This window comes from Centroberyx affinis, unplaced genomic scaffold, assembly GCF_046629955.1.
Source record: "Centroberyx affinis isolate AG114_WGS23_722 - 3 ecotype Tasmania unplaced genomic scaffold, CSIRO-AGI_Caff_v1 ptg002767l_1, whole genome shotgun sequence".
Lineage (NCBI taxonomy): Eukaryota > Metazoa > Chordata > Actinopteri > Beryciformes > Berycidae > Centroberyx > Centroberyx affinis.
The window spans coordinates 289,080-433,258 of NW_027280927.1; the positions used below are offsets into that span (position 1 = coordinate 289,080).

General features: G+C 42.8%; 3 protein-coding genes across 3 annotated transcripts; all 3 read right to left on the reverse strand.

Moving 5' to 3' along the window:
* Positions 1-18,817: 18,817 nt before the first annotated feature.
* slc6a5 (solute carrier family 6 member 5) lies at positions 18,818-40,013 on the reverse strand. Its single transcript, XM_071535809.1, has 15 exons — positions 39,516-40,013; positions 36,997-37,144; positions 36,211-36,342; positions 35,889-36,062; positions 34,087-34,237; positions 32,861-32,993; positions 31,142-31,276; positions 30,085-30,188; positions 29,025-29,149; positions 28,760-28,872; positions 25,120-25,251; positions 24,493-24,592; positions 21,999-22,099; positions 20,160-20,327; positions 18,818-18,973 (listed from the first exon to the last, which is right to left on the reverse strand). The coding sequence occupies exons 1-15, from the start codon at positions 40,011-40,013 to the stop codon at positions 18,818-18,820; spliced, it is 2,370 nt and encodes a 789-aa protein (XP_071391910.1).
* Positions 40,014-45,891: 5,878 nt separating this feature from the next.
* prmt3 (protein arginine methyltransferase 3) lies at positions 45,892-111,895 on the reverse strand. Its single transcript, XM_071535812.1, has 16 exons — positions 111,852-111,895; positions 111,405-111,537; positions 110,719-110,801; positions 110,566-110,615; positions 109,831-109,936; positions 108,689-108,854; positions 108,072-108,219; positions 105,517-105,582; positions 103,910-104,031; positions 99,666-99,765; positions 82,789-82,867; positions 73,168-73,355; positions 68,832-68,918; positions 56,851-56,901; positions 55,730-55,817; positions 45,892-46,278 (listed from the first exon to the last, which is right to left on the reverse strand). Exons 1-16 carry the CDS (start codon positions 111,871-111,873, stop codon positions 46,169-46,171), a joined length of 1,599 nt encoding a protein of 532 aa, XP_071391913.1. The 5' UTR covers positions 111,874-111,895; the 3' UTR covers positions 45,892-46,168.
* A 25,260-nt stretch (positions 111,896-137,155) lies between these two features.
* Positions 137,156-142,399, reverse strand: htatip2 (HIV-1 Tat interactive protein 2). Its single transcript, XM_071535811.1, has 7 exons — positions 142,275-142,399; positions 140,556-140,745; positions 140,358-140,465; positions 139,642-139,779; positions 139,429-139,490; positions 138,824-139,056; positions 137,156-137,996 (listed from the first exon to the last, which is right to left on the reverse strand). The coding sequence occupies exons 1-6, from the start codon at positions 142,391-142,393 to the stop codon at positions 138,840-138,842; spliced, it is 834 nt and encodes a 277-aa protein (XP_071391912.1). The 5' UTR covers positions 142,394-142,399; the 3' UTR covers positions 137,156-137,996; positions 138,824-138,839.
* Between the last annotated feature and the right edge of the window lie 1,780 nt (positions 142,400-144,179).

Genomic DNA, 144,179 nt, shown 5'->3' on the forward strand with positions numbered 1-144,179 from the left:
CTTACTAATGAAAGCAGGCAGTCGACTCAGACAGGATGGCTTCATGTCTCCACACTGGGAACTCCCCAGAGGTATGGATGACCAGAATCATTCGATCGATCAATCAGGGAATTATGTTTGGATTAAAGGGGAACACTAGTCAGTTATTGAAAATTGATATTATACTGAGATAAAACACTGTAATCCACATTCATTGTGCGGTTATCGATTCACGCTGACATCAACAATTACTATCAGCGGCCCCTCAACTGCTCACAGTGGGCCCATTGTGTCCATTGACTTACTGTCCATTATGAGCACATGATGTTCCAGCAAAAGGAAAAGCCGTAGGGAGAGCAGCTAGTTTTCATTGCAGCTTATATTGTTTTACTGGCAATATTGTTTTATGATTAACACAACGGAGATTAAATGTCCCCTGATGTCAGCACTCACAGGAGGAGTTCAAACTCATTAATTATAAGTCTGAAAGAAAATTACATTGTGTAAAACTCGTTACAGTTTTGGGAAATGTGTGAGCTGATGCACATATCAACCCGGATTTACATTTTAGTGAAGTTGTCCTTTACACATTTATACACCCATAATGCAATGAGGAAGTTTTTTGTTTTTTGTTTTTTTTGTTTGTCTTCATCTTGAATTATACATTGTGACATTATTCTACCGTGCAAATTATGGTATCACTCTTCACATTATGACATCATTCTACAGTCATAAATGCTACTACAATTATATTACACATTAATACATTGAGCTTCTGTTATGATTTTATGTTAATGTAATGACATTTAGAGCATTTTCATCCAATTATTACATTTTCTTGCAGATGATGACATCTTTCTACAATGTTCTGTATTTCTGATAACATGTTTTGCATTATGACTCGGGTGATACTGATATTATGTGCTGGTATACAGTATCTTTAAATTTAACTACTTTTATGACAAAAAAAATCCACATAAATCAAACTATTGGCCTCAGAATTCTACTCTGGTCAGGGTGGAAAAGCCACTAACTGGGACACTAACTGGGCAATAGTTAAAAGGTGCAATAATGACCAGTCTGAAGGGATTTATTTGCTAACACTTTATCTGGACAGTCCATTGTCGATACTCAACTATCTGATGACAAAGTGGATGTTCAACAAAGTGTAATTTGCGTATTTGCTACATCTCCAAAGACTGTGTAACCTAAACCTGACTTTATCCTAACCCTAACCCTAACCTGACCCTATTTCTAACATTAACTCCAGCCCTAAGATTAACCCTGGTCCAGACACTGAATATCTATACACTGCTTTTCACACAATTATGAGTATCACTTGAAACTCAAGTGACACATTATAGTCACTTGCTAGGAAGTTCAGTATCAACGCTGGACTATCTGAATAAAGTGTGACCATTTATTTTTGCCTGAAGATCACAGCTGAGGTCACACCTGCTGTTCTTTCAACATCTGGGTTTCCCATAAGTGAAGATTTAACCTTTCAGCAGGGCAGCATGCAGGGACACAGCCAGGTTGGTAGAGGGAACTGTGTCAGACAGCAATGCAACATCAGAATGTCTTGCTTATTTCTGAATCTATTTTAAAGTTATGGTTCGCTGGCACGCGGCCCACTGCCTGTCCGTGTATCAAGAGCTCTGCCAGTCGATGTAAGATTGGAAAGATACCTCAAATCCCATAACTTTTATTTACATTTGGATTAAGGATAGCTTCTTTAAGTTGATATTTAAGATACTGGTGGAAAATCTCAAGAAGCCATGTGGTCTAGTCTGCCACTCCTGTAGCTGCCTCACATTAACCTTCCTATTTCATCTGAAATGGATCTTTTCAGCGGCTGATGAAATTCATGAGATGATAATTCATTTCTGGGTTCAATTTCAACAAGACCATTCAGTGTGATAGCCGTGGAAGTGGAGAATGGTGCAGATAGGGAGCTGAAAAGCCCAGCAAGAAGAGGATTAAAGCTGCACTGCCTGTGTTGTTGTTGTGGATTCAGAACAGTATGACTGCTAATGCGAGGAACAACAAGTCGAACGTCTCAAAATACCCTCAGGACTGACTATCATCAATCAGATTTTGTTACACCTGTAAGCTGCTTAAACACACCTAAAGAAAACAGAGCATGTGAGAAACCTAAAAAATATATTTGTTATTGACCCAACTATTGAACAAGACAGACGGTGAGCCGCCTCTCGCCTGGTTATCCCTCTGTGTGTAATGCGGCCCTTCAGCAGACTGCACCTGCTCTGTTGACAAGGGGGTATTAAATCCCAGACAGACTCTCCTTTAGTAACAAGAATAGAGGGTGCAGATGTTCCCATCATGGCACGCTGTGTTTTAGCCATTATAGAGGTCAGAGTCGGCCTCGCACTGTCACTGTTTTCTGAACCGTGTGCAGTGCTGCAGAAAGTGTCCTGTGTCTTAATCCAGCAGCAGTCAGGTGCTAATCACAGCCAATCACAGGTGATCTTTTCAGCCTCATAAAGTGCCACAAAAAACCACATACACTCTGACTGCAAACTGAATACAGAAAAATAAAGGTGCCAAAAATGGTTCTTCGGAGTGATGCCATAGAAGAACCATTTTTGGTTCCACAAAGAACCAAGGACAATTTCTGCACTCCTTTGCTTTGACACCTGCATTGTGTTTTTGTCTCTCTGCCCTTGTATAGCCTCATTTGCAATTGCACAATATGGAGGGATTTGGTTATTTTCCACATTCATGCTATCACCCACCATCTAATGACTAAGAACCTTTTAATAAAAGGTTCTTTGGGATATTACAAGTGGAACCAGAGATGGTTCTTCTAGGCCATCACTCTGAAGAACCATTTTCGGTTCCAGTTTGCGCCTTTATTTTTCTGTGTGAGATAGTGCCACAAATATCCAAAGTGTACCACAAACTACAGTTAAGTATACCACGAATAATCAGAATCTAGTACTAGAAACAAATAAAAAAGTATCTCAATGTCAATATCGAAGTGTATCGCAAACAACCATATAATGTTCCACAATAAATGCAATATGTAGCTTGAAGGAAAAATCCCCCTTTGGATCCTCTTACACTGTTATATATCATCAATCTGTGCTGTTCAGTGTATTCTAGGAGTTATTTTTTGATGGATTGTTGTAATTTACTTGACAAAAAAATGACCATGTCTCTCCGGCTCCAGCACTTCTCTGTCATACATGATCCTTCCTGGGATTAAGGAATATACTGTACGTTGCAGCTATTGCATTGCGGCTTTTATAGGCCATATCAGCGTGACGTCACAGCAACAAAGAACTTACTTCCGGGTGGATAACGCCAGTGGTGCTGCATCGGTGCTACAGTATTTTTCATGTTTTAACCAAAGTAAGACCCCTTTTTAAGCTCTTGTGATTAGAAATACAAAGACATTATGTAGTTCTGGCTGTCCACCGAAAACGAGACGTTCCTGATGTCGTTGCTGTTGATATTTGTTAGTGTATAACCTAACACAACCTGAATATATAGCCTATTTAAGCACAAACTACTATATTTTACCAAAATGTTTAGAAATGCTTAAAAGTTCTGTTTTGGCCTTGGCATTGTGGCATTGCTTGGTTGGCATTGGTTGCATTTCTTGTTAGTGGTTGCTTGTCACGCTGGAGATCCTGGAATTTAAACTTATTGTACTATTGTTGTACTTACTGTAGGTTGATCTGGATAAACACCTAAAATGTGCTATACATAAATAATAAATATGTATTTCAAAATATATACATGAATAATACAAAAACAAAATAGACAAACTGCATCCCCACCAGGAGCGAGACAACATCATTATCCCCAGAGCTTCTGTACACTCTGCCCCAACACACTGATTCATCTGGAGAGTAATCAGATATTTTCCCTCATAAAACCTGTAAGTGAAATTGACTTTCTGCAGGCTTTCCAACGCGCGGGGCTGATGGACTTTTTAATGACTGAGTCAAGGTTGGAATTTGCTCTGTAATTTGTTGGAGAGGGGTTCCTGCCAGTCTGATAAATACTGATCTACGCTACAACTCACGTATCAATATTCATATAGCTGCAGCAGTTATACAACAGCCTCTCCCAGGAGGCCGGGAGCGCAGCGTGTCTTCCACGCCAAGGTTCGACCGAGCAGGAGGATGTAGCGGTAATGGCCAGGCCCAACACACGCTAATGCAAATCTAATGCTGGTAAAAGCTCAAATTAGCACAGTAGGTTAATCACCTTGGTCGTAATTCCTTTTTCAAGTTGGCTATAAGACACAGATTTGATCCTTTTTGTCTCAGTTAAATAATCTATTGGTTCAGAGTTTGGCAGTAGCCGAGGAAGCAGAGCCAGGATGGATTCTCATGTTAATATATTAGGGGAGACCAGGGATGGCTGTAATATCTTTCACATTTCTGCCCATATCTCCTCATTTGAGTTACATCTTTCAAAATCCAGGGTTAACATCTTAAATCAGTAACAAAACTGAATGATTTCAATATCTCCAAGGCAAATACAAAGGGAGTTATTTTGCCTCAAAGACTAGGAGAGGGTAAAATTTAACATCCTCTGTTATTTGAAATGAAATTTTATTCTGTGTGTGTGTGTGTGTGTGTCTGTGTGTCTGTATGTGTTCCAAACTCATGCCAAGAAGTTTTCTACTGTGAGTGAAATATTCATTTTCAGCGAAAGGGTTTCTTATTTAACCATGATCAAAAGCTTACCTTAAAGCTGCAATAAGCGATTTTTCTGACCACTAGAGGGCGACAGAAAGCGCAACACATTTGTAAATAACACACAGCAAAGCCACTGCACTACGGAGGCCTACGAAGGACAAATGGGAGGATAAATGCTAACAGCTAAGCTAAATGTACCTGCTGAGAAGTGTCACCTGTTACCAGCCTGACTTTGACTGATCTTTCTCCCGCTGAAGGTTACATGTCCCACAATGATAAGTGAAGAGGCAGGTAGCAAGTTTACTAGTTAAACAAGTTTACTTGCTTGCTTCATCGATTCCGCCATTACAAGACTTTTTTTCGGGAATGGGAGGGGGAGAGCGATGCTTTTAAACAGCGAGGGAAGCTAGTTTTTAAAAAAAAAAATGAAAACCTACTGAACGAACCGGGAGGAGCTTCGTTCAGGAGCAGAGTTTGTATATTAGCTTGCTAGCTTTTGTGAGTAGTATTCTACAATGACGCAGCTTTTTTATCCCAAACACTTACACAGTATTGCGAGTGTCTCTGTGTACAAACAGTTTGATCCCAAGCAGCCTACAGTGTCAGGAGAGTTTGCTGATCAATAAGCTCACGCTGGTTTGTTGTCTGACGTCATTAAAAGTACAACAGGAGTAAAATGAGCGCAGTTGTGAATTCTGACCAGAGCTTTAACTTAACTAAAGTTGTAGCTGCCTAAAACTAACCGTAACCTAAATCCTAATCTTAACCAAAGTTGTTTTACTTGCCTAAACTGAACTGTTAGCTAACCTTTCCACCTGACCAATAGGGGAAAATGGCGTGTCCAATTCCTACTGTTGTGACATATGGTGGAGGAACGTCATCTTCACATAATCCATGTCCAAAACACATAATCTTCATGCTCATTTTGCAAAATTTAATGAGACTGTTGGATTTTTCATTGACAGCTATTTGCAGTTGCCAAGTGTTGATTAGAGAGTTGTTTACTCACTCATAGAGCTGATGTGGCTCCGGAGCGGCTGTTGAGAACCATCTAAAAGTGTTAAATTAACTCTAATGGATGTGGACTGATAGAAACACTGGCTTTTTTTTATTTATTTTTTTCTTTGGATTTTTACACCCCCTGAGTTAAATGAACACTGGCGTTTTCGTTGTGTAGTGTTGCATTATCTCTGAATGGCGGAGCGGACTACAAGCTCTTGACTTGAATATCTAAAATGCCACTGATGTAATGATGAAACGAGCCACAGCAGAATGCATGCAAGTGGACGGAAACAGTGTCGAAAACCGGCTTCAGGCTGCTGTGTAGAAACAAACAGAGGCTCCATCTGTTTCTACTGTTTATCAGTGCTTCTCTCCATGTGCTGCTGGTGCTCCCCAGATGTACCAATTAATCACCAGTGGAATCTGTCTTTTGTGCAATATTTGTGGCATATTTGTTTTATTTGACTTACTTGGAAATTCGTTATTACAAGACCTTAAAATAATCCCATCCCACCCTCAAGCTGTTACGTGTTCGCTACGATTTTTCATGAAGTGTCTGTGATGTGTTTATCTGTAATGTTCTAAGAGATATTATTTATGTATTTATTTTTTTAATCATTACCCGCTTCTTTTGAAAACAATCTACAAAGGCACCATGTTCTCTACTTCTTTGATGATAGTTTCAGTCCCCAGTTTATGCAATCTACAGTCTTGCCCCATCGCTTTTTTAGAAAAACTGATCTTTGGCCAACCTTGGAAGGACACCAAGCCAAGACAGCCAATAAGGAAGTGGCGGAAGACGGCAATTCCTCTAACGTCCACTAGAGGCTCCAAAATGACTCCAAACTGCCCAACTCCAAGTAAGTCAATGGACCACAACCCAACTTCTCACTCAAAATATAAAGTCAATAAATCTTTTCAAGAAGAGGTTTTGGTCTCAGTAGCTAATTTCATTTCTTTTTCCGATTTTCAAAATAATTGTGTCATTAATGGGATATAACGGTCACAATATGGGGTTGTTTTCCTCGTGATTGATAGGTCGCCTGTCCAGTGATTGACAGGTCGCAGATTACGGACCAATAGCAGGCGGAGCTGTGGCTCTGTGGACGACCCCCGGCTTCGCTCTGGCTGCTCCGACTCCAAAAAATGTCAACATGGCGGCGATCGTAAACCCGATCTTTTGGTTTCAAAACGGCCCTTCAGAAACCTGTGGGTGACGTCACACTCACTACGTCTGTCCTTTTTTTACAGTCTATGATGGACACATTAATTGAATGATGCATTTACTGAACGCATGAATAAGGCAATCTCTTGTCCACTTTATCAGTCAAAGCCTACAAGCCAATACTGCAGTATAAGTGCAAAATTGTCTGAATAAAAGCATTTCATAAAAGCATTTTCTGGGTAGATATGTGCATCTATCAGTTCAGGTACAACAGTCTGCTGCACGGGGGTCGTGTGTCACCATTCTTAGCTTTTGGTTAGTGAATGCCATACAGTGGTGTCCTCTTCATTGGTTGGTATAATGCAGCTCTGACACAACATAACCCTTCTTGAATATGAACTTGAATGTTTTCTTGTTCAATTCACGGATATTAAAGGAAAATCCACACTCAGATCCTCTTCCACTGTTAGATAACATCAATCTGTGATGTTCAATATATTCCAGGAGTTATTTTGTGATGAAGTGAAGTAATTTACTTTTTTGGTGAACCCACTTTCCCTCAGCCTGCCTCGTCTACTTCTACTGCAGTTGTTTAGCTGTGGTGGGTTATATTCGTAGGTAGAGCAAGAGAGCGAGAGTCAAGGTCTCTCTCCTGCTCCTGTGGGTGGAGAAACTGGTCTCTCTCCTCTTCTACGATGGATTTCTCCCTGTATGATTGTTGAACGTCTCTCGGTGCAAAATGGCGGCTCTAGAAAGAAGCCCTCGCTCTTTGACTCTGAGGGACTGACACCAAAACCTGATGTTTACCGCTGATGTTTTACATCCTGAAACATTTACTCATATCAAACTCCATTGTAGCTGCACTGGACATATCTCAGTGTGACGTCGGGTCAATCTTATTTTCTTATTTGGGAATAATAGAAATACGTCATCAAACAGCAAAAGGGACCCAGAAATGCAAGTTGAATTGCCAATAGCTGTTAAAGTGTTTTAGGGTGGAGCTTTCCTTTAAAACACTATAAAATCAACATTAGTTTATATGAAAAGCCCAGTTCTATGCTTTCATTTTGCCTTTACAAAGTTGTCCTGAGCATAAACTTTACGTTCAACACCAAGGACGACTATATTTTCTTTTCATCCCAAACATCACTAAAGCTGACGACACTTTATAGCAGAGGCTTGGAGAGATAAATGCAGGTCAGGTAAACTACCTGGAGGGCTACATGCTAGATTTTATTTTAGTAGATTAGAGGCTGGAGGGAGCCATAAGGAGCGGGTAACCTTAACATAACAGACACACTGCTATAAATAAGAGTGTGTTCTAAATCGATACGTCTGGCTGAGGAAGTGAACGGTTAAAACAGACCTGTTCCTGCTATTTACTGGACTCATTTTATCATTCACCCATAAATGGTCAAAGGGAAGGAGTCGGCTTACTGTTGACAAAGCAACTGCAGAAACCTCTCCCAGAAGTCATCCAGGGTGTGTTTTTTTAAAGAGGAATAGCCTTGGGCGGTCCAATCAGTAATTGTGAGCATGAGCAAATTTTTTTCAGAGCAAGAAAGCAGAGATCAAAGACTGAACCTGCAGTGTCATTCAAACACAGAGCTGCTCTGTGGGCTACGTCAGGTTTTCCCAATTCCTCAAGTCAACTATTATGTGGTTAACGATGAAATGCCTTTAAGTCCAGACCTTGGTCTTGATGTATTCCAAGGACATAATTTGATTTATTTGAAAACGAAGGTGGTTCCAGGTAATATATCTGGTAATGGAAACTCACTCAAAAGATTCACTCACTCAACAAAACATAAAACAGCTGCTATATTCAGTCGTTAGCATACTGAGCTGAATCTATAATTTCAGCATGCTGCCCCCTACTGAAACATTCTACTGCCTTTGTTTACATAGTGATTTTTTAAGATGTGTGTTACCTCCGCCAAAGGCATTATGCAAGACAAATTTATGTAAGAACGGACAATAAAGTATTATCTTATCTTATCTTATCTTATCTTTCACCTGTTTGCCTGACAGCAGGATATCTCAAGAACATATGAATGGATTTCCATGTGACTTGGTGGACAGATAGGTCTTGGGCCAAGAAACAATTGATTAGATTTTGGTGGTGATCCTGATCTGAAATTTCTGCATTACACAATTATTTTTATAATTAGTTTTATTTTATAATGTATTGATTTATTTTTTTTAGCCATAACTATGAAACCAACAGAGATAGAGAACAGAGATATAGAATTCCAAATCCTAAGGGGATGTTACCCACTGAGCAATTTTACGTTGATTAGACGTTTAAAACACGTCTAAATGGCCCATAGCCATCGAGGCTAAATTAAGTTTAAATGGGGTTGAAAAGTGAAAGTTTATTAGATGTCTATACATAGACAAAATTATCCTAGGCTATATGAGAGCTACGCCATAGACGCAATGTTGAAATTACTTCTTGTGCTCAGATAATTATCTTGTAGGCTAGTCTACAGGACGTGGTGCATATTTTTGGTATTTACAGATGTTTATTCATTGTAATAATGTATTTACTGCTTGGTCTAAAATAGGTCTATACATAGCCGTAATGATCCTGGGCTATAGGAGAGCTAAAGCATAGATGCGACGTTGAAATCACGTCAGTGAGTAGCCGGGGCAACAAATCAATTTAACTTAAAACTGAAGTGATGGGAATGATGTGTTTGGGTGTAATAGCAAGTTGGAGAATTGTTCAGCCTTGATACAGACCCTAACCAGGGTCTGTATCCCACTTTAATGCCTTTGTTTCTGAACTGGTCTCATCATGCCCATCACAGACGACAATAAAAGAACAGACCTTTCTTAGATAGTACAGAAGCCAGATTGGTGTCGTAAGACAAGACAATGAGACAAACGTGAGACAAGACATGAGACAAAACAGTTGAGAAAACCACAGGAAAGTGTATTTCGAATAATTTTCTGACATCTGACAGAGAAAAACGGAGCGAGAGGCCTCTGTGGGAGACGTTTCAGAAAACACAAATGTATCATTTCTAGGGAGAACTGCCATTTACATTTCCGCTTGTGTTTCATTTAAAAGGTAAAAACATTTTGTGAGAAAAGGTGGGTTTGAAAAAGCAAGTGAGAAGTCGTTGTAACTGATTATACTAATTACAATGTCTGTTATTCTCTGGTGCAAATTAAAGCAATGTTTTCATTGTGTTTCTCATGAATAATGCCCTCAAGTCAAGGAGGCAGCAATTAAAGCAACACGAGCTTTAAAGTGTGTTTACACATTATAGCCTTCTCTAACTCTGTATTTGTTACTGAGCACATGCTTTTTAGGAGGAGGAAATACAAAAAAAAACCCAAATGGCACTCCAGTATCTAGAACAGTGTTAGGGAGTGGGGGGAAGGCTTTAAAGTGATCTTGAATTCTAGTAGTATCTTGGGTTGTGTATCTTCCTCCATGATAAAACCCCAAAATCTGTGATTCTGTTATCTGTTGCTCCGGTAGAGGAGACTGGAGAATTGTGGGGGGGGTTTTCTCTTTTCATTCACTGCCACTGAATGGAGGAACAGTCTGAAAATCACACTTCTAGCACATAAACGAATGCTGACAATGCAGATTCTGACACTATATAAAAAAAAAACTAGTCACGCTGCTGATTTGTGGTTAATTAACCTTTCAGTTTGAACAAGTGTAACACTGAAACCCGCTCGGAGGAAACTTATGCTGATGGAACGAAGACAATAGTGCATTTATCAATAACTGTAGATAGGGGAAAAAAGTGAGAGACTCATTTTTTATATATTGTCAGAATCTGCTTTGTCAAAGTCCTGTCTCTCACTTTTTTTTGCCTATCTACAATTTTTCACCGATAACAGATAATTTAAATCATGGAGGAAGCTACACAACCAAAGATACTACCAAAGTTCAACAGCACTTTAAAAAGTAGATTACCTCTTCTTTTTATCCTGTTGTGTTTTAAGTGACAATAATCTGGAACAAAATGTTTTATGTTTCCTCGATAATGACGACACTTCAGAAGGAGCAGGCCTCCTGTTCAAATGCCCCTTCGAACTTTATCTTTGTTGCATTTGTGCCAGCTGCATTCACATTTTTTCATCAGAGCACAGATAAATGAAACAGAAAATCTGAAATCTTATTCAATTAAACAACTTTGTAATGCCGAATAGCGGTTTTGTAAAAGTTTTCTGCTCTTCAAGGTCAGCTCACTTGATGATGAGATAAAGCGTGAAGGATTTCCTTGTCAGCTGAATACTGGCAGGAAACTGCATGCTGGGTCTTGTGTCTTTTTAACCGAGGGCCAGGCAACTTTTAACTGATGGTGAAGTAAACAAACAGGCTGCCGGGCGGAGAGCGGGCTCGACTGCTGCGGTCAGAATGATAAATGTTTGAATGTCACCACCTGCACAGAGAAGACAAAATGTGCTTGAACACATCAAAGTTTATTTCTCTTGCCCTCCTGCAGAGATCTTTGATCTTATGTTAGCAGGTTTGTAGGAGCAGAGCGGAGCTGACCTCAACACAGCCTTCTGGGTAAATGATGCTATATCTTAAAGGAGTAGTTCTCCCCAAAATGAAAATCCAGTCTGTTGAAGTTGAAATTCGTGTGAAAACGAAGCACACAGCGAGTTAGCCCCCGTAGTTCCATCTCAGCCCTTTCCTACTACTGAAGTTAACGGTTATCTTTTCACAGCACAAAATAATAATAATAATAATAATAATAATAACCTTTATTCGTATAGCACCTTTCATACACAACATGCAGCTCAAAGTGCTTTACATCAATAGAAGGCAGATAAAAAACTGATAAAAAGTATATATCTCAAATATAGATAAAAGAACAAGCAAAAAGAGAACATCAAATTTCTCCAAACAGTTCATGCAGCATAATCCAAGGGTTTTGTAGCCGAACGATTTTACTGCGGATCCAAAAGTCCAATATTTACCTCTGTCTATATTGTGCGTACTTCAACGCTCACATGGAAGACTCTGCTCGCTCCTGTAGGGTGATTTTTGATGATTTCAGTAAGGAAAATATAGGAGATAATGAGGTAAATATTGGACCCACAGTGCGATCGTCTGGCTACAAAACACTTGGATTCTGCTGCACAAGCTGTTTGGAGACATTCAAGGACATTTCATACTTTTTGTAAACAGATGGCTTTAATTACAGTTTCTTAATGAGAAGGCTGAGGTGAAACTGGCTGCTCACTGTGTGTTTGGTGGTTGTACAAACTCCGGTGCAGTTTCGATTGACATGGGGCTGAGAAGAAAATTAATTTTCATTTTGGGGGGAACTATTCCTAACATCAACATCTGTAATGAAGCCTGGTGTAGTCAGACAGGTTAGTCTGCATTCAGAGACCTGCAACAGACTGTTGTATTGTTCGAAGCATCACAGTTGGGCAACAATACATCAAAATGTATCTTGTACAAACCATAAGCGGCGCTGTGGGTGGGCCTATAGGTGGGCCCGGGCCCACCCACTTGGAACCCAGACCCACCCAATCAGGAGACTTAACACGCAAAATTAAGCCATGTAAACACTCATTCCAATCATTTCTTTGGTTGGACTATCTCACCTCTTTCTGCAGATGCTCACGCATTTGACATAAGTAACGTCAATTAGGTTCTCTATTTCTCCGGGAGAATTTGAATGGATGTGCTTGTTATTAACCCCGGGGCGCTCGGGCTTGATGTTGGTGACACAGCCCATTTTTATATCAAGTGCTGACTCCGCCTAACCGGGCTTTTTTGAGTTATTGGGTATGCTGATTGTATTTTACGCTGGGCTGTTATGCCGTGTTCTGTTGGGTCTGGGTCATGTGTTTGCATCTGAATATATAGGCTACGGTATATGATTTAATGCTGCTCACGTCTTGGAGGGCCCACCTGATTTTCTGTAGGCCTACCCACACTATGAATCCTGGCGCCAGTGGTACAAACCAACCAACGCAGTAATATCTGATACCTCTGGTTTCAAATTAAAGTTAAAAAAAAAATGGCATCCAAAACAAAAATGGTTTCAACTGAAATGACATATCTGAAGATGCCAAGGAAAAGGGAATCAAAAATGTAATGAAGTTCAAACTACAAAACAGACGCCCAATCATACAAGTAAACAAAATATAACCAAAATGGAAAAATACCAAAATAACATGCTACAGGTACCTGATGTTTAAAAAATAAAGGGGGTTGCAACATTAAAAAGGTGCAACACACTTGTCAGTAAATGTTCTGACTGGCAGCCCTGTTTTTTATTTTGGGTTCTTCCATCAGGATGTTAGTCTTGACAGCGTGTTATCACTGTGCTGTGGGCAAAATAAAGTGGACAAATCTGAATCTGAAAGTGCCTATTTAATGTAATGGAAATCTGATCTATTCTAGACAGTATAGGCTACCAAACACAAATTACAAAATAGACAAAAGTAATGAAATAACGCATTTCAAATCATACTATAAAGCAAGGAATCTCTGTCTGTATGTGTGTCCTTCGCATATATATCTTGACAACCGTTTGTCCAATCTACTGCACACTTGGCGGGTGTATTGCTGGGGACCCAAGGACATGTGGTGTCGGATTGGACATGCGACACTTTCAATATTAATAAACTTTGACTAAACAAGTGAACAGCGCTCTGTGCAGCAGCAGGGCTCAAAGCGAACGGGAACTGCACTAGTTTTTTATTTAATTGAAATACTTCCCATCTCTGAGCCTATAGGTTGCAGATGAACAGGACAGAGGGAGTTCTCTATTTCTGTATCCGACATAGATGAACAGAGTGCATTTTTAATTAATTGCACTGCCACTTTTTTCCATGCATTTTATAACAAATTCCTCTTGAAGCTATTGAGAAAATATGTGCGCTTAGTGCAAACAGAATTCAATAAACCTCTACAGGATGCTTCCGCTTCCCAGCGTCGCTGAGGGACTTCTTCTTACTGGTATACGGTATCTAACTGGTGTGTTGCATGCAAATGGAATGGAATTGCAAATTAGCTCGACATGAAATATACAAGCTTGTCTGCCAGTGACTGGTGTTCAGCAGCACTCTTTACAGTTCTCTCTCATATGGCGTGTGCAAACAAACAACACGCCTGGAGGAGCGTTGAAATCATCCCTCTCTTTCTCATCTCTGGCTCTTTGATCGTGATTTCCCAGTAAACAACAAACGGTATGTAACGTTTTGACACAGGCATGAGGCGTTCTGTTGTTTAGCATGCCAGTGTAAAGGTTGATTATGAGACAGACTCAGCGTCTCAACTTCATTCCCTAGTCCTTATTGTTTATAGCGCCACCATGTGGTTCCTTCACCCAGCAGGAGACGTCGGTAGCAAGAGCTGCGTATGTCTGTGAATGAAGCCAATGAAAACAAAGAAAACAATGACATTTATTTATTGATTTATAGGTTATACATTTCATGATATAATAGCGATATATTATTATTGGCAAAGATACTATAATCCAATTGCATTTCTATACATAAATACAAAATCTGAGGTAGGGCCTCAAAGATTGATGACATTCAAAATAAATAATGCATTTCACGTATATGATATATATATTTTTTTATATCTCACAGAATTTAAAACATATATTTCTATTATATATCTAATCTCCATTTTCAAATCAAATGATGTCATGGGCTGTCGGAGGCACATATCTATATCCATAGGCAGCAGTACCTCACATAGAACACACAGAAATATATGACATTACCCAAGTAATTAGAAATTTAACCTATGCATTTATAGGTCACACAATAAAGTGCCAAAAAGACACAACATACAGAACAATAGGAATACCGGTACCATATGAGACAGACATTAAGCTACTCTGTGTTGTTATTTTGAAATACATACAATATTATACCATTAGAGGACATCTATAAGGCCAATGGTTACCTGAAGATGTTTTGTAACATATTGGCAAACATCAAAGAACACTACATGGATTATGAGTGGCAGTATCTCAACCTCCTAAACGCAGACGACAAGTTCCTTTTTTTTCTTCTATAGTTTGTTTTCTGTTTTCACTACAACCCTATTTAAAGTTCTCCTCTTTCTTTGGTTACTTATACTGCCCAAAGTTCACCTGCAGGCATAGCGAATGGATAGTTACTTTTTTTTTTTTCTTCTTTGAGAAGGAAAATAGCGACCCTCTGTTTCTTAGTATTATGTGGAACAAAAAGCTCTCTAAAGTAAACATGCAAGGACATACAATATTGAGAGAGAAGGGGCAAGGATTACTATACATGGACATCGAATTACAGCAACACAAACCGCACATGCAAGCTCTTCTGTGTTATATTTTATGAATCAAAATGGTTTCAACTGAATCCTAAGCCTAATTTTCTCAGAACAAAAGCAGAGAAGCCCGGTGGAAATGGAAACATGGGGACACAAGCTCTCGCTACCAAACAGCGCTTAGAAGACTAGCTACTTAGTTGTGGACCTAAAGCAAATCATTTCAATCCTATCTCCGGGCATAAAAGGCTTTTTCTTTCAAGTCTTACTACAAAGAGCATACTGTCCAGTACATACTGGCCCTGGAACTCACAAGGAGACCCTCTGAGGTACATACAGTTTAAAATGCTAACCCGCTCCGCATTTTTGGAGCATATCAGTGTTTAAAGTTTGTTTTACCCAGCTCAGGTTCACAGAGGCGGTCTAGGATCCGAGCGTCCGTCCGCACAGAGAGCAGCTTCCGGCCGGGACGCCCTGGGGAAAAAGTCCTGTGAATCTCTTCTGCTTCTCTCAGTAATCTACTCTGAGACTGGCCATGCAGACATCTGATTGACGATGAGTGTAGACAGTAAAACTACACACAAGCATACACAGACATACAGTATTATCACACTTCAACAAATAGAGTTAGAAGATGCACTAAATCTTAACGAAAGCAGCGTTCTACAGCAAGCAAGCTATTTCACAGTAGGGTGTTTGCGCTCATTAATTGATTATGTTTTGTTTTCAAACCATACAACCTCTTAATCATATCTGCTATTTTCATGTCAACGTAATGAAAGGCATGGCTTTAAGAAATAGCAAGGGAAACCCTTAACTCTCTGTGCTACAATACTCTTATTGCATCCATTCTACCTGCCAATAACAACACTCAACCCACTCAGCCATTAAATGCCTGCAGTGTTAAAAGCATAAGCTATTAAATGCCTGCAGTGTTAAAAGCATAATAAAGTCAATCAAGACTTGAAGTCAACATGAGAGGAAAGGACTAATTGCTTTTGAGTGGAAGTACGGCGTTATTTCGAAGGAAATTGGTTGGCAGCCCGCTAAGTAAAGGCAGGTTGGTTGCCTGACATGTCATATGCAACGCAATTACAAAGCCACTCACACTTCCTGCTGCCCTGGATGGGACGCTTCCTTCAGGCTGCTGAGGTGCAACACCTGAATGAGTCTTATAGCCCCAAAAGCGTCTGCACAGTTGCTGTCTGTACAACACAGCTTAAAGGGAAATATGTGCTGAATTCATTACCGGACGCTGATTGACTCTGATGTACCTGTATAACCGAGCGTTCACACTGCGAGCAACGTGGTCAACAAGCTGCTGGAAGTCCGTTCATTTCCTATAGAGCTGAGTCAGCAGGGAGACGATGTGGACGCTCAACAAGCTTGTTGCTTTTCACGGTCATCGGCCATCAACAGCCAATCAGATGTGTGCTTCCTTGTTCATGAATAGTTCTTCCTGGCAAGTGCAAAATGTACGGACGGATGGAAGCTGATTACAGGCATTCAAAACTCCATTTTATTTTGAGTTTTTGTTGAGTTATTGTTTATTTTTCATTAATACTACCTAATTAGCGCTTGCCAGCTAGCTATTTTAACTCGTTCAAACGATGTAATGTTATGAAAAGCAATACCAGAACAGCAAAAACACATGATGTCGGTCAGAACAGAGCGACCCGTCAACCAGGCGTCTCGCAGTGTGTTCGCCCTGTGGAGGACAGCCTGGTCATCGCAAGGCGTGTTTGAGCAACAAGCTGCAGAATCCATCAAGGATTAAAAAACTGAGCAAAAAGCTGAGAAGTGGCACATCTTTGAGGCCATTAGGAAATGCTATTTTGATTTTGGCCCCTTTGCTTGCAGTTCGCTTCCCACTGTTTTCGTTAGAAGTTAGCATTGTGGTGGCTCTACTCTCTATTTCTCCCACATTGAACGCTATTATTCCTACAACTACCAGAGTAGGCTGATGGAATCAAGTATACCTGAGACCCTGTTTCATGAGGACACACAGAGAAGAAGAGGCATAGTTTGAAATGGCAAAGTGGTCCCCAGAGCTCTACCACAAACAACAAGAGACAAGTACACTTCCAGGAAAGAAAGAGGCCATTTTCTAGTCTAATAATCATCTACTCACACATAGCAGCTGCTCCTAACATTGGGAGGACGCGACAACACACGCACTTACTACGCTGACGTACTTTTTAAGAAGTGTACAATTTGTACAAGATATACTTACACAGCTAGCAAGAGAAACATGGGGTCACATACACAGAAAACACACACCCACTCTCTCATTCTCTCTCTCTCTCGCTCTCTCTCTCTCTCTCCTCTCCTCTCCTCTGCTGGAGGCTATACACACAATACTGTATATATATTGTTCTGTTACCCTACTGATGTGATGCACATTGTAAAGATGGTTTTCACAGATGGCTTGACAAATTCACAACACATACTCTACAGCAATAAATACACCGTCTAAAATATATGCAGAGTGACTATCAGATTCATTTTCGACACTTAAAAGGTTTTCTATTTGTTCGGATGGCCGCGTTTGCGCGTTGTCATCTACTAAAGGAAGGAGAGACTAACTAGTGGTTTCCTACGTTAGGAATGTGCTACTGTACATTTTAGGATAATACAATAGAGAATAGGAATAAGACTTCGTAAATAGAGAAAGAAGGAGGGCATCACAAATGGTCCCTCGGTTTCGGAGAGGAAAATAGACCCAGGCTTCTATCATACTGCAGAGTCATCCAAGGCCGGGGTGGATCTACTAAAAGTGTTAATCGGGATGCATTCTCTAATCTATTGGGAAGTAGGAGGCACAAATTGCAGATCTTGTAATCTATTTTTGACAAAAGCAAGAGAGACTGCACAGTAGCTAGTGTGAATATATATACTGTTGGACAGGAACAAAATGTGATAACATCAGTGCATACCGCATTTTTTTTTTTTGTCCCAGGCAGTTGATATTATTTGTATTGCCTGTGTAATTCTGTATACAGATGGAACAAAAACGCAGATCTCCGCCGAGCTCGATGAACCATTGTTTCTCTGTCGCTCAATTTTCTTTTTGTTTTCCTGTCTCTGCTTGCACCAAGATGATTCATTATCTCTACACACAAGTACGAGTGCAACGGTGGCACGCACACACGCACATATACACACACACGCACACGTGCACACACACACACACACACACACACACACACACACACACACAACTCCATAGGGAACAGCTATGGTGAGTCTAATATTGCAAGTGCAGTCTGAGCTGTGCCATTTCAGGACACACACACACACACACACACACACACACACACATTTTTTTTCTCTTGGAATAAAGATCCCTGGGAGAGGGTTCTGGTAATCAGTGGTCATGTATGGGAGGCTATGAGAAGCCCGTTAAACCGAGTACGTCAGAGGAGAAGGCTCCACCTGGGCAGCCACTCCTCTCTGCTGGAAGAGAGCAAGTGGGGAGGAGAAGAAGGAAGGAGGGAAGAGGGAAGCGGGAGCTCGTTCTCTCATCCGTGTTACAGGGAGGAAGAGAGGAAGCAAAAGGGAAGTGAAGTGGAAGCGGAGGAAGAGGAGGAGGAAGGAGAGGAGGAGGAGGAGTCGGTCTGGAACTGGGCACCTCACCCCCCTCCCAGTGCCCCGGCAGGAGCGGAGGTGGTGGAGGTGGCGGGTCTGGTGCTGGTGGAGGGGGGTGGGGGGGGGGGGGGGAGGGGGGAGGTAGGGGGGCTGCTACTGGTAGGAGCCGAGCTGGAAGTCTTTGGGCGGCAGCTTGAGGCCCAGGGAGTTGGTTCCCAGCGGGTCCATCATGTTCTTGTAGCGTTCTCCGCGGTGCTTCAACAGGAACGGACCCCAGTCTGGCTGAGGGGAGCAGACCAGCTTCAGACGCTGCAGAGAGAGAGAGAGACAGAGAGAGAGAGAGAGAGAGAGAGAGAGAGATAGGTTAGATAGATAGATAAGTTAAGATACGGTTAAGTTTAGGTAAGTACCGCGTTTCCTCTAATAGTTGCCGGTAGTCAACCCCAACAGAAGCAGATCAGAAAACAAGGAGACTTCATACGAAAATATGAGCAAATATACTTATCAAACAGAGGGAATTAGAAATAAAGGCCTGTCTCTAATATAAGCCTGCTTCCAATAAAGGCCTGGTACCCTCTGCAGTTGAGGTACATAAAGGCCCGGGCCAATATTAGAGGAAATACGGTAAAACAACTTTGGTTAATGTTAAGGTTAGGGTTAAGTTTAGGCTACTATAGGCTACTTATTCCTGTTGAAGACTGTGATATACAGTCGGTTTGACTACTGTTGATAAAATGTACTTGGACAAAAGTGTCCGCTAAATGACATAATGTAATGCAATGTAATGTAATAATGTAATGTAATATTGTAAGTTTAGGCAACTAAAACAACTTAAGGTTAAGGTTAGGGAAAGGCTTTTGGTCATGGTTAAATAAGAAAAACTTGAAAAACCCTGACTTTCCACCAAACTACTTCAATGTGACACTACTTGCTGTTTGTAGTCGTGCCTCCTTCATGTAACCGTTTCATGCTGGGAACACGGAACTCTAACACTTTACATGCCACCAACACGTGATTTGGTGTTAACAAGTCGTGCTCATTTCACATATTTTTTTGCACATTTTTAGCTTGCCACTTTTATATGGGAGGAAAAGACACATGTAGTAGGCTACAGTTTAGCAAGCAAGCAAAAAAAACAAAAGATGTCAAATTTGAAGTTGGAGGATGGGTCAGTAGATGAGGCGGTTGCTGAGGGAACGGAGATGTGAGGGCGGTCTGCTGAAAGCCATCGTCATCATCATCATCATCCATTAATCTGAGTATTTAAAAAGGACCCGCCGGACTGCCAGCATAATGCCCAAATTAACACTCAGCCAGCAGCCGCCTCTCCCTCCTAATGAGAGCGGGACAAGGCGATTGATTTCCCTGAGATTGTGTGTGTGAGTAAGAGTGTGTGTGAGACGGACAAGAACAAACATACCGTCACAATGGCTGCCTGCGGTTCTGTGTGTATGTCTCTGAGTGTGTGTGTGTGTATGTGTGTGTGTGTGTGTACCTCAATAAAGGTGCCGGGGGCTAGGTGCATCTTAATGACGAACATGATGGGGATCCAGATGACGGAGCAGGTGACCATGAGCCAGCCCATCACCATGGACCAGGTGGGGTAGGTGTAGTCCTCGTACGTCATCACCTTCCACTGGTACAGGCTCAGTCCCAGGATGCCCTGCACAGAGCATTGGGGGGGGGGGGGGGGGGGTGGAGGAGGAGGAGGAGGAAGAGCAGAAGGGAGGAAGAGGAGGAGGAGGGAAGAGGAGGAAAAAGAGGAGGAGGAGGAAGAGGAGGAGAAAAAGGAAGGAAGAAGAGGAGGGAGAGGGAGAGCAGAAGGAGGAGGAAGAGGAGAAGGAGGAGGGAGAGGAAGAGGAGGAAAAAGAGGAGGAGGAAGAGAAGGTAGAAGAGGAGGAGGGGGAGGAAGAGGAGGAAACAGAAGAGGAGGAGGAAGAGGGAGAGGAGGAGTAGGAAGAGCAGAAGGAGGAGGAAGAGAAGGTGGAGGAAGAAGAGGAGGGGGAGGAAGAGGAGGAAAAAGAAGAGCAGGAAGAAGAGGGAGAGGAGGAGTAGGAAGAACAGAAGGAGGAGGAAGAGTAGAAGGAGGAGGGGGAGGAAGAGGAGGAAACAAGAGGAGGAGGAAGAGGAGGAGGAGGGAGAGGAGTAGGAAGAGCAGAAGGAGGAGGAAGAGGAGAAAAAAGGGGAGGAGGAGGAAGAGAAGGTGGGGGAGGAAGAGGAGGATGGGGAGGAAGAGTGGGAAAAAGAAGAGGAGGAGGAAGAGGAGGAGGAAGAGGTTGACCCAAGCAAACACAAAATTGTCAGATATATTTAGGTCCTGATTTGACAGCGATGCAGGCAGCAGCTCTGGACCTGTCTGTGTCTCTCCACTGTCCCCATGTGGTTTGATTGGGCCAATAATGGAGGGTTTGCCTCTTCTTCTGTCTGCTGATTGGCCACAAAGTCTGATGGTGTTGCGTGAATTCGTTATATGCTTTTTTTCTGCAGCACACTGCTGTTAATGCTGCTATTATCATACATATACTGTACTGGTCCATACCTGGGGATGTGCGACTCCGCACAGACTTGCCAAAAATGCGCATAAACAGCATAAGTTTTGGCAATGCCCATGTGCAGTTTCAGATTGATTGGCCAACCCATTGAGGAGCAAAATGGATGCAGACAGACAGACAGAAGGACAGAGTTTTCCTCATTTTATAGTAGGATAGTAGGATAGTAGGATATGTTGTGCAGGTCAGCTGGCAGCCGGTGTGATGGCGCATTGAAAAGTAAAAAAAAAAAAGTAAGTTCCCCTGCATATGTTATTGTCAACGTTTCAGTTTGGCTGAAATGTCGACAAAAAAATATGCAGAGGTGATCTGTGCGTCAGGGAATTCATTTTTTTTGTTAAGGAAAAATTGCACCACAAACAATTATTTCTATCTAATTGCATCGGAACATACAGTATAGCCCGCATTGGACTGCATGTAACAAAGAAGAGGTAATTTTATAGAATGTGTGTTTACTGGAAAAAATAGTTCTCGAGGCTGTTGTGTGTGCAGCAGTTGACTTGACGCAACACTAACAACTCGCCAGTTACTATGTTGAAATACACAAACAGCTTGACACTTTGTGACGTGACGCAAAATGGAAGGAGGAAATAATTTTAGATTTCACCGGAACAGGGCAAAAATTGCTCCTGTTCCTTTCAATGGTAAATCAATGAACTTGAAAGGCGTCAGTGAAAATGGAAAGATTTAAGCTGTGTACGTGTGTGTGTGTGTGTGTGTGTACGTGTGTGTGTGTGTGTGTGTGCGTGTGCGCGTGTGTGAGACAAGACGAAAAACAAACATACCGTCAGAATGGTTGGAGTCACAAAGGCCCAGCAGATTCTCCAGAAGCGGTTTGGCTGGAAACCAATCATCATTTCAATGTCCTCGCAAAACCTCTGCAGACCTGCGAAAAAAAAGAAAAAAAAAAAAAAAATTGAAGAGGGAAGAGGAACGGGAGAAAGTCAGAGAGACGAGACACAGAGAGTGACCCGGGTTTATTAAGGTCCCATACAAAGGGGATCAGCAAATACAGCCCATCCTTTGTGTGTGTGTGTGTGTGTGTGCATGTGTGTGTGTGTGTGTGTGTGTGTGTGCATCAGAGAGATAGAGTGACAGAGAGAGAGACAGAGCATCAGTTTCTGTCCCTGAGAAGCTTCCAGAAGAAAAAGCGGCGTAGCAGATGTCCCTCCGCCTTTATTGACGGATAACAGTGAGTGACATGAATCCAGAGCCACACACAATCATTTCAATATGTCACCTGTAGGCCGCTGTGACAGGCCGGAGGAGCCGTTAGCTCCTTGGTAACAGGCTCATGACACACCTGGGCGCTCTGCCGCTGTGCGACTGACATGACAACAGAGACACCTAGTGGTGACGACCTGAACAGCACCGTGAATACAGCAGGGAATAGGGATTGTGAATGATGAAGCCTTTGCCTGTGGCCTTTTGCTAAATCATCTGTAGGCCTATGTAGATGTAACAGGTGTTATTATTTTCATTTATTTATTTTATTTATATGTTTTATTAGGTAACACTTTACAATAAGGGTCACTAAGTTAAGGGTTAGTTAATGCTTAATAAGGGTTATTTAATGCTTAATTGCATGCACTTAAATGCATTAACTAACCCTTAATTAACGGTTAGCTAATGTGTAATTTACTATTGATGTTCATGTTAAGTAAGGTATTAATTTATACATTATATAATAGTTTATAAAGATGACTATTAAATAATGTATAAATGAATACCTTACTTAACATGAACACAATTAGTAAATGATTACCAGACACATTAGTTAACTGTTAATTAAGGGTTAGTTAATGCCTATTAAGCATTAACTAACCCTTAACTTAGTGACCCTTTATTATTATCCTTACTTACCTATTTTCTTATTTCTTTCTTTCTTTCTTTTTAATGTCATTTTTTAATTGATAATGTAAATTTACCTGACAAATTATGTTTTTTTGTGTGTGTGTTTATGTGAAGCACATTGAATTTGCCTTGTGTATGAAATGTGCTATATAGATAAATCTAGGGACTTGGATGAACTGCCTCCCATCATAAATAGGAGAAGGCTTGTGCTGATAGGCGGTTCGACCAATATGGGTTTTTGAAGGCCGATTCAGATTGATTATAAAAAATCAAACTCATGATGCTCTTACCAAGTTTTAATCCTATTAAAACCATATTGCATTGAAAAGTCCTAGATATTTAGTTTTCTTTAAGATATTAAATTGATACTGGACTCTTGATTTGTTCTGACTTGACTTGCTGTTCTACATTTAGACTTGAGACTTGACATAAATGACTTGGACTTGACTTGGAAATCTACATTTAGACTTGAGACTTGACTTAAGACTTGAGCCTCAAGACTTGAGATTCAAGACTTGAGACTGACTTGGGACTCAAGCAAAGTTGACTTGGTCACACCTCTGTGGGACACTAAAACTCTCCATTGAAACCCAGAATAATGAAATTATTTTAGTGTCAGCTGCTCTTTAAGGCAGCTGGTGACCCTCCACACCTATTCAATGGGAGGGGAAACTCTGGTCTACATTAGACCTTTCAATGATTAACTAATTTGCATCATAACTATATTACTGAACAATTCAATGGAAAAATAAAATGTGCAAAAAAAACTGACTGGCCGATATCCACTTTATTTTTGTTGTCACTTACTTTTTTATTGGGAATTGTATTGTGCAAAAGTTAACAATGAACATTAAACAGTGCGGGGTTCATATTTCATAGGTATCTAGTGCAGCGTTCTACATTTCAGCCATTTTTATTCATATCAAGGGCAGTGTCCTCTATATTTTGTGATGTAATCGTCCATTTGTCCCATTTTCTATGGAATGCATCCTTAGTCTTTGGGATAAAGCAAATATTTCCCCTACAATGTCCATCCATTGTTCAAGACCAGGGGTTTTGTACCAGTTTGTGGTGATTGCTTTTTTGCCGGCAACAAGTAAACATCTCACAAAGGTACCAGTCACATTTTAATATCACATCCTCTGATATTACGCAGAGGCATAATATCTTACAATCATTGGGGATTTCGTAACCTAAGATCTCTCTCAAAGCTGAGCTTATCTCATCCCAGAAAACCTCCCAGAAATCTTTTCACACATCCAAATATATGAGAGTGATTAGCATCCATGTGTCCACACAGTCTCGACAGCTATCTGATATTTGATATTTAATAAAAGGGCAATTATTGGTGTAACCCTGGTTGATGAGGTAAATCAAACTAACATTTGGGCTCATGATTGATTTTATAGTAACAGCTGTACTCACCATAGAGGTAGGAAATTCCCACCAGCTCGAAGATGGCAATGATGACCAGAGAGTAGGAGGCTGCAAATGTGTCCACCAACTGCAGCATGTACATTCCACTCTGTCACACACACACACACACATACACACACACACACACACACACACATGAATACAAAATATTGCAAAGACGCTTCATTGTCCTTGGAGGAGCTCTAGGCTTTTGTCTTTCGATAACATCCAGATTGAAATCTTGCCTCACTTGTTTCTTTCTAGCTCTGAGGCAGACTTGTCCATGGTCATAACTTTCACACTGAATTGTCCCAGATCATAAGAAATGACATATGTGAATCCTACTTTAGGCGGGATTTCTCCCTGTGAGCTGTCTGTGGGGATTTTAATAGCTCTCCAGCCTCTCTTGTTCCACTCAGTGAGCCTGTCCTCCGAAGGCCGAGCTTCGCTTTACATGCACAGATCTGTCGGCTTATTCAAAGAAGAGTCGGAGGTTCGCGGGGTGAATGCTAACACTCCACCGCTCCCTGTTTCAAGTCTGCGGCATGGCACCAGATATGAATAAACGAGGGAGTAAATGTAAGACCTCTGGCTGGGCACATGAGGTCTATGTGTGTGTGTGTGTGTGTGGCGTACCTCTGTGATCATGGGAAATCCAAGGACGAAGAAGCAGATGCAGCAGACCAGGGTGAAGAGCGGTTTGTGTTTCCTCAGGTACTTGGGGAACTCGTCCGACACCGAGGTGACGATGGTCTCAATGGTGGCAAACTGGGATGGGAGGATGAGGAGGAGGAGGGGAGGAGGGGGTTAAGACGGAGGATAGACGAGAGACAAAGTGAAGAAAGTCAGGGAAGAAGGGAAGGAAACAGGGGAAGAGGGGAGTTAAAGAAGCCCAATTATAAGATCTCAATTTTTCCTCTGTGATCAAATATCAATCAAGGCATTGTTCGAATTTGATTTTGTTTGAGTGGTTAAATTCATTTTTAAAAATCCATCCTTTTCTCCAGGAAACTTCACTCTAGGACTTGGTGCTGATTGGCCAATCAGGCCAGTGTTCAAAATTTGAACTGGAAAGCCTCCACTCAGCAGTTTCACCTCTTTTCAACTAGAGGAGCTGCTGCTGTCAGCCAATCAGGGTCCAGGATTGTGACGACTTAGTCTTCACATTCATTCAATAAAACCCTTATTATATGCAAAAAAAAGAAAAAAAAACATCATAAAAAAAAACATTGTTCTTATCCTGAACCATAGCTGATTTAAAAACAAAATCATGAAAACTGAATGATATGGTCCTTTATTAGGCGAGGTGATAATCACAACAGATTATTCAAATCATGGTAGAAATAGTGCTGAGAAGTGAGAGAGAGAGAGAGAGAGAGAGAGAGTGTGTGTGTGAGAGGGAGGGAGAGAGAGAGAGAGAGAGAGAGAGAGAGAGAGACCTGACAGGTGGAGTCTGCCTGGAGATTAGGGATTGTTACATGATAGCAAGAGGGGCTCAGGACCCAGAGGACCGCAGAGGATGAATAGACAAACAGGCAAATTGCGGGAGGGAGGTGTAGAGTGTGTGTGTGTGTGTGTGTGCGCTGTAGAAACCCATTGGCACCGAGCTATCTGCCACTTCTCCGCTCCTCTCCTTCCTCCTGAGCTCCCAAAACTAATTTCCTGTCAACATCCCAAGCCTATTACCGCCAAGCTGCTCGCTACAACAAAGCGGCTCGCCCGGTGCTCTGAGCCGCCGCTGCCAAGGCAAAGTAACATCATCATTTACTATTACTGTTGACTTGTGTCTTAATGCTCCCCCCTGCCCTCTGCCCCCCGCCGGGCTCGGGGGGCATCACGCTGCACTTGGAGGAATTGGCTTTTTATCTGGAACTGTTTGCCTAAGATTGTACCTGGAGGCTCTTCAGGGCCGCTCTGGTTTTTAAACTGTCTCCCGCAGACTGAAGGCTTTGCTCAGCGAAGTTACATCAAGAATGAACCGGTGCAATTTAGGTAATATACCAACCGGATTTAACACTCAGGACAAGTGCCCTCTTAAAGTATTACTTGTAGCTAGCAAAAAAGCAATAACTAAGAAATGGCTAGGCAAGGATCCACCAACAAAAGGAGAGTGGATAGCGAGAGTAAAGGAAATGTATGATATGGAGAAACTGACCTTTTCTCTAAGACTTTGTATCGATACATTTTGTAAGTATTGGTCGAAATGGTTATTACATATGAATATGGATATTACTTTTTCTCTCTTTTACTTTATTACTTTATTTGACAGGGACAGTACATATTAATAACATTTCTGAAAATATGCCAGAGTTAGCCAGTTAGCCCTTAACTTTATGTATGTGGTTTACTAGTATTATCACATTTATAATTTTTTTTTTCCAAAATGGGTTTGTATGTGAACTTGTTAGATAAATGTCATAAGACAATAATCATTTTAACTTACTTTGAGGACTAGATGGACTGAGACTGATATGGACTTGAGGTGATCCTTACTTGATGCCCTGTTGATGTTTTCTCTTTATGCCTCTCTTTCTTCCTGGGACTATCGGGAAAGTAACCCTTAACACAAAGCTGACTACTGATAACATAAGAGCTGTACTGTATTACCCCTGGTGACATGTCTGTTCAGTTCTCCTGTGCATTTGTATTCCACTAAAACAAAAGCTACAAAAATAAAGTGATAAAAGAACGAACCGGTGCAGTAAGTAGTGGAAGAGTTAGTGCTGCAACATAAAAAGTCCAACAAGGATAAACTTTTAAACTGGATCAAATCACGGTTTAGCAATACATTCTGTTGCATTAAACTGTAAACCTAGTGTAAGGACTAAGCAAGATTACACTTCACTCAGTTTAGTTTTTACTGTAAACATAAATTAACTTCCATCCTGTTATTCCAAAAGTTTACACTCCAATTTAAGTTTTCTGCTGGGAGGGAAGGTTTCATTTTCAGCTGTAGTTGTTCCTATTGAACCAAAACCTTAACCCTAGCCTTCAGTTGTTTTATTGCAGTGACAGGTGGCAACAAGACAGGTGTGCAGACCTTTTTCTAGTTTGAACTCTGTCCTCTTTCCTTTTAGAATCACATGGAAAAGATCACAGCTAACAACGTTCTCTTTTCTAAAGAGGAACTCAGGAACTTTTACTCTGAGGACATGTTAAATGAGACACTTTTTACTTTTACCTCAGTAGATTTTTACACCAAAACTTTGACTTCTACTTCAGTAAAATACCAGCAAAGTAACAGTACTTCTACTTGAGTAGGACATTCAAGTACTCTTTCCAGCCATTACCATCTCCTTCAGTTCAGCTGCCCCTCTGTCAGAGCCGGGCTGTGTGTGTTCATTGGTTTGTTTGTGTGTACGGTGCTTAGGTGAATTACGGTCTGCACTGTTTAGACTGCGGATCCCCAATCAGTGACAGACGGGTGGTGTGGTGTGCTGCACAAAATTCTATTGATAATTTGGTGGATGTGTGCAGAATTTATACATAGCCTAGGTGTATGATGCTATGAAAGTGAGTGTGTGCTTTGGAGGAAACAAAAGTTAGAGACTCTCATTACTGCCAGAAAGATCCTTAATGTTGGGAAACTTTGGGGCCGTCGAGAAAAACAATGTGTTTGGTTTTGCAGCTTCAGTGAACAAACACAAACCAACACCTGGGTAATGATGAAGTCTCCACATGCATTTAGAAATATGCAAGTTACTATAAATGTTTATTACATATTGCACACTGATGCACAGGCACGCACATTTGTATTACTATACTTGTGAGGACCTTCATTGACTACATTCATTCCTTAACCCCAAATCTTAACCCCTCACACCCACCCTTTTTTTTTCCAAACAGTATGACAATGTCACATACATATTCTGTATGTATTCTGAAACCCAAGACCTAATTTTTTAAGTCTGCACCATTACAACAAATCTAGATGTTTGTGCATAATTTTATACACATTTCCCTATAATTCAGCCTGACATGTTTGGTATCTTTGGAAACCGTAGGATCTTGAGCAGAATTTAAAATAAAGTTCTGTGGCCTTGGCCTTGAGGCATGTGGTTTTAACCTGAACCTAATCCTAAATCAAATCTGAACCCTAAACCAAAGTCCTAATCTTAAACTCGCCCCTTGTAGAGGTGAAGAGCAGCAAAATGTCCTCACTTTGGAGGAATTTTCTTCATCTTCCTATCCTTGTGAGGACATTTGGTAGAAATACAAGAACACACACACATACACACAAACACACACACAGACACAGTGAGTGAGAGGTGGTTACCATGGTATCCAGGCCAAGAGTCAGTAGCATGAGGAAGAAGATGATCGCCCAGAAAGGAGACAGGGGAAGTCTGGTCAGAGCCTCTGGATACACCACGAACGCTATGCCTGGACCTGATACACACACACACACACACACACACACACACACACAAGCATGAGCATGCACACATGATGTTCCAGATGCCCCACCACAGATAAAGCGCTGTGTTTCTGTGCACCACAGCGCTCTGTGTGGCCGGTCGCTGTGCAGTTTGGTATCTTACCTTCATCTGCCACCTTCTCTATTGGCACCTTCAACTCATGTGCCATGAAACCAATGACAGAGAAGATGACAAACCCAGCAAATATACTGGTGGCGCTGTTTGTACACGTCACTATAATAGTATCCCTGGAAGAAGAAAACAAAAAAAAACAGAGAAGGCAGTTAAACAAAACGGCATCTGCTTTAGTGGTTTTAACAGTACAGCAATAATCAGAACATGGTCTACACACTGATATTGTTGCTCTTTCATTTGGTACATAGACAACAGGTCTGCCTGTTGTGTGCAAGCATATGAGAGATCAAACAGCGCCCTCTAGTGACAGGAATAAAAACTGACAGGTCTAAAAGTTTTGGGAGTTTGGGAATTTTTTTTTTTTTAAATACATTTATCATTGACATTTCAGCAGTTCAGGGAATATTTCAACAAAAGCATAACCTATTTAAATCTCATCGTTTGACCACAACTTTTCAGGATTTTATTCATGAAATCTACAAAAATGTAGCCTAGATTTACATGAACTCTTAAAACATTAGCATTAACAGCAGAATTCATGATCTAACTACAGTTAACAAGCAGCTCTTCCAAATTATATTTGTTCCACTCGTAATTTGTTATCATGAAATAAGTATCTAGTGTAAATGCTGTACATACTACGCAAGGTAGGAAGTCTTATGGAAAACAAGGGTCATTAAACAATTTTGGCATCAAAGAACATCAGACGGACACCTCATATAAATAAAAAAAACAACAACAATGAAACCTTAAATCATTATAAAATTTTGGTGTGTTCCTAGTATTATATAGTGTCAGAGTATGTTTTGCTAACCACAGAAATGAATTTCTGCAGCTAGAGTGGATCTGTAGCTCCAAATCAGCTGACAGTTCTGGTTTCTTAACTCTCATGTGCGTACGGGAAAAGAAAGAAACACCATATCACTGGCTGCAAAACATCACCATGTTTATTACTGACATTTGTGCGTTACGGGCACAGATGTCATGTGTCTACGGCGACGGTTTCAGTGTGTTTGCCAGAAGCATGGTTTACCTGCTGTGTGTTTACCTGTAGCAGTTGTTGTGGAACTTGTTGTAGGAGGAGAGCGTGATGAGGCCGCCCCACGCTGCCGACAGAGAGAAGAAGATCTGGGTCGCCGCGTCCTTCCACACCTGACAGAGAAGAGCAGCGCAGGTCAAATACTGCAAATAACTCTTTGATTTTGGTTTTAAAGTCACAAAGAAATGAAAAACTACTTTTTCCTTGTCAGCTAATTCTCCATATCATAACGTACACCTGTTTTACAAAACATTTGCAACATTTTTATTTTCTCGTTTTTCTATACTAAGTCCCATTAGATTTACTTCCTGGAAAACTGTGTATTTTCAGTGGTTCCTTCATGTTGTACCAGTAGAACCATTAAAACCATAAAAAAAAAATGTGAACAACCCCCTGCAACTTCACAACTTTCAAAGTGACAGTGTCAACATGATGCGGTGGTGAAAATCTGTTTCCTTTTCTAAGACACCATGGTTGAGTCCCAGTGGCTGAATTGACACACACTGGCCACTTTATTAGGTACACCTATCTAGTACCGGCTGGTCATTTGTTGCTATAGCAACATTTATCATAAGGACCGAGGACTTGTGTGTTCAGATGCCCTTCTGCACACCACTGTTGTAAAGACTGTTACTGAAGCATTTGTTTGTTGTTGTTATTTGTTGTACTTTGTTTTTGATTGCTGTCTCTCTGTTTTCACGCTACAGAGTGTAGTGTGAAATTCCCAGGAGGGCAGCAGCTGTTTCTGAGCTGCTGAACCAACAGTCAGACGCTCAAAGTCTCTTTGATCACAAATCTCGCCCATTCTAATGTTTGGTCGAACAAAAACACTAAACCACTTCATCATGTCTGCATGTTTTATACGTTGAGTTACAGCCACATGATTCACTATCGCTAGGAGCAGGCTGTTTGTGTTAACAAGCAGGTGTACCTATAAAATGTGACTGTATTCGTTTTGAATAATACAAAATTTGTGAAGCTCGAGATTATGAACAAAGCATTTTTGAACTATTGAACTTTGGAACAGTCCCTCCCTGCGTTATCCTGAGTCACCAGGATCAGGTACCTTTGCATCGTTGAGTTTCTCCCACTTCGGGGTGATGAAGTAGAGGATGCCGTCTCCGGCGCCGGGCAGCGTCACGCCTCGGATCAGCAGGATGACCAGAACCACATAGGGAAACGTGGCGGTGAAATAAACCACCTGACCAGAGAGGAGAGATGGGATGAGAGTAAGGCAGGATTAGAACGAGAAGGAGAGGAAAAGAGAGAGAGAGGCACTGAAAAGGTGATGGATGTGGAGGAGGTGAAGGGATCAGAATCTTTTCTGGTTCCTTGTTTATTTAAACTTAACACTGGGTTTCCTTTAAGTGGTAATCCTCAAGATCCTGGCTTTGTTTACTTAGTTAATTTCTTGGATTTTAGACTTTTTTTTCCTCACCTAAATTTATTATGAGATTTTTCATCAAGATCTGACAGCAAAAGAGAGCTAAACATAGGTTTCACTCACATTTTGAGGCTGTAATGATTTAAAACACAGTGGAACAGATGTGAATATACTCAAAGTTTTGATGGTTGGAACTGTAGTATGAACACTGTCTTTTAGTTACAGCAAATTTACTTCTGTCTACATCTAGTTTACATTTCTCCCAATCATTTTGCAATGCATGCTGTATGTAATTTGTTTGTTTTTTTACATTTATTTTATAGTGTCAAACCTAGCTTGAAATGAACTGCTGTCTCGGCTAACAAAGACACCCTAAATAAAAATGTGAAGTTTTAGAGGCGACATGATTTTGAGGGATTATTTCCTGGAGGAGACTTCCAGTTCTTCCTGTGGGATAAAACTGATTTTTGACCAAACCAAATGTCTTCTTCTGAAGGAGGAAAAAGAGTGCTGATATCTGCAACTATGCTGACTGTGTGCAGAAACAGAGAGGAAGCTGGACCATTGGTACTAACTTAAAGGATAATTTTGTCAATTTTGGACCTATTTATAATTTGTCTCTTATATACCTGTAATACCTGTAGTACAGTATTGTCTCCAGAGTCAGCTGTCAGTTGAAACAGCTCCGTTGCCTCTTGCTGCTAATAATGATTCCAAACTGTTTGTCAAAATATCTCCAAAAAATCCGGTCTGTGAAAACGATACAGAGAGCGACCGACGTATTTCTCTCCACGGCCCGGAGCAGCAGCACCGCTTCCACCGTTTCCACTCAGCGGATCTTCTTCTACCGAACTCTACTGTTTACAATCTGACCTGACCGTCCAGAACCAGATCACTCCACCAGGAACCGCCTTTCACCCCACAGCGGTCTGTGCTGTGGCAGAGAAAAATAGTTCTGTGATTTCCTGAAGTGTGTGTAATGGAGGAACTGAGCCATGTTTCCTCTACAAACGGCTTTTTTGGAGATATTTTGACAAACAGTTTGGACTCATTGTTTCAACCGACAGCTGACTCTGGAGACAATATTGTCTGTGGGTCCAAGAACTACAGGGATGAAGAGACTCATTATATACAGGAACAAAATCACAGAACTTATCCTTTAACAAAACACCGGTGTTGTGCTTTAACTTTCCACTGTCCCTCATGTGGTTCCTTCCAGAGTGTCACTACATGCAGCAGAGCGGTGCATCTCACCTCCATCTCCTCTAGAGGGCGACACGCCACAAGAATTCAGTCTGAACAATAACTAACTCCTGTTTCCCTCCTGCTGGACGAAGGTGGGAACAGCAGGGAAAGAGGATGGAGGATTTGTTTCTGACAGATGTTTCTTTGTCAGTGTACCTTTCCTGATGACTTGATTCCTTTGGCCAGGGAGGCGTAGACGATGATCCAGGCCAGGAACAGACAGCCTGCTAACGGCCAGCGGATGTCTCCTGGGAATTCAATCCCTTTAGAGATGTGCAACACATTGTACCTGCGGGTGGGTGTTAAACAGCAACACTTAGCTTGAAAATTGATTAAATTCCAAACATTACACATCTACAAATCGTCATTGTCAGGTGAAAACCTCATAACTCATAATTTTGGTGATTTTCATGCTTTAACTTAAATTGAAGCATCACGCGCTCCTCTATGGGTTGAGGAAGTTCTACGACCTCTTGGGTCTATGAAACCCTTTCAAACCCCCATTGGCTAAACTGAAAAATACATGCCGGTCGAGCTAAAAACAAGGCTGATTTTCTGAAAGTTCCTGAAAAGTTAACATTTCAGAGATGCAAGGTTTTCACCTGAGGTATACATCAAGTGTGAGAGGCGAGACAGCAGAATGTAGGTAAACACAGAGAAAAATGCAACTGGGAGCTGTTAAAATAAAAAAAACAGCCATCTATTCTGTCCCAGAGAGCCAAACAGCAGTAACTGAAGGAGAAGTGAAACTGAGGAAAATGATTTCAAAGTTTTTCTTCCATCCTCAGACAGAAGTGGGCTGAGTATCACCAGAGGTGGAAATTAACAAAGTACATTTACTGAAGTATTGTGCTAAAGTACAGTTTTGATGTACTGGCACTTTGAGGTACTGGACTGGGTGAGACTTTCTACTTTTCCGCCATTACATTTATCTGACGGCTGGAGTTACTAGTTACTTTGCAGAATAAGGTTTTACACTCAAAACATACGATAAGCTCGTAAAATATGTTGCATTGTTAGAGTTTAAACTCCCCAACATTATATGGAGCAGTTAGACCGACAACATTAAAATACTTCTTACAGGTTAATGCTTCAATAATTTAACACTCTGAAAGAATGAGGACCTTTACTTTTGATACTCAAGTACATTTTACTGCTAATAACTAATATACTTTTACTTAAGCAACATTTTGAATGCAGTATTGGTGTATTGGTATTGCTAGTAAAGGATGTAAGTAACATTTACAGGTCTAAGTTTTGTTGATGTGGAATTTAAATCCTTTGGACATGTAAGACAGGGAAAAGTCTTTACTGCTGTTTGGTTTCTTGGCCAGAAGTCACAGTGTTTGTTTGTTTGTTTGTTTGGGATAATCATCACTTACTTGAAGTATTCCTCACTGGGGCTGACATAGGTCTTGTTCGGATCCACAGTCATGTTTAGCAGTTTAGTCAGGTTTCCCACAGCGTTGGCGGACAGACAGAAACTGGAGTTCTTTACGGAGGTGATGTTTCTGTCCCGCAGGATGCAGGTGTCTGTTCCAACCACAAACCAACACACATCAACAGGGGGAGACGGGCTCAGAGTGCTGCTGCACTGTGGGACACAGACGGGACTGACGCTACGACTGCAGTGTGGAAACTAAAACTGGAACTGCTCACCTCAGATTTACTCAGACTCACGATGGACACCGTTATCAAATACAGAGTCAGTTATAGAAATGACTCTGTATTTGATATCGGTGTCGATCACAGAGTCAGTTATAGAAATGATCCTCCTACCGCTCTACATTTTAGATCTATACTTTCAAAAAAAGAAACTAAGAAACCCTGCTTTTTAATTTTTATGCAGCCTACAAACGAAGCGAACGCCAGAAAGATCTTGACTTCAACTTATTCTATCATTATCCCACATGATCCACAATTTGTTTAAATATACATTCATAATGGTTTAGTAATGTCCCTGCCTGTGTTTTCCTTGTCTCTAGCGTCTTGCATTCTGTAATATTCTGCAGTTCGTTTGCCTTCAGATGGAGATAAAACTCTCACTGCTGCCTTACATTCAATACAGTTTATTCTATTACTGAATTACTGAAATTCAAGACAATATATTTCCCAAAATTGAGAATGACGTTCTTTTTTTTTTTTTTTTTACAAAGAATTACTGCACTTCACATAATTGTCACTCAGAGACTCAGAGAGATACAGACAGAGAGAGAGAGAGAGAGAGAGAGAGAGAGAGAGAGAGAGAGAGAGAGAGAGAAAGGGCTACATGTAAAACATAGAATCGCTTGCTTTTGTACATTCTCTTTAATAATTTTATCACAATTTTGATGTTCATATTTTATGCTTTATTTCTGTTGTCATTAGCAGATGTTTTTATTACCATTGTCTTTACTTTCCCTTTAATTATCTATCATTTTCCCCGATTTTGAAAATGGAAGAGAGAGACAGAGAGAGAGAGAGAGAGAGAGAGAGAGAGAGAGCGAGCGAGCGAGAGAGAGAGCAGCCGCAGTACTCAGTTCCTCCAGCAGGTGTCAGTCTCGGGCTCACTGCGGTACTGCAGCACAGCTGTACAGTAAATTTGTCAAGCAAGCAGTTTTTGTGCTGAATTCACAAAATTGCAAAAGGGGAATATCGCATGATCTGAATCGAATTTCAATATTTATTCGATGCAGTTCTGTGTCAAACGCCTCCGCTTCACTGCTCTTGTCAAAACATTATTTCTTTCTTTTTTTCTACATTTACATTTATAAAGCAGACCAATACAGATCAGTTGCATATTGCAGCTCCAGAAAAGAAAAAAAACTGCTTTAATCTCACATTATAAATGTCACTTATTAATCGAGAAGATGTCAGATATTTCCCTCCAGGTGTGATCTGTCAGACTGAGGCTCGAGCCGCAGTTTACCGGCCTGCTGCATCACCGGGAATAACACTCCAGCTCCAACAATAAACTGTTATCTGGTGAACGGCAGCACGCGGCAGAGAGCTTGGGGGTTTTCGTTCACCGGGGAGAGTGAGAACACGGAGAGCTGAACACCGCAGAGATCACAGGTCAGGATTCATTATACTGCAGGTTTGCAAGACACCTCAGCTGAGGAGCCATGACGCATTGCGCATTGTGGAGAGAGGTGCCTTTTGGTGTGTGTGTGTGTGTGTGTGTGTGTGTGTGTGTGTGTCTTACCTAAAAGCAGCATGTCTTTGTCCTTACATTCCACCGTGTTCCACTCATTCCTACAGTTAGCCCATGGCAGTGAGCCCTTCAACGAAGCGAACAGGTAGTACAGTGTCCAGCACATTATAATATTATAGTATATGGCTATCAAGACAGATATTATCAACATGGCAATCCCGCAACCTAAAATAAATAAATGAGAATGAAATATATAAATTACTCTTAAGCAAAGTAGAAGCGCGTGAGTATAAGAAATGAGGATTATTTGGGTATTAAATCTGATTATTTTTACAGTTTATTTTACAGTGGGGGTTCAGTCGGCGCAGGTTACCTTGCAGAGCTGGGATGGCTTTCCACACGGACACCGGGCCCTGGCTGGCAAACTGGCCCAGCGAGACCTCCAGCAAAAAGATTGGGATCCCGGCAATGCCCAACATTGTCAGGTAGGGGATCAAAAAAGCTCCTGCAATGGAAATGAAACGAATGAACCGCAAAGCCTGAAAAGTGACAAGAGTCCAAACAAAAACCAACGAGAATCCAAGGATGAAGCGTCAGATCATCTATTGATTTTGTCATTTAAGAAAAGAAAGCAGTCAGGTTTCTGTCTCCAGTCAACACACACAATCTGGATAATTACATTGATTTATGAATAAAAATCATAGCCAGGAATTTATCAAGAAATAGCTGAGGGCCTGGCTGAACAAATGACCCAGTAAGTAGGTTAAATAAAATAACAATAATAATAACAATACTACTACTACTACTACTACTACCAATAATAATAATAATAATAATTATTATTATTATTATTATTATTATACAGTTAAAGGTTACATATAAATTAGCTACAGTTTTATTATTCGTATTATTAGTATTATTATTAATAATAAACCTCCTATAAAAGTCCTATAATAATGTAAATACATATCTTCCAACATTTTTTAACCATATTGAGACATTTGTTTTTTCTTTCTTTTTTTTTTTTTTTTTTTATGACCAGATGGCTGGACCAGACTGCTTCAATGTTTCAATGTTTCAATGTTTTTTTTTTTTATGTGACTTTAATGATTGATCAATTCTGTGTCGGAATAAGTTTTTAATTCTCCCAACATCTTACCTCCACCATTTTGGAAGGCAAGATATGGAAACCTCCACACGTTCCCCAGTCCCACGGCATAGCCAACCATGGACAGAATAAAATCCAGTTTATTGGACCAGTTTCCCCTGGCCTTATTCTCATCTCCCCCCTCGTCATCATCGTCAGCCTGAGAAAAAAAAAAACAGCGCTGGTCATTTCAAAATGTCTCTGCATGGCTGAACTACACTCTGGCCTCTTTATTCCCTCTCCAGAATAAACCACAGCTTGATCACACTCAGTCCAACCCCAGTCAAAACGAAAATAAAAAATAAAATAAAACTGGGCTTGAAAGGTTAGAACCAGTTCTGTAGTGGAAGATCAAAGGACCACCACCAATATGAACAAAAATGCAACATATTTTCAGAAAAACATGAACTTGTTTTTTCCCTTAACAAACCCGTTCATCACATCAGGGGTTTGGAGCAAAAGAAAATGACATTTTCTGATTTTATGGCAGATCAAAAGCAAAACTTTAAATGATGGCATCTTTTTTTTTTTATTCAAAACCTAACATAGGCATTTCATACTCATTCATACTTTTACAAAGATTAAGATTCAGAAAATTCAATGAAAACTGAGTGCAGTTAGACCCTTTTCAACATAGGGGTTTTCACCTACGTCTTCTGGATTTTTACCTTTATTTTAATTTCGTTTATGGTTACAAATGCGATCTTTTCACGAAATAAAAATCAGATCAAATAGAGTTCAGTTTTATATATGTATATCCTATATATCAATTTTCTGCCAAGATGTCACTTAGCAGGCCCCTTCACACCGAGGCCTGCTGTGAATTTCACACCATCAATCTCATGTCAGACTAAAAAGGAGCTCAACTGTATTCCGCAAAATAAAACAGGTGAACAAAAGGGAAAACTAACGTGGATCCAACTGCTGCAGCTGCCTGAGCAAATTCAAAATGTGACAGTATGAATATTCAGATTCATAAACAGCTCGGTCCTGTTTCCTTTTTTCCTTTTGATTGTGCGCCACGGGGAAAGGGAGATGGGAGCGTGTGTGCGAAAATGTGTGTGTGTGTGAGAGAGAGATGGAGAGAGAGAGAGAGAGAGAGAGAGAGAGAGAGAGAGGGTTGGAGATTGGGGGGTGGGGGGGGGGGGTTGCTGAGGCTTATCTATGGAACACACCGGACAGGCGCGCGCGCAGAGGGGAGGAGAGGAATGCCCTCGCGGGGATTGGAAACAATCCGCAGCCTTATGTAACACATTACTGTATCACAGCGGCCCACCGGGCCCCGGACGGTACCGGGCCCGTCTGAGACTAATTTGATCCTGCAGTTTTTTGTTTTTTTTTTCATCTTTATAACTGAAAACAAAGACCAAGCAGAGACAAGAAAATCACCTAAAATCAATTTATCAGCCCTAAAACGAAAAGTGTAATTCACTTAGTTCACTCTGAGCTGACTGGAGATCTAATAATTCATCACATCGATCAGATAATAATAACGTATTGACAGTTATCAGCAATCCAGCTCCACTTTATCTCAGGAAATTTAGCTGATATCAGCGAGTTTACAAGTTTTGCTGGTAAATCATTCTGGTGCAGCAGACTTTCCCATACAGACTGCAGACTGACAGCAGAGGGAACCCTGGACAGCACGAGGCAGGACAGGGACGCCAAATAGCTTCTATACTCAGGATCCAGAAGTTGCAGTATGCATTACACGCAATAATTCAGCACTTGTGGTTGGCTGCCACTCATACACTAGAGCCTCTTCACAGGCGGACGGTTTACTGCAGAATACACACACACACATCCAGGCCTACCTGCATGCAGCAGATGTGTTAAATGAACCACTGCTTCGTCCTAACATCCGTCCAGCCTGTGCGGCCTGAGCTCACGTGCAGCCGCTGTGCCAAAAATTCAATTTCCCCTAAAAATGCGTTTCCCCTGGCGGTGCGTCACGCCACGCCAGGAAAACACACACAAAAAAAAAATCATTTCTTTTTTTTGTGTGTTGTCTGATTTTTCACACAGAAAAAATAAGGCTCTGAAAACATTTCATGGGATTACAAAGACTGAAAGAAACCCAGGTGCCTCATAATGATCACGCTTGTTTTTGATCGGATTATTTCAAGCCACAAGCTCCAGTGATTCTACATGGAAGCTGCCAGGCTCCACATTAGTCTGCTTGTCATTTATTAAGCGCATTTCCCCCCCATCATAATTACCTCGTGCAATGGACAAAAACAACACACCGCCAGGGGAAACACATTTTTCAGCGGGTACAGTTTTGGCACAGCAGCAGCAGCTAACACGCATGCCTCCATCACACCGCGCTGATCTAAAGCTCCGGGTGCCTCTGAAAGCTCCCGGGGGTTTCTGCTCCCCAGGCAGCCGGCAGCAGGTCGCTCCAGTCAGCTGTCTTATCAGAGAGAGAGACGGCATTATCCGTATCGCACCTAATTCCAGTGCAGCGTCTCCATGCAGCTGCTCTCTGCTCAGCCGCTCCGGTGTGGAAACGGTTCATTTAGCTGACTTACCCCCGCCACGGCGCCGGGCTGAACAGACGTGTTCCCATCTGTTCCCAGTATGATGGTGGTCTGGCTCATGGCCGTCCAGTTGCCCGAGGTGTTGTTTTGCTCCGCGGTGGCCCGGAGCGGGTCGCCGTACTGGACAGACCCCGCCCGGGCCTGAGCGGCGGCCGAACCGGCGGAATCCTTCCGGAAGGCCGAGTTGGCAGCCACGGATCCAGGCACCGCCGGTGCGGCGCTTTTAAACGTCCCATAGACTTTATTAGTCTCCGGGTCTCCCGGTTTATTTTCCGTGGGACAAAAAGTTTTGCTCTCGTTGCACGGAGGCGGCGGTTGAGGCGCCGGGTGCGCGTGAGGGGCCGGCGGTTGGCACGGGGCGTTCTCCGGTTTGTTTGCTGTAAGTCCCGCGGCTCCGTCGGGCTGCTGTGACGGGATGTAGCCGGTAGGAGCGACGGCGCCGGCCGGCTGTTTGGCCATGTCTCTCTGGTCAGAGAAATCCTGGAACATGGGAGTGACAGATCAGCAAAACAAACGGCGGCAGAGCGACAGAAACCGGCTGCAGTCCATCTCTCCCGTTACACTAACAACCAACACGATGAATCCCCTTTTAAAAAGCCGCACCGGGAGTTTCTGTAACGTTTTAGCGGCTCTTTCTGCAGCATGTTCTGGCTCTGCTGGTCTATAGTTTCAGCTCACAGTCTACCGGGTGTGTGTGTGTGTGTGTGTGTGTGTGTATGTGTGTGTGTGTGTGTGTTGGAGGGGGGGGGTTTGCTTCTCCCGTTCTCCGTTTCTGCAAGATTCTTTAATTTTACGCCCCATTTCCCCCCCATGTCATTCAGCCCCACACATCCACTGATTTTATGGGCAATAGACAAGCTGCCGGTCTCTCGGCAGCTCTCTCCCCTCTCCCCGGCAGGCATGCACGATCACCGGCGTTACAGCAGTGAGCGGACCCGGGGCGGAATTACAAATGACTCCCTGCAATTTAGCTGTGAGGGGGGGAAAGCAACCAGAAAAAGCAACGAGATTCTAAAAAAAAAAAAAAGCATGGGTAAAATAAAAAAAGAAGAAGAAAAAATCAGCCGATTGTTTTTTTTTTATGTGAAACACATGCTTATGCTGTTAATTAGTGGAAAAAAGGAAGTGCGCCTGGCTATAATTGTTTCTCTGTTTAATATAAAACGAATAAATTCAAATTAATGGGATACGGTGGAAGGAAATTAACCGTTTTTGTTTTTTTAATCCATTGCAACTTTAAATACAAGCAGCTGAGAGTGAGAACAGGCTATAATATGTCAGCAGCGACCGAACGAAGTAGGAGTAAAGTGAGCAAAGTTTGGACGCGGAGCCGCAGCTGCAGTTCAGCACCGCGGACAGCGCGCGCAATCCCGGATACTTTCCAGTGGGTATATAAAAAAAAAGAAAAAAAAAAAAAAGCCAAAAACGCACGAAAATAGCTCGGAACTAAGTGAATAAGAAAGCTGAAACGGCCGGTAGAAAAAGCATAGAAAGTGTGTGGCCGGGCACTTACCATGTTTGTGCAGAGGCGCGCTCAGCGGCTGGAAACAGCTGGAAAGACGACAGAGGAGTGGAAGCGGAGCGGCTTAGTGCAAAGCTTTCTATAGCGCCGTGGGAAAGAGCGGGCTTTGCGTCAGTGCGGAGCAAGGTGCCCTTCGCTTGACATTTTCTTGATAATAGGAGTTTGATAAATCATTGGCCTTGGATTCGGATTTTTAAAGGGGACACCGGAGCCAAGACGACGAGGGCGTGTGTGTGTGTGTGTGTGTGTGTGTGTGTGCGTGCGTTAATGGTCACGCCGTTTGTGCGTGCGTGCGTGCCGGACCGACTCTTTCCAAAGCTGATTAATACACTTGTCTCCTGGGATGTGTAGGATACACACACACACACACACACACGTGCGTACACACACACACACAGCTCGTTTTGAGGAAGGATTTCCAGGTATTTTATTGGAGGAGATCTGCTGTATCAGATTGGTATTTGGGTCTAAATAATATTTGCTCGGTGCTGAGTGGAGTTTCTCTGTTACAGTTACAGTTACAGTCCTTAAGGGAAACAGCCTATTCATTTATAGAAAGACTTTCAATAATTTCATGTGTCTTTACAGGCCGTGGTGCGGCATGCAGGCCTGTCTGCGGGTACAGCTGCAGAAACAGGACTATAAAACCCAGAGAGCGCTTTAGTTGCAGAAGTGTTTATTAAAACCGTTATATGACATTATGAAGCGTGAGATCGGCGTCCACTATTGACCCATTTACACATATTAGTTGTGGAAATCGTATGGCAAAAAACTGCAGAGTGTTAGAAAACTATCGGCTAAAAACGGCCTGAACTATATATAGCTTTTCCACTTGGAAGGATTTACGCACAGCGCGCTGCGGGCTCTATACGTTCCTCCGTGCGTCACCGATAGCAGCATTGATCAAGTTCAAAAAACGTGGGCGAGGTCTTCATGAAACTACTCATTTGTTAAAGTCTTACGCAAGGAGCTGGCCTTTTTTTTCTATACAATCACGTGTGTACCGAGGAACCGGAGCCAGCGACTATATAGCAGCCTATACTGGAAGCTGTGGAAGTTGGGGGGGGGGGGGAAACGGTGCCATAGCTGTCCTGTCCTAAAACACTGCATTGCGCATAAGACTGTACAACTTTCCCTTTAAACGGATCTTCTACATCCAAGTCCTGTATGTGGAAATCTAAAAGAAACTAATAAAAGCACGCGGGGCTTCTTTTCCCTCGTTAATTAAGGACAAATTGTTAATTATAAAACAGTGTCTTTATTGCGTCTACACACGAATAGGCCAAACTCCCATATAGACTGATAGCCTACTCAGTGTGTGGTGCAGGAAGTGAATGCAGCACGCAGCAGCACACGCACACACAAAAAGACACACACACACACACGCACGCACATGCACACGCAGATACAAGGGGGTTGGATTTCAGGATTTCATATAAGAATATATGGCAGTATTGAGAACTTTAGGCCTTTTTGGCAGTAATTTAAATATTAATGTACTAACCAATCGTATATACCGGCACTTAGACTATGTGTCACTTAGCAACCATTTTGTTTAGCTAGGTGGAAGAATAACATTTAATTATTAGGCGATTATTTGCCTATTAAAGTGTTAATTTAATAATTAATGCTGAAATCTAAACCTCTTTGTTTAGCTATAGCCTACTGTTCAAAAGCTGTAGTGCTAGGCAAAAGAATAACATGAATCAGTCTATTAATGTGGTATAAAAATAAAAGATTTCTTAAAGATTTGCTAATTTTTTTTTATTAAAACGTGCGTTAACGCCGTTTTAATAAAAATGTACAAATGACAAAATATAGTCTAGTTCTCAACTTTGGACAAAAGCGTCTGTTAAATGACATGATGTAAAGTAATGTAATGTAAAGGCGGTGAGTCGGATCCTGCACTGACTTCAGGTCAGCTCAGAATGGTTTCAGCCAGTCCCTCAACGCCTCTCAGCTGTTCTCAGATCAGCGTGACCCGCGGCCCGTCGAGCCTTACCGTTGAAACCAGTGGTTAACGGGACCCACCGAGTCATCACGGGGAGGACTGGCCCACTTTTGGCCCGTTCACTTGCTATGCGCGGCGCGCTCCCTCCGCTTGTAAATCTACGTCCGTTCCAGATAAGAGGCTGACGCGCGTGTATTAGCCGGCCGCCTTGGCTTTAATTACATTGTCAACAGAGAATAATTGTAATTGATTTCTGCTGCTCTTCCCGAGTCCGCTGAACACACGGACTGACAGCCCGCCCCGCTCACACACACACACACACACGCACGCACGCACACACACACACGGGCTACATCCAGCTTTCATCCACATGAGCCATTTAACAAAAAGATTTCATAAAAAGTAGCGGAAAATTGTCCTTTAAGGTTTTACCACACTCACAGAAAAAAAAAGGTACCGAGTCGCCTCCTCTGTCGCTGAGGCTGCAGCACTGCACGAGCCTCCAGATCCCTTCAGAGAGGTTCTCTACAGCACCACGTTCACATGGTTCCACAGGACCCTGGTGGTTATGAAGAACCGTTTAAGGATGCATGACATGTCCCAAATCAGGATAAAATTACCTTTTAAAGACCACTGGGTTCTTAGTTATGATTTGCCAGTTTTATTCATTTTGACAAATCAGAGGCTCCTTGGGTCGTGACAGAACCACGAACCAAACCGAGGAACCCTGGAGGAACCCTCGTTTTTCTGTTTGAAAGTCATTTGGGTCTAAACAATACACAAGACCTCAACGCTTCTGTGCACACGATTTTGGCCACGTGATTTCAGGTTTGATCACCAGGGTTGGAATCTCAGTCTTCAAGTTTTCCGGTGGGACATTTTATCCGCAGCAGGCCTGGAAGCCTTCGGTTTACTGCAGGATCCGTGCTGCCGAGCTGCGCCTGTATCTCCTGCTCGTTAATTACATGAGCCAGTCTAATTAATGGATCACTCCCACTGTCGCCTGCATGATAAGATCCGCATCCAGCTGAGGTCAGCCCGGGGCCCACGCCTCGCTTCAGCTTCATCATCATCATCATCATCATCAGTCCTGGCTTGCAGGCCCGTCACACCACAATCCGTGTTCTGGAAACAATTCGTGTAATTGCTTCAGCAAGAGCACTTAAAATGTCTTCTATTTATTATTATTATTATTATTATTATTATTATTATCATATTGCTGCTATTATTTTTAAAAAATGAAGCAAATCGATCTCTGCTTGGCTATTAATTTTATTTTTGGATACTTTTGGGACATTTTGTGTTTCAGAACTTTTTGTTAGGCAAATAGAGTCTATGGGTCACATGAAATAAATAAATGAAAATTAATATAGATAAGGCTGCCGAGCTTATTGCATCTGTTCCGAAAACTCTGCTGTTCAACTATAATCCAAACCTGTCTCACATCGTCTGCCATGTCATTTTAAAACATTTAGTAGCCTAATTTATAACATTTTGTTATAAAAACTTGTATTAGACAGTTTTAATGAGATTCATTTACCACATTGACTCTGGATCTGTACCTTGCGACAGCGATGAAAACGCTCCACGTCAGGCTTACCAAACGGACTATTTAATAAAAAGAGACAGAAGTTTTACTTTTTACGTTATAGATCTTTATGTGCCTCAGAAAATGAATGGCTGCCAATGAGAGACATGTTAAGATCGTTCATTTCTTGATTCTAAACCCAGATGGTTCATTCAAAATGGTAAAAAAAAAAAAAAAAAAAAAAATAGACTTTCAGGTTTTCAAACGCTGCTAAATCACACCTTGATGGCATTTCAACTTTTTCAGCGTGTTAGCTTTTTTCTTCTCAGTTAAAGCAATGATAAAATGCATTATGCGTGACATACACTCAATGAGGGCCACTTACTCTTCATGAAGTACACTGATGAAGTGAGTCCAGGCAAAAGCCATTATCCCTTATTGATTCCCCTTATTAAATCTATACCAATCACAAAGGAGGAGATGTAGATACAGAGAAGCAGACGAGTTACAGAAGACTTTTTAAGCTTTGAGACAATTGACATGTGGATTGTGAAAGGGGATGCAACTCTATCAGAAAGATATCCCTAATATTTTGTCCATTCAGTATATATATAACCAATAGCAGCGACAGAACATGTCAAACAGCAGTAAAACATCTGGAAATATCTGCTATTTGCCATGAATTTAACCTTTTAGCCTTTCAAACGGAAGTTCACGTTTTTCTTGTGAATCCATACACTGCTATTTGATAGCATTAAGCAGACCAGACTATGTTAATAGAAAAATGGCAGAGGACATAGAAGAAGTAGGCATCTATCAGGAGAGGTGACTGTCAAATCACCAATAAAACAGGCAGCCAAGCCCACAGTCTGCTCCTCCCCCTCACAGATCACTACTCTGTCCCCAAGTTCAGGATTCATCATCTCAGGGAGAAACGGAAAAGTCTTTAATTGTAAGCAGGGCTGCTCAGTGAAGTATGTAAAGAGGCTTTAGTCAGCCTTTTTAAAGCTTAAAATTCATTTCGCATTGTCCCAGTAAACTCATGGAAGATGGATGACGCCCCCGGTGAGATCCCACACAGCTCAAAGTAGGACAATAAGGGGAATGTGGAGGGACGATTAAGGGAAATGCTTTGCAAAAACACAAAATCTTTCTTTAAAAAAAGGAGAGTTGGCAGTCCATTCCCCTTGGTGATTTTTCTTTATCGAGATGATTTGATCCAGCAGGGACGTGTGGGTTAGAATAAAGGGTGAAAATCGTCTCAAATATTACACCATCTCTGGGCACCAAACACATTTCCTATTGTATACAGGCTTAATGAATAAATACACTCACAAAGAGACCAATTCATACAATATTATGGGTTTTTATTACAAGGCACAGAAATCACATTTGAAACATCAAAGCCCTGTGTTTAACTCTATCCTACTGCCACAGTCTGCCAATGCATGACTGGTCAATAAAAAGACCTTCTAGTAAAACCGGCCTGTATTTCCTTACATCTACTTTAACAGTCCTCTGGTTTAAATGTCCTCTTTGCTTTGGCTGTCAGCCGGATGCAATTTCAACGACAGCAAAAGAGTCCCGACTCTTCCTGCTGATGAAACGCTGATCTGTGATCAGCAGCCGTGTGACGGCCGACGTTACTGCAGGCTGTAAGTCTGCTTTCTGTCTCGGAGGTCAAAGGTGACCAATAGGGAGCGAGGGTCCTTCTTGTTTTTACGCACGGTGATCTTCCCCCGAAGCTCCTCCCCTAAAGAAGAAGGACAGAGAGTAATCAGTTAGCAGCTCATTTTACATTTTACATCAGGGATGAGCGACTCTATGCACCACGGAGGGCCGAGACTCTGCAGGTTTTCCATCCAACCAAACACTACAGCAGCTGATTTCACTGGTTAAAGACAAGTGCTTGTATAGGCTGTAACACCAAAGGAATGCATTACTGAAAATTGCAATCACTGTCGATTGACTTAAATTGCCATAAACTGGAAATACAAAGGCCATACAGTCATACATTTTCATCTTCACCTTCACATCTCTAAGTCACAAACATCCTCTGCAATCTGAGCGTCTGACCTGCAAATGGTTTACAGGAAATTAGACATAAATGATATGATGAACTGACTCCAAGGGCTTTCTTCATGTACAAAGTAAAGAAGTAAATGTGTGGAGTCACTCTACTGTCATTCATTTGATTTCCCACTGATGATCAGTCTCGCTGTACCTGGTTTGAACTTCCATACCTTATTTCCACTGACTTTCTTTATTTGCACTGACTTTCTTTATTTGCACTGACTTTTAAAAAAAAAACACTAAACCCCAAAGGGTAGAAAACAAATTCAGCGAGTCAGACGTCGAACAGTAGGTTAAAACTACAGTCACATAAAAGGAGAAATGAATAATAGTTTCCTGCTTCCCACAGCAATACAGTACTGCTGAGATCATGCTTCTGCACTGGTGCGCAGCGTGTGGCAGCGTGAGCAGAGACGCACTGACGCATATAGAAATGATGATGTGTGTAGGGGCAATGTGTTTTAATGTATGTTAATAAGCAAGATTGTGCGCGTGCGAGTGTGTGTGTGTGTGTGTGTGTGTGTGTGTGTGTGTGTGTGGGTGTGTGTGTGTGTATGAAAGCGGACACACACCAGGACACATATCCAGATGGCAGGGAGAATCACGAGTTTTTACAGTATGATGCGTGAGCGAACGGGAGGCCGGGAAGAGACGGAGACGATTATGACGCGTAATCACTTTGATTAACTTCACGTTTGACTGCTGGGGGTAAATGAATGTTTATCCAAACGGCAAACAAGCATCCTCTCATAACCCCCCCCCACCACCACCCCCCGCCCCCCTCCTCTGCCAAGCATTCCTCATCGCTGGAGGTTAGAGGAGGACGGGTGCGAGAAAATGCTGACTGTGGCGCTTTCTCCAGCGAAGCGTCCGCCATCGCCGCTGTCACGTACGTCGGAGCCGTTACCATGCCGACGCTGTCACTGAGGACTTTGCCGCTGGCGCCACACTCCGGGTTTGTCACTCCATTACAGAAGAAGCCAAACAGCCGCAGCAATCACATTGCGTGTGTGTGTGTGTGCGCGTTGCAAAAATGAAAACCTGAGTGTAACAAACGAACGAGACTTAAACTGTGTAATTCCAAAAGGTACATAACATCATTACAAGTTACAGTTCAGATTTGGGTGCTGAACAAAAACAAAGTTCTTCTGCTGGTGAGGTGCCAGAACCCATCCTTCTTCCTCCTATGTTGGCTGAGAAGACTGAAGGAACAGTATATTTAGCAAATAAACCCTCAGAGCCTCGGCCAGGAGCTTTTAATTACTGCCAACCAGGTAAAGAACGGTTGCAAGGCAGCAAAACAACGCAGTTCGTCGTGATGCGAGTATAAAACAGATTCTGCCGTCGCCCACTCAGTCACAAACCTAATGAACTGGGTCAATGGTAGACACCATGCAAGACAAGCCAACTGTCACTGAAAAGGTCACTAAGAAGGAGGGGAAGACGGTTATGCTTGGTTTGTGCTTCCTCTGTGGGCAGAAAGTCTGCGTACCTTGGCATTCATGCTTCTCACGCTCGTCATGACAACTGTGCACCTGAAAACTCGAGTGTTTTAGTGTTGCTGAAGGAAAATTCAGCTCTCCACACCCCAGACAAGGAAAGAATATAATATAATATAATATAATTCAGGTGGTGCTCGACCTCACGCGCGACTCCAGAAAACAGCCAACACAGCTAGTCGTTTTGGCTGCAATTTTCTGTTTCCATGTGAAGTACAAAGCAAATGTCACCTTTGAGATACTTGGGTCCTGTTCGATTTCTGTCTGCACTCCCTTGACAGTCCTCTGAGACAAAACAAGAAGGATCTATCTGTCTATTGGGAAAAAAGGCCAGTTGGAGACAGCTCCCTATTGATTGAGCTACCCATTCACTCACCAGAGTGGGACAAGGAGCTACTATTTTGCATCAACGCCTCCTCGGTAGATGTACTGGAGCCTGCTGCTCAAGGGACACAGTCGCAGATTGCACTCAAACTCAAGTTTGGCAAAAGGCTGAAAAAAGGTCAAAGGAATAATTGCTTGACCTGCAGTAACCTTTTGATAAAACACAACCCCTACAAAAAGAAATAAGAAAGGTTTGGGATCAAGGACTTTTACCCTCATAAAACAAACTTTGCAGCAAACTGCGCAGCTAATTCTTCACTTTTATAGTACAGAAACATACAAACCACCGACGACGTCTACGTTCAGACTGCGACACCACTGCTGTAATCAGTCAGTCCATGCTCCCTATGGAAGAGGGCCTCGGTGCCTTCAGTAAACTGGCCACTCAGGGGTTGAGAGAAAGAGTTAACCATGTGTGGAAATGAGTGGGGGGAATGGAGCTGGTCTTTCACTGGGGTGTCGTACATCAACATGCCAGTATCATTAGCCACAACCGGTCCCACAGAAACAGCCCATCTCAGCCCAGTGCAGCCAGTCGCCGCCATTCCCCATGAAATTACACCGGCAACACATTACATACTCCTCGCATTTCTGATTAATCTAAAGTGTTGTCATTTACATTTCAAGCATTTAGCTGACACTCTTTTCCGGAACGCAATACAGTGAGTGCAAGAGTAGAGTACGCTGAAATTCCTTATTATATGCAACCAATAGTAAGGAGTGCAAGAATCAGCGCTTTAGTACCCTGATGGTGGATTTAACAAATCACTCCAGTGTCCCTATGATGATCATTCGGGATGGGACGATGTATCGAAAATATTTCGCAATACAAAAATGTGACAATATGTATCATGGGGCAGAAAAATGAATCACGATATTAGCTCCATTTTATTCTGCTGTATTATTGTCACTTTGCGATGACATTTTTAAATTGTTGTTCACATTCTCGCTATCGCTAGAAAGATTTGTGGCTCAGAAAAAAACATAATTGTGCAGAGTCAGACTTTGTTGTCACTGAACTTTTATTTATTACATCGTACCGTGGTTAGATGATAGATAAGCATATTGTCCCATCCCTAAGGTTCCCAGGGATCCATTTGCTGTCCTCTAAATCACAAAAATCAAGCCCAACTCTGATAAGAACTTCAAACTGGGGCAACTAACTTCCACATTTGACCGTCTCCCTGGCACCGCAATGATGCTCACTGCAGCATTTCAGTCTTGTCTCTCTGCCATCCTCCCTTTATTTCTGATCTACCTCTCACATCCTCTCTTCCCTTGGCCCGTGCATTTTTATTCTCAAGCCTCTCTCGTCCGGTTGGGAGGTGAGCGGCGGGGTTGACGGGCTGTATGTCCGGAGCACCTGTCCACAGACACAGAGCCGGCCCGTGTTTTGAATTACAGCCCGACGCAGCTAGTTCAGCCGAGGCTTTGCGCGGCCATCGCTCTCGACACCTCAAGGACCTTCAGAGTTCAAAAAGAGAGCGGGGCGAGGGAGGGGAGGAGGGGTTTAAAGTGAGCCAGAACAGGTGAGGGAGGGAGAGAGAGCGGGATGGGACCTGGCGAGCGAGAGGAAGAGGAGGGGTACTGGCGGCGAAATCGGAAGAAGAGGAAGAGTCACGACAGGAGGCGGGAACGACTCCCTGACCAATGAAACTCCTGACAAACTCGCACGCCCACATTTCAGCTGCCGTGAGTGGCGCTTGGCACCGATAACCAGGCCACCGGCTCACCTCGAGGATCATGGGACTTTCTTGCAACAAAGTGTGACCTCGTTTCTCCAGTGAACATTAAGTAGGTAAAACTGTGAAGAAGGGGGAGGTTGTTAAGAACATCCAATGAAGGACCCTCCTCTTCAATACGCCAGCTACAAAAACACAGCAGAGCATGACAAATGATGCAGTGTTTAATTTATTAAGCTGCCAGCCAGGAGTATTTGCAGAGATGTTTTGTTCCGGCCTGCTGCATGCGTTTTCTCTCTTCCGCCAGCACCTCCCATAGAATCTCAGCCTCAGAGTTAATTACTGCACTCGTACAAACACATCAAATAGGCTTCTGTCTCCGCCACAATAAATCACCAGAGACAGAGCCTGTATTAAAAACAAACCACTGGATGTTTACGCCCTTCCCTCACTACAGTGGATCAAAGCTGAAGGTGCTTCACTCTGTAAAGAAAGAGGAGGAGAGGCCAGTGTGTGTGTGTGTGTGTGAGCAAGAGAGAGAGAGAGAGAGAGAGAGAGAGAGAGACAGAAGAGGAGTTTTGTCATCTTCAAGGTGACTCTGGAAAGTTTTCTCCCCTCGCACACAGCCAGAGGGGAATGTGTAGCATAAGAGTATGCAAGTGCGCATGTGAGTTTGTTTGAGTGTGTAAATGAGCAGTGTGTATGTGTGTGTGTATGTTGTAAAGTATACCATAGGAGTGGAGAAGGCAGCCAGTGGATGCTGTTAAAAACTCTCATTTCTGGTTTACTGCCCCAGGAGGAGGCTTGGGAGCGTCAGGGAGCCGGGGCGGAGCGAGCACATCAGCAACCTGCCGCCCCCCATCGCTCACTCCCTCCCGCCCGCCTTCGATCACTTCTTCCTGTTAACTTTTCTAACGCCGCTCATACTGCTGAGGTCTCAACCTTAAATGACACGGGGTTGACTGAAGCTGGGGACAGATTCCACGTTTTCCAAGCTCGATATTGGCAGCAATTTCAGATCGGGCCGAGTGTGTGGTTGTCCAACGTAGTCCAGGGTAGTTCAGGGTAGTCCAAGGTAGTCCGGGGTAGTCTGGGGTAGTTTGGGTAGTCCAGGGTAGTTCAGAGTAGTCCAGGGTAGTCCAGAGTAGTCTAGGGTAGTTAGTTCAGAGTAGTCTAGGGTAGTTCAGGGTAGTCTAGGGTAGTTAAGAGTAGTCCAGGGTAGTTCAGGGTAGTCGAGGGTAGTTCAGAGTAGTCGAGGGTAGTTCAGAGTAGTCCAGGGTAGTTCAGGGTAGTCCAGGGTAGTTCAGAGTAGTCCAGGGTAGTTTGTGGTAGTCCAGGGTAGTTCAGGGTAGTTCAGGGTAGTCCGGGGTAGTTTGTGGTAGTCCAGGGTAGTCCAGGGTAGTTCAGGGTAGTTCAGGGTAGTCCAGGGTAGTTTGGGATAGTTTGGGGTAGTTCAGCGGAGTTGTGTAGTAAAGTCGCAGCTGTAATCGTTATGTGCGTTGGAGTCTCTTATGATCCCAATAGGGAATGATTAAATCAAACATGTTTGATATTATCGGGGCTAGTCTTTGCGTAATCCTGTGGTGTGTGCCCTTCAAAGACTCATATCTTAACAGGAATTTTCAATAGCCAATGAAATTTAGTGCACGACAGACCAAGGAAGAGGAGAAAAATACAGAAGTGTAAACACAAGATCCAACGTGTGCGATGGCTGAGCCAGGAAAGAAAAAGAAACATGAATGATGTGTTCTCAGTCTTTTTCCATGCAAATCGCAGCACAAACCACAATTGTTGCAAGTCATATGGGCTGCATGTTTGTTTTGGTATCAAAATATTGTGGAAAAATACATTCTCGTGAGAGAACTGCATCTGCTTATTCTAAGTCTTTTGTATACAGTTTATGGTCTTTAGAATTGTGCTCCTCAAAGATAGTCATTATGTGCATCACAAGAGACTGAAAATGTACAAATCTCAATGTGCACTGCTCAATCTTTCCATTGTAGCTTATGATTGGAAATATCTTTAAATGTGTCCACAGCTTAAATCAACAATGGCTGATGCTGAACCTGGGTTGGCAAGACGTATGTGTGTGTGTGTGTGTGTGTGTGTATGTGTGTGTATGCATGTGTCTTGGCTCATGTTCATGCTGTAACATGTCACTATGCCCCCATATTACCCCTGGAGCACCACAGCAGATGCTCTGCTGGTTGTAAAATCAGCACAAGGTTAATCATAGAAAGAGAGAGAGAGAGAGAGAGAAAGGAACTAAAAGAGAAACTGTTTACAAGGCGAATGTGTGTGTGTGTGTGTGTGTGTGTGTGCATCTGTTGCACTAACAGTCTCTTAATAGACATTCTATTTCACACACTTCAATAGTCTTGCATTTGGATCAGTCACAACATGACATGAATGATGGATTTTTTATTGTACTGGAAAAGTGGAGTGGTTATGCACCAGCATAAACTCTACATAAAAAGTAAATGCCTTAAGTATGCAGGGAGCTGTGGTGAGGGCTACTGCAGACGGCAGTTCTGCATGACGGTGGTGTATGTGTGCATGTATCAGGGTCAGAAATGAACAGGGCCACTGTACTGTAGGTGACCGGGTGACCTGTTCTTTCCAGTGAGAGAAAAATGGAGCGGATTTTGATCAGAAATACCACTGCGCCAACAAAAAGTAAACCAACCAATACAGTAAAAAACGCAACAATGGAGGGTGAAGATGGACTGGTTGGGTCGGTCTTCTGTAAGGCCTGCTGCCGGGTTCCAGCAGTGGGAAAGAAGTTAAAACAAATCTCAGTGGTACAAATTGAGTGTTTATTTTGCAAAATGCAAAATGTATGATTTCATAGGAAAAAAGGTCCAGAATGCCCCTAAGAATCAGATCAAGCGGGTGTAAAAGGTAATTTCTTACCTTGCTCTGTGTGTGTGTGTGTGTGTGTGTGCTAGGAGCTGTTCCAGTGATAGTGAGTGATGATAGTGTGACCGCGGGCTAACGCGTGCCTTACTGGGAAAGGAAGTCATCCAGAGCGAAACACACAAAAGCGCTCGACTAAAACCCTTTCCATTTGCTTGCTGGGAAAATGGGCAAGTGTGTGCGTGTCGATACGCGCGCGAACGCACACGGGCGAATCGACAGAAATGTAAACCCGTGAAAGCTTAAACGCATTTGTGCACTTACACACAAAGAGGGACCCCCCCCCCACACACACACACACAGGTTTAAGGTAAATGAAGGAGGGGACAAACCGTCAGCAGATGCTTCTGTACCAGATCGCTGAATAAAATCTGTCTGTTTGGCTCTGCGGTATTTCGCACAGTTCTGCCCCCCTGTGTTAGCATACCGGCCGTACTCAGCGCGGCTCGGGGGCAGCGGGGCCCCCGGCTGCCGTTATCTGACCCCGGGCGGGACGGGAAGCCTGCGATAGCGTTCGAGCAGCGTCAGGAGGTTTTGACGTTCTTATCGGAGCCGCGGGCTGAGGGCCCCCGCCGCGCGTCAAGGCCCCCCTCCCCTCCCTCTCCAGGTCATTTATTACAGTAGGCTCCATCTGATATCCGGGGGCCGAGGAGTGGACAGCCGGCCGCCGGGCCCATCCATCCCCGCATCAGCGGACACATCCCCGATTCCCATTATGATAGCGCGCACGCGGCCGCGGGGCGCTTACGGCAACGCACGCCGTCGGTAATAATACACACGCGATCATTCACGGGACAGGACACGATAACTTAACAGCGTACGGCGCACCTTAAAGTAGCAATCCGTGACATTTTTATATGAATACATTTCTAGCACGGATTTATATAACACAACAGGGATCCGACCTATATTCAGTTCTTGAGAGCTTTTCCGTTTGCTGTTCTAAACACCCGGTGTTTTATGTTTCCGGTTTGTTTGTAATAAACAGCAGAAGAAGAACTGGGTAGTTAGCATGAGCAGCGATAGCCACCATGGCTGAGCAGACAAAGAAGAGAGAAACTCAAACTGCATCAACAGAAAATCCAAGGAGAAGGAAACAGATGAATCTCTCAGGAGAAGGTGAGCGGCTAAAAAGGAAAGCGGCCGATGCAAAACACTCAAGCGATACAGATGTGTGTCTTTACCTTTTGGACTGGCAGGTTTCACTATCATTGGTTAGCTGCGGTCTACATTGAGTAGCTTTATTTGGGCCAGTGCTGACATTGAGTTGCAGCTTGTTAGATCTGTTGCTAAGTGCTAACGTAGGTCTAGGCTGATGTTACTGTAAGCAGTCGCGTCTTTTGTCAATTTAATGTCATTATCAACTGTAATAGATATGCAATAACCTCACAACTAAAGTGTTATCACCAGGGATGGGACGATCTGCTTATCTCACGATACCATCAAGCTCTGATACAAACATGATACGATGTAATAAATAAAACAATAAAGTCTAACTGTGCAGTATTATGTTTATGTTTTGAGACAGAAAACTTTCGGTAACAAGTTACAATAAGGGTCACTAAGTTAAGGGTTAGTTAATGCTTAATAAGGGTTAGTTAATGCTTAATAAGCATTAACTAACCCTTAATTAACAGTTAACTAATGTGTAATTTACTAATGGTGTTCATGTTAACTAAGGTATTAATTTATACATTATTTAATAGTTCATAAAGATGACTATTAAATAATGTATACATTAATACCTTAGTTAACATGAACACCATTAGTAAATGATTACCAGACACATTAGTTAATTGTTAATTAAGGGTTAGTTAATGCTTATTAAGCATTAACTAACCATTTGACACATTTTTGTACTGCAATATGTTGAATTTCGATATATGGTCCCATCCCTAGTTATCACATCGTTTTAAAAAACATGTTTGATATATTCATATTATGTCTCTGTAGACATGGTCGCTCTTATATTGTGTGTTGCATTATTTGTAGCTTCTTCACTAATCTCAGTAGAACAGAATCTCGCGGATTATCACTTTAAATGAGAAAACACATCTAAATATGAAAACGCACTATGGTGAAGTGTGTGTCAGTTTCTTGTAACACTAATTGTCAGATTACATCCACATTCCTACGTCCAACACCAAGCTATACCAGTTAGTAATATTTAAATATTCCCCTAATATGTTACTTTAATCTGCTGATGCAGTGACTCTATAAATATTTCATTGGTCAGTTATAAAGCGCTTTTCTTGTAAAGTGTCATGATTCAGTGGGAGGTTGGCCTGCGAGTGGCTATCAGATGAAGTTTTACATGCTGTCTCTGATGGCTGGATGTGATTTGTTTTGATCCCTCTCTGTCTCCATCGGTGACAGATAACTGGTGTCAGCCTCTCTGACTACATCGCCACCACAGACAGATTACCTGCTGCGGCGCGGTGTGACGTGCCGAGATCCACGCGTGAAAAATCAAAGCACGGGTGACAGCAAACGCAAAACGAAACACACATGTACAAACACTTACGCTCGGTTTTGCACCGGGAGACAGGAGGCACACGAAGAGTCCAAACTTATACAAAAGCTGACATGCAAATACCGATCGGTCAGTTGTTGGTGAATGTTTTTGGGGCGATGCTGCGGTTTTACTGACCTGCCTGGACAGGGACGGGACGCTCCAGCAGGAAGACGGTCTGTTTCCAGTGGGTCTTGGTGACCTGGGGACCCGTGGAGAACGTCACCTGCCGTTCAAAACACGACACGTTATCAGTACGAGCAAACACCAGTACTGTTCCTACTGTATGAAGAGCTAGGAGTCATTCAAGGAAATGAAGGGAATATTCAGGATTTTAAGAATGGAATTGAGCAAAGTACTTTCAGGACATCCAAAAGCTTTTATTGCTCATTTTTTGGGGCGATAAACAGGCAATTGCACACTTTTAGTGATGGTTAGTAATGTCAGTGCATGTGAACAGACCATAGTACTGACACTGCTAGGGCTACAGGTTTGGTTTCCACTGGGGCGTCTAATCAAGATCTCAAGGTCCTGTAAGGTGCTTTTTCAATATCAGTGTCCATCAAATAGTTTACATGATAGTCTATGGGGAACCAAGCAATTTCTCTCAAAATCACATTCATGCCATTCAATGTAGGCCCATAAGCAGTAAGAAAAGTAAAAAAAAATAAAATAGTAAAAGCAATGTAAAAAGTTGAGAGAGTAAGGGATGCAGTCAGGAAGGATCTACATTTGAATCTGAGAGAAAGGGTTTGGTTTCACATTCTCAAAAGCTACAAAACTGCCATGAAAACCTATTGGATGTCCTGAAGAAGTCTTGGTTAGTGATTAAAATAGGTCTTCTCAAGAGCTTGGAACCACTCTTAAATTCCACTCTGCATGTGAAAACCATCTATAGTCGAGTCTATATGATAAATATAGCTTTATTGCCTTCTATTTATGAAGTCGACAGATCATTCCACGTTGCATTTATGGCCTTAGTTCCCATTAGAGAGGGTAATTTAGTGTCCCATCCATGCCATGATGCTTGAGTCTCAGGTACAATAGCAAGTGCAATTAAAAGGCACGTCTATGTGTTGCTCAGAGAGCTTGGCATTGCCTGTTCCAACTGGCCAGCTCTGCTGGGTAAGTGCTTATATCAGCAGTCGGCTAGGACGCCCGTCGATTGCCAGCGAACGCCTCAGGGAGGAGGAACACGCTAAAGCGTGAACATAATTGAGTTTCCGTTAAATGGCTTGGCTGTTGCCGCCGCCGCTTACCTTGTTGCTGCAGCCTTTGTCAAAGAAAATGTCAAAGTAGCCGACAATTGCCTGGAATGAAATATGAGGGGCATGTTAGAATGTGACAGTACAATAAACCCCCGGATTTGTTTGACTATACTGCAACTCCTGACATGCAGACCTGGGAAAGCAGAATGTAGCTGAGGGTTACATGTGGAAAACAAGCAAAGTGGGCTGAATGATATGGTAGAAAGAAACATCTGGGATTAGAATTTACTAAATAAAATTTAATATTTGCAGTAATCACAGTAATCAAGTACAGTAATCTTTACAGTACTACTACTTTACATTACATTACCATTTACATTGCAGATGAAAATTAAAATTCTAATCTGGTCTTTTGCCTGCCATGCATACCATCATTTGCGTGTGTGTGTGTGTGTGTGTGTGTGTGTGTGTGTGTGTGTGTGTGTGGACTAGAGAACTATACTGGCCACCGAGTTACAGGTAAAGTGGCTATCAGTTGGAGAGTTGTAGTGTGTTGGTCCTATAAATCCCTTCCACAGCACTAGTTCTATTTATATAGCCATTTCTTCAACCCTCCTTCCCCTCGAAAACAACTTGGTTTCTCATTTGGGCTGAGTCAACACCCGGTCCCATGTGCCGCCTCTCCGCTCAGCTGGGGGACTTGTCACCAGACAAAAGAAATAAATTATGGGGCAGCCACCAACAACACTGGGGCAATTCTGCTGACATACAAACCAGCTTGGTACACTAAATTAGCTAAGGTGGCTTTTTTTGGTGATGGGGTTGCTCTTGCAGCAGTGTGAAATATACTCAGCAGAGAGGAGGAACTGCCTCAGGAAAATAAACACCAAAGTGGTTTTGTTCCACTCGGATGTGTGTGTGTTCTTCTGAATAATGCCGACTTGTGTTTGAAAAAACAACAACAAAATATATTTCAGTTTACGAGTCTCAATTTTGCTGTAATCTCTGCTCTCAGGACTGTCTACATGATGTTTATATATATTAATCCACTATTACGTTAATAAGACTTATTTTCTGCCTGTTCCGATGAACTGACTTCACATAAACACATCAGACGAACAAGACTGGCCCCATCCTGACTGAAGCTTCATCCAGGTTTTAGTTAGCTTCTAGCATGTGACTACTAGATCAAACAAATGACTTATTTTCCTTCAGGTTGGTAGGTAATCCACTTGCAGCCTGCATGTAAACCTAGTCACTCTTTAAAGAAAAATGCCGTCTGCTGGCAAGGATTGGCTAAGCTATAAACACATTTGAGTGAAAACCAATTCACACACCTAAACAAATTGAAAGAAAATCCAGGGCCAGAGAGCCTGGAGGTGACCGTTGTCAGATATGTGAGGTAAAAACCACCCCAGGCTTGTTTTCCTCCCATTTCTCCCCCACTGGAGGAAGAGAGGCACTCTATCAATCTCAGGAGCGCACTTGTAGTGGCAATGATGCAGAACTAATAGCTTTTAATCCTGACGCAGCTGACAACTTGGAGGCCGGCTCTCGCAGACAAAGAGGAGCAGAATCAATGCAAGGGAGGGAAAAGAGGAAAACAGAGGAAGAGAAGAGAGGACAGGAGGGGAGAGAGTGGTAAAGACGGAAAAACAGAAAAAAAAAGGAAGAAACAGAGAGAGAGAGAACGTGAGAGAGAGAGGAGGGGAGGGAAGGAGGGAGAGAGGGTGTGTGTGAGGCTGTGCTGATGTAAAAGCTGGGGAGGATTTCTTTTTTTTTTAACTGGCTTTTTCATTGGTTTGCATCATTTGGAGAAGCAAAATGCCCATCTGTTCCCAGCTACTGTAACAATTTCTCACAACTGGCTATTCTAACCTGTCTTTGTAATCGAGAACATGCTTTAGAGTGAGGTTTTTTCATAATGCACGCACATCTACACAGAAAGGTATACACCACCTCCATACTTCATAATCAGGACGCCGCCATCGACCCCGTGTTTAACACACTCCTCACACCGAGGCTCCGATCAGCCTTTATCGACTCAGACAGGCGGGGGCGGCGCCGCTAGCTCAGAGCTAAAGCGCCAGAAAAGGACCCAAAGTGGATAAAAGAGCATGTCAACCCAATGCAATTATGGCTTTTAATGAACGCTACAGGACGCCCAGCGCTGAGGTAATTAGGAAATTAGCCGTAATTACTCGTCAGGCAGAGCGGATTCACCTCTCCCAGCCGGAGAAGCAGAGATCACCCTCGTCTTGCCACGCTGATGACAACGCCTCGTAAGCGAGATTGATTGTCACTTCTGCGTTGTGCAACTTTCACGCCGCGGTGAGACAGGCGATTAAAACTCAGGCGGCAAAGTAAAAACTTGGACACAAACAGACGGTGGAGTTCAACGCTTCGCTGTCCCGTTAAAATCGTACAATTCGAAATGGAAAAAAAAAAATGTAATGCAATTGCCTCGTAACACATAAAACACCACAGATACGAAAGCCTTCACACAGGCAATAAAGACCCTGATTTGGACTGTACCAAGCCGGGCTCCTGGGAGGGTTTTAATGCTTGTGATTTAAACGGAGAGGGTGATGGGAGTTTGTCGACCCTCTGGGGCCAGCTGAAAGGACCTAATAATAGCTTTTATGACCCCTAATATAACACTAAAGCAGAATTCAACCATTCCCTCCTGATGGGGACTGAGAAACAATTATTCTTCAGTAAAAGGAATCTGTTTATGGTCAGATTAAAATATCTTCATTCAATAAATGAAAAGAAAAAACATTAAAGTGAGGCAGCATCACAAAACAGCATACATCTAATGTAGCAGTTCCTTGGGTGAACACAGTGTCGATGCTTCTGATTGGAAACACCAACTGTGTTTTCTGCGTTTCAGAAGCTGCGATGTCAAAATGACATCATGAATGCTTGCATGGTGAACCGTTAGTGGGCGGCTCTCTGTTGGCTCCACCCCCCACCCCCCTCTGAGGGGCGGGGCTATTTGGTATGGGAGTGCAGCAAAATGCTAACTTTAGCATATTAGCCAGTTAGGTAGTGAACTCCAAAAACTGAGTTAACAACAGCTGCAGAGAGGAATTATCTATTATCTTAAACGTAATGGACGACGTGATTTTCTCCACACTTCAGTAGGGCTGGGTATCGGTACTCGATACCTTTAAGGTATCGACCGAAATAACCCAGTACCAAGTAGTATCGAAACTTCTCCAGTCAAACGATACCTCCATTCAATACTTTTTGGACACAGATCTAGAAAAAAATGACTATTTGTATGGTTTTGCTCGCAGCCAATCACCGCAAGCGTTCTTCGATTTAATGTGAGGTGTGATTGGCAGTTCAGCGTGCCGAGATGCCACCAAAACGTTAAAAAAAAAGGTATCGAATGAAGTACTCTGTTGGTATCGGTATCACTTTAAGGGTATCAGAATTTTTTAAACGATACCCAGCCCTACACTTCAGCCATACTGGAGAGGCTGGACAGGAACACTGACTTCCTTTTTTCTCTTTTATTTAACACTCCCATGTGTCCTTACCAGCAATTGCTAGGCTAGTCCAGCTACGTTGACTAGTTTACTGTGCTTGCAAACACTGTTTTTCTCTACTCTCCTGCCTTGGCTGACCACGCACACACACCACGCACACACTTTTTGAACACACAATGACATAATGCCATTGGTCGAGGGGTGAATCTAGTATTCAGTGTAGTGCAAGGCTTGTTGGAAAGCACCTAAACACATGGTTTGTATTATCTGGCCTATGGACTGTTAATGTATGCATGCATTTTGCTATACTTTGTGTAGGAATCACTTTTTAAATAGTAAAAAGCATGTTTTCTTTTTATCTTCTTCTTGTTATCTTTTATCTCCTCGCCAACTATTGCTAGGCTACTACAGCTAAGTTAGCTAGCTTACTGCTAGTACACAATGTTTTTCTCTGGTTGGCAGCACCACTTTTTGGAACTAAAAGGGCACTCGGAGAGCGCAGACCTCCGCCAAGGTTCGAGCTATTATTGCTTGTTCGTGAGTCGGATCCGGATCCGCTCCAAAATTTAATGGGTTCTTCCCTGGCCCATGCTACACCCTTCCACCAAGTTTCATGAAAATCGGGCCAGTAGTTTTTACGTAATCCTGCTAACAGACAAACAAACAGACAAACAGACAAACAAACAAACGGCATCGAAAATATAACCTCCTTGGTGGAAGTAATTAACCCCCCCCTGACATAATGCCATTAGTTTAGCAGTGTCTAGACTAAACAATTTCAGGAAGCTGGCTACTCTGTTTCTCTCCACGCTGTTTCTAGTAAAACTGCTGAACAATCAGGTTGATTTGGAACATATAAGCAAGGTTAAGTGTTAAGTGTTTATGTTTGTTAACTGGATGACATCCTATATATCAGTTATTTTTCTTTACTCAACCACGTTAATCAATTTGAGATCCCAAATAAGAGACTGTGTAAAAGCTGGAGAGAGAAAAGCGGTGTGGAGAGAGTCTTGATATTTCAGCAGACTCATCCTCTGCAATCCAAACAGCTGCTTTAAACTCACTGAGAGTCATCAGCAACCACGTAATTAACAACTCCAACCCCTCACAGACATCACATGCTCCACATTTATTTTCCATCCATTTATAATAATTCTAACAACCCCCCCCTCTCCCATGATTGTGTTGTACCTGTGAACCTTTGTAAGCCTCTGTATCCCTGCATGGGGGAAGGAGGGAGGGTTAAGAAGGAAGAGAGACAGAGGAAAGAGTAAGGAAAGGGTGAAGTTAAAACATACAGAGACACACACACACACACACACACACACACACACACTACACACACTACAAAAGGGGACAAATCAAATGAGCGCTTTTTATTTTCATCAGCGTTTAGCCTTGGGCCCCGGCTCTGTCTGTGATAAGTGATGACAGTGGGCTTCCTGACGGCCCACGGAGGAGGCTCCGCAACACTGCAGCTCTCCGGCCCCCATTCTCCGGGAAGAGCGGGGGGAAAATTAATAATTATCATCATGGATAACACCAACAGGGAGCAATTCATCATCGCTCCCCTTTCGCCCGGCTGCGTGTCAGCGCGCCGCGTGGCTCGGCCAGATACTATTATACGGGCGGTGGGGGGACGCGGAGGGGTGTGGGGGGTGGGGGGTGGGGGGGGGCGGGGTACGGGGAGGGGGGGGGGGGGCAGAGGGGAGGGAGGGGTAGGGAGAAGGGAGGGCTAATGCGCTTTTGATGGGGTTTATCCAGGCGTGGAGGCTTCAAGCACGACCACCTCGCAGGAGGGTTGGTGTGAATCCCCCCCCACCCCCCCCCACCCACCCAGCCTCTCCTCTCCTCTCCTCTCCTCTCCTCTCAGCCTCTCCGGAGGGGTGGAGCAGGAATCAGCCGTAACCCAGCGCACCTCCACGCTCCTCTCCTCTCCTTTACCTCACTTTGAGCCGGGGCTCTTGGCTGCCTACCCAGGGTTTGGGGTTTTTATAGCGTTTTATCGAAATCTGAATCCAGTATCGAATCTGCTTACTAATCCGAAACCTTTGGAATGCCTTATCGAATCTTTTTAGGTACAACAAACACAACGCGACAAAGTTATAAATAACGTTCTATTTAAGAACTAAAACTCTTAAACGATAAGGCTGATGTTTTTTAATGCATTGCTTACCGTCAACAAATCCTATGAAAATAACAAAATCAGCAATGCGTTTGCTCTACTCTTGTTACTTTCTGACTTCCCACGTAGGGTTGGTCCGATGGACGACAGTCATCGACCACTGAGCCCGCTACATCGCAACATCGTGATTTAAAGCCCCCAGACAGAGCGCAAAAATGAAGGATGGGTTTATTCTAATTATTATAATAGCTCCTTGCACCTGATTTACTAAAGGAAAAACAGCTTATTTAATCACACTATTTGCCGCCCAGTGAAAGCATGTTTTAATTTAGGCGCAGACATAAAATGTATTTTTAAATCTACCTGGTTTGCGCCTGCCTTAGTAAATCAAGGGGTGAGTCTTTATTTGTAGCGTATCTCAAAACTCAGGATTCAAACTAACCTACAGAGCGAACTGCGGCCACACTGATCCGTCAAAAAAAGGGACAGAAATACTAACGGATTGATTTCTGTCCGTTGGGTTGTTTTGGAACGTCAACGCTATTTTAAAAAAAAAGGCCTCTGATTTGCGGTGATGAATCCGTTCAACTGGGTTGCGTTGCCCGGACAACGGACAGCTCTCATTGAAAATGAATTGATATGAACAGAGACGGACAGACACAACGGACTACTCTCCTGTTCTCTCCTAGGAACCGAAATTTCAAAAAGGTAGGAGTCGGACTGCTACGCATACCAAACATGAAGCGAAGTGCTGCAGTTATGCAGTTACAACACTATGACTAGTATTTAAAATATTTTTTTATAATCAGATGAGGTTGCTTAAGCATAGGCTAGGCTATAGGGAGGAAAAGTAGGCTATAGGGAGGAAATAGTAATTAATATCCAACATAGGCTACATACATGCAAAAAGTATAAAAGAAAGTATATATCCGTCTATAAAATCACCCCCACCCCCACCCCCCCATACAGCGATGCTTCACTGTGGACATCGTCATATGCCAATTTGGTAGACATCGCCCAACCCTATTCCCACGTACAGTTTTTAGCCGTCAACCCAGAAGTCATTGGCTCCAATTGTAAGCTAAAAACCTTGAAATACAGCTCACAAAGACATAGTTTCAATTCCATGAAAAGTCAGGCTGTTGTAGTTATTACCAAATCAAATGGGAACAAATTCTTCATTACGCCGGGGACTATTTTCGGTGCTACGGAACTACTCTCCTGAGATGGAAAATGTGTTTACAGCCGGCTTATTAAGTTGTTTGAGGAAAAAGTTGGCCGGCCCGGTGCATCGCGATGTTGAAATATGCTGCAGAGCAGCAGCATGGCTCTGTGACGGGTTTTTAATTGTTTTTTTAATACAATGGAGTTCTATGGCTGCTGGGACATGGCTGCATTGGGCTCCGGCTACATGGACGAGACTTGTTGACAAAACAAAATCATTGCCGATTTTGTTATTTTCATTGGATTTGTTGACGGGAAGAAATGCATTAAAAAACACCAGCCTTATCCTGTAAGTCATAAGAATAAGCTGAAATAAAATGACGTGGAAATGATATTAAGTCAATGCCTAATATTAGTCAAGTTTATCATTTAGTCTTTTTCATTTATCATTTATGTCTTTTTTTATTGTGTTTTTATTTGGGATTTGAAAGCAGATATACAAGATAAATACATAAACATCCACTTTTTTTTTTTTTTAAATACATACCAAACCCACCTCCCTTAATTCCCTCCCTCTCAAGCCCACATATCGAATCTGGGTATTTTACCAACTTGGAACCGGCTGACAGAACCAAACCCTATGCCTACTACTGACAGACCCCACTCAGACACACACACAGCCAACTGCACTGTAATGGAAGGAAAAGGCTTCAGCAGCTGTTAAAAGGTCAAAGGTTCAAGCTGTGCAAAACTGACTCATGGGTGAGCTTCATTCAGGTGAACTCAAGAAAAGGTTCTAGGTGGGAGACAGTAGGGGAGGTGGTTGCATGTGCCAGAAACAGCAAGAAAATGTTTGCTGTTAACACAACACACACACACACACACACACACACACACACACACACACACACACACACACACACACACTGCACTGCTGATAAACTAGCAGAGAAGCACAGGTTTAAAGGAAAAATCCCCAGTCAGATTCTCTTACACTGTTATATTATCATCAATCTGTGATGTTAAATGCATTCCAGGAGTTATTTTGAGATGAAGTGTTTAGTGTAGCCACTTCCCCTCCTAGAGATTTCCTACATTTCCCAAAATGCCTTTCAACAACCCCCCAGAGAACGTGCTGCATTCAGTCGGTGTAGGTAAGCAGAGCGACAGCCACAGTGACAGTGATAGCACAGTAACAGCAAGAGAGAGTTTTTCCAGTCGAGAAAAAGAGAGAGAGTCGTCCCTTACTCAAAACCCAACCTGTCTTCATGCTGCATTGCATTCTGGTCTCTCTCCTGCTCCTGTGGGTGGAGAAATTGGTCTCTCTCCTCTTCTACGATGGATTTCTCCCTGTATGATTGTTGAACGTCTCTCGGTGCAAAATGGCAGCTCTAGAAAGAAGCCCTCGCTCTTTGATTCTGAGGGACTGACACCAAAACCTGACGTTTACCACTGATGTTTTACATCCTGAAACATTTCCTCATATCAAACTCCATTGTAGCTGCAGCTTTAACAGTATTAAAGTGAGTTAGGGTGGATTTTTCCATTAACAGTTCTCCTCCTAATCTGCTGGAAAACGTCCTTGAAGTTGAAGACTGCCTGCCCTGTCAGTCCAGAAGGCCATTTCTTTTCCCCATACTATTTAAATTTGATGGAAAGCAGGTGAGAGATGGATTACAGAGGAGATTTCCTCTGTAGCGCTACAGTAGCTTCGTCAGCAGCAGTGTGAGACAGCAGTGTTAAAATTAATTACAGACAGAAACTCTTATTCTCTCCCGCCATCCCATTAGCATACATCATTTTGAGCCTTTAGGAGTGAATGAGGGATTTTTTTTTTTTTTTTTGCACTACCTGTTCTACATTTCTACATTTCCCGGTTTTCAGTTAAAATGGATCATAGCTGGAGCAGAGTACAGATACCTCAAAAAAAGAGAATTTCTGATCAAAGTTTCACAGAACTTTCAATATGTATACATCTGGCTTCGCTATGCGTGGAGGCAGATGGCGTGTAGACAAGGAGCAGAGCATGAGAGATGTAAAAAAAACAAAAAAAAAAAAAAAAGGAGGCGAGGAAAGCAGGGATAAAGAGAGAGAGAGAGAGAGAGAGAGGGAGAAAGAGAGGGAGTATTTGTCTTGTGCGTGAGCGGCACAGACGCAGGGGTTGTGCTGTTCATTTAATGCAAGGTTAGGCAGGCTGAGCTGATGAATGGACTGTCGACAGGAGAACAAAAGCAGGCGCTCCATCACAGGGCGGGAGGCGCAGCCCTCTCCCTCTCCAATCCCCGAGCGCTGGTCTAGGAGCGGTTTACCCTTCACACATCCTAACCTTAACTACTATTGGGGAGGCGCTACCAATACTGACTACAGATCAGTATCTTCACGGCAACGCCATCCCGCTCCTCCGGGTCAATAATCCATCTGTGAATCCCCGGACAAGCAGGCCGGTGCTGGAGGCTTGTATCTACTGTGCGGACAGATCGTATGCACGACAGAATCCAGAAGCACCTGGATAAAACAAGTCCGACAATATGATCAGATGATAAATTCTACACATATGATATTAAGGCACATATGGGAGCTCTGACATATCGGCACACCGACTGGGGATGCGATGCAGGAACAAGAAATAGCAGGAGAGGAGAGCAGGGGAAAAGCAATCCTCCATTAGAAATGAATTTTTTTGATGCCCAAAAAAACCTGAAAACCTTATTAAAAAAAACATGAAAAATGACACCGCTGACCAATACGGTCCCATCATCATCCGCGCCGCACCGCCCCCGTCCCGCCGCGCCAGCCTCCCAACGCGACTGGACTACACCCTCCTAGAAATAGAAACTGGATCTTTTCAATTACAGAGCAGGGAAGACAGGAAAGATGAGAGGATGTTTACAGATCCTATTAAATCCACGGGCCTTACCCAGGGAGCACAGGCCAGATAATAACCAGCTATTGATTATCCATTAAACCAATACAGCAGACGGTGCTGTAGCATTGCAGCGCGACACAAAGCTCCTCCGACACAATGGGCTTTTTTCTTTTTTACAGACAGATCACTTCTCACAATGCCGAGCCTGCAGTAGCGGGGCTATTCTCTAGTCGGCAGGCCAGTGCTAGTACCACAGTGACAAATGTGGCTCAGACACTGGAGGGGGGGGGGTCAGGGTGTGTGTGTGTGTGTGTGTGTGTGTGTGTGTGGGGTGGGGGGTATGCTTGCTGCCAGCACCTCACCAAATAGACTCATAAACCATTCTCCATGCTTTGGCGCCTGTAGCCGACCCCTCGCTGAGGACGTTTTTAAGACACGCACTTTAGTTTTTGTGTTGCTGTTGCTGATCAAGCTGCGCTTTACACCACAACTCACATGTTCAGACAGGTTTGCAATGAGTCATACGTGAGGCACTGTGTCTTAATTGGAGCCCGTTCAGAAAATCAGAAAAAAAATAATATGCTTTAGATTGAGCCAATGTGTGTTGTGATGCTGTTTTTCAGGCACTGTTTAAAGTTTGCCTTCTCTATGAATTTGTCACCCCATTCTCTGGACTTTTTAATCCAACTGAACGCTTGATTAAAAGCTGACCCAGGGATTAAACGTGTTCATGAATGTGACATGTAGCAGTGAGGAAGTTGTCAGGCATTGTAACTGTCTTATAAACCGGACTTCATGTAAAGTGTTGCTCTACAGGCCATCTTATCTAGGGACTTGTGGCTAAAGCTAATCAGCAGTTCTTTACCCTTTATCCAGGGAAAGTTGACTGAGGAACTTGTTGGTGAACCCACTTCCCCTGCTTCTACTTCAGTTAGGCTCCGACTCAGACTTGGTGCGTCTGCTTCCTTCATCCAAGACAAAAACTACGTGAGACCGGGTCCCCGCATTCTGACTCGGGCCTGATTTGGGGCGGTGCAGGGGAGAATATTTAAATTACCTCTTTCTCGCTCCTGCCCGCCAGGCTGCCAGCTTTCTGACCTACACAAACTGAAACTGATGCAAGCTGCTGGAAATATCTGGACGTGACATCACCTCGTCTACGATTGGCCAGTTATCCACAGGAAGAAGAAATATACACCAAACAGCAAAATGGGCCTTAAAATGAAAGGAGCGTTGCCAAAAGCTGTTTTTCAACAGTCTTAAAGTGTTTTAGGGTGGAATTTACCTTTAAGCACCTTGCTTAAAGTTACCTAGACAGCAGTAGGGAGGGGAGAGAGTTATTCATTCACCTTCCTCAGCAGCATCTCCCCAAGCGGTCCGGGGATTTGAACCAGCAACCTTCCAGTCACAAGCCCCACCAATCTAACCTACAGGCTATCGCTGGCCGCTACTGCTATTGATCCTTATTAGTATTACAAAGTTATATATTTTGCAGTCTCTCAACAGTCAAGACAAGAATGTAAAAGAGGATAAGGCTGATATGGCAGGCTAACAAAAATAAGAAATAATGGGAATCTACAGGCAGGTTGTGTGTGTACGTCATGTTTTTTCCCATAATGCACTGCAACTACTTGCAAGAATGTGAGGTGTGTGTGTGACTGTGTGTCTGTATGTGTGTGTGTAGCGTTTTAGCAAATGGCAGGGCAAGCAAGCTGAGAACATTCACCATGTTATATGACATGTAATTCAAAGTTGTATTAACCTCACTGCTCAAAGGATCTGAATCAATCTGAAACTCCATCAGATATCTGATTGACAGACATCCCCTTACATTCAAAAACATAATCCATCAATATGAGCTGAGTGATGTCTGTGCTGCCTTGTTCCTCCCAGACAATTTCTCTGATAAATGACTATATGGGTTACTGTGGATGTGTAAACTTTTATTTCAGATCAAGTCAAGTTCATTTGCAATTAATTAATAAGTTACGGTCTCAAAGGGCTTCACACGCCCATATTTTAACACAATAAATGAAAACAACGCCCCCACAACCTGCGACCCTTGATGAAAAGAAAGAAAAACTCCCACGAAAACCTCACCAGGAAAAAGAAATGGAAGAAACCTTGGGAAGGGCCTAATAGAGAGGGATCAGAAACTCTAGTGGTGCTGATGATTTTAGTCATTGCTGACTTTTGACATAAGTAGCAAGTGATCTTTAAATTAATTAAAACTGGCCCTAATCATCAAGTGCAAAACCCTATTTTTTTGTACGTTTGTTTAGTATATGTGTGTCTGTATGTACTGTATATATGTGTGTGTGTGTGTGTGTGTGTATGTGGATGGGTGGGCAGGGTCTGTCGGTGTGTGTGTGTTACGTACCGTACAGTCTGTGGTGTCTGTCATCTTCAAGCAGAAGTCTGATACAAACTCCAGCTCAGAGAGACACACTTTGTTGCAATCAAGAGTCTGTTGAGAGTAAAACATAAATAAAAAAAACATTTAAAAAGAAACAAAATAAAAAATCTGTCGACACATACATCACACAATGCACATATGCAAACCAATGTGACAATATGACTTGTGAACCAGCAACACAGAAGAAAGAATAACCCAAAGACAGTGGTGGAAGAAGTACTGAGATCTTTTACTTCAGTAAAAGTAGCAATACAACATGTAAAGATACTCCATTACAAGTAAAAGTACTTAGAGTATCAAAGTAAACGTACTCATTATGCAAACTGTCCCCATTTAGAGAGTTAGATTTTTCATAAATTATTGGAATATTAATACTGATTTATTGACATACATGTACATGTAAGCAGCATTTTAAAGTTGTCAACGTGAAGCTAATCTTAATTTAGCTATACTTTTGGGTAGTCTAATCTATAACAATGCTATTTTATAGTTATTTTATAAAGATGATCAAATGTTTTAAATATAAAACATTGATCTGAAAACTAACTAGTAACTAAAGCTGTGAAATAAATGTAATGGAGTAAAAAAGTACAATAGTAGCATAAAATGGAAATACTCAAGTAAAGTACAAGTACCTCAAAATTGTACTTAAGTACAGTACTTGAGTAAATGTACTTAGTTACTTTCCACCACTGCCCAAACATTATGCAAAAAGGCCTACAGACCTGTGCTCGGTGTTTTAGGCCAGTGAGTTTCAGACTGTATTAACTGATTGTGATGCATTTCAATGTTTCCCATCTGCCTGTTATCATAGAGGCTGTTTCTCCTCTATGTGACGTTCATGTAAACAGCTACACATCAGGCACTTCTAGGTTCTTTTTGACCTGCTGACTTGAAACCAGCATAAGTCTCTTCTGGAGCAAAATGACTAAAAACATGTTTTGGGTTTTGGGTTTCCATCAGGAAAGTCGGAGCAGGCAAAAAAAACCCCAAAGAGAAAACAAAGTCTGGGTGAAAAGATTCCAAACCGGTGTTATTATAGAGACTTGGAATACAGTCAAGAATAAGTCGACTTTTACTGCTGTGTGAAAAATAAATAACTCCGAAACGTAACTGATAGCTAAAGGAAAGTTACAGTAGATTCAGTGCTGGGAGAGAAATTTCTTTGTGACTGGTAATACAAATTGTTACGCTTAATGTTATTCGTCATCTCGACTTCAGCTTTAGAGTCTCGATCGGCCTCAGTCTCGCTCTGCTGTTGTTGCCACGGGGAACCCTGGTACCCACATAGTTCACCCAAAAATTAAAAACGCGGTCATTATCTACTCATCCTCACGCCAGTACAAACTCAGATGAGTGTTTTTTCTTCATACAACTTCCCTGGAGGTTTGGTAATGCACAAGCAGAATACAATGGAGGAAGTCGATTTGCATTAAATAAATAGTTGATAATAGTTTTCGTCCACTCACAGAACGATCGCATTGCATCAGAAGACTTGGATTATGCTGCAGCTGCATGGAAAACATTTATGGATATTTTTGCCCTTTTTGAAGCCTGGAGAACTGCTGGTGAGTTGCATAAAGAAAAAACACTCATTCAAGGTTGTCATGAGATGATGACAAAATTTAAATTTTTGAGTGAACTATTCTTTTAAGGCTTTAGCAATAGAGACACACTCTATAGTCCAGTGGTTCTCAACGTGGGGTCCGGGGACCACCAGGGGACCTTGAGGGGGTTCCAGGGGGTCCCCAGGCAAATTGATGAATTGTTAAACTTCACCATTATTTCATTTACAAGAAGTTAACACAATTAGAGAATGTAGAAGAATGACTGTTTTGATCATAGTTTCTCTGTTATCTCTCTACCTACAATACAGATAGTCATGGAATGAAAATCATATCTAACAATAAAAGTATTCTCAGGTTTGGGTTTGTGAGACAAAATCTCATCAAACTGGGGTCCGTGGCCCAAATGTGGACTAAATATCCTTGATATGAAAAAGGTTGAGAATCACTGCTATATTCAACTGAGGTTAAAGTACAAAATTACAACCCTGGAAATGTAACATATTGTATAAACCGGGTTTAAGATGCTTGAGATCGTTACAAGTTGAACATTCCTCAGTGCAGCCTCATGTTATTACTGAGGGAGAAAAAAAAAAAACCTAATCTGTTTTACAGGAATTCACAATTCCACGAGAGGGCTCTCAATTTTACGGAATAGCGGCCAGCCTTAATGGAATGTTATTGGATCGTATCAACGGGAGGCAATAGATGAGAATCCATGTAATTTGGGCAGAGGAGCTGTCTATTTTTCACTGGAGGGGAGAAACTATCGATTACAGGATTCAAATTTCATTATATCAAGCGCTCCCCTCATTCATCACACCCACAGATGGGTGGAGAACCCGCTACTTAGCAAATAGGCCAACCGGCAAAGAAATACACGATGGTGTGGGAGACGGGACGGGGCGGGGCGGGACGGGACGGCATATCTGTGCAGAGAGCGTCGCAAAGGTATCTAGGTTTGTTCTCCTTGTGGGACTGTGACTGTGTGACTGTGTGTGTGTGTGTGTGTTTGTTTTATCTCTCTGCGTAATGTGTGTGCTCTCCCATCAGCTCGGTGAAAACCACTCTATCCGCAGGGGGCTGAGAGTAATGAAGTTTCCTTAAGAGGAACTTAAACAAGGATTAGACAGATCAATCACCCAGCACTACACTACTGCTGCACACACACACACACACACACACACACACACACACACACCTCCGGGGCCCTATCTCTCTCTCTACAGCTCATTCTCTGTCTATACCCTAACAGCCTGGGCCCCTCAAACTCTATTTCTCCCATTTGTAGTGCAGGTGTGCGTTTCTGCAGAAGACACACACTAGACCAGTGGTTCTCAACGGGGGGTCCGGGGACCACCAGGGGTCCTTGAGGGGGTTCCAGGGGTCCACAGCAAATTGTTGAGTCATTAAACTTCACCATTATTTAATTTACAAGAAGTTAACACCATTAGAGAATGTAGAAGAATGACTGTTTTGATCATAGTTTCACTGTTATCTCTCTACCTTCAATACAGTCATGGAATTCTGGACAAAGTCATATCTAACAATAAAAGTATTCTCAGATTTGGGTCCGAGAGACAACATCTCATCAGATGGGGGTCTGTGGCTCTAATGTGAACTAAATTAGGGGTCCAAAGATATGAAAAAGGTTGAGAATCACTGCACTAGACCAATATATCGGTTTGCCAATATATCAGGTCGGTATTGGCCTTTTATCAAATATCAGATATCAGTGCCGTCCACTGCTGATATGATTTACTTTCCCTGCAGCCGAACAGGTGGGTGGGTCACTCTGCCTTAAAGTGATGCTGAACTCTGGTAGTATCTTCCTCCATGATTAAACCCCAAAATCAACGATTTTCTGTTATCTGTTGCTCCGGTAGAGGAGATTGGAGAATTGTGTTTTTTTCCTCTCTCCATTCATTCAAACGCAATTGTGCAATCATCTCTACCAGGGCAACTGATAACAGAAAATTGCAGATTTTGGGGTTTTATCATGTCCAGGAAGCTACGCAACCCAAGATACTACCGAAGTTCAACATCACTATAAAGAGCAGCAGCAGCTAACCCTAGATGCATTTTATTAGACTGAGTTTCAATGGACAGTTTTAGTGTCCCATGGTCTACATCAGTGGTTCTCAACGTGGGGTCTGGGGACCACCAGGGGTCCTTGAGGGGGTTCCAGGGGGTCCCCAGCAAATTGATGAATTGTTAAACTTCACTATTATTTCATTTACAAGAAGTTAAAACAATTAGAGAATGTAGAAGAATGATTGTTTTGATCATAGTTTCACTGTTATCTCTCTACCTACAATACAGATAGTCATAGGATTCTGGACAACATCATATCTGACAATAAAAATATTCTCAGATTTGGGTCCAAGAGACAAAATCTCATCAAATGGGGGTCCGTCTCCCTAATTTGTACTAAATTAGAGTCCTTGATATGAAAAAGGTTGAGAATGACTGTTCTACATGTTGTTTGAGAGGCTAAAATTCTGGGGGAAATACATATGTAATATTTTGGCATTAAAAGGGAAAAAGTCACAATAAAATGAAAACTAAACACAAAAAATGTACACAATTACGGATATTGGCAGCCTCATTACAAAAATATAAGTACTATTATCGGCCTTACACAACCCATATGGATTGAATGCTACAGTACATAAACTATAAGCATAAACTATAAGTGTGTGTGTGTGTGTGTGTGTGTGTGTGTGTGTTAGCACCTGTATGACTGTGGGTTCAGAGATGAGCGTGTCTGCGTTGACCACTTCCACCACAGCCTCCGGCGCCACGGCCTTCTTCATGCACGCCATGTTGAAGCCATACACATCATCCCAGAATGCAATGCGGTCGTGGTGCTTCTGCGTGTCTCCCAGCGCTGCCAGGCTGATGTTGCAAAGGTCTGGATAGACTGGGGAGAAAAGAGAGGATGGAGGATGGATTATTGTAGGCTTACATGTTTCTAGAGAAGGTTTTAGAAGAAGAAGTGACAGGCTTAAAGCATAATCCCAGCCATTTTCAACCTGGACCCTATTTTTTCATTATTCTCCATCAAAAATCTCATCAACTGCTTCACTATAGAGGTGACCAGCATTTGTTTTAACCCGCATGGAGTATCTGAAGGGTGACGACTTTGAAGTTTATGTCAGGTAAAGTAAAGTTGTCAATCACAAAAAAGTCGTTCAGCGTTGTCATGACAACAACACTCTGCCCTCCGTAGAGCGAGACCATCATCAGCATGGTGGGCAGGTCGGACTGTTTCACAATCAACAACAATGAACCTTCTGTCATGTTTTACCAATTTCAGTTTTTTCGATGGACGCTTGCTGTGATCAGGATCCTGACATCACCACCATTCTGCTGTCTGTGGGTTTTTGGAACATATTGAAGGTAAGGAGTCGCTATTTTGTGTGTGAAGTAACATCACTTCCCCAGCGCATAAATGTGCCTTTCCATTAAAATTCAAGCTGTTTGGAGGATTATATACATGCCGAATTTACCAGAACACTCTACCGATTAGAAATAAAGTCTCAAATTATATTTTCCGATGCGTATTTTTTGCCGAAAAGCAAGGCAAAAACAAATTTCCAGTTTTTTTGAAGGGACCTTGGTGTGGCAGGAGGGCCTTCAGCCTCGGCCCGCTGTGGTGTTTTTGAATGCAGAAATCGCTTTCACTCACTTTCAGTTTCACTCACTACCATTCAAGAACCTCTGGAAGCCCATTCCCGCCACTCCATAAAATAAAAAACGACTCAATTGTGACTTTTTTCTCACAATTGTGACTTCATTTCTCATAATTCTGACTTTTTATCTCAGAATTTTGACTTTATAGCTCACAATTCTGACTCAGATTCTGAAGTATTTCCAACAATTATTTAACCCAGGTCTGGTTACAGTACACTCAAATTGAACCTGGATGTCTACTGTAACCTCAAAATACTGCATTAGAAATCCAAAGAAATAAGAGCATCGAACAAATGCATTAATGTCCATATTCTTTTGGAGGCCGCTGCATCTCGAAAGATAGCTTCACTTTGCAGAAATATTGTAAAGCCAAAGGGTCTGAGCGAATCAATTTAGGGATTTATTTTCCTCAAAGCAAAAGAACATTAATCATAACTAAAGGACAGGGCAGCAAATCAGGTCTCCGAAACTTCTACTCTTACTGCTGAAATTTATTTAATATCAACGGATTTAATGGCTCTGAGATTAGAAACCATTAGAAGACGTCTTCGCATCTTGTGGGTGTGGAGCTTTGCATCCATTTCATGAAGCCGTTGTAATGACAGTATCCATCACATACTCATACACCATGTCCTGATGACCATTTTGCCCTACTTTTCACACTCAGTACTTACTTACAACACTGTGTCTAGTTTGTTAGGATTGCCATTGTTTGAATCTTGTACACAAGAATGATGTTACAAACTAAGGAGTGTGTCCGAACAAAGAATTAGGGTAGGTTATCTACTTTGCAGACATTGCAGACAGATTGTTAGGCTTGATTAACACACCAATCAGTGAGGCACCGTTCTGTTCCTTCCTTTCTAAGGTAGTGATTACAGAAAAAGCGCCTATACGCCTTTTTTCCCAGTTATTTCCAGTGGTTTGGTCATGGCAGGCATGTGTCTCCTTCAAACTCCAGTATGCGCCTCACGTCTTGGATTCAGCCCGGTTCGGGGCGCTTCAAGTTGAACATGACTCAAATTTAGCTGCAAAACACACTACGTCAGTGTCAGACAGAGAGGAAAAAGGTAGAGCTTGGAGGAAACTATATTTCCTGGTGAGTAATGTTTACTTTTAAATACACCTTCCGTTTTGGAATGGCCTCCTGCGCTTTTTCAAGTGCAAGCAGAGCAATCGCTAGCTTTCTCTTGTCCATGTCTATTTTCAACAGTGTTTCCCCTTTATTACTTCAGGTTGGCTTGCTCATGCTAATTAGATAGCTGTATAGCCATGAGAATGATGCAACGCTCCTTGCGCCCTTTGAGCTCTCTGTTACCAGCGACGCCGATGGCTGCGTTTTGTGGTTCAGTGTGAAGAAAAGTGTCCTATCTGATGGGTAGAAGAGCTTCTGGGGTGGTCGGCAGTCAAGTAATTTGGACTCGAAAAAAGGTGGAAGGATTTGAATATTCTCAAGTTTGTGCTAGTGACAAGAACAATTGAACACATGGTTCCTTGGTAGAGAGAGAGCCTCTACCAGCTGAGATGGATGACTGCTGCTGAAAATCACCCTGGCTGTGTTTTTTATTCGTTAGAGGTTCAGTTTGTTCTGCTGATTCAACCTGCAACAGGGGGGAAAAAAAGCATTTTCCTTAGAAGACGAAAGATGGTGTTTCCACTTTCATTCTTCACTGACACCGGTGAACTTAACATTTAAAACGCAACACCACCAACCAGCTCCTCTTTCTGTCTCTTAACCAGCACTCATAACTAGCACACATCTTTTGTTGGAGACAGAGATTTGGAGGTTAGGCCCAGACAGCCATTATGTATCTCTTCTTATTACATAACGTTACATCTAAGGGTCTATTGAATAAACATTATCCATGTATTAAAATGAGCATTAAACATGAGTCTTAATGTGTTCTCATAGTGTTTTCACATCTGAATAGGTTCCTTTGCGTGGTTAATATGCTTGGCGATTAAGTCAGAGCTGAAATGCTTGAAGCCATTGGTATTCCCACTGTGAAGTAACATTAGCCATACACACAGCCAACATATAGGCCTAGGGGCTGAACTGGAATCTAGAATACATTGAGTGGGCTGTATCAAACTTATAAAATAAATTGAAAAACAGAAGATTCATACATATCTATACTGGCAAAAAACTAATAAACCACTAATAAATTTTCACTCCAACAAATTTCATTGCATCTACATCTGCACATATGCACACAGGGCTGACAGTATCTTAAGATTATGATAATGGTCAACCCTAAATAGTACCATATACAGTAAAGGATAAGAGAAGAGAGACACTTCCACGAGTCTTCACTTGAGGACAAACACAGAATGTAGTAATATCTGATCCTATACCCCTCCTATTCAATAAGGCTCCAGTATGCCATACCAGTTCCTCCCCCCTGAGGAAATGGGAGGCAGCTTCTCATCACTGATATTGCAGATATTCGGGCTAACTTAACTTAAAGGAGGATCCATTGCCATAGTATTGATACAAGAGGTCTTTCTCAATGCGTGTTTTTGTCTGTTCTTGTGTCCAGACCACATCTGGCATAATATCTAATAGTACAAAATAAAAGAACTCTGAGGACAGAGGACGGATAAGAATCCCATTGGTTTACTTGCCAGCCAAAACATACTGAAGGTACAGTGAATGGTGACTTGACTAGAGCTGGTTTTGCCTGGGTCCAGACCTTTGAATCCGCACACTCCACTGGGTTGACTGATTCTGGTCTGGCATCATGACATGAAACAGCGGCGTTTCTCGGTTGAAAAATCAACCGGTCCAATGAGCGCTGGGGGACTAACGATTAGCCAATCAGCGCCATGGGCAGGACTAACACCGTTGTCAAGCGTTGTCAAGCTGTGCGCCGGAACCAAGGAGGAGTAATAACAACAATGGCGACCGCTATAGACAAGATAGACACTGCTATCGAGGCTGTTCTAAATCCATTAAAAGTCGTCGTACTTTGTTTTTACTTCGCTCTGTGTTGTCAAAGATGCTCTATACTTTCTGAACCGTCTCTGGTGTTGTCATGGCTACGCAACAGTGTCGACTTAAAATGACGTTAGATTCAGGCAGATACGTTGGTCTCTAGTGATTGGTTAGGGAAAATCGAATCCCCCTCCCCCACGGAAATCGGTTAGAGTGGAGCCAATGTCAGACTGAAGATGGAAATGGAGTGTAACGAGTTGACAATTCTGTCTGATATCAGGCAAGAGCTGGTTGAAACAGCTAGGGAAATGGAGACTGTCAAAAATTGACCTCAAGCACACAGCCCATCTCAAACTGTAAAGATGTTCTCTGTTCTTGCATTTGTTCCCCAAGACAACATAGTAAGATTGTTCTCCACATGACTTGGAATTCTTGGTATAAGAGGTTTTGCAGTTGGTTTTGCATGGAGATCCATAAAAGAACTGAACAGCTGCCAGGCCATTCAGTGCTAGGCCAGCGGGTCACATCATCTACCCATTCGGATCGGGTAATTTTATCCCGTTACTTAACGTTAATTTGTCAACGCAGTTGTTTGGTCCAAGTGACAGAACGTAGTGTAAAAGATTGTTCACTGGTCACTGTTTTTCTAAAGGTAGATACAGATAGTTTTCCCACAAATAGTTGTGTATGCTAATGTTACTGTAGGTGCTATCTGCATCCACTCTGCGATCGCAGGCTTGTGACGTCAGCAGTGTTTACCAACAGAAAAATGGTCTCTAGGACAGTGATGTTCAGCTGACCAGATGCTATCATTAGCTAACAAGCTGATCAGTTCCCACTCAAAAGCAGTACAGAAATGAACCATGTGTATTCAATGCTGCTCAGAAAAAAGTGTATTCAATGTAAGTTCAGAAATGCAATCAGATGTTATTGCCAAAAACTGAGGATCTCTCTTATGGCCGCTAGAGGGCATGTTACGACACCTGAATGCCCTCTATTGATAATCACCTATGGCTTCTTTTTTTTTTTCTTTTTTTTAGCATTTCTGCTTTATTAGACAGTCACAGCACAGAGACAGACAGGAAAGTCAGGGCAGAGAGAGGGGGTGACATGCAGCAAAGGGCACGGGCCAGATTAAAACCTGTGCTAGGACTCTACCGGTTGAGCCACCAGGACGCCCCCAAGACAGAGGTCTTCAATCCTGGTCCTCGGACCCAAACTACTGCTGGTTTCATATCCTACAAGGTTGCTAATTACATTGCATTCCCAGGTATGAAATAGTCCCTGATTAGATAGCTGGAATGAAAGCCAGCGGGGCTCTGGGTTGAAGGATCGAAGACCACGGACCTAAGAAGTCTTTCACAGAGCTTCTGTGACGCAGCGGACTAACAGCTAGTCCAGCTCACCGCCGGTTTCATGTGTCATCATCCCTCCCCCCCCCCCCCCCTCCATCTCCCACCTCTCCTATCTTTAGCTGATCTTAAAAAATATAAGCCTTCCATGAGCACATTTCAATTTATTCTCCCTGGCGTGTGTGCTGGTGCTCACACTCACACAACCTTCGACACGTTAGACCGTGAAGTGTGTGAATGGATGGTGACAGCTCAGTGATGGGCAACTCATGGCCTCTCATTATTGGCTGAAGCTTTCCTGTGACCCTGTAGGTGTCACCATAGCTAATGACGACGCACACACACACACACATACACACAGAAACGCAGCAGATTTGTCACTTCATTTTACTCTGATTACTGAAGCAAGTGAGTAATTATGAAGGCCAGGTGAGAGGAGGGGGGGAGAGCTGCTGATTGGGCAGAAATGGGACAGGCCCGTTTGAGAGACACACTGAAAAAGAAACAGAGACAGAGAGATGAATAGGTAAAGGGGTGGGTGGTGAAGGGGGGGGGGGGTGCTTTGCTGTAGATGGAGAAAGGGAGAAAGAGAGAAAGATGGAGAAGAAGGGGGGTGGGGGTGGGGGGTGCATGGGCGTCCCCAGATTCATGGCTTTGACATCTGCGTCCTTCTCGACTCGCTGCTCACAGCCCGTTTGTCATCCCCCTCCTCTCTCTGTCTCCCCCATTGGTCGGCTGTGAAAGGGGGGGGTGAAGAGAGGGAGGTGGGGAGTGGGGGGGGGGGGCATGGGAGAAACAGATCCCTTCTCCCTGGACGCTGTGCTGTGCCAGGCGAGCGGGGACACATTTAAGGATGAAGGGGAGGTTAATGTAGTGGGGAGAATGAGGGAGCCGCTGTAACACTCTTCTAATGTAGCTTAAACACACATACAGCAGCAGCACCGAAGGGCTGGACCAATAACTCAGCATAAGCGGGCACACACACACACACACACACTCAAAATGTGAAAAATAAAACAGACTCAAGAGTAGAAGTTGAGAGAGTGACAGGGATAGAACTAGGATTGACCTCTGGTAAAGTAAAAAAAAAAAAAAAAAGCAAAACTTATCTTTGTGTACGTTTATTTTGCACATAAGGTGCGGTCAGACTATGCAAAGTGCGAGAAAGTTTGCTTCACCTTTCATTCACTTCCGCTGAGCAGACACACGTGGCTGTGTCACCTCCAGTTCAACACAGAAAAGCAAGAAGAACATCTGATGCACCTTCTACACCTTCCACACCTCCACTTTCTGTGACTATGGTGAGAAAGGCAGAGGATGGTACTGTTTGGACAGAACAGACAATCTCGGAACCCATCGTCTATCGGTCTGATGACGATTAGACTCTGGGGGCGACGGCCAATATTTCGGGGTTTCCGGTGTAGCCAGCGGACATCCGGGCCAAGACTTCCTCTTCCATGCGGCGGTCATTGTTTACGGTCCGATTAGCAACTTGAGACACGAGAATGGAGTCGGAGTTGAGAGACGACGTCTCATATGCAGATATCTGTTTATAGAGATTAGCCGAAATGTCGTCTGGACCTAAAACACCTACAAAAAGTATCGATGTTTGTGTATTGTACTCAACACATTTGATTGCATTTCTGGACTTACAACAGCATTGAATAGTCGTGGTTCATTTCTGCGCTGTATCTAACCATAGTATCAGCGATGGTATCAGCTAACCATCTCTGTCCTGTTGTTCACACCTCTAATATGCTACATTTGATATTTAGCTAGCTAACAATGCCAAAAAGCGTTTGTTTAGGTTGAAGCTGCAATAAGCATAATTTTCTGGCCACCAGAGGGCAACAGAAACTGCAACACATTTGTAAACAACACACAGCAAAGCCACTGCACTACAGAGACCTACTAAGGACAAACATTGCAAAGCAGTGTGAATAAAGGCTAACAGCTAAGCTAACCGTACCTACGGAGAAATCTCACCAGTCTCACTTTGACAGATCTTTCTCCCGCTGAAGGTCACATGTTCCACAATGACAAGTGAAGAGACAGGTAGCACTTACTAAATTTTTACTAAATGTAATCGCTTGCATCCATGATTCCGCTATTATGACAAAATTTTCAGGAATGGGAGGGGGTGAGGGACGCTATAGAGTACAACAGGCCACCTGGCCAAAGACCAGCCAATAGCAGATGGCCAGTTCAATACCCTATTTTTCACCATTAGGTGTCAGGCTTCACCAAAGATTTGGATTTGGGGTTTAGTTGCTCTTTAAACAGCAAGGGAGGAGCCAGAGTGGAATTTGACAACAAGCTTTAGGAAAGAGGTGAAAACAGCAACACAGCTGCTGCTGTGTGGATATTGGTTTATATCATTATGTCTCAATTAAATCTCCACATAGCACACATTAGTTTCAGGATTGGTTATAAGGTCTGATATCGCTTATTGCAGGTTTAAGTGAGTTGAGTTTTCTCAAGCGTCGGACTTCGGATTTCATTTATTTTGCCTTTTACGGGGATTTGAGTCAGACATTTAACAAAGATAACATTTAAGACATCAAAGAACATATAAACCACACAATGGGAATGCCAGTGTGATTTCTACACACAGATAAGCTAGGTGCTGCAGCAGGTTAGAGCTGTGATCCTGGTGCAGGGTCAGGGGGGAATTAAGTGCATTTGTGCGAGTTCATTAGTTTGATGAATTGGTTTGAACGAATGAATTCAGAGTCCTGTTTGTTTTCGCTGCAGGCATTCGGAAGCGCCGTCCAGATGGCATTAAGGTGTATTCACTGTACAGGTATATGGGCGGGATCGTTAGCGATGCGTCTGGCTGGGTCCAATGTGACCGGCTACGACTCGGAGCAGCTGACGGAGCCGGAGCCGCCGGCGGGTTGAGAGCGTCGGGGTTAAGAGCTCATGACGAACCATACGGCGTTCTCTGACCTGTCACATCCCGTTCCACTCAGGTCACACCTTCGCCCGTCCAATCTCCCCCCGCTAACTGATCTGTCTCTCTGGGTGCTGTCATTCCAGCTGTCCATCCACATAGGGCTAGGTGGGTGTGTGTGTGTGTGTGTGTGCGTGTGTGTGTGAGTGTGTGACCTCTCCCTCGTGTCCCAAGGAGCCACTAAAGGCAGTGTGGTGGAACCGCTCCTATGTCGGGTCACGTTTGGCACAAGCCATTAAACCTGGTCAGTGGCTGGGACGGGCTGACCCAGGGAACACACACACACACACACACACACAGGAACTGAAGAGGAAAACCCCTAAAGAAAAGGTCATCTTGTCATAGGATGATGTCACTGTAGCACAATCTTAGTGAATTATGGTCTCAGTATTTCAATGGGACACCCATACCTTAAAATCCCATTTATCTGTGGATAAGGGACATCTGATATCAGACTTATTAAGAAACACAGAAATTGAACAGTTTTGATTTTTTTTAAGGCTTTAACTACAACCCAAATATGAAGTTTGAGTTATATGATATTAAATGTTGAGTAAATATTTGCCGGTTAAGGCTCTTTATTCCAGTTGATATAAAGTGAATTCATTTACCATCTAGATATTTACTGCTATTTGAAGTTTACATATTCCAGATACATTTATAGAGTATAATTTCTCACTATATAGAAAGGGAAGCTTTGCATAAATCTAACACAGAAACCCCGCAAAAACATGTAAGGCCAGAAATAAAGCCTGATTAATATATAGAAGTATGTAAATAACGCTATAAATATAGCACCCCAACTGAACTCTGTGTGTGTGTGTGTGTGTGTGTGTGTGTGTGTGTGTGTTTCTCTAGTTCAGCCATCAGTCAGTCCAGCCACACAGGAGACATGTTGTGTTGAAAACAGCTGTGTGCGGCGCTGGGAGGCGGGTTGGCGGTTTGCGACATGCTGGCTGCCCCCGCCCCCCCGCCCCCACCGGCCCAGCCGTCCTCCCTCCGCTGCTTGTTACTCCGCCTCCGGCAGCGCCCGGACCGGAAGGCAGAACCCTCATGCCACGTTCATGCCAAATAGGTAAAAAGAGGAGGAACTGGGGAGCGTTCCCGTTTAGCTCATTGGAACGCCCACATCCAAAATAATTTTTATTTATGAATTTAAAACCAACCATAAACACATTTTAGTAGAGATTTCTCACTTTTTGCTCATGCTTTTAAAGTGAGATTATTGATAATAGTATTAAAAGTGGGGAATATAATCTAGCCAAATATATACATAGCTAGGAGAGCAGGGATACTATTCTAGGATGGTGTCTAATCCTGACTATTTCCAACCCGCAGAATCTGTAACTATCCTCTGTGCTCAGTGGATTTCGCAGTGAGGACTTGCGGAAACTGACAGGAGAGAGAACATGTGACCTACCTGAGCCGCCGTCGGCCAGGTACAGGTCTCTGGCGTGGAGGACGGAGTCCAGCATGGACTCAAACAGCAGGAAGTAACCCTGGGAGAGAGAGGGGAACAAACATTTGACCTTTGAACATTTTGACCACTAGAGGGTGACAAAAAACAGAAACACATTTGTAAATAAACTCACAGCAAAGCCACTTCTCCCTCCCTCCACTACGGAGGCCTACCAAGGACAAACATAGCAAAGCACAGCGCATAAAGGCTAACAGCTAAGCTATTCGTACCTACGGAGAAGTCTCACCGGTTACCAGTCTCACTTTGACAGATCTTTCTCCTGCTGAAGGTCACATGTCCCACAATGACAAGTGAAGAGGCAGGTAGCAAGTTTACTAGTTTACCCAATTTAATCGCTCGCTTCACCGATTCCACCATTATGAGAACATTTTCAGGAACGGGAGGGGGAGAGCGCCGCTTTTAAACAGCGAGGGAGGAGACAAGCTAAAAAAAGTTGGACAGCTGGGGGAGGAAGGGGGGGGAGCTTCGTTCAGGAGCAGAATTAAACAACAAGCTTTAGAAAAGAGCTGAAAACAGCAACACAGCTGCTGCTGTGTGTATATTGGTTTATATCAGTGATTCTCAACCTTTTTCATAACATAGACCCCTAATTTAGTCCACATTAGAGCCACCGACCCCCATTTGAGGGAGATTTTGTCTCTCGAACCCAAATCTGACAATATTTTTATTGTCACATATGATTTTGTCAAGAATTCCATGTCTATCTGTATTGTAGGTAGAGAGATAACAGTGAAACTATGATCAAAACAGTCATTCTTCTACATTCTCCAGTGTGTTAACTTCTTGTAAATGAAATAATGGTGAAGTTTAACAATTTATCAGTTTGCTGGGGAACCCCTGGAACCCCCTCAAGGACCCCTGGTGGTCCCCGGACCCCACGTTGAGAACCACTGGTTTATATAATTATGTCTCAATGAAATCTCCACATAGCACACATTAGGTTCAGGATTGGTTATAAGGTCTGATATCGCTTATTGCAGGTTTAATAAATGCAGAGAAGAAGAGGGGTACAGTAATTTCTGAGAACAATTGAATTATTTTCTAATTCACCATCATCTGAATTATCCGTGGCTGTGAGTGGAGCGCTGCCTGTCTGCCACCCAGCATCCCAAAGGCTGAGGTTTGGCCCCGGTGTGACCTTGTGTTCTGCTCCAGTAGGCAACACATTAACCATGGTATTATTCCATTAATGCTGAAATTGAGTTTTGTCCACATCTTGTTGGCTTCGACCTGAGTGGCAGATACTGCTGACAAATGGCTTTTTTTTTTTTTACCTTGCAACCCTCCAACCACCAACTCCCTCTCGGATAAGCCCACCTCCCCTCCGGCTCCTCCTTGTTCTTTGCTTCCATGTCGGCCGCTCCAATGTTTTATTTGTATGAACGACGGTTGGGCCGGTTAAAACATGCGGGAGGGCACATCTCCGTCTGGGACGAGTAGGCGGAGCAGAATCGGTCGGTACCCTTTTTACTGATCGCCTCTATCAGTCCCTCTATCGGTTCTTCAATATCAGTAAAAACACTCATCAGTCGTTTTAGATCTGCTTTAAGACGACAAAGGAGAAGCATGGGGAGAAGAACACTTAAAGCATAACTCCCGCCATTTTTGCCCCTATTTTCCCATCATACCGACTGATTCTGACAAAAAAAAATTTAATTTTTAAAAAAACATTCACTATTCCCTATTGAAACACATTCAATAGCGAACTGTGACGGTGTCTAAATTGTTAGTTCTTTTACCCCAATTCAAATATTATTGCACTTGATGTTAATTTGTATTTGACATGATATACTGTTTTATGTTTCTCTCTTGTAAGTTATTTTCTTTCCTGTATTATCTGTAACTTTATGCATGTTTAATTGTCCAGGTCTCTCTTGCAAAAGAGATTTTATATCTCAATGAGACTTTACCTGGTTAAATAAAGATTAAATTAAAAATTTAAAAATTTAAATTGCGTCACTACTTGCATCTTGTTTGCTTGGTTGCACAGCTCTCCTATTCACTCCTTAAAGGCCAATGGACACTCCATAAGCACCCAACATGCTGACGTTCACTCTGTCATGAGACACAAATACGTTTAATTTTTAGTTTATCCACGACCTGCCAAATTTCACTATTTATTTTGCACAACTTATTTTACACAGCGGCTAGGGCTGGGCGATATGGACCAAAAATCATATCTCGGTATTTTTAGGCTGAATGGCGATACACGATATATATCTCGGTATTTTCTACGAAGTGGGCTAAATGTTCAGTTGTAGGTAGGGCTGGGCGATATGGACAAAATCAAATATCACAATATTTTTGATCAAATACCTCAATATCGATATTGCGACAATATTGTAGGGATGACTATTGGTGCTTTCACAAAATATTTACACAATGAGATTTTTGATAAATAATCATCAGTAATGTGGATATAATGACTAAGTGGGTAAAGGCAAATAATAGAACAGCTAGAACAGTCTGGTAAGTTCAGAAAATGACATCACTTTACTGTAATGCAGCCTTTAAAACCAGGAAAAGACAACACTGATGCCATATCACGATATTACGATATCCAAAATCTAAGACGATATCTAGTCTCATATCCCGATATCGATATAATATTGATATATTGCCCAGCCCTAACAGCGGCCCATGCAGGCAGCCGCAGCTAACGGCCGAGTTCGCATCGCAACTGTATGAGAAAGAGGCGACTTGAGATCATTTTCACTAACAACTTTTTAACCAACGTGTCTCATTACAGAGCGAGAAATCAATGTGAGGAGCAGGCAAGCAAGATGTAAGGAAGTACACAGAGAGACGATTGATAAGATTTTGGTCAGAATTGATCGGTGTGATGGGAAACGTGGGAAAATGGGGTCGAAAATGTCTGGAGTTCTGCTTTTACTCTACTTCCTCTTCAGTGTAAGGGGAGAGGGAGAAGGAGAGGTGAGGGCCAGGTCAGAAGATAAAGAATGGATGGACGAGTGTGTGTAGGGGGGGGGGGGCACTAAATGCTCTGGGTGTATGGCTGAAGAGCAGAGTGGAGATGAGGATGGGGGGAGGAAGAGTGAGACAGGGAGATATAGAGAGACTGCTGTGGCCAGCTGAATAGTAATTCAGCGAGATAAGAGCCTTATTATTCAAATGAAGACAACCTTTCATTGGGGAGAGGAGGAGGAGGAGAGAGCAAGTGGCAGACAAACAAGGAACCGGGCCCTGATTTATAACTCTGACTCCAAATCGCCGCCATCTCTGTCACGGGCAAGAGGCGATAATGACGACGGCGATGAAGATGATATAACCGCCTCGTCCTCCTCATCCCGCGGGGCAATAAAGGGACGCGTTCTCCCCGTTTGCCGACGACGACCCGGTTTAGAACCGAGTCAGACGCAGAAGACGGTCCGGCCGACTGCCGCGGTCCAGCCGATGTCCTTAGCTCTGGACCGGGTCGTTTTTAAAACCCTCACACACACGGCGTACCCCGGCCTCGTAATTTAGAGCCCAATTTCACGGGACACTGCCTCACTTGAAGGAAAGAGGATATGAGAGAGAGAGAGAGAGAGAGAGAGGGGGGAAGAGCAAGAGAGAGAGAGAGCGATGCCAGAAAGCAGCGTCACACCTTACTTGATCTTGGATGATGCTCCGGGACGGCTGCCACCCCTACCGTCTCCCGTGCCCTCCCTGCTGTATGTTCCACCCCCCCCCCTAATTTACACGTTCACCATGTTAATTACCGAAACACAGAAAACACAGAGCCACCTCCGCACCGCTAGGCTGCCGTGTGAGGGGAATTAGAGATGAGGCGACACAGCTAAAGTCTGAGTTAGAGGTAGATCTCGTCAGATGACTCCAGAGTTCTTCTACAACGAATGATGCAGGCAACCCTTCGCACAATCGTCCCTGTAAGTTTAATCAAAATCAGACTGGTGGGGGCGTCCTGGTGGCTCGGTGGTCTAGGGCAGTGGTTCTCAACGCGGGGTCCGGGGACCACCAGGGGTCCTTTGGGGGGTTCCAGGGGGTCCCCAGCAAACTGATCAATTGTTAAACTTCAGCGTTATTTCATTTACAAGAAGTTACGACAATTAGAGAATGTAGAAGAATGATTATTTTGATCATAGTTTGACTATTGTCTCTACAATACAGATAGTCACAAATCTATATATATTAAATATATTCTCAGATTTGGGTCCGAGAGCCAAAATCTTATTAAATGGGAGTCCGTGGCCCTAACGTGGACTAAATTAGGGGTCCTTGATATGAAAAAGGTTGAGAATCACTGGTCTAGGGCATGTACCATGTCAACTCGACATCCAGGGTTTGAATCCGGCCCGGGACCTTTGTTCCATGTCATCCCTCTCTCTCTCCCAGTCTTCCCTCTCTCTCTCTCTCTACTGTGTACTATCCAATAAAGGCAAAAAATCCTTGAGTGACATGAACCGCTTTTTTCTCAGCCAACCAATCGCGATGACGGGGAGGTTGGCTGTTTCCCATAACAACATTAAACATGGAGAAAGTCAAAAGTGCCGGTGGAGAAATTGGTCGCTGTAATAAGTGAATTTCCGTTATCGCAACACCGATCATACAGGCAGTGTGGCATTATACTGGACGTGTATTGGGAATATCTGGTAAGCCTTTGTTTGTTGCATAAACTGTATTAGCTAGCAGCTGCTCAGCTAACGTCAGATGACTTTATCATGATCCGCTTTTTATTTCTCCTCACAAAAAGCGCTCCAGGCAGCACACAAAAACACGCTATGTGTGAACGTAGCCTAAGTAAGTAATTTTAAGAATCACTTTAGGCTCTGGTATCTTGTGATGGACATTTGTCATTATTTTTGACATTTTATAGACTAACTGATTAATCGAAAAAGTAATCGGTAGATCAATCGGTAATTAAAATAATGGTTAGTTGCGGCCCTGTGTCTGGTGAAGGCTGCAGGTCAGCAGGTCAGCAGGTCTACAAGACCTGTCAATCATATGAGCAAAGAGCATGTAGCTGGACAGTGTGTGGCATGTGACCTGAGGGCGAACATGAAGCTACACCGGCGCCGTCAGACCGCTACCAGGTTAACCTCCACACTGCAGTATGGATCCATCTTGACATGTTATTTAGTCTTTGTATCGAGACTTAAAGGTGTAGTAAGTGAGTTTTTACTGTTCCATACCACAAACTTCCTTTAAAACACTCCTGAAAATGTATTTATATCGGAAGGCCTTTCTATAATCGCTCTCTATTGTATTTGTGTTTTATTTTATTTATTTATTTTAAAGTAAACTTGTTTTATTTTATCTGATGGACTTGGTGTTACTATGGTTTTAAGTTTTGTATTTGCTTTGCTTTTATCACCATTTGTTTTGATTTGTTATCAGAAAATCATATACCTGCAGGGGGGTTGATAGGGTTGTTGATCAATACTGATGAATCAACAATTACCTGGTCAGGTGTCAGATTTCAATCTTTCGAAACTCACTTTGGGGCCTGTAATCTGTTCTGGAACAGCAGCTCCCCACCCGCTCCCTCTTTCTTCCATCAACAACATGATCTTGATAGTAGTAGACTGATCCACCCAATTTAAAGATTTTGTTACTTATTTAAAATTCTCAAAATAGGTGATACTGCGCTGGAAACAAGTGAAAATATCTCACTTCACTTTATCTCTTCTATCACTTGCTTTAAGAAAGACGAGATTGAACGCTCAATACTTGATTAAATTACTTGTTTTTTGATACCGCTTTTCCTCGATCCGTCGGTCCACAGGCTGCGAGACAGACAGGCCGAGGTGTTAGTCTGAGGAAACAGCTTAGTTCACAGCAGACAGGCAGACTGGTGCAGGCTCGGCTCTGCAGCAGAGTCAGCGTGCATTTCCATAAAACAGACTAATGAAAAGCTAATGAGAATGGGCTGGAGCAGCTTATACACATTAACAAAATTAGCATATAAAACACATTCCCCTGAGTGGGCCACCACACACACACACACATCTAAACATGCACCCATGCACGCACACAAAAATAGAAAAACCTACATTGGCGAAAACGCTTTTACAGCTGTGCTACATTTGTCAAGGATTTTTACTGTTAGCCTTTTCATTGAGTTGTCACTGCCTTTAACTTTAACACACGGAACGCTGTTAAAGCATTGTGGGTATTCTTCTCGTCAAGCACTTCTTATAGACTCTATACAGGGAACTTTTCCTTTTACTGCTGCAATGGTTTCCTGTCACCAAACGCTAGAGGCAAGAGTGGAAAAAAGCCTGGGCACGCTGCATTTCACAGATTTTTGTGTCCATCAACCCATGGGAGACTGAGCGCCTGTCAATTATAGGTACCAAGAGGCGTTTTGGTACATAACAAAAAAAAAAAAATCTGCATCAGCAGTTTACAATTTTCTCCGCCCTCCAGTACCTCCTCCCTCCCTCCGTATTCAACACACGTCTTCCTCAATTACTGCAGAACATCATCAGTTCCAGTCCCAGGAGGGCCGAGGCAAAATAAAGGGGATGGTGTGTGTGTGTGTGCATGCGTGAGTGTGAGTGTGTGTGTGTGAGGATAGCTGCATGGGAGTATTTCCATGCTCCGCTGCATACTGAAGGCAGCACCGCTATGAGAACTAGCCTCTTCTGTAGTATTCTTCAGTCGGATGACACTGAATTAGCATAAACATATCACACACATCGCTGTAATAGATTTTGGTGTGCGGTGCTTTGTGGGTGTTGGCTGCGCAGGCCGCAGCACCGGCCTGATTTCCATTTAAAGGCATGCAAATGAGAGATACGGGAGAAAGATAGTATAAGCGCAAAGCAATATATAGTAAAGCTATGAGGTTATTAGAGGCGATGGCTCTTCTGCAATCAAGGACATGATGTGTTTTTTATCAGGTTTTCCGTTCCTGCGTGACACAGGGAGTCCAACCTTCTGATGAAGTGTCCCCATGACGGTTAAACACCAAAGACTTTAAGGGAAACAGCAGCATTTTTCACTTTGGTGGTAAATTGTTTTCATAGTGTAGCATAGACTTCGGCTGATATGGGTTTTTGAAGTCCGATACCAATATTTTTGTTTCGAATCTGCCGATAGCCAATTTTCAGTATCTAAGTTTTCAATTTTCGTGCCAAAAATTACAAGTATTCGGTGTTTCCTCCAGAATTTTCTTCTTGTCAGGGTGGAAAAGCCTCTGAAACAGCATTTAGAGCATTATGGGACACTAAAACTCTCCACTGAAACCCAGGCTGATGAAATTATTCAGCAGTGTCAGCAGCTCTTCAAGGCAGGATGACCCACCACACAAAAAACATTGCTGAACAATTAAATGACTAAATCAAATGTGCAAAGAATTACTGACTATTTTTCTGTAGAGATAGATTTACTGTTCGGATTTTGGGAAAGGCCCCTTTAAATGAAACTCATTTACTTCTAAAGGTCGTACAGTAAGTCAGCGGCGACATAAAAATGTGCAGACAATGTTCGTCTCTGTAAACAATATGTGAAGTAAAAATTCATAGCTGTAAATTTAAAAACGAAAGCTATAATAATCCCAATGCACTTGTATGCAGAAGGTACTTGACCAAGCATTCAGCGGCAGTTATTAAAGTCATGGCTGTGCGGGAGCAGGGGAGGCCGCTCCTCTCCACAGAGACAACGATGGTGACTGAGTGACGTTCAAACTCTGGGTGGCACCGAATAACGGCACCGAGACGCCTGGAGATGTGAGTCTTGGTCCCTTTTTCCGAGAGAACTGCGGGGCGGTTTGTTAGGAGTGAGAACGTAATCCGATCGGCTACAGGAAACGACTGGAAAAACTCAAGGGATTATGGGTTTAAAGAGTAACTCCGGTTTGAGCTTCTCTCCCCGCCTACTGTGCGATTTAAAAAAAAAAAAATGGGCGTGAAGAGCGGGGAAGAGGAGGGGCGTTTGGGGTTGGTGAGAAGAGGAGCGGGGTGGAGTGTTCGTGGGCATGTGCACACACTGATAGGCTGGGATGGTACTTTTTGTTTTTTAACCAAATGACGTATATTCGGCTGCATGTCCAACTGAACACCGGCTGCTCATTTTAACCATTGGAGGGCGACCTGGCCAGGTTCAGTGAGATAAACACAGCACTGGTACATTAGTGCTCAAATGTCAACAATATGAACGCCGTTATTGTATTTCACATAACTACATAGTACTAAATACCAGTTTACAACTCAAAAAAAAGTGTTTTTTAGTGTGGAGTTACTATTTACAGAGGCGGATGTTCACGTCGGACAGCCAACAGTTCCTCATGCTTGAAAAGCCTAGCATGACTAAGGCTGGGTATTGGCAAAGACTTCACGATACGATTGTATCAAGATACATTGCGATACGATACATATTGCGATAAATTGCGATACGATGCATATTGCGATACATTGCGATACGATACATAGCGATACGATACATATTGCGATACATTGCGATACGATACATATTGCGATGCATTGCGATGCGATACATATTGCGATACATTGCGATACGATTGTATCACGATACATTGCGATACGATACATATTGCGATACATTGCAATTACTCTACATAATTTACTGAAAATTTAAAAATAGAGCTGAAAATACAACTTGCTGTGTACCACCTGGGTAGTCTAATATGTACATCACATTATATTGATAACTCAGCGGACAAATTGAGTCAAAACTATTTAATTCAAAAGGATTTGAGGGAAATTTAAGGACATTTTAAATCAGTTTAAAACATGAATAATTTTTTTTAATGTATCGATACGAGGGGCTGGAAAATCGATACAGTATCATGGAAAAAAATATTGCAATACTCTGTATCGATGCTGTATCGATTTTTTGCGATTTTTTTTTTTTGCGATTTTTTTTTAGAGTAAACTGCAATCTGGACTGATGCTCATATTCAGCTATTTCTTCATGTGTTCTTAACTGGTAGGAACACCAGAGAAGAAGAGACAGGCAAGTCCATTATACTGAGCTGAAGTTACAGGAACTGGAATCAGATTTGTTTTCTGCCAAAATCTCTAACCTGGCACAGGAAGACAGGTGACCAAAACTGTCCAATGAACAAGCTTCTTTTGATTCCATGTGACTTTTGTTTACAAGCTCTGGTCGGCTTGTAGTTGAAGTCCGTCTGAATCTAAACGAACCAAAAATACCAAAATGCAACTCGACTTTTCCACTGTGTTCTCACTGTTCAGACCAAAGAGAATTAAGTGGAGGTGTGACCGCACCTTTAATGCAGGTTCAAACTGCATGGAACCCTATGAACAATGGAAAGCATCCAACTTTTCATTATCCCTCCATAAACTATACACATACATTCATTACGTGCACACTACAGCCACTGAATAATAACACCAGCGTTTTCCTCAGACTGAGAGTGGATGTCGATTCTGAAGCATAGAGTTGCATTTATATTGTTGGACTGCACACCAGTCAAAGACTTAAGCCACATTACAAAGAATAGGGTGAGCAGAGCATCACAAGTTTTGTTGCACAGGCAGCTGGCTGAAAACGACTTCCTGAAGTACGCAGCGAAGTAAACACAGCCAATAAATCCTCATTAGAACATGGACACACCTGTGGCGCTGTCACTTAGTGTGTGTGTGTGTGTGTGTGTGTGTGTGTGTGTGTGTGCGTGTGTGTGCATACATTTTCTTGTATCTGAGTCTGCGTCCATCTGTGTGTGTGTGTGTGTGTGTGCATACATTTTCTTGCATCCGAGTCTGCGTCCATCTGTGTGTGTGTGTGTGTGTGTGTGTGTGTGTGTGTGAGTGTGTGACTGACAGTCAGTCAGACTGGAGGACAGGATGACTGATGACTACCGCCCTCTGCTTGGGCAGGTGAGACTCCTAGCACTGATAATGAGGCTAGAGAGGAAAGGCTGCCATTAATTTGACTTCACACCTCCACCGCACACAGATTCGGAGTGTGTGTGCGTGTGTGTGTGTGTGTGTGTGTGAGCAACTAAGAGTGCCCGTGATGCTCATTTAGTAGTCAAACTAGGTCCAGCTCAAGCTAAAACACCAGAGATGCAGCACAAAAACAGCAGAGAAGTTGAGCAGAACTTTTCATCACGCTCATGGCTCCTTTCACATTTCCCCGGGAACAGATTGACCGCCTGCTGCTCCTGCGGAACAATTTGCCGTCCTGGAAGAGTTTTTCCAAGGTGAGATTGCCACTTCCCATTTTCTCAAAAAGCTCAATACCCGGGGAGATTGGCCTTCCTCTCCATACACACACACACACACACACACACACACTGTTATCAAGAGGGCGAAATATGAAACAGGATCTGCAGGTAGTTCTTAAAGGAGAAATCTTCCACTGTGATACATCATCAGTCAACTGATGACTTTTTTGGTTTGCACACTTTCCCTCAACCTGCCTCGTCTACTTCTACTGCAGTTAGTGATTTCCTACGTTTCCCAGAATGCCTTTCAACAACCCACAGAGAACGGGCCTGAACTTACATGTAGGTGGAGAGAGAGATAGTGATAATAAGGGCAAGAGAGAGAGAGTATTTCCAGTCGAGAAAAAGCAATTCGCCCCTTACTCAAACCCCAACCTGTCTCTGCATTCTGGTCTCTCTCCTGCTCCTGTGGGTGGAGAAATTGGTCTCTCTCCTCTTCTACGATGGATTTCTCCCTGTATGATTGTTGAATGTCTCTCGGTGCAAAATGGCGGCTCTAGAAAGAAGCCCTCGCTCTTTGATTCTGAGGGACTGACACCAAAACCTGATGTTTACCACTGATGTTTTACATCCTGAAACATTTTCTCATATCAAACTCCACTGTAGCTGCTGGAAACATCTGGAGGTGACGTCACCTCGTCTACGATTGGCCAGTTATTCACGAAAAATACAACAAACTACAAACATACAACAACACAATGGACCCAGATATACAAGGAACATCGCCATTAGCTGTTTTTTAACAATGTTAAAGTGTTTTACGGTAGATTTTTCTTTTCAATATGGATGAAAGCAAGTGCAGGTCTACCCTCTGGTTTGCGGTTTGATGCTGGCATGGGGTTTTCAATGCTAGTTGTAAGGCAGAAAGTTGACTCCAATATTATGTAACCTGGGAAAAAAATCAGGCGACAAAGTTTGTTGAAGCCAACTCTCCTCTCATGTCCTTCTGTCTGCCGTTAAACAGCATCAAGCCAGCAGGCCCATCAGCTGTGATTGATCTGGGAGTGACAATCTTTGTTTAGCCTCTCGGAGTCGGTCCTCCAGCCTCCAGGCTCTTATCAGCGCCGGCCTGTTTGTTTTCCACTGTGCTCAGAGAGAGGACCGATCAATGCTGTGAGTTATGAAATGACAGTGGTGCTGCTAAAGGCAGTCTCTCAAACACACTGCCACAGCAGACAGCCACTCATCTGCCCCCCCCCCCTCCCTCCACCCCACCACCATCACAGATGCAGCACATTTATCACCCATCTCTGTCTATTAGCCCTGTAACCATTGTCTTTCTGTCTGTCTGACAACTTTGACAGCTGAACTTCTCTGATAGAATCTGTTGCTTCTCTTTTTCCCCACAGCCTGAACTGTTGGGTAAGTAGTTTTTACTTGATGATCAAACTACCCACCGCCAGGTTAACTCTTTATTAGTGCTGAAACCATTAGTCAATTAATCAATTAGTCGATCAACAGAAAATTTATTGGAATTAATTATAATTTTGATAATCGATTACTGGTTTTAGTAATTTATCAAGTAAAAATACCAAACATTTGCTGGTTGCTTTAGGTTTTTTGGCTGCTGGTCAGACTAAGGCTGCGTTCACACATATTGTTTTTTCCCCAACTGCCAGCGCCCTTTTTTCATTAAAAGCAATCGGGTGCAAGGCGCACAATAAGCGGCCGCACCTGAAAAGCGCTGCAGCCGGCGTTTTTTCTTTTCAGCAGAGCGGAGCGCTTTCAAAAGTTGAGAAATGTTCAACTTTTCAGAGAAGCGGTGGGTGGCGTGAAAATCGATTAATCGTTTTAGTTATTTATCAAGTAAAAATAGCAAACATTTGCTGGTTACAGCTTCACAACTGCTAAGATTTGCCGCTTTTCTGTTTCATGTCACTATGAAATGAATACCTTGGGGTTTTTGTCTGCTGGTCAGACAAAGTAAGACATTTGAAGAATCACTGTGGACTCTGGTAACTTCTGATGGGCATCTGTCATTATTTTTGACAATTTATACACTAAATGATTAATCAAAAAATAATCATTAGATGAATCGATAATGAAAATAATCGTTAGCTGCAGCCCTACTCTCTATACAGATACATTACTCCAGCATACGGCTCGGTAGATTGTTAAAGCTGAGGCTGTTTAGATTCTGTTCAGACTGTGAGGGTCAATGCTGCGTTCAGGTCCTGTTGGAATTACCGTAAATACGACCGGCCGAGGGAAAAACCTTCATGTCAGCATCCTAGTGGTGATGACAGGAGGAACATGTGGGGGTCTGTGTGGGCTCTGATGTCTCCCATTTGGAGTCACTAATTGTGGACGTGTGTCAACACAGGCAGCAAACAAGGCAGAGAACCCCCTGTTGTCAGCAGTCCAAGGTAATAAAAATCAAAATTATCAGTTATATTCACACTAATACAATCAATTTAATACACTTAATACAACTGAGTAATGTCTGCTGCAGATTGTTTGATTTTAAATTCCTAAACAAAAATGACAACACAGTCACTACATTACACAGCGCTCGGTGCTTTACAAAATGTTTTACTTCAGTAATTTTGAATTTTTGTCTTATGTTAGTTTCCAATCCTATCTGAGCTTATTGGCCATTCAAAACCCTGACCATGTTTCACTGAATGCCTTCCACCCAATACACTTTCCAGGCCAGAGAACACCATTTTCAATCACATCGCATGTGATGATAGATGAATCTATTCCTTGTTTTGCTTTTCTTTAGGAGTGATGCTATTGTTTGCCACTGTAACCCAAGGCTTCCTCTGTTGATCCAGAGCACATGGATCTCCAGGCCTATTAATCACTCCAATTTCAGATCAATTACATCGTTCCATGAGCACAGACTGACCAGACTGAGGCTAAAGTCACAAATGTTGGATATGCTGCCCACTGCTGAGTCTGTTGTATGCATCATTTTTTAACTTTTCTTTTTCTACTACTTTACTTTTTCCGTTCAGCCCTTGTAAATGGCATTTCCCTTTCATCTTGTATGTTTTCAGTCACATGTTCCCACAGAGCCAAGGAAGCAACACACAGTGTATGGGTTCTCTGAGCAGAAGAAATGCTAGATACTAATCTATTCTTAGCCACAGTATTCCCTCCTGTGTTTCCCCACCATCCCTGGACAGGCTGGTTTGACCCAATTTGTCCGTCCTCTGTTGGAGGCCTTGGCCTGAGTGTGAGTGTGTGTGTGTACGTGTGTGTGTGTGTGTGTGTGTGTAAGTGTGTGTGTGTGTATGCATGAATGATGGACAGGGCCGGAGGATATGGAAGGTAAGTGATACATTAAAGGGATAGCCAACTAAAACATGCAATTTCTCATTGAAATGTTTTTTTTTAAGTCATTGTTGGGTGTAAAAAAAACCCCACAAACAGTGAGAATCTGAAGTCGTTTCTCCGCTGAGAAAAGTCTATCAGTTGATTTCTCTGGTTTGCTGCGGATTAAAAACTACTTTCATACATCAGAGTGGGAAATCCGATCGGATCTCGACCTCAACACGCCTCTCTCTCTCTCTCTCTCTCTAGTCTACAGTGAAGCTCGCTCAACCAAGGTTTGGAGGAATGTGTGTTTTTAACCACAATGGCTAATCTATGCTGACAGAAATTGTTTTTGCCGGTAGATGTTTTAGTTTGTGTTAAAGATTTGGAATTTATCAATTTTGGCCGCTAAGCTCTCTCTCCCTCTCTCTCTCTCTCTCTCTCCAGTGTAGAGTGAAGCTCGCTCGCCCAGCAGCTCTCTGACCTGTTTCACTATAGAAAATGCAGCAGCAGTTATTGAATGTTAGGAACGCTGAAATCTTGGTGGAGGATGAACATAGAAGTCAAGAGTGATACTAAATAAAATCAACAGTTTTTTTAACTGGGTTGACCGTCCCTTTAAAGCTCTGACAGGCCAAGGCGTTAGATCTGCTTAAAGTCACAAGGAAGTTATATTTTGAATAATTTTGGTGTCTTGTTTCTATAATTTGACATATTTACAGTTGAAACAGGAAGGAAGGCTTCAACAGCGGGCGGGTTGGACCGGAACAAACATGGAAAGAGACTCAGTACTTTGTTCATACTCTTGATCTGCAGCCTGATGAAGGCAGAGGCTCAAACCTGTTGGTAGTCTGGCGCAATAAATTATTTATTTTGCAAGAGATCTAATTGGATCTAACTATGAACAATATGAATGACCTGCTCCTTCCATGGGTCTGCGTTCTCAACCTCTTAATGTTTGCATAATCTTGACTTTCAAAAATTCTGGGTACTGGTACGGCATGAAGCGTGAACCACTAAAATACTTATTCCCAGGAAATAAAAGTCGTAAGATTTTACTCTGATGAAGGCAAGGGAGGCCGCTCTCATCCAAGTGGGTTAGACATCCCCACTTCTATGATCTTATCCTCCTCGTTGGACATGCCATGATAATAAAGGCATTTTTAATATACAATTAAGAGTGCCTTGATCTTTTGGAGTGCACAATTCTCCTTTCTTTTCCTTTCATGAGATTTCCATCTAAAAATCCGAGAAGATAAAGATTTTGCACATTTTTTGGGGCATTTATTGTTAAATTTGAGTACGTGATGATATGGAAAATTAGTCAACAAGATGAAAAAGTAATCGTTCATTTCATTGTGACTTTAAAAACCCTTGCCTGTATGAGCACATCATCCGTGGTTTATGAGAGATGCACTGAAAAAGCACTTCTGAAACAACTTTATGAAAAAAAAATAATTTAAATCGCCGTAAAGCAATGACTTCTCCAGAGTCTCAGTGAGATAGTAGAGACGCTCCCTGGCTGCAGCACAAAGCCATTAAGGTTTAATACAAACTAAAGCCATTTACACCGGGCCAAAAGTCTCCTGCCGTTGACAACTGTCATTTTTCCATTTTATACAGGCAGATTGGAGGGCAGCCTTTAAAGCCCTGGGCACCCTGAGAAATGTCTGCCATCGCCGCGGTGATGAGAAGTGACTGGAGGATTCTTAGATTTATTAGCGCTCCGTGAGCCGGTGTCATCAGAGATTACGCCCCCTATCCTTCACCGTTCCACCGGCACGTCACCCGGCGAATTTCAATTTTCCCCCGGTAAGAGGACGGGAAGGCTCTGGCTCGTGACCCCTGCTCGTGACCCTGGGGCCTCGCGATGGATGGGGGGAGGCGGAGGGGGGGACAGATACGGGACGCTTATGAATTAGGGATGACTTCAGCGGTGCGTTCAACTTTGGCCGTCTCGCCTGTATCGCTATAGAGAATCTCCCTGATAAATGGGCATCAAGGCTAAGGAAGACTGCTCCTCCTGGTTAGGTATTCAGCAGAGCTCGTAGTCAGGTTTAGCCCTGGTTAGGCCATGTTTAAAACATGGCTGCCGGCACCTTGGACTCTGCGCGCTCATTGGCTGGTAAAGGTCCAACCCAAGACTAATTTGACCATCTGCATTTCGGGTATACGCGCATGTTCTTGAAGACTTCCACTGTTACATGGAAAATAGGCTTTTTAGAATGTTTCCCCCCCCCCAATGTTTACACATAACACATGTAAACAAGACTCAAAACACACAGAAAGCTGATGTCTAGCTCTCCTTGTGTCAAAAGTGCTCAGATGTGTCCCAGAGCTCTCATAACAGTCAGAAGTTAGAACAGGCCAACGAATGGGAAGTCTGTAAACACACATTAAAGGGAAGGTTGAGTGATTTTATAAGCCGACCCTATTAGTCACTAATCAAGCCCTGTCTTAGAGCTTGTGTTTCTGTGAAATCGGCAAACACCTCCTATTATATTTGTTAGTAATGCTAGCACAAGTCAATGGGATATGAAACCATAACTCTTAAAATCACTTGCATGTCATTCCATACACTTCCATAACTATAGTAATAGTAAGAATACGTAATAGAACTTGCTGAAATTGAATTGGATTTTTAAAGCAGTGGTTTCATACCCCATTGACTTGCACTAGCATTGCTAACAAATGCTAACAGGAGGCTGGTGCTGATTTCTCAGAGACAAAAACTCTTCGATGTAAAACATGTTTTGAATGTTATAATAGTGGACATGCTTAGTGATAAATAGGATAGGCCTCTAAAATCACTGAACCTTCCCTTTAAGATCCAGTCAAAACCACTGGTTACCAGTAAAAAAAACTGTCCAGGGCACTGTGTCCCATTTAAAAAATTTCAATGTCTATTTCATATGGCAAGAACAGTCCATGCCCATTCTGCTTTAAAGACCCACTGCAGTGCTCCTTCCCTTTTGTTTTTGCGAAGTTCTTCAGTGTGAAAAACAAATATCCTTAAACAATAAATCTTTGTAACATGGGGCACCATACTGCAAATTCCAGATTAGATTTGTAGAGAAGTAATGAAACTGAATTTCAGAAGCCTGTTTTGTTTGAAGTTGTCGCTGACTTGCCGACTCAACACAGTAACAGTAAAAGTTACATTTTACTGCTCTGTTCAGAGGCCGTTTACTTCAAGTTAACCCTTTACTGTCTAGACTTGGACTGGGTTTGTATTCCTCTTCACCGCCTGTGAAACCATCTCACTTCAATTTACCATTCGACTTACAGTTCCTGGGTCACTGTTATTACTTCCTATGTTCTAATGTTCTACTAGCCATAACTGTTTCTGTTGTTTCTTTCCGTGCGTTTGTGTACTAACCATCCATTCTGAGATGATGATGTCCACCTTCTCCACAGGCAGGCTGATGTCCTCGATGCGGCCTTTCATCAGAGTGATCTTGTCCTCCAGCTGGTTGGACCTGCGGCACCGAGACAGAGCAAGACTTAGAGACTCGACTCCTGGAGCAACTGAAGCCGACTTCATGCAACGTGGCATCAAACCAATCGATGGTCAAAAGCGGATGTTGCAGTTTTGAATATTATGATCCCTGCAAATCACAATTACAGCAAAGAATTTCTGTCATAGAGTTAGAGTCAGAGTTGTGTTTTGTATTGATTGTTGTGTGACTGAAGCTGGAATAATCGCTCCTTACCAAAGACTTATGACATTGAAGTTAATGTGTCAACAGTGGATATAAATAAGAAATAGATGCAGCCGCTGTTGCTTCCTAAAAAAAATAAATAACAGCATAACCCAAGTGTTTTGTAGCCGGACGATTGAACTGTGGGTCCAAAAGTCCAACACTTACCCATTTATTTCCTCTATTTTCCTCACTGACAACACTTTGATCAAGAATGGGCCAACAGTCACACACCAGAGCATCGTCAGTGAGGAAAATAAAGGAGATAACGAGGTAAACACTGGACTTTTGGACCCACAGAGCGATCGTTTGGCTCCAAAACACTTGGATTAGCCAACCAGGGTTCCTACATATTTTCAATTAAAAAATTCCATACTTTTTCCAGACCTCGATTTGTTTTGAAGATTTTGTCTGGTGTTCAATATGATTTACGCAGATAGACATCTTGCCCCTGCTAACTAGGTCATATCACTGTATAGATGAAGATTGTTCTTCACAGCCACAAATATTAGAATATGTGAGATGATTGGCAGGGTTCCTACACGGTTTCCATTTTAAAATTCCATATTTTTCCCCAGACCCTATGTTCTTGACTGGATTTGATTTTGGTGGGTATTTGATATAATGCATGCTGACAGCGGCTGGGTAATAAGAGCGTCCCTCTATCTGAACATTATTCTTCACATCAACAAAAAATGTGGACTCAAAGTGGCTCTACAACAACATAAAAGCTAGAATTATGTGTGTATCGGACCTGAACCGCAACATTTTCCATACTTTTGCAGACATTTTTTTCAAATTCCCAAACTATTCAAGACCTGGAAATGATCAAATTCATTTTTAATACTTTTCCAGACTTTCCAGACCTGCGTAGGAACCCTGGCCAACAATGTGAGAGTAAATGTACATTTCCTGATTTTATTGGAAGATTCTGGTGTTCAGTAAAATGTATGCAGACACCAACTCTGCTGTATCACTCTATAGATGATTATTACAGAATTATTACATTTTATCATTTATTATCAGTTTATTATTATATATTATTACAGAACATGAGAGACGACAGAGTTATAAAACAAACAAAAATATGTAGTCAAATTGTGTATCGGGACAGTGCAGCAATATTTTTCCACACTTTTCCAAACTTCCCAAGACCTGGAAATTGCTAAATTGTTTTTCCCTACATTTCCATACATTTCCAGGCGGGTGGCTGTGCGCTCCCAGAGGTGCGGACGGAGCGCATGGGGAGGGGACCGTGAGATCGGAGCCGTTTAAACGATCCTTCCTTTCTGACCGGCCGGTCTGGGTATCAATCTCTGTGAATATTCCATTATCATGACAGCTAATGTTACTGAGGACAGAACAATTACTCACAGCCTAGAGTGCATTTCTGTAGCAGCGATCCTTATCTTGAACTGTCTCTCCTCTCTCCTGCTCTGCTCCTGCCGCTATCACCTTCTCCCAGAATCACCCCCCCCCCCACCCCCCCTTCCCCCCTCACCCCCCCCTCACCCTCCTTTCACGAGAGGGAAACACTGTAATCTCATTATTGGGGTAATTTAGAGGACAATGTCAGGACTCTAGAGAGAGAGTCTATCTGTGTGTCTTCGTAGGGGCGTGTGTGTGTGTGTGTGTGTGTGTGTGTGTGTGTGTGTGTGTGTGTGTGTGTGTGAGACAGAGAGAAAGAGATTGTGCGTTTCATCATAGGAACACCAGTCTTTGCAATACACTACTGTCATTTTAGAGAATTGTGGCCTTTGCCATACAAGTGAGTCTTTTTGTAATAATTTGTGCGTGTTTGTACAAAAAAAAAAAAAAAAAAATGAATTTCACTCCTATAGGCCAATTATTGGATTTTTTTTTTCTATTGGATAATCCATCCATTAAAGTCATTTGCACAAATCATTTAGATAAAAAAAAAAATTAAAAAAAAAGTATTTAGAGCTTCTCCATTAAGGAAGCGGCTGTGAGGGAAGGAAGTCACGTCCGGCATTTCATTTAAACTTTGCCGACGGAGTGGAGACAGGAGATGGATGCTCCTGCCTAACCAACGGGAGCCACTTTAATTACCATCCTTATATTAACATCAAGAGGAAGTGACGGATGCACCCCGCCTGCCTCACACACACACACACACACACACACACACACAAATAAGAGCTATAAATTCACAAGGCAAGGGAACAGTAGATTTGAAGGACCCAAGAGCAGTGACTGTCTGTGTGTGTAAATACATGCATGTCTGTGTGTGTGTGTGTGTGTGTGTGTGTGTGTGTGTGTGTGGAGCGTAGGGGTTCCAACACCTTTCCTTAGTTGAATCTTCACTGCTGGGGAGCCTAAGACACGGCCCCGCATGCCAACACACACACTCCAACAGCGAGTCAGTGGGCTGTAAAATTAAAACGTCCTTTCTTCGGCAATCCCGTTGTTTTGCTTATACGACACTCTCTTACATAATGATAATAACAACAGTCATAATGGGCCGTAACTCAAAAACGCATTTTGGAGGCGGGGGTGTAATAGAGGAAGCAGGTGAATGTGCGGGGAGCAGAGGCTCTGGTGGAGGTAAATGGGCTCGACCACAGAGCGCTGTCTGGAGACACACAGCAGCTGAAATTGGACTGAGGACTGTATTAAAAGGTACAAGTGGGGGGTACTGTGTGTGTGTGTGTGTGTGTGTGTGTGCAGGTCTCGGACTGCAGTTTGGGTGGGGGGGAGCGGAGGCGCGGAGGTGAATCAGTGAGACCGCGGGTGTAAATTACGTGCGTTACGGCCGTGCCGACTGACAGCGGCTCTATTGAAGTCAACCAGCTGAGACAAATAAAAGGTGGCTGGAGGTCAGGCAGACCTCTACTCCCACAATCCCCTGCTGCTGCTGCTGCTGCACGCACAGAGGGACGGCGGCCCAGAGAGAGTGGGCTGATTCACCTCAGTCCAGACAACATTTGCACTCGCATAGATGCATCTGAGCCATGAATACAGGGGAAATTACACTGCGATGAGTCAGACACACACACACAGGAAAAAAAAGGAAAATTCCACCCTCGGATCCTCTTCCACTGTTAGATCTCATCAGTCTGTGATGTTCAATTCATTCCAGGAGTGTTATAATTAACTTTTTTGGCGAACCCACTTTCCCTCAGCCTGCCTCGTCCACGTCTACCACAATTAGTGATTTCCTACGTTTCCCAGAATGCCTTTCGACAACCCCCAGATAAGGGGAGTGAACTTGTCACATTTGGATGTTGGTTATAGGTGTACGGTGGAGAGAGCGATAGCGTTACTTAGCGATAGCAATAGCAGAGCGAGAGTTTTTTTTTTCCAGCTGAGAAATAGTGAGTCGTGTCTTGTGGCTGCATTGCATTCTGGTCTATTGAGGCGACTGTGGGTGGAGAAACTGGTCTCTTTAGCAGTTCAGACTTGGGCTGTAGCACAGGGACACACATCTTCAAATGAATGGTTTTCCATAGTGTTCAACCAATGTGGATTTTTGAAGGCCACTACTGATATTTTTTAATCGAAGCTGATGAATGCAAACATTTTTTCTTTTAATATCTCTGGATTTGTGGGCATTAAAAATGGTCAAATTCAAAGTATTAACTGTTTCCCCCAGAATTCTCTTCTTGTCAGAGTGGAAAAGCCTCTGAAACATTTGGAGCATCATGGGACACTAAAACTCTCCACTGAAACCCAGATAAAACTGTTTTAGTGTCAGCAGCTCTTTAAGCCAGAATGACGCACCACACCTATTCGATAGATAGATAGATAGATAGATAGATAGATAGATAGATAGATAGATAGATAGATAGGGCCGATATCTCGCTCTAATCCCAATTTTCCAGTAGTCAGACAGCAGATGACACTGAATCACTTCATTCTGCCGCTGCCAAGTTCGAAATTCAAATTCAAATACATTTCTCACCTTACTATGTCCATGGCCTGATAGATGATTTCTGATTGGTCGACCCCTATGACCTGCTTGGCCCCGGCTCTGGCGGCGAACATGGACAGTATGCCCGTCCCACAGCCGACGTCCAGCACCACCTGCAGGACGGGAGGGGGAAACACATCTTTACACCAGAGAGGTACCAGAGCAGGAGAGAGCCGAACACTTTCTGCCAAAGCTCGTATCGGCAGGTTCGTACCGTCCGCCACCGGTCTAAGATATCACGTTTGGCTGTGTTGCATTGTGGGAAAGCGTCTCCATCTCCTGCTGGTTCATTACTGGATGTTTTCACCTCTGTCTGTCTGTCTGTCTGTCAGCAAGATTTCTCAAAAAAAAACGGATTTGGCTGAAATCTGGCGGACAGATCCCTCTTGGTCCAAGGATCAGGTGATTAGATTTTGGTGATTATACAGAGCCGGGATTTCCGCCATTAGACACTTTTCATTTTTTTAGTCCTAACTGCTATGCTGCATTCATGTGCTGGTGGGGAAGTACGACATTCGGGACTTCCAAGTCGGTTGCTAAACAGCAGTGTTGCGTTCACATCCTATCTAACAAACAAACCGTTACGGAGGCTGCAGCTTTGAAAGTTGGAGAATTGTTCCGTGTTTGTGGAGGTTTGCCATCTATCGAGTGCTTTCTAGTTGCCTTTGTTTCTCCATGCTAGCATCTCACGGTCCACATTTCTACACGGATGGTTCTCGGCTTTGTGAGCTTGTTAGAAGATTGCTGCACTTTCATGACCGATCCCACGCGGCTTCTACATCTTCAGAGTCGCCGCCGCTGTTGTTGTTCTGAGTTTTTTGGTCAACACTAAGTAAACAAACAATACATCGCATTGATTACGACTGTGTTTTTCTATTTTAGGAAAGTTCGACTGATTATACCGCTCCTCCCACTGTTCCCTTTGTCATGTTTCTACTCCCCAATCTCCACACACCTCTCCGTTCCCCCTCGCTCCACCATTTTCTACTCCTCTGCCGCATTTCTGTGCCCTTACCCGTCCTTTTTTTTTTTTTTTTTTTTACCCCCCCCCACCCCTCCCCCTTTTACTTAACATTATCAACAAAAAAAAACAAGAATATCCTGTTCTGTACCCTGTCTGCTGGTTTCCCTCAGAAGGTGACACCTCCATCTCTGCTGCAGCCCCCCCCCCCTTCCCTCTGACAGGAATAATGTACATTCCCCCCCATCACCTGCTGCCTCACGGTCCTACACAACCCTGCCTCCCTCCTCCACGGTCTCATCCTAGCACTAACCAGCAGCCGCCCATATAATGGATGGTCATGATACAGGCCACTGCCTCTTGCAACTGACGGCAGCGGGGGGGCGGGGGGGGGTTGGTGGTGGTGGATAGCGTGCGTCTGTTATCAGCGCTCTGCAGTCGACACCCGAGCGGCGCTACGGCAGCTAATAAAGTCACACTGTGTTTTAAATCAGACGCAATCACCTTATTAATGCCTTTTCCAGCAAAAACGCACGCTCTCAATAGGTTCGGCTATACGTTAAAGCAGCTCACACACACACACGCACACACACACACACACACACACATCTGTTTGCGTACGTTCGGCCCGTCTCACCTTGTCTTTGAACACTTCCGGGTTGCGGTACATGAAGTCGCGGTAACTCTCCGTCCGCACCTTATCCTGTGAAGAGAATGATGAAAATTTAAGAAGAAGAAGAAGAAGAAGAACAACAACAACAACAACAGCACTAAAAAAGAGGTGAGGAGCCTGTTTTGGGTCGTAAGAACTGAAAGCGCAACTTTTCCATAGGAAATAATAAAAAAACAGTGCCAGGTCTTTGATGGACACAGGGTCTAAGAATTGTATCTATATTTTCCAGTAATATACTGTACATCTACTGTACTTCCTTGTGTGAAATCACTACTAAAAATGATGGAAAACACAACAAAATGAAAACATACTGCAGTGTTTCTAGGGTAAAGAGAGGTGTAATAAGTCCACAGTCCAGTCATCACCATTTCCATAGCTTCTTACAGAAGCTGGATAAGACTAGAAGATTATTTTAGTCTTAACAGTATCTTTCCATCAGCACGGAGCGAATGCTGTTGAATGAATGCAGAGGAAACATTGTTCTATAAAAGAATCCACTCAGCTATCACTGGTTGAGAGTCTGACTCGGGATAAATCATATCAGTATTGTATTGGGACCAGGGCATGTAAAGCTGTGTCTCTGGAGGATCAGATGGCATCAGATCATAAAGAACGTTCTGCATGCAGCCAGGAGCTGCAAACATCAGTGATCTGCGGGGGATTCTTGGCATTTCATTCTCTGAGATTTAGGAACAAACCGGATGGATAAATACGACTGGAACGGACTCTGATCTTTTTCTAGTGGAGGTCCAGTCGGGACTCGCTAATTAACCTGCCAATCAAATCTGCCCACAAAACCCCCGGCACCTCTTTTCCATGGGAAAGCCTTCTGGAAAAAAAAAACATCTAGGGCGATCCATCGGCAAATAACAGTAACATGCCATAATGTGAGATACAGTTGCTTCAGATGAAATTAGAAACCTAAATTAGTATTAAATGAATATGGAGTTTTTGAAGGCAGATACCAAGATTGTTGGATTGAAGCTGCAAAGAGTAGTGCTGATATTTATTATCTTTAAGTTTGACTATTTTCATGCCCAAAATTCAAGAAAATGACAGCGTTTCTCCCCAAAATGTATTCTTGTCAGGATGGAAAAGCCTCTGAATCAGCATTGGGACACTAAAACTCTCCACTGAAACCCAGGATAATACAGTTCTTAAGTGGGTTAACAGATCCTTAAATCAGGCTGAGGCAGGTTTCACTGCAGGTTTCACAGACTGAAGTTGTCGAGTAAAACAATTTCCTCACTTCCATCATATCTACAGTGGATGACACCGATTGATTTTTATTAAAAAGGCCAATATATCGGTCTAATCCTATTCAATACAGCAAGATGCATTGACACACTGCAAAACCCTCTCCATCTCAACAAGGCATTTAGTCTAGTATTGAGTCCTGAAATCAGAATTTTCTCATAATAAGTGAACAAATCTGCCAGTGGGGTTTGATAATTCCACTTGTTTCCAATGCAAATCAACTTGTTTCAAGAATTTTGTAGAATCAAGAGTCATTTTCTGGAAACAAGTGGAGTTATCTCTCCTCGCTGGCAGGATTTTTCTCTTGTTTTTACGAAAAATAAGACGTGAAGGCTGAACATGAGACTAAATGGTTAAGATGGACGTTTTTTTTTTTTTTGCAGCGTAGCAAAGGATCAAGCGGACCGAACGGGAGCGAGCTTTACAGGAGAAGGTCACTAGTAGTAAGCGGACTGTTTCGATTCAGTTGAAATTGAAGTGACAAAGAAGTAAAAGAAGCAACTCGGAAAGCGTGACATCCTCTTTTCTCTTTCATACTCTCTCTCTCTTTCTCCCACACGCACACACACACACACACACATTGCGTCAAAGGTGATGCACTTTATGGCAACCCGTGAAAGAGTTTTGACGACGTTCTACCGCAAAGCGCTCACGTGTCCGCCGCCCCCCCCCCCCACCCCCTCCTAAGGGGCGGGGGGGGGGGGGGGATGGGGCTGCTGCGATGGGAGTTTACAGTCTGACGCATACACACATGACGCAAAACTTAACAGTCGCTTGGCACCAATCAGAACGGGGCAAAAAAGGAATATGTCTAAAGCACTGCGGTAAGTGGAACAGGAAGGGAGGAGAGAGAGAGAGAGAGAGAGAGAGAGAGAGAGAGAGAGAGAGAGAGAGAGAGAGAGAGAGAGAGAGAGCTGACCACCCCCCCCTCCCCTGCTAGCTGACACTTAAAGAGTTTTCAGCGTTTTAAGCGGTGTAAAAAAAAAAAAATAATTCCTACACCTCCAGCGTTCCGCCGGTGTTTCACATGAGAGCCCCCCCCCCTCCACACCCCCCCACCCCCCACCACTCTTATTGCTGATTTGTCACTTTATGAGAAAGCGTCTTGTACTCAATATCAATGTATGCGCAGGGACGATCGTTTTCATTTACATGCTACATCGAATCTTTTTAGCCGAGTGCAGAGACTTCAGCGCCTTGGGGGGTGGGGGGGGTGTGTGTGTGTGTATGTATGTGTGTGTGTGTGTGTGTCAGTGTCAGACCTTCAGCATCTCCTCGTGGATGCCGTGATGGCCGTAGGAGCCGAAGTAGGCCTCGTCCTCGTCCTCCCGCAGCTCGGCCACGGCGCCCGGGTTGCCGGGTCCCCTGCCGCTCCCCCCCGCGTTCAGGACCAGACCCTGGGCCAGCAGCCTGCACACACACACACACACACACACACACACACAAGAGGAGCGTCTGCTGTTAACATCTCATCGGCCACAAAGCACACACACACACACAACCTTCATGCAGGACGTAGCAGTAAATGGAGGGGATGGGAGGCATTCATCTTTCTCTCTCCCCCGCCCCCCCCCCCACCACCACCACCTCGCTCACTCTTTCTGTATTTTTCCCTTATTGCCCCCCCTGCCTCCCCTCCTCACTTTAACCTCCATGCTGCAGTGGAATTTTCCCTTCCCTCTTTTTTCCCCCACCTCTTCCCTTCCTCCAAACTTCTTCCTCCACCATGTAGTTGATGCCCCCCTTCCTGCAATACTGGGGTTCACTGTTTCCCCCTGCTGGTTCCTGGACGGCGGTGCAGGACGTGGCTCTCACAGCACAAAACTCTCCACCAAATAAGATTGTTTAAAAAAAAAAAAAAAAATTCACTTCGACTGACTTGAGCTTGTGCAGGTCGTCCATGGCTCTGGCCAGCGCCTCCTCCGAGCGGCAGGCTCTTTCCTCGGCGGCCTGGGCCCTCTGCAGCAGTGCATCATGGGACTGGTCCCCGGACGAGGGGCCCGCCGACGGCCCCGACCCCTCGCTGCCACACAGCTCCTCGGGGTCTGGCAGAGAGAACAGACAGAGACAGACAACATATGAGCTGAACGGAAAGGGCCACGATGTGTGAAATCAGACTGAATGTATTCATATTTCCCAGTGAGTCTCCATACACTAACTTCTGGTTGTCACTTTAAGGCCGAGCAGCAACGTCACAAAATGATATTTTTCACTGTATGTACGGTTAGGGTTCGGCATAAGGTCTCCAGAGAGAGTAAAGGAAAAATCCACCCAATAACACATTAACACTGTTAAACAATGAGAGAATGTTATAGGAATGATTGTTCTGCCTGTTGACTATTCAGATGTTTAAAGGAGAAATCCACCCTAAAACACTTTAACACTGTTAGAAAAACAGCTAGTGGTGATGTACTTTGCATTTCTGGGCTCGTTTTTTTGTTTGGTGTATTTATTGTGCGTGATTAGGGTTCATGTCAGGTTTATAATCACATTTTTAGGAGAAAGTTAGTCAACAGTTTTAGCTTTGCAGCTTGGCCACAAGGCTTTCAGTCACATCACAACATATGGGATGGACAGTTGACTGGTCAGATCAGCAGGCCAACTAGTGGCCTGAGCCAATTGTTCCTTTTTAGCTTTGGCCAATCGGCCAATCAGAATCAATAGGGACGGGACGATCTGCTTATCTCACAATACGATTCGATACGTGATATGGGGTTCACGATGTAATAAACAAAAGTTTTATGACAACAAAGTCTGACTGTGCAGAATTATGTTTATTTCTGAGACACAAATCTTTCTAGCGATGGCATTGACTCGAATGTAAACAATTTAAAAATGTCATTACAGTGACAATAATATAATTTGGATGGATACAATATCACCAGTCATTTTTCTGCCCCACGTTACGTATTGTCACATTTTTGTGTATTGAATTTCAATATATGGTCCCATCCCTAGACTCGAGTATTGAACAGATCTGTGTAGTGAAACTCGATGAACTCCGGACGGGACGTCCTGTACCTGTCTGCAGCAGCGGGTCGTCCTGCAGCACCGGCCGCAGGAAGGCCTCACTGTCCCAGGGCGGAGCGGCGTCCGGCAGCCCGGTCAGGCTCGCCGCACTGCAGCTCTGAAAACACACAGGTGGAAAAAAAAAAATATTTACATTGTACCTAATCATTTTAAATTTTATTTCAGTTATTGGAAAGGAAAAAATTCAGCTACTCTTGGATGGATGCTCTTCAAAAAAACTTTAATTGATGCAGTAAGTTTTTCTGAAGATCATCCATCAGCCTCCACTTTTTCCTTTTCCAGTTATTTCCAGTTCAAGCACTTTGGTTTAAAGACAAAGTTGCGACATTTCTTCTTCTTGTACTTCAGTTATGTAAGCTTAGCTTTTTCCAATGTTTTTTTCTGGATGAAATTTAATGATCCCCATTGACAAAAAAAAAAGTATCATTGTAGAAGCAGAAAATAGGACGTAGTAACGGATATAAATACGGATGGAGCATATAGAGGGTATAAACATAATGTGAGTGAAAATTACAACTGATAGAACAAATAGAGGGAAAAACATATGAATTTGACAATATGAAAATGTATGCAGCTTGTGAAAAATGTGCATTGTTGACTAATACATTAAATTATTAGAATTCCATTACATTTAGCTGAAGATTAAGTCTGCTGATGATATTGATAGTTACACAGTAAGCAAGTCAGACCCGATTTGTAAAATATAAGAATGAGAAATGCACTGACTGTGGAGCGGATGAAGTTGATCATCTTTATGTAGCCGTAGTCGTCCAAATCTGATGAGGAGAGGAAGGAGTCGGTCATTCTGCCACAACACAAATCTGCTGGTTCTTGTGTAAAATACACAAAGGCATAAAGCAGATGAGTGACTGTACTTACTGTGTCTTCTTATCACGTCCACCAGGTTGACTTGGTGCTCAGCTGTGCAGTGCTGCAGAGTGTTAGATACTGAGTTCAGCAACCTGGACGAAACAGGGAACAACATGCGAGCAGTTAAGATCAATTAAAGGATCTTGTCTGTATTATAATATGGCTGCAATATGGGCATTTTTAGAGGGAATGCCTTGTGTGGTCCTCCAGTGTAGATTTATTAATATTTTAGACTTTTATTTCTCAGCCCTCTGCTTTTGAAACTTTGGTTGAAAACTTCAAACTTCAAAAAAATCTGATACAGCAGCTGTCATGTTGATTTGAGACAAACTGGAAAGAGCAGTATGGATTTTTTTTTTTTTTACTCCTCTATGACAGTAAACTGAATATCTTTGGGTATCCACATTTTTCACCATTTTCTGACATTTTATAGACCAAACAACTAATCGATTAATCGAGAAAATAATCGACAGATTAATCGACAATGAAAATAATCATTAGTTGCAGCCCTAATCTGATTCCACTAATGGCTTAGCTGATGAAGACTGTACAGTTGACAAAATGTACTTATTGTAAGTTTGTATTATTTGCATTACTGTAGTTTGTAACTTTGTATTTAAAAGAAAGAGGGCTGTGGTCTTGTTTGAAGGTTTTGAAGTTTTCCCCATCAGTTCCACCGGTCAGCTTCATCTCACCTGTCACAGAACAGGCAGGTGATTGGCTGTCTGTCTGAGCCGTCCTCCTCCATGCACTGCCACTGATCTTCATCATCATCATCATCACCGCTGTCTGAGAGCTCTGGCATGTCTTCAGCAGCTCCATCATCACCTGGCAAAGCAAAGTCTTATTCTCATTACTTCTAACAGCCACGAAGCTAGAGTCAGTTCAGCAGTTTCGATATGACTCTGGAAGTTGTAGGTTTATAGGAAGTCTAAAGTTTCCTTTGGTCTACCTTCGTCAGATAAATTAGCAATGCCACCCGGTACCGTTACAGCTAAAGGCTGCTCACACATCGCATAACGCACTGAAGATAGAAAACATTATCTACATATGTAGCACAAATTAGCATTATCCAAAACAGAGCTTGCATTTTTAACGCCATCCTTTTCTTTTGCTTTATATTTGCTATTTACAACACTCACGTGGGTCTGTGTATTCCGCCATGATGTCGCCTTGGTTTCAATGGTTTCAATAGACTTCCGGGTGACGTTTTGTTTACGTCAGGAAGGAGTGGCGCGTTCAGAAGCGGCACTTCCAGACAATCACCACCAGATGTCGCCAAATGTTAGTTTATGATAAGTCTGGGTGCTGCTGCTGATCTGCCTGATCTGGCCAAAGCATGCAGTGTCTTTAGCTTTTAATTAAGCAATATTACACGAGAGGGTGAGCTCCTCGGTCCTGACCGCATCACTGTCGTGCCAATAATGACGGTAAAGATCACCCTCTCGTGTAATATTGCGATTATACAACGGTTACCAACAAAATAAAAGATATAATCAAAATGTATTCATATTGTGGGGCAGTTCGCTCTCAAAATAAAAAACATTTTGCTAGTGTTATCTCCGTTTCCCTGGCAATACATGGCGTCTGACTAATAACTGGAAAACAATCAGTCACGCCAGTAGACTCCTATGTAATGAAACCTAGTTTACTACTCCAGCAAGTAGGCCGACCCTTAGTAACGACCTAGCAACAGAGACGATTTCTAGTCCCTAGTTTAATGGTTGAGTCAGCCAGCCAACTTGAGCTAAGTTAATGCTTTCTAGAGATCGTGGGATTTCCCAAACTGAATAAATACCACACATATAAACACAGAACTGCCTTGCTAGCTCAATCTTGTTGTAACTAAGATATCTGCTGAAAAAAATAATTTTTCCATGGACAGATTTAGCTACTACGTCCGCGAACTTCACATGTATTTTTAAGCTAACGTTAGTAGCGCCGTGTCACCGACTCACCGGCACAGCTGATGGAGGATGCCAGAGCGTCTAGTAACATCAAGGCTGAACAGAGTTAACGTTATATTTAAATATATTGCATGATAATATATGGCGGAGTAATATTTAGTGACGAGCACGGCTAGGTGTGCTGTCATGCTGATTTGATCACGTTCTAAATGTCTAGTTGACCAATCAGATTGCTTGGTCGGAACTACCTGTTGTATAAATATATTTATGGCATTACTGCTGTATTAGACAGCTTGAAGAGACAGACAGAAAGATGACAGAAGTGGAGGAGGTGTGGGGGGTGTTGACATGTGACGACTGACTCAGGCCAGATATGAACCCAGGACATTGTGGATAAAGAAACTAAAGAAGAAAAAGTCAGATACTTTATAGTTTCTTTGCCTCGACATCTTTGGTTTTGGCCGATAAACAGTGTGTGTGTGTGTGTGTGTGTGTGTGTGTGTGTGTAACAAGTCAGGGTGTAAAATCAGAATAACTTCCATTGTTAACGGTAAATGACATTGCTTCTTAGATGTTATTTAACCATCATGAAGCACTGGGATCTAGTTAGGGCTGGGCGATATGGTTGAAATCAATATCATGATAATCATAAGGATTTTTTCTCAATATCAATATATATCACGATGTGGTTCATGTATGCAAAATCACATTAAATAATCAAATTAATGTTCATCTCATTGAACCAAATGGTGATGTTAGGTGTGGTGTCAAACAAAACAGAAATATTCAAATAATATTCCTACCATACCTCATTTTATGAGTTTTTAAGTAAAATTTGCTTGTCATCATCAATTTAGACAGCAGAAATGTGTGTCACAATATTAAAATATTTTCATATCATCACGATATGATTCCACTGAAAGACGATAAACGCTAATATTGAATTATCGCCCAGCCCTAGATCTAGTCATGTTTCATGTTCTGCTGTAGATAGTTGAGTGCAACACAGCAGTTTAAAAGCAGTTATACTGAGTACACACAGACATAATACATGTATAACTCTGTATAATTTACTCTTGCAGTGTAAAGTAGCTCAAGCAGAGTGACAGTATGCCAAAATCACCTTATAAACGAGGATGCTGCATTTGGCCCAGCAGGCCAAACAGACCACAGCAGAAATGTCAGAGCTTGTCGGTTACTGGGCTGACAGATTCATTACAAGTTGCAGTTCAAGATGTGAAGAACAACATACAGTATGTCCATAGTGCAATTCTTGTATGTTTGCCAATGGGTCAAAATACGTTTAAAACGTAAAGATCTAGACTAGCAAAGGAGAGACCAGCAGTCGGCACATCCTCTATGTTGTGCTTCTGTTTCACTTCCAATTTGATTCATTCATTTCTAATAAATTGACTCCAAACCTGTAGCCAAACCTTAAAAATAAAAACAAACAGAGCAAAGGGTTTAACAGTTTATTCAAAATCAGTCCATGGCAGGATGAGGGGCCGAGTTTCAAGTTGGTTTAAAATCTGAAAAAAAAAAAAAAAAAAAAAAAAAAAAAACTTAGGCATACCATCACATCTTACTGTACCACTTTCAATGTTATTTCCCCCTCTGTAACCTTCACAGCCCTGGTGTTACCTGGCATGTGTCTGATAGGCTAGGGCTCCAAAGCCAATCCCCTGTAAAAACACAGCCATACTTACAGTTAGATATGCAAATACATAGAACAGTACAAAACCACAATAAGCTATCTACATATAGCGTCAGAGACGTACCTGCTGCCGGTGATGTTTACAGGAGCAGCAGCTGTAGAAGCTCCAGACTGGTCCGTTTCCAAGGGGCTCGAGACAATAATAACGCCTTGACTGTTCTTTTCCTTGCCGACTTCTGGTTGTGGCTCGGGAGGTGCAACTGTTGACGGTTTGTTTTGCTCCAAGGGAGGAGCAACTCCTGCTGGACTTCCAGACTGGCCCTCATGCAGGCTTACCGACTGCTGGGGTGAAAGCTCTGCCTGTGGGCCCTCTGTCTGCACGGGGGCTAAACTGGGTGAAGCAGATGTAGCGCTCACTTCTCCAGTGACCGAAGGCGTGACTGTTGAACTAATACCTCCGGAGGTCAAGACGAGACTATGGGGTGGGGGTGTCTCTGCGGCGGCATGACCGGGACCTGTTCCAGTGTCTGACGGACCAGGATGAGAGTCACTGGAGGGGTGGACTCTTTGGAAAGGTTTGAATTTACCATGGACAAGGCTCCTTGGGGTGGTGGTGGTGGATTGAGAACGCCAACTGCCAGGCCTGATTACTCTGGAACTATACCTGTCCGCACCATTAGCTTCTTCGTTACGGTGTGGCTCTCTTTCCCCTGTGACTGGACTACCAAGACCAAGCCCAGGTTTCCTTGAATCAGGCCCATAGCTGCCCTGATCATGTCTTACCAATGGAGAACTTGTTTCCAAGAACTTTCTCTCTGGAGCAGAACTGGAGCGGTGCTGCTGACGTTTGCTGAAACCGGGCCTGAGGCGGGCGACCTGGGCGTACCCTCTCACCTCAGAGGTCACCTCACCGCCGTAGACCCTGGGACTCAGTGCAGGGGGAGACATCTGCCTGCCTCGTTTACCTGCTGCATTGCTGCTAGGGGTGTGTTCCTTCATGGTGGAGCCCATCTTCCTGTCGACAGGTTTGAAAACCCGTGGAAGTGGGTTACTTGCTCCATTATAATTAGAGCCATGAGGTTCAAAGGCACCTGGCTGGTTCCCACTCTGGAAACCATACACCGAGCGATATCCACTCATCTTCGGTCTGGTTTGAAAGTGCGACTCTTGCCTGAGGCGGCTGTGCTGGATGTGCTGCTGTGGTCTGCTGGGATTCACATCAGTCCTGTGAGACTCGGACTTCAGACTAGACCTGATAATTTGACTATTCGGGCCTATTGGTCTTGTACCGCGGCTTGAATAGATGGGGGACTTTTTGCTGTTGGATCCAGGAGGTGAAAGGCCCTCTGTCCACCGAGTTCTGGCATGATTGACACCTGATGGAGACTGAACTGCACCTACGGAGAATGTAGACTCACTGCCTGCTTGGTGAATCGTCTTGCCATCAGGAAAAGTGTTTGCTTGGTTTGCAGGGGGGTTGTATCGCACAATACTTATTTCTTCAGGTGCAAGAGGGATATACCTGAGGCCAGATCCAAAATGGTTCAGTTGGTTTACAATTGGGCTTTTTGGAACATTGCCGCTTTGTGTTTCAGGTATAACGGGATGAGGATTGAGACTTCGAATTTGTGCTGATTGAGAGTCAAAGGTGTGATGTCCTTCCTCAACAGGATAGATATTGCCATTCCCCCCTTTGTCCAGACTTAATGTGTTGAAGCCAACTGTAGGACCTCTGGAACTAGGTGGTCCATTCCATCTTTTATAGTCACTTTTGTCATTGTGGACTCCCATTGGGGTCCGTCCTGTCTGGACACGATGGACATAACCTGGAAAAACAATATACATTGACGTATGTCATTCTATAGAAGACACAATTCATCCTCAATTCAAAATGAATGTTTAGACAGTTAAAACCTGTTAAAATAATTGTGGGTTGTAATATTTCGAGAGATCATTCCTCTTTACCTCTCTGGGTATTCTCGCAATTTACACCGCTGGCCACCAGCCAAAAGCAAAGCAAACACAGCCTGCAGAGTGAATGACAGCACAACTTAAGTCCGTAGATTTCAAGAAGATATTTAGATGACTACAAAGTGACATTTGAACAGGAGAATTTACCTCAGACAGTCTGGAAGGCTCATTGTTCAGCCTTTTTGTCCCAGCAAGCAGCAGCAGCAAACCGGGTAACAAATCAGCCCAAAACACCCTGGAGAAACAAGCAGCTCACACTCCTATTTCTAAACTCTGGACACTCAGAGACAGATGAACTCAGCTGTTCGTCATTTGAACAAATTGCTGCGTAGGTAGATGACAGCTGACAGCAACACCCAACAGTGCAGGTAGAGAATCATCGTAGGTTTTCATTTGCAACACTCTAATCAACAGCAGTTATGAAGAGCAACATTGTATTTTCTGTTATGTTACACAATTTAAGCTGTTTCTGAGCTTTGATGATCTAAAGAAACACATGGCAGTTAAATACTTCCTCTGTTTATTATGAAATATATAGAATGAGGATTGCATTCAAATCATTTCACATGCAACCTACTTAGCTCACTCGCAACCTCTCTTTAAGAAATTATCTATACTCAGCATCTTTCAAGTAAACTTCCTCCTCGCAGCACAGTTTGTCTTCAAAGCAATTTATCATCAGCTTCCCTCTACGTTCAATAGCCTCAGAAAAAGTGAAGAAAATCATAGTTACAATACAAGATGTAAGAGACAACTTTTGTTGTCTCTTACTCGAACATCCATGTCTCAGTTTAGTCTTCACTTTAGAGGAGCCAAAGTTTTCAATCAACTCCCCCCTCATTTCTTTGATCTCACACCCAATCTGTTTAAAAAAGCTGTCAAACAGTATTTATTTCACAATCATGTGATCATACTGCTGTCTCTTTGGTATAATTAATTACTTCCTGTTAACTAATCTTTTCCTTTTTTTTTTTGTTTTCTCTCTATCCCTTTACTCCGCTTTTCCTTTTCTTTTCAGTTTCTTTTAATATTCTTTTAATTATTTTCTACTTATCCCCCTATTTATTTAACAGTATTACTTTACCTATGGATTTGTTCATATTGTTTTGTTCTTTCTAAACTTTTTTGGGGTTTCATTACACTATATTGTAATTATGTATGATTGTTATTAAGGGAGACACTCCATAAGTCCCTCAGGGTTTCTTTGGTCTTCCTTGCACATGCTCTTTATGATGTTGGTATACATTATGGATATTTTGTTTGAATTACTCTTTTGTGCTAAATAAATAAATAAAAAATAAATAAAAAAATTAAAAAAAAGGATAGCCTGTATCTTGTATTTGCCAATGTTATTAGGGGCCGGGCAGCTCTGCTGTTAAGTGTCTTAATTTCAGAATTTTATCTCAAAAACTGAATTTTTGACAGTATTTTGAATTCTGCCCTCATGTAAACTATTGCAGTCAATGGAAGTAGAGCATCTTTAAACATCGGTTTTTGGCTTATGGAGCAATCAATCTTTGTAAAAAATAAATTACAGACATCTCTATGTTGTCTAGATGAAGTATGCAAAGTCTCAGAATTTTGTCTTGAATACTGAATATTTGACACTAGTTTGAAATCTGCCTGTAAATGCATGGACAGCTGTTATCATGCACCCTGGTGATTGGCTAAGTCATAGTGTGAAGCCTCCTCTAATTATCCCACTTCTCAGGTAGCTCAACACGATCACAACTTGCCATTGGTGGCAAAGTTCGAACTTTGGGTGCTGCAGAATGAACATGCTTATGTCTACTTAGGCATTGTGCTGTGTGGATTAGAGACACATCATTTCAAAGATTTCTAATTTAAGAAGTTTTAAATAATTATTTCTCTTCCCATTTTTAATCTTCCTCCTCAAAATGCCCGGCCCCGACTCACCACTGAGCAGCAGCTATAATTTTTAATACTTTTCCAGACTTTCCAGACCTGCGTAGGAACACTGGGGATCTATTTTAGGCTAGATTTACATCTACTGTATGTATTGGTATATTAGCACAATAGCGGGCTTTCATTACATATCAGATATCAGCCAGTGTCGTTCACCTCTGTGGGGATTCCTCCCTGACCACGGCTACAGTCTGTTTTTCTGTAATTTTGCACCCAGTTTGAGCTTTTCTCCACCTAATGTGTGATTTTGGAAAATGCAGGAAAGTGAGCGTGAAGATTGGGGGTCGAGGAAGGGGATTTGGGGTTGGGCTGGGTTGGTGAGAAGAGGAACGGGGTGGAGTGTCATAAATCTAAACCCACCCCCAGGCTAAATTTCAATCTTTAGACTGGGGGTGGTAACATTTTTAACCACTGGAGGGTGAACTGAACCAGGTTTAGTGAGATAAACACGGCAAAATGTTGCCAATATGACATATGGCTTGACTGCATTTGTGTATTTCATAACTAAATAGTCCTAAATACAAGTTTACAACAAACACAGTTTAAAAAAAAAACAGTTAAGTGTGGAGTTACTTAGGCAGTAATGTTCTCCTTTAACAGTACCAGGGCAGCAGCAGAATAGTAACTCCTAAGAGTGGGACACAGTGCAGTGGGATCCACAGTTTAGGATGCCCTCTAGTGTTCAGTAAAGGCAACTGCTCTGTGTTTCTCTGCTCCCTGTCAGACGACGAGAGCGTCTTGGTGAAGGAGACGGCCAACTTCCTGCAGGAGCTGTGTCTGAGGGCGGAGGAGAAGGTGGCCGCTGCTGGGCTGCCCGTCCACCTCTGCCGAAGGACCCTCCTGCACCCGGGAATGAGGACGGAGAACCAGCCACGGCCCCGAACGAAACTAATGCGGACGTTGTGATCTCGTCTCAAAAGATGCACATGGAGAGGCGTGGCTAAGCAGCAAAAACAAGCAGCAAACATGCTAGCAGGGTACACACTGATTCCCCTGCTTTTATATTCCAATCCACACCATGTAGTTTTAGATCATCGGTAAACCAAATTTAAACATTTAAAGCTGCACAAGGTAACATATTGGCGGCTCCAAATGACAGAGAGAGGTAACTGCTTGAGAACTGTTTGAACAGAAATCCTGTAAGGTGATGTCAGTAAACTGCACACAGCACGCTCATGTTTGCCTGTTTGTCTGTGATGCTTTATACCAAATGATACCAAAGAGAAGAGAGAGGCAAAAGATCTAATGTTGGTGAGTCCAGTTTCCAAGACAGATTAGATTTCACTCTTAAGTTTTGATTGGTCACCTCCTGTGTATTTGGGCAAGTAGGGTGAATCTCCAGGTCTTCATTAGTGGAGATGGAACGCTCTTCTCTGTTGCAGCCCCAATTTGTGACTTAGGCTGATTAAGACAGGTGTATTTTTACATGAAAATCTTGCCTGCAGCTTTAATTGGTATTATTTTTATTTGGTCCTCTCTACAGTCAACAGTCTGTAAAATGATAAGAATGAATGATTTTGTAATGGTAACCGGCATAAAGAGACATGGTAACATTGTCCGTGAGTAAGGTGCACCCTACAAATACCAGGGTGGCCCATGTGTATCTATTGGAAACCTCAGCGGCAGAAGTCAGTGTGCTGAGATGTTAAATGTGTAATGGCCGATGGAGGTCTGATGTGTTTTGCAGCTGAGGGATAGGGTTAGCATGGGCCAAGTACTTACTTGTTTAAATCTAAAGTGGAATTAATGTTTACAACTCGTGAGTGCCATTTTAAAGAGGCTGAAGCATACAGTAAGTGTGCAATAAATATATAATATATCCAGTGATGCTGTGGTAAATAAAAAGGTGGGTAAAGTCTGACCTGGTGGGTTTACCCTCCACTACCTCCCTGAATGTATCATGGTGTAGATAGAAACTTTGGTTTAGTGCGGTTAGCTCCATGTTGCTTGATTAGTTGCCTATTGAGGGCCTGTTTTATCCAGTCCAAGAAAACACACTGTATAGCCATTGCATTTCAGTTCTGTATTTATGTTATTTTGCATAAGGATCATGCACAGACTGGTCAATCTACAAACTAGGAATTCTGTATTTATGGTAAAATATTTCACTGTTTCCTCTGAAATGTAAAAATGCAGTCATGTGCGGTGTGTGTGAGCTTAACTGTGCTCAGTGTGTGGTGTTTGTAAAGCTGTGAAGTTGTTTTATTGGCCTTTTTGAAATACTGTATGTAATTCTTTTTGACATATGTGTTGAGTTTTTCTTAAGTATCCACATCCATCCATCTAACAGAATGATGGAACTGATGGATCTGTCATTGCTAGTTGTTTAATCTGATAATGCTCTGGTTACTGGTTACCAGACCCATCACCTGTCTTATCTGTTAATATTAATAAAGCGTGCCTAAATAAGCGTCTCTGTTGGCTTGACTATGTTATTTTTATAGCCACATACATAGATACATAGTTTTCCATGCAGTAATCATCAATAGAAAAAAAATTAATTAAACTACTTGATAAAACTAACATAAATACTTGATAAAACCTTTTTTTAGACTTTTATTTTTAGTTACTGTTTTTTATATTTTATATTTGCTGTTCATTTACATTCATTATATTATTATATAATATATACAGAAATCTTCCATTCTATTCTATTCTTTTCTTACAGTTTTGATTTTCTGTTTCACTTTTCAGCTTTAACTTCAATTTCAAATTGCAGTTTCATTTTCTCTATTTCCCTATATGATACATGGGAAGTGTTGTGAAGCAATGTAAAGTATGTAAGTATTTTTTCATTATTCTCCTATAGCCAGTGTGATTACATTGATTTTGTCCTGCTTGCCATTCCCATCCCTGTTGTAAGCGATACTTCTCTTCTCCACAGCTTCAAAATGTTGCTTGTGCATCTTGGACCTTAAAGCTTGTGATACAACAAGCAACATTTTTGGAGAAGATGACAAGGCAACGTGTCGGTCAACAGGAATTGAAGTCAGACTTGCAGCATAATACCATAGCATAGCATAGCACAGCTGCCATGTAGACAATGTGAGAGTGTTGATCCATCTACTTGGGCTGTGTAATCCTGCAATGTTGACCAAAATGTTACACAGTGTGCGTATCAAGGATATAAAAGTGCTGAGACACCTGGCCGTTTTTAGGGCAATGTAGGCTACACTCCCAGTACCAAGCAACTAACCAAGCCAAAACACAGGATTAACATCTATTCAAGTGTTGCCTTGCAAAAGACATTCCTGTGTGATTAAATAAAAAATTTAAAGGCAACTTATAGATCGAACTTGATCATCATATTTGTATGTATTTGCATGTAATGTATTTTCCCTGGTCATCTCTCCCTGAACAGTTGAACCAAAACACAATCTGTCTGTCATGAAGAGCAGAATTCTACTCCCAGTGACTCAACAATAAGTGCATTCCGTCTCTCACAGAAACTTTCTCCCTGAACACCCTCTGTTCATTTTAGCCACCAGTATCAACTGTGTTTGAGTGCTTTTCCATCTCTTCTGTAGTTGTGAGTTTGGTAGTTAGTTTTATTGTGTCGTTGTTTCTGCACTGTTGATTTGTCATCCAGTAACAAAACATTGATGGACTGGATTGAAGGAGAAAGGGTCATCTATAGACCCATCAAGGTTTGTGAGGATTGTTTATTGCAGTTAAATTGTAAAGATTTTGAGCTGTAATTAAATGTAGCATAAGAGGCTTTTGAGTGACATTATCGCATTTCCTTCAAAGGCATTGCTCAATGTACCAGTGTACAGAGACACTGTACAGCTCTGCTGGGAGTGGAAGTACTATGAAGTACAAGTAAGAACCACTTTTGTTTCAGGCCCGCACAAAATAAAACACCTGACAAATTCTGGTAAAGTGTCTCCTATGATTATACATGAGAACATTTGATGTTTTCTGTTGTCTTGTAGAAAAAAATGATGGTGCAGTTTTTGAGGCGTCAGCAACAAAAGCAGGTCCCATCTGAGCTGACAGCTGAGGACATGACTGACTGGCTGGTGGCGCAGGGCAAGACATCTCTCAGGGAGCTGTGAGACAGTCCACCACTCAATCTATCTTAAACTCTGCTCATGTTAAAGGAATAGTTCACCCAAAAATGAAAATTCACTCATTATCTACTCACCCCCATGCCAGTAGAAAATCGGTTTAATGTTTGATATCCACTTTAGTCTCTGTTCTGTATATATTCTGCACAGTGTAATACATGCAGCGTTTATGTTAAAAATGGCGCATTTTATGGCATTTTTCATTATTATTATGACATCAAACATTAATATGGGTGCTCACTTATTGAATTTGACAATTAAATGCAAAGTAATTGCTTTAAAACAGTATTTATATTTTAAAATCTTGCGCTTTTATTTGGAAGGCTCTTGTTTTCTTGTTTATCTATCGAGGCTAGAGTACGCGCAATCGTGACTGAATTTTCATTTTTTGTGTGGATTATCCTAGTCTTTAAGCTAGTCTGTTACTAATGAGAAGAAAATAGAGCAACAGTTAAGATGTACCTTCTGTTTTCTTTCTATTTGAAGATTGTGGAGGTTTGATCTTGAGAGTTTGGATGAAAGTGTCCAGCCTCTCGTCACACTGGTAAGACCATTACCAGTGTGACTAAAGAGTAAATTATCACATAACACTAGATTGATCCTGTAAATATGTCAAATCTGAATGGTGCATCCCATTTCTTGTTTCAGATGTGGGAGGTGAACATCAGTATGAAAATGATGGTTATTGAGTTTTTAGCCCGAATCGTGCTCAACTCACATGAAGCCAACAGTCCCTGTTTTCAGTAAGTCACAGTTATAAGATAAGATGAAAGTTGATTGATACCTGTGGGGAAATTGTGTCTTTTCAGAAAAGCTGTATTTCAACTCATTTTGAGCAACTCTCATTGACAGAGACCCTCAGATCATCCGTCTGGCTGACAAAGCCATCAGGAGCCTGATGGAGAAGCAGCAGCCCAGCTCCAGCCTCCTCGGCCCCCAGGAAGTGGTGATGCGGGTTGTGCCCAAAGTCCTGCAAGGCTTTTGGATTAATCGGGTGGTCCTCTTGTCCGTACCCCCGCTGCAGCTCAGCGACTTGGCCGTCGGACTCACGAAGGCCGTTCAGGATAAGCTGTCCGCCTCTCTGACCTTCACGGACCATCAGGCCTCCTTCTCCCGCTCCATCCGGGATGAGAAGGTCCTTTCTATCCAGAACAAGGTCAGAGAGAAGTACACTCCAGACGTCCTGCTGGAGGAGCTGAAGCGCTTTGGGCCAGAGCTGCTGACCAGGATTGTTGACGTCACAGTGGGGGAAATCTGTGTGATGTTTGAGCCACAGAAACACATGGAAATGTCTGAAGTGCTGACCACCAAAGAGGTAAGAAGACCTGCGCAGATGTACGACTGAGTAGCTGGATACTGAAGATACTGTATAGTAAAAAAGAAAAAAATATATTTTCTACAATTCAAATGGCTTCTCTCCCTCTTTAGGTGGAACTGGAAGAGAACACAACACCAAGCCCAGAAATGGACGCTGCTGTTGGTTCAGCTGATCTGGTTCCTCTGACTCTCCCTACTGAAACTCCTGTGGTTCCTCTGAGCCTCGCTACTGAAGCTCCGGTGGTTCCTGTGAGCCTCCCTACTAAGGCTCCTCTGGTTCCTCTGAGCCTCCCTACTGAAGCTCTTGTGGTTCCTGTGCGCATCCCAACTGAAGCTCCTCTGGTTCCTCTGAGCCTCCCTACTGAAGCTCTTGTGGTTCCTGTGCACCACCCAACTGAAGCTCCTGTGGTTCCTGTGAGCCTCCCAACTGAAGCTCCTCTGGTTCCTGTGAGCCTCCCTACCGAAGCTGCTATGGTTCCTCTGAGCCTCCCTACTGAAGCTCCTGTGGTTCCTCGGAGCCTCCCTACTGAAGCTCTTCTGAGCCCACCCACTGAAGCTCCTGTGGTTCCTCTGAGCCTCCCAACTAAAGTTCCTCTGGTTCCTCTGAGCCTCGCTACCGAAGCTCCTGTGGTTCTTCTGAGCCTCGCTACCGAAGCTCCTCTAATTCCTCTGAGCCTCCTTACTGAAGCTCCAGTGGTTCCTTTGAGCATCCCTACTGAAGCTCTTGTGGTCCCTATGAGCCTCCCTACTGAAGCTCCTCTGGTTCCTCTGAGCCTCCCTACTGAAGCTCCTCTGGTTCCTCTGAGCCTCCCTACTGAAGCTCCTCTGGTTCCTCTGAGCCTCGCTACCGAAGCTCCTGTGGTTCTTCTGAGCCTGGCTACCGAAGCTCCTCTGGTTCCTCTGAGCCTCCTTACTGAAGCTCCTGTGGTTCCTTTGAGCCTCCCTACTGAAGCTCTTTTGGTTCCTCTTAGCTTCCCTACTGAAGCTTCTCTGGTTCCTCTGAGCCTCCCAACTGAAGCTCTTGTGTTTCCTGTGAGCCTCCCAACTGAAGCTCCTCTGGTTCCTCTGAGCCTCGCTACCGAAGCTCCTGTGGTTCTTCTGAGCCTGGCTACCGAAGCTCCTCTGGTTCCTCTGAGCCTCCTTACTGAAGCTCCTGTGGTTCCTTTGAGCCTCCCTACTGAAGCTCTTTTGGTTCCTCTTAGCTTCCCTACTGAAGCTTCTCTGTTTCCTCTGAGCCTCCCAACTGAAGCTCTTGTGTTTCCTCTGAGCCTCGCTACTGAAGCTCCTGTGGTTCCTCTGAGCCTCGCTGCTGAAGCTCCTCTGGTTCTTCTGAGCCTCGCTACCGAAGCTCCTCTGGTTCCTCTGAGCCTCCTTACTGAAGCTCCTGTTGTTCCTTTGAGCCTCCCTACTGAAGCTCTTCTGGTTCCTCTGAGCCTTCATACTGAAGCTCTTTTGGTTCCTCTGAGCCTCCCTCCTGAAGCTTCTCTGGTTCCTCTGAGCCTCTCAACTGAAGCTCTTGTGGTTCCTGTGTGCATCCCAACTGAAGCTCTTCTGGTTCCTCTGAGCCTTCCTACTGAAGCTCTTTTGGTTCCTCTGAGCCTCCCTACTGAAGCTTCTCTGGTTCCTCTGAGCCTTCCATCTGAAGCTCTTGTGTTTCCTCTGACCCTCGCTACTGAAGCTCCTCTGGTTCCACTGAGCCTCCCTACTGAAGCTCCTCTGGTTCCTTTGAGCCTCCCTACTGAAGCTCCTCTGGTTCTACTGAGCCTCGCTACTGAAGCTCCTCTGGTTCCTCTGAGCCTCCCTACTGAAGCTTCTCTGGTTCCTTTGAGCCTCCCAACTGAAGCTCTTGTGGTTTCTGTGCACATCCCAACTGAAGCTCTTCTGGTTCCTCTGAGCCTTCCTACTGAAGCTCTTTTGGTTCCTCTGAGCCTCCTTACTGAAGCTCCTGTGGATCCTTTGAGCCTCCCTACTGAAGCTCTTCTGGTTCCTCTGAGCCTCCCTACTGAAGCTCTTTTGGTTCCTCTGAGCATCCCTACTGAAGCTTCTCTGGTTCCTCTGAGCCTCCCAACTGAAGCTCCTCTGGTTCCTCTGAGCCTCCCAACTGAAGCTCCTCTGGTTTCTGTGAGCCTCCCTACTGAAGCTCTTTTGGTTCCTCTGAGACTCCCTACTGAAGCTTCTCTGGTTCCTCTGAGCCTCCCAACTGAAGCTCCTCTGGTTCCTGTGAGCCTCCCTATTGAAACTCCTGTGGTCCTCCCAACTGAAGTTACTGTGGTTCCTCTGATCTTCCCTACTGAAGCTCCGGTGGTTCCTCTGAGCCTCCTTACTGAAGCTCCTGTGGTTCCTTTGAGCCTCCCTACTGAAGCTCTTCTGGTTCCTCTGAGCCTCCCTACTGAAGCTCTTTTGGTTCCTCTTAGCCTCCCTACTGAAGCTTCTCTGGTTCCTCTGAGCCTCCCAACTGAAGCTCCTCTGGTTCCTCTGAGCCTCCCTACTGAAGCTCTTCTGGTTCCTCTGAGCCTCCCAACTGAAGCTCCTGTGGTTTCTGTGAGCCTCCCTACAGAAGCTCCTCTGATTCCTCTGATACTCATTGCTGAAGCTCCTCTGGATCCTGTGAGCCTCCCTATTGAAACTCCTGTAGTCCTCCTAACCGAAGTTCCTGTGGTTCCTCTGAGCCTCCCTACAGAAGCTCCTCTGGTTCCTCTGATACTCCCTGCTGAAGCTCCTCTGGATCCTGTGAGCCTTCCTATTGAAACTCCTGTGGTCCTCCCTACTGAAGCTCAGCTGGTTCCTGTGTGCCTCCCTACTCAAGCTCCTCTGGTTCCTCTGAGCCTCCGTAGTGAAGCTCATCTGGTTCCTGTGTGCCTCCCTACTGAAGCTCTTCTGTTTCCTCTGAGCCTCTGTACTGAAGCTCCTCTGGTTCCTCTGAGCCTCCCTACTGAAGCTCCTGTGGTTCCTCTGACCCTCCCTACTGAAGCCCCTGTGGTTCCTCTGAGCCTCCATACTGAAGCTCCTGTGGTTTCTCTGAGCCTCACTACTGAAGTTCCTCTGGATCCTCTGAGCCTCGCTACTGAAGCTCCTCCGGTTCCTCTGAGCCTCCCTACTGAATCTCCTCCGGTTCCTCTGAGCATCACTACTGAAGCTCCTCTGATTCCTCTGAGCCTCCCTACTGAAGCTCCTGTGGTTCCTGTAAGCCTCGCTACTGAAGCTCCTCAGGTTCCTCTGAGCCTCCCTACTGAAGCTCCTGTGGTTTCTGTGAGCCTCCCTACTGAAGCTCCTCTGGTTCCTCTGATACTCGCTGCTGAAGCTCCTCTGGTTCCTGTGAGCCTCCCTATTGAAACTCCTGTGGTCCTCCCAACTGAAGCTCCTGTGGTTCCTCTGATCCTCCCTACTGAAGCTCCTGTGGTTCCTGTGAGCCTCCCCACTGAAGCTCCTCTGGTTCCTCTGATCCTCCCTACTGAAGCTCCTGTGGTTCCTGTGAGCCTCCCTACTGAAGATCCTCTGGTTCCTCTGGTCCTTCCTACTGAAACCCCTGTGGTTCCTCTGAGCCTCCATACTGAAACTCCTCTGGTTCCTCTGAGCCTCGCTACTGAAGTTCCTCTGGATCCTCTGAGCCTCCCTACTGAAGCTCCTCCGGTTCTTCTGAGCCTCGCTACTGAAGCTCCTCTGGTTCCTCTGAGCCTCCCTACTGAAGCTCCTGTGGTTCCTGTCAGCCTTGCTACTGAAGCTCCTCAGGTTCCTCTGAGCCTCCCAACTGAAGCTCTTGTGGTTTCTGTGAGCCTCCCTACTGAAGCTCCTCTGGTTCCTCTGATACTCGCTGCTGAAGCTCCTCGGGTTCCTGTGAGCCTCCCTATTGAAACTCCTGTGGTCCTCCCAACTGAAGCTCCCGGGGTTCCACTGATCCTCCCTACTGAAGCTCCAGTGGTTCCTGTGAGCCTCCCTACTGAAGCTCATCTGGTTCCTGTGGGCCTCCGTACTGAACCTCCTCTGGTTCCTCTGAGCCTCCGTACTGAAGCTCCTCTGGTTCCTCTGAGCCTCCCTACTGAAGTTCCTCTGGTTCCTCTGAGCCTCCCTACTGAAGCTTCTGTGGTTCCTCTGAGCCTCACTACTGAAGTTCCTCTGGTTCCTCTGAGCCTCCCTACTGAATCTCCTGTGGTTCCTCTGACCCTTGCTACTGAAGCCCCTGTGGTTCCTCTGAGCCTCCATACTGAAGCCCTTGTGGTTCCTCTGAGCCTCCATACTGAAGCTCCTGTGGTTCCTCTGAGCCTCGCTACTGGAGTTCCTCTGGTTCCTCTGAGCCTCCCTACTGAAGCTCCTCTGGTTCCTCTGAGCCTCACTACTGAAGCTCCTCTGGTTCCTCTGAGCCTCCCTACTGAAGCTCCTGTGGTTCCTTTGAGCCTTGCTACTGAGGCTCCTCTGGTTCCTCTGAGCCTCCCTACTGAAGCTCCTCTGGTTCCTCTGAGCCTCCCAATTGAAGCTCCTGTGGTTTCTGTGAGCCTCACTCCTGAAGCTCCTCTGGTTCCTCTGAAACTCGCTGCTGAAGCTCCTCTGGTTCCTGTGAGCCTCCCTATTGAAACTCTTGTGGTCCTCCCAACTGAAGCTCCTCTGGTTCCTCTGAGCCTCCCTACTGAAGCTCCTGTTGTTCCTGTGAGCCTCGCTACTGAGGCTCCTCTGGTTCCTCTGAGCCTCCCTACTGAAGCTCCTCTGGTTCCTCTGAGCCTCCCAACTGAAGCTCCTGTGGTTTCTGTGAGCCTCCCTACTGAAGCTCCTCTGGTTCCTCTGATACTCGCTGCTGAAGCTCCTCTGGTTCCTGTGAACCTCCCTATTGAAACTCCTGTGGTCCTCCCAACTGAAGCTCCTGTGGTTCCTCTGATCCTCCATACTGAAGCTCCTCTGGTTCTTCTGAGCCTCCCAACTGAAGCTCCTGTGGTTTCTGTGAGCCTCCCTACTGAAGCTCCTCTGGTTCCTCTGATACTCGCTGCTGAAGTTCCTCTGGTTCCTGTGAGCTTCCCTATTGAAACTCCTGTGAGCCTCCCTATTGAAGCTCATCTGGTTCCTGTGGGCCTCCCTACTGAAGCTCCTCTGGTTCCTCGGACCCTCCCTTCTGAAGCTCCTGCCATTACTGCAGTCCAGGAAGGCTTGACCAGCAGACTGGTTGGCACTGACGAGAAGGAGGTGCAACAATCCTCTGACACCACATCAGGTAGGAGTTCTTTGTCATGTCCGCTCACACTGTAGCTCATGTCTACTTCCATGATGATGAATTGAGGCATTGTCCTATTTTATTTTTCAGAGATCAAAAAGACCAAGAAGAAGAAGAACAGAGTCTGGCGCTTCTTCCGACGGCTGGTCCAAACACTGAGGAAAACAGCCAAGGAAACGGAGAGGGACTGAAATCCCACGGCAAAAAAATAAATTCAGTGTTGCATTGCACTTTTTCTTGTTTTTTTCATTTACTGTGAATTGATGCATTATAAAATTCTGAAGTTATCATACAGGAATATCCATATACAGTCACCTCCAGAATTATTGTCACCCTTCATGAAAATTAGAAAAATGTATTGTATAAAATAAATAAAATTCTATTGTTTTCTTTTTAATTGATCTCAGAATCCAGAAACTGTATTGCTTTCATCATTTCCTGTTTCACTGGGGTCAAAATATGAGGTTGTATACATGTAAAATCCATTTGTCATCCATCACTTTGTGGAAAATCAAAGAGCTTTCAACTCAGAGACAGATAGTTAAATACCACTAAGCACAGTCAGGGCAATAATCAAAAAGTTTTAGCAATATGGAACAGTTGCAAATTCACCAGAAAGAGGATGCATGTGCATATTGTCCCCATGAACAGGGAGGAAGATGGTGAGGGAGGCAAAGAAGAACCCAAGGATCACAGTTTCACTGTGCAGTTGAGTGGAATGCTGAGGTTATCAAGTGTCAAAATCCTCCTCCATGTCAACAAGCTCTTTGGAAGGGTTGCAGGAAAGAAGCCCTTACTGAGTGCAACCCATAAACTGAAGCGCCTGAACTTTGCCAAGCAACTACAGTTGAAATTGTGTGTTGTGGTCAGATGAGACCACAATGGAACCATCAGCATGTTTGGGGACAAAGGATGACTGCATACAAGGAAAAGCACCGGATGCCCACGGTGAAATATGGTGGAGGACCTTTGATGTTTTCGGGCTGTTTTATTGATAGTGGTCCAGATCTTGCTAAGATCGATGACATAATGAATTCCACTAAGTATCAGGGTATTTTAGTCCAAAACCTGGTTGCCTCTGCCAGGAGGTTGAGAATTGGCCGTGGAAGGACCTTTCAACCAGACGACGACCCCAAACATACATCAAAATCATCACAGAAATGGTTGCGGGAACACAAAATCAATGTTTTGCAATAGCCATCTTGTCTCCAGAACCCTAGTGAAAATCTGTGAAGAGGGCAGTCCACAAGCACAAACCTAAGAATATCAAATATCTTGATATGTTCTGCATGGAGGCACGGTCCCTCCCAAAGCGTTCTCCAACCTCTCAGACATTACAGTAAGAGGCTATTTTACTAAACCATAGAACATTTTATGTTTGAAGAACATATTTTGTTAAAATAAAAGTGTATGACTCTCCCATATGTTTGAGCCCAAAATATGACTCATTGCGTGTTGCATGCGACCGACCGACCGACCGACCAAAACTTAAATCCGATTGACTCCAGGTTTAAGTTGTTATAGTTGTTGTAGTCAACATTAAAGGGATGTAAAATGTCAAAAATTATCAAAAACTCAAATCACGCTGGAGTTGTCCTTTAACATACTGTACGCTAAAGCGTTAGCAAGCACACAAGGTAGATTTATGCACCAGAGACACAGAGATGATTTTCATATATTGGTTCCCAAAAAGTTGTGTAGTCTTTAATGTGTTAATTACCAGTAACCTGATCCCAGTGTTTTGCTACAAAAATGAAGCTCTTCTCCCAGTCCGCACATGAAAGCTAAGAAAGGTTTCATCCCCCAGGCAGTTCTAAAAAGATCCTAAGCCAAAGGTGGCACACTAAAGTAACAGTAAACTTTAACGTCCTCTCATTCCAAGGCAGCACATATAGCACAGGTAGTTAAGAGTTTAAAAATGGTTTATTAGAAAATCCACTTGCTCCATGGATCCAAGTGGACTCAAGTCAGAGGCAGCCGGGCTGTTTGTGCCCAGTGCGCACTGTGGTGCCTAATTACGGTACGCGCTCTTTACGCCCATAGACTGTTTACACCGCAATATGGTGGCATTCACATGTGCATTTGTACTACATAAAAATTACTAGTTATGAATGTACTTCTTGAGACCTGTGCATTGCTGGATGGCATGGATTGACAGAGATCAGTGCGTGAAAATATCAGTCTGTTAAAAAAGTTGATACTAGCTGGACTTTTGACAGAGGCCAGGTAAACAAACTAGCAATCAGGTAAACTGCTTCAAAATGTTTCGAGACTCAGCAACCCACTGCAACTAGCCTAAACCTAGGTGGTTTCAGCAGAATTTGACAGATGCCAAATGTTCCATGATTGGCTTGTACACCAGGCAGTAGGCTAGAAGTCACACACATGGACAGGATCCTTGTTGCAGCCAGTGGACATTCACTTACCAGGAGATCAGTGGTTTTACCTAAGTCAATGCATGAATTAAATTTTTTGTTTTGATCGTGATTTCCATTCATTGGTTTGAGATGCAAGCTACAGACAGGCAACTCTGAGTTGACTAAATGTCAAACGAAGGCTTAAGCAGGTAGTTTCATCAAGAACAATCACGGAACCCATCGTCTATCGGTCTGATGACGATTAGACTCTGGGGGCGACGGCCAATATTTTGGGGTTTCCGTTGTAGCCAGTGGACATCCGGGCCAAGACTTCCTCTTCCATGCGCCGGTCATTGTTTACAGTCCGATTAGCAACTTGAGACGCGAGAATGGAGTTGGAGTTGAGAGACAACGTCTCATATGCAGATATCTGTTTATAGAGATTAGCCGAAATGTCGTCTGGACCTAAAACACCTACAAAAAGTATTGATATTTGTGTATTGTGTGGAGAAATGTTCGACTCGTCGCGTCTCAAGATGTCCGCTGGCTACACCAGAAACCCAGAAATATTGGCCGTCGCCCCCAGAGTCTAATCCTCGTCAGACCGATAGACGATGGGTTCCAAGACTGCATCAAGAATAGTCTTGAGAACTTCACAGAGAGGGATGCCATGGTCACATTGAAAAAACCGAGGATTACTATGAAAATCCCGACTAAAGTTAGCCTAACAAATCAATGTTGAATTAATCGGTTCCACAAAGCCCACAGGGCTCTGGTCCCTCTTCCTACCTGCTCCATCAGGTTCTGCTGGAGAAGAACAGGAGCTCCCAGCACTGTGCTCTGCTCAGACTGGGGGCTTCGCTCCGGGTCTGGGCTCCTCAGACAGACAGGACAGAGAGGACAGATCTCCAGGAGGTTTCACAAAAAACCTCTAGCTCACTGCACGCACACACACATACACACAGAGCCAGGCCAACATCAGTGGGGTAGAGTCATACAAGACAGTAGAGCTACAGTAAAAATACTAGAGTTGTAGTAGAATAGAACAGAATCGTAGTAGAAGACAGTAACGCCTGTCATGGTAGAAGAGCCAGGAAATAGTCTAATAATCTCCCTAGTTAACTGTTAATAATGAGGGTCGATGACAGATGTTGGGCCAAGAAAAATTACCCCAAATTGACCTCCATAGTGGGAATCATAGGAATGCATGCTAAACATAGCTAGAGTTAGCACACAATTTCCCTACAATTACCTGTTAGCTGTTAGCTGAGTGCAGCTGAAGTGCTGGGTGCTGTTGACAGCTGTCGGGATTCTGTGGGGAAGTGAACTGCTCCTATTCCCTCCGTAGTGTCAGGTCCTTATCCAGGTGCTGATAATACATTAAAGTAATATTAAATAATTAAGTAATATTAAATATATTAAAGTAATTTTTTCTCAAAATTACCACTTTATTCTCATAATATTATGACTTTTTTTTAAGTTATTTGGCCCATGGGGCAAGACCAGCCCCATTCACTTTGATTGACAGGCGGCTGAGACATTATGAAAAGTGACATTATGAAATGAAAAGTGTTATTACTTATTTCAGATACTTTTTTCAGACCTTGATTTGTTTTGAAGATTTTGTCTGGTGTTCAATATGATTTACGCAGATAGACATCTTGCCCCTGCTAACTAGGTCATATCACTGTATAGATGAAGATTGTTCTTCACAGCGACAAATATTAGAATATGTGAGATGATTGGCAGGGTTCCTACACGGTTTTCATTCCATGTTCTTGACTGGATTTTATTTTGGTCGGTATTTGATATAATGCATGCTGACAGCGGCTGGGTAATAAGAGCATCCCTCTATCTGAACATTATTCTTCACATCAACAAAAACTGTGGACTCAAAGTGGCTCTACAACAACATAAAAGCTAGAATTATGTGTATCGGACCTGAACCGGAACATTTTCCATACTTTTCCAGACATTTTTTCAAATTCCCAAATTATTCAAGACCTGGAAATGATCCAATTCATTCATCAAATTCTTGTATTTGCCAATGTTATTATCATTATTATTATTATTATTATTATTATTATTATTATTATTCTTATTATTGTTATTATTAGGGGCCGGGCAGCTCTGCTGCCGGTCCCTCTTGTATTTGCCAATGTTATTAGGGGCCAGGGAGCTCTGCTGCCAGTCCCTCTTGTATTTGCCAATGTTATTATTCTTCTTCCTACAAGGAAATCTGCTTTCCCATGCATGAAAATAAACCAAACTTTGCACATAGGTCCAGTCCCATGCCAAACTTACTCAGCTGGCTTTGGGGGTCAATACAATTACAATTACAATTTCACATTTGGCAGACGCTTTTATCCAAAGTGACTTACACATGAGATTTTCATACAACACAAGCAAGGTTCTAGTGAGGAGAGAACAACGAGAGTAAGTGCTATAAAGCTAAGTTCTGATCTAACAGGACATAGGTGCTACGAGGCAGTGCTATAAATAGCTGCTACACTGCATCTTCAGACTGTCCTCCACAAACTATCCAGCCAGATTTTTGAATTATCAAAAATTGAGCCCACAGTGCATCAAAATGTTTTACTGTAAACAGTACTGTAAACAGTTACTGCAAATTCTCGCTAAATAAATCTCCAATGTTCATGAAAATAAATGACAACATTTTCCGGTCATGGTCGATGAAGTGTGTAAAATTTCAGCATTTTATCTCAAAAACTGAATTTTTGACAGTATTTTGAATTCTGCCCTCATGTAAACTATTGCAGTCAATGGAAATAGAGCATCTTTAAACATCAGTTTTTGGCTTATGGAGCAATCAATCTTTGTAAAAAATAAATTACAGACATCTCTATGTTGTCTAGATGAATGCAAAGTCTCTGAATTTTGTCTTGAATACTGAATATTTGACTCTAGTTTGAAATCTGCCTGTAAATGCATGGACAGCTGTTATCCTGCACCCTGGTGGTTGGCTAAGTCATAGTGTGAAGGCTCCTCTAATTATCCCACTTCTCAGGTAGCTCAACACCATCGTGACTTGCCATTGGTGGCAAAGGTTGTGAGTTTAAACCTTGGGTGCTGCAGAAAGAACATGCTTGTGTCTACTTAGGCATTGTGCTGTGTGGATTAGAGACTCATGATTTCAAAGATACTTCAAGGTTTAATGGTAATTTTGGTCCGGACAGGTCTGCTCATGGACCCTCATGTATTTCTCATTTGTCTTCCTCCTCTTCCTATTTTTCCTCTTCTTCCTCCTCCTCCTTCTTCTTCTTCTTCTTCTTCTTCTTCTTCTTCTTCTTCTTCTTCTTCTTCTTCCTCTACCTCCTCAAAATGCCCGGCCCCGACTCACCGCTGCGCAGCAGCTATAATTGTTATTTTACTTTTTCTCTTTTACTAGTTATTGTTGTCTTTGGACTTTCTTATATTTTGACCGTAAAGCACTTTGTAACTGTGTTTTGAAAAGTGTTTTATAAATAAAGCTAAAAAAAAAATAAAAAAAAATGGTTAGACTCTTGTGAAAACCATCTACACACACATTTCTGGCAGAGGTGGAGGTCAAACACACAAGACATGCACAACTAGTACGGTGTAACCGCACACAGCCACAAGGGGGAGCTGCTGCATCATGGAAATAAGAATTTAGAATTTAGCATAAACACAAGTTGGTAGTATTGCAATATTATGCGGTGATGCTCCGTCCCTCCCACCTTCACCAAACATCTTTATTCTGCCTGACTACATGTGAAGCAATGGAAGAGGTTGCACGCACACACACACGTGCACACACACACACACACACACACGTTCTTCTAGTTTTAGCTCTTGTAAATGTTCTACACACTCAGGAGGGAAGGGACATTACTCCTAGACAATACACTTCTTAATTGACTTATAAAAACATTTCAATACAAGAAAGACAGGGAAACACAGGTACACACATTAGACCTAATGGTACAATATGTTTTTACGTCAGATCCTGGATATTTGAAATTTGATGTCAGTTTAATGAGGTATCATTTAGACTGGTGTCCTGAATATTTTTGTCCAACAAATACATAAAGAAAGACACACAAGTGGGCACCGAACTGAGTTAGTAACTCCTTAAGGCATCTGAAAAACACATAAATAAAGAAGTCTAAATCTAAATGTAATATATAAAGTATATTGACTGTGAACAGGTAAATGTATACAAGCATGTATTGATGCAAGTATATGCTGTGAATGTCTATGTCTTACACTTTTGCATAAATAGAAGAAACTACACTGTTGTATGTGAATAGGAGAGTCCCAAGAAACTCCATAGGCTTTCAGATGAATAGGAATTTATCTTAACTGGATCTTCTTAGGAAAAGAAATCAAAAAGGAATGAAAATGGGCCAACATAGGCTAAATGTTCAATTTCTGTCTCCATTCAGACAGGGTCCAGGCATAAGAGAGTTCTCAGTTGTTTACAGGCTTGGCTGATACTTAAAAAAATTAACTCACTCGATGTTAAAGCATCTATTTATTGAAAATGTACATATATATATATTTACAATACCAGTCAAAAGTTTGGACACACCTGATTGAATGTTCTTCATTCTCTTAATATAAATAGTGAAGTGGATCCTATGTATGAATTTATTTCCAAAGCCTTTGCCTTTCCATCAAGGCAAAGGTCGGCTAATTTAAAGAATCTAAAATATAAGATCGTTTTGATTTAACACTTTTTTGGTCACTGCATAATTCAGCTGTGTTATTTCATAGTTTTGATGTCTTAACTATTATTCTAAAATGTAAAAAATAGTAAAAAAATAAAGAAAAATGTGTGTCCAAACTTTTGACTGGTAGTGTATATATTCGTACAATTTGTTGTCATGAACATATTGAGAATTGTCTCAGTTTTATTGTCTGGTGGCTTCATGAATCTAAATCTTCTACTTGTATATGACAGAGTGGTAGTTATTTTTTTTCAAGCTGTAGCCAAAAAGTTCAACATTCCCTATGTATTTTGTTACTCCATATGCTGAACAGGAACATGTGATGTGATGCACAACTCACTTGTCCAAAGGGCAGTGGTGGAACGAATACTACAATATCCTAATCAAGTATTAGTACTGTAGCTTTGCTAATATTTTACTAGAAGTAAAAGTACTGGTGTAAAGATCTACTTAAATAAAAGTTAAAAGTGTCTAATTTAAAATGTCCTCAGAGTAAAAGTTCCTGAGTTATCTTTTAGAGAAGAGAACATCGTTAGCTGTGATCTTTTCCATGTGATTCTAAAAGGAGAGAGGACAGAGTTCAGATGGATTCTTTCATTGGAAAAAATTGAAATTACAATTATTTTACAAAGTAAAGCCAAGCCTCTGTGTCTTTGCTGACTGACTGTTCACTGTGAACAGCTCCACAACTGGCTGATTTATGTTGATCCAGTTTCTCTGATGGAGAAACACAAAATCTGTTCTGTAATGGATGGGATTTAAAATGTAGTGAAGTGCAATACTTCAGTAAAAATTTTAAATTAGTGACCTTAAAAAATACTCAAAAAAGTACAAGTACACAAAAAAGCTACTCAATTACAGCAATGTGAGTAAACATAATTAGGTGCTTCCACACTTGTCCAAAGGCCTGGTGCAAAGACATTTATTCAGCCATCAGGGTGTTCTGCTCTGAACAGGAGACATTAATGAAGAAATAAGAAGGATCATAGGGAGGGAGTTTAAATAAGGAAGAACTCCAGGAAGAACAGCAGTGTTGACATGAATGGAGTTTAACTGTCTGTACTGAGTGTCTGTCTGGTTCATATTATGACATCAGCTTTAGAGATTTCAGATGTGTATTTATTACAGGAGTAAGTTTTAACCTTTTCAACATGCTACACATCAAAATCGGACTGGTGGTGTAGAAGAAATCGATCCAAGGCTACCAGCGGCATCTGAGATATAAAGTTTGACCTTTTATTATAGCGCCCCCATCCGGCCAATCAGTATTTTTTAAACACCAGAACACAATGTGTCACGATGTGATGGAAAAAGACGTATAAAACCATGTGGATCTGCATTTTGCAGAAAATGTTTAATGTCAAATTTAGAAATGTTTTAATGTTTAATATGTGGTTGTAATTGTGCATCATGTAATCCCATGTGGGAAGGGACATTTAGATGGTATGATACGAAAATAAAAAATAAATTCATTCATTCATAAATTCATATATTAGAACCTGTGGGCACGGATACTGACACCAGATGCCCTTTCTAACAATACAACAGTTGATATGAAAACATTTGCCTGATAATTGTCAGGCGTAAAAACATAAACTTAAATCGTTATAACTAAGAAAAAAAAAATTGGAGGACATTTAATAGTTTTCTCTACTTAGAGTAGCGTTAAATACATTTTTGGCTTTCCCTTTAAGGCAATGGTTAAGTGTTTGGTCTCAGAACAAAATAAGAACATTTAAAGGCCTGGCATTAAGTTTCCACGATACAATTTTACAATATCAATTCTCACCCAAGAAATAAAACTCAAATACACAAATACACATACATGAATTGTTTGTCTTGCTTCCAAGACTTCCAAAAGACTAATAGGATATATATGATGTTTGATATGTAGTATGTATATATGATGTAGTACTGGATGTAGTAGTACATCAAAAAGAAAATGCTTTGGTAAATAACTGATGCAACTTTTCAAGTGCTGGATTCATCTTGGTAGTAAAATCACGGTCATTCCTCATATTTGCAGAACAGCACTGGTTCACAAGACTGAGGTCGGGACTCAGACTCAGTCACTACCATCATGTAGTGATATCTGGGTGATAAACGCTTCTTGTTGTGACATGATCAGTATTTGAGGTATCTGGTCTTCCTTGAATAACAGCTGCAGTGAAATAACCTGAAAAGAGAAAATAAAAATAATTGTTTGGTGCCACAAGTCACACAGGGAGAAAGTCAGTTTTCAGTGAAGGCTGAAAGAGCAATCTGCATTTTAGTTTCTCTGTGCAGTTTATCGCTCGCCACAAACACATCAGAGTGCTGTGCCAAAATGATAAAAATTGATTTTTGCAGATTTCTCAGGCTCAATCAACATTTATTAAAAATGCATGCATCCTTTTAATGGTCATGGGTCATGAATTGTCTAGGTAGTAGAGATCGCCTCATCAACTTAGAGTGGATACAGTAGAAACTGGAAATTGATAAACTTGTATGAGCGGTTTGAACAAGGTGAATGAAAACAGGTGAAACATATCAAAACAGAAACAGAGTCAAGTATTTTATCTGTCTTGTCTGCTGCATGCTGCAGGTGGTGAGCTTTGAATACTGAAAATTCAAGTCATTTACATTTTTCGTGTTAATCAGACTTGCACTGCAAGAGTTTGGGCCTTTCAAAAGTTGAGATTTTGAGCTTCAAATATAGCGCCCCCATCAGGCTAACCTTTTTTTTTTAATGCCAGAACACAATGCCAAAATGTGTCATCCCTCCATGTTTCATCAAAATCGGACCGGTGATGTAGCAGTTTTGACCTATCAGTTAGAATTTTTTTTTTTTTTAATTACAGTGCCCCTATCAGGCCAATCTGTGTATTTTTTTAGTGTGAACATGCATCATCCTTCCAAGTTTCATTAAAATCGGACAAAGCCCAATCCATAGTCCCCCCGACCATGATTTCATTGCATGGGGGACAACAAACTCTGAGCTGCAGACTGTCCGGTTCTCCTCACCTCACTGCTCCTCCTCTTATTTCCCTGCACCGTTGCCCAGAGTGTAGATGGCTTTGTTCTCCAGGATCTCCTTCTTCAGCTCAGGCTGCAGCAGAGTGTTGGACACCATGCCCTTCACCACCGCCTGGATGGGGACGGTCATGGCCGTGGGAAACAGAGTAGAGAAGCCTCCCAGGACCTTCTGGGCGAGCCACTCGCCGGGCCGGCTCTCCTGCCGGTCCACCAGCAGCACGCTTTGGGGACGAGAACAAAGATATATATGATTTAAAACGCTAAGGCAAGTTCTGAATAGCAAGCAACCGTGACACTCACAATTCATACAGTGAATTTGAAATAATTTTTTCATTTATTTTTGTATTGCAATATATTGAATTTCGATAGATCGTCCCATCCCTATTAAGTGCGAATGAAAATATTAGATTCACTTCATTGAAACTCAAGGATAGTGTCCTATTATCACATTCTCAGGATATTGTATTTTGATGCTTGGACAGCGTTTATTCTGCCCAAACCACTGACAGCATAATGCCTTTAGTCTGTATGCTGTGGCAAATATGGAAAATTGTTTCAGCCAATTATTGACAAAAGCAAATGAGTTCACTTACGCAGGTCTGTAGATGGAAAATCTGTCAAAGCCCAGCGCCTCGATTTCTTCCTCCACTTGTCCCTGCAAGAGAATCCAACTGCATTCATTCCCACATGTCATGACTTGATGACGGAGACTGAGGGAAGCTTTCGTTATACAAAAACTAAAATGTAAATGACTTCAAGTTTCAGTGTTCAAAGCGCTCCACCAGCAGACAAGACAGATAAAATACCTTGACTCTGAGATAGAGGAAGCCGCTGTTTTTATCGGCTCCTTTGGTGGACACCAGGTGGAACTGTGAGCAGCCTCCTGCCTTGGTGAGCTCCGCTGCTTTCATCACATAGTCATGATCGACACGGATGAATCCCTCCTGAAATAAAAGAGGAAAATAACAGAAATTATTACTTACCTTTTATCATGGCACAACTTGTTGGCTACCTCAAGGAGAGAAGTCAAATGCATGGACACTGTAGATTATATTCACCATTTTATAAAGGGGCATTAAGTAATTTCTGACTTTTATCAACTCCTATCAGTGACCAAGGAACTGCAACAACACTGACAGGTCTTTGGCACAGCTTTAGCCTGTAACTGACAAAAATTCAAAAGTCACATTTTCACATTAGAATGAGTAAGCTAGCTAATTAGAGCGATTCAACATAATTGTCTAGGGGAAAAGCAATATGTCACAATGCACAGTAATACTGTTTTGTCTTTTGCTTTTTTGGGCTTGAAAACAAAATGTATTGCGAAGCCGATCAGTCGCTCACAGCACCGTCCTCCTTCTCTGAGCAGTTGAAAATGCGAGGGAGGGGTCGGGGTTTGATTCCAGAACAAGAGTACAGGACACAAATCTCAGCAGCTGGCCAAGTAATCTGCGATCCATTAGTCTTGATCAACAACCCTATCAACCCCCTGGTTTTAGGGGATTTACAGTGTTAAACTTACAGTCCCTGCTTTAGCTTTGGTTGTTCCCATGCAGCAGTAGGCAACATCGTGGCCCTGGAACGCAGCAGCAGACTCATCCAGCTTCTCGAAGTCCACCACCTCTTGCACCTGGAAGCACAGAGAGCAGGTTAAACTGAGATCAGTGTAATTATCAAAGCCGTCGACTGACAAGAGGATGCGTGCCCAGTGCCCACTAACCAGGTTTTCATATGCTTTGTCCTCAAAGGTGAGCTGTCTCCTCCCAATGAGAGTGATCTTGGAGAAGATGTTGCGCTCCAGCAGCTCCCGAATCAACAGCTTGCCCGTTTCTCCAGAAGCACCGAGGATGAAACAGCTTTTATTCTGCTGCCTGAAGTTCTCCTCCAGGGTTTTCATGTCCTCAGCCATGCTGTGTGCCAAAACAATACACTCTGACCATTCATCAGCACTGTGTAGGCCTATGTGTAGGCAACGTGTGCAAGGGTCAAACATGTGATGCCTTTATTTAGCATCATGACATATTTTTCACACACTCAGTTGAGCAATTCATTGGAAATACACAGTGGTGGAAAGTAACTAAGTACATTTACTCAAGTACTGTACTTAAGTACAATTTTGAGGTACTTGTACTTTACTTGAGTATTTCCATTTTATGCTACTTTGTACTTATACTCCACTACATTTTAGAGGGAAATATTGTACTTTTTACTCCATTACATTTATTTCACAGCTATAGTTACTAGTTACTTTTCAGATCAATATTTTATATTTAAAACATTTGATCATCTTTATAAAATAACTATAAAATAGCATTGTTATAGATTAGACTACCCACAAGTATAGCTAAATTGTTAAGGTCAGCTTCACATTAACAACTTTAAAATGCTGCTTACATGTACATGTATGTCAATAAATCAGTATTAATATTCCAATAATTTATGAAAAATATAACTCTCTAAATGGGGACAGTTTGCATAATGAGTACGTTTACTTTGATACTCTAAGTACATTTTGCTGCCAATACTTATGTAATTTTACTTAAGTAAGATTTTGAATGCAGGACTTTTACTTGTAATGGAGTATCTTTACATTGTTGTATTGCTACTTTTACTTAAGTAAAAGATCTCAGTACTTCTTCCACCACTGGAAATACATTGTGCAAGTGGAGGAGTTATCTATATTGACTGTCACAGGCTTGCTTTATGAAAACAATTAAAGCTACATTCGTGTCATGCACACCAAATTCAATCTAGTTGAGTATGACGTCATTCAGACTATGTCCGAGTCTGGACCGTTCTCTTTGGAGAGAACATCAGTCAAAACTCCATTAAAAATCTGCGAATTTGATGTTGCCTTGCTCGTCGGCACACGTAGTTACACAACCTGGTACTATAAGAAAACACGTTGTACAACTCCGCCATGCCACGAAAGTAGTTCGCCTGCAGCAAAGTCCGTTACGGCGGGAGCGAGCAGGGTGAAGCGATTCTAAAAACAGAAATGTATTAAAAGTACGAACTGCATGGTGTATAGGATATATGCCGAAATTATCACAAGACACTAACGATTCAGAAAAGGTCTCAAGTCGTGTTTTACGAGGTAAGTACGTTTGCCGATAAGAAAGGCCACGTTGAATGGACAAGTTTTAGAATGGAGTTTGGCGTGACGAACGAGAGAGTCGGGTCTAACCTAACTGTTACGCCTGTAGATGTTAGTAGGTCCATCTCTGAAATGCTGCTGTTCCCTAACGTTTATGTCAGTGGTCCACAAGTCTAATAGGGCCAAATACCTGACGTTATGTATAAATAATAACGTAACAGTTGCAGCATATCAAGAGGCATTTGCATTATGTATAGCTAGACTTAGCGTTTTTAACGTATTTACTGAAATGCATCGTTACTTGGCTGGCATTATCTAGCCAAGTGCTTCACTGTTGTTTACCTGATGAATGTAACCGGATCAGAATTTTCCAGATAGTGTAAAACCGCTGCAAAGACAACAGTCAGGACAGTAAAGAGCCCAGTTGCTTTCCCCAAGGTGGACCACCCCAGCAGTTTCATAACCGATATATTGCCCCGAGTAACGATGAAACTTCCTGCTTCCTGCTTCATTGCTAGGAGGAGGAAAACAGGATGAGACAACATCGTCACGTCAGTGTACCGCCGCATCTCGCTCACTAGAGACCGACGGCACAGGTTCTGTACACGACTGTTCAGGGTTTGCATTTTGTCTTGTTTTTTATTGTATGTTATTTATCGTTCATGATGTGGTAGTAACCCCCGCAGAGAGGAACAGGAGAAGTGTCCGATCCCGAGCCTTGTCTCATCCTTGCTCTTTCCTCTGGACAAAGATGGCGCATGCGTACTTCCATAAATATGAGAGGCAGTAACAAGGAATCCTATAATTTCTATAATATTCCAATAGGGGCTTATATTGTGTCTGTCGAACTCAATGGTGAGTTTATAGTGACTTTATTGTACTAGCCTATATTTTGTTTATTTTTTTTGTCTGGTATCACTATAATGTCCCTAGAATATTTTTTTTTTTATAATAATCCAATAGAGGAGCATCTGTGGTACCCAATTAATTTATAGTGACTTCATTGTAGCTACTTAGTATTTTTTTGTATTTTTATCTCATATGATATAATAATCCTATAATGTTCATATAGTGTAATGGTTCTTAAAGTGGGCTTCAGGGGGTCCCCAGCAAAATGAGGAACAGTTTAATTTCATTATAAATTAATTCACTACAAATTATCCCAGCCAGAGACTGTATGAGATTGACCAATATTATCTCCCCATGCACAGTGTACACAGTTATCCATTCCCAGTACTAAACAACAGTTTGTAGTTTTGCTTTATTACCTTTCTAAAGTTCATGAAAGGATTACTAAGTTCTTTTTTATCAGAGGAGAAAGAGAGAGGTATGTGTTTTGTTTTCCCTAAATACCATTTCTCTCTTACTCTGAAACTGTATTGAACCCTATCCTTCACTAAATCACAACTCCCTCCATCATCATCTACAAACCCAATTAACACTCTACATCAGATCCATTCATGATTTTATCTATTATTAGCAGTTAAGATCCTTTCTGCCCTTAGCTGAAGACATGCAGGTCCTTTTTGTAATTACAGAACGACAGACTGAACCAACCCTAACAGACCATATAAGACCCAGAAGAAGGTAGAATAAGGTTACATGGGTTTAAAAGGTGCAAGCATTTCTTTTACAGCAGCTGAAGGAGCTATTCTTATCTCATAATTCCAGGACAAAAGAGATATCAGCTTCAAAACACATTTAAAACTAATGCATAACTGACTTTGTGGTCAATGCTGACATAAAACCTTGTTTCATTAGGGAAAATATTTATATATCACATTTTGAGTCAGTGTTAGAAAGTATTACTTTACTAGTAAAGTTATGCAATAGACAAAGCTGTATGGAAGCTGCTGTTCAGTGTAGTTGCCAGTCAACCTGTCAGGATCAGTGAGCTTTGAAAAAGCCCATGAGAACTCTTACAACATTTACATGAAAAACTGGGAGACTTGTTTTTTATATATTGGCAGAATCCGCTTTGTCCTGTGTACACCTTTTTTCGCCTATTTACAATTATTGGTAAACAAATTATTTTCTTTGTTCCATCGGCATAAGTTTCCTCTGGCCGGATTTCAGTGTTACACTTGTTCAAACTGAAACGTTTAATAAACATAAAGAAAGAGATTCCCTTAAAAACAATTCAGCAACATAACTAGTTTTTTTATATATTGTCAGAATCTGCTTTGTTGGTGTTCGTTTATGTGCTAGAAGTGTGATTTTTAGACTGTTCCTCCAATGGCAGTGAAT

Bases quoted from the DNA above. Each gene is read 5' to 3' on its own strand.
- htatip2 (XM_071535811.1), bottom strand. From the start codon at position 142,393: ATGAAACTGCTGGGGTGGTCCACCTTGGGGAAAGCAACTGGGCTCTTT. The intron at 140,746-142,274 runs GTAAACAACAGT...TTTGGCACACAG, and splicing joins GATCCGGTTACATTCATCAG to CATGGCTGAGGACATGAAAA. The intron at 139,057-139,428 runs GTAAGTGAACTC...TCGTCCCCAAAG, and splicing joins TTTTCCATCTACAGACCTGC to CGTGCTGCTGGTGGACCGGC.
- prmt3 (XM_071535812.1), bottom strand. From the start codon at position 111,873: ATGGCGGAATACACAGACCCAC. The intron at 108,855-109,830 runs GTACAGGACGTC...TCTCTCTGCCAG, and splicing joins CGACCCGCTGCTGCAGACAG to ACCCCGAGGAGCTGTGTGGC. The intron at 68,919-73,167 runs GTGCTAACACAC...TACTCTCAACAG, and splicing joins CTGAACCCACAGTCATACAG to ACTCTTGATTGCAACAAAGT.
- slc6a5 (XM_071535809.1), bottom strand. From the start codon at position 40,013: ATGTTCCAGGATTTCTCTGACCAGAGAGACATGGCCAAACAGCCGGCC. The intron at 30,189-31,141 runs GTACCTGATCCT...CTTCTCTGTCAG, and splicing joins AGAAACTCAACGATGCAAAG to GTGTGGAAGGACGCGGCGAC. The intron at 24,593-25,119 runs GTACGCCACACA...TGTGTGTGACAG, and splicing joins GATTTCCCATGATCACAGAG to AGTGGAATGTACATGCTGCA.